The sequence below is a fragment of the Pinus tabuliformis genome, chromosome 1_1 (genome assembly GCF_031772625.1).
Source record: "Pinus tabuliformis cultivar Carrire ecotype Pingquan chromosome 1_1, CPIR1, whole genome shotgun sequence".
Lineage (NCBI taxonomy): Eukaryota > Viridiplantae > Streptophyta > Pinopsida > Pinales > Pinaceae > Pinus > Pinus tabuliformis.
In genome coordinates, this window is record NC_142297.1 from 729,916,548 (window position 1) to 730,060,726 (window position 144,179).

The 144,179-nt window shown below is 37.5% G+C and overlaps 3 protein-coding genes across 4 annotated transcripts; all 3 read left to right on the top strand.

Annotated features, from left to right (window-relative positions):
• The first annotated feature begins 21,317 nt into the window (after nt 1-21,317).
• Nucleotides 21,318-77,157, top strand: LOC149215994 (cysteine-rich receptor-like protein kinase 15). The gene is made up of 7 exons (XM_089389795.1): nt 21,318-21,400; nt 68,300-69,168; nt 69,282-69,457; nt 69,596-69,806; nt 69,935-70,169; nt 76,173-76,323; nt 76,588-77,157. Exons 1-7 carry the CDS (start codon nt 21,318-21,320, stop codon nt 76,942-76,944), a joined length of 2,082 nt encoding a protein of 693 aa, XP_089245921.1. The 3' UTR covers nt 76,945-77,157.
• Nucleotides 77,158-98,053: 20,896 nt separating this feature from the next.
• Nucleotides 98,054-110,076, top strand: LOC149215995 (LRR receptor-like serine/threonine-protein kinase EFR). 2 transcript variants are annotated; one of them, XM_089392650.1, is made up of 2 exons: nt 98,054-98,426; nt 109,919-110,076. In XM_089392650.1, exons 1-2 carry the CDS (start codon nt 98,114-98,116, stop codon nt 109,951-109,953), a joined length of 348 nt encoding a protein of 115 aa, XP_089248776.1. In that variant the 5' UTR covers nt 98,054-98,113; the 3' UTR covers nt 109,954-110,076. The 2 variants fall into 2 exon arrangements, with proteins under 2 accessions (XP_089248776.1, XP_089248777.1); XM_089392651.1 differs by lacking the exon at nt 109,919-110,076 and adding an exon at nt 104,127-104,529.
• Nucleotides 98,802-101,690, top strand: LOC149215996 (uncharacterized). The gene is made up of 2 exons (XM_089392649.1): nt 98,802-100,881; nt 100,981-101,690. Exons 1-2 carry the CDS (start codon nt 98,817-98,819, stop codon nt 101,427-101,429), a joined length of 2,514 nt encoding a protein of 837 aa, XP_089248775.1. The 5' UTR covers nt 98,802-98,816; the 3' UTR covers nt 101,430-101,690.
• Nucleotides 110,077-144,179: the final 34,103 nt, after the last annotated feature.

The following is a 144,179-nucleotide window of genomic DNA, read 5'->3' on the forward strand; positions in this document are numbered from 1 at the left end:
TGATCATGTTGCCTGATCGACATCCTATAAACGCATCAGCAGTCGCTAACCATGGTCTACCTAAGATGATAGGGTGTCCTCCTAAATTGGATTTGGGTTGAAGGACTAGGAAATCCACTGGATACTCCCAAGAGTCCAGTGAGACAATGATGTCTTCCAAAATCCCTTCAGGAATGACTTTGGACCTATCAGCTAGTTCTAGAACAATCGTGGTATGTTGCAAATTCATGAGCTGGAGTGTTCTCATGGTTTCAAGAGTCATGACATTGATTGCGGCTCCAAGATCTATCAAAGTGTTTGGAATCTGTATGTTGTTAATGATGGTGCTCACTTTGGGAATGCCAGGATCAACATACTTCTCCATGGAGATGGTATTGGTCATAAGGCCTGCTAAATTTCCTAAAACATGAATGGTTTGAGGATCAATCCTTTTCCTAGCAGGCTTTTTGAGGCACATGTCTTGGATGGATTTGGTATAGATAGGAATGTCTTTTATAGCTTGCAGCAGTGGGATTTTTATGTAGACATTTTTAAGTTCATCTAAGACATCGAATTGTGGTATAGACAGTGGTGGTTTTACTTGGACCAATCGGTCTGGAAAAGGTGGATGTAGTGCCTGCATCTGTTTATCTTTGGTATCATTGTTTGGTTTTGTTGGATTTGTCATTTCATTTTCCTTTTCGGTGTTTTCTTCTTGCTTATCTGTTATTGGAGAATCTTTGTTGAGCACCCTACCAGACCTCAAATTAATGTTTTGCAAAGGAAGTGTGGAATATGAGGTTCCTTCTTCTACATTGTAGGCTGGCCTCTCTGCTCTATTATTCGGATTTGGGACAGTTTGAGCAGGAATTTGAGTGGGTCTGGGAGGTTGTGAGTTAGCTGGAAATTGCAGCTGTGGTGCATTTATTGGTGGAGGAGCAGGCAGAGCTTGTTGAGGAGGTTGGGGTTGATAGACAACTTGCTGAGGATACTGCTGATATGGTTGAGAATGTGATGGATACGGCTGTTGGTATTGTTGATATGGTTGTGAGTATGGTGGGTATGATTGAGGATATGTATGATAAGATTGGGAGTACTGTTGAGACGGTCTCCATTGGTGTTGTGGTTGGTTTTGGTGCTGCCATGGCATGGGTACATTCCATGAGTTTTGTGCATACATTTGATCATTCATAGGAAATTGCAGATTTTGATTTGGAAACATACCTTGGGTTGCTGGCCTTGGCTGCCATGGTCGCTTTGTGCCCATGTAATACACGTTTTCCATCTTTGTATTGGCTGCCATATTACAGTTCTGCAAAACTTTAACTTTAGGATAGTTAAACATATCATGATGTTCAGTACAGAAAGCACAAACTTGGATGTTCTCTAGAGGGCAATCTTTTAATGCATGTTTCTTTCGGCATTTTGGGCAGAAGATAGCCATGATATGATCTTCATCTTCTTGTTTCTTCTTGGCTTTTAAAGTGTCAATTTGGTTCCCTAGAGTGCTTAACAAATCTGTTTTAAACTCTTCTAAAAGATTCCCTATTTCGGCCCTTGTAACACTTGCAGAGGTAGATTTTGTGACCCTTAATGACAGGCTTCTCTTTCCCATTTTAGCTTTACTCCTTGAATACTTTTCGCACAACTCAGAGATTTCTTCAAGGGGTAAGGCAGAAATGTCACCTTTGCGCATCAAGTTGAGATCATCCATGTATTCCTCTCGGATACCTTTCAAGAATATTGTGCGGACCAGATCAGGAGGCATAGTTCGGTGTTTAGATTTTTGTAAGTTATAGACAAACCGTTCTAAATATTCCTCTAAGGTTTCATCCTCTTGCTGACTCATTCTAAAGATATCATCTTTAGAGTCTTTGGATCTGCAATAAGGCTGATATTTCCTAAGAAATATTCTCCTCATACCATCCCAATCAACTATAGCATGCTCACCAAGCCCCATGAACCATTTTAAGGCTGATGCCTTTAATGTGGCTGGGAACAATCTAAGCCTATGGGCATCATCTGTATAGCCATAAGTTCGACATACAATGTCAAGCTCGAACAAGAATGAGTCCGGATCCTCCGAAGCCATACCATAGAAATTTGGTAGCACGGATGGGGGTATGTTTTTCATTTTGATCTCCTCATCCTCCTGTGGTTCATGTATAGGGAACTTAAAAGTTGAATCCTCTTCATCTCCTTTGCGTGGTACTGATCCAGATCCTTCCTCAGCCATTCTAATTGGTCTCTCTGTGTCAGTGTCACTTGGTGGAAAAAGGAGGAAGGAATATTGTTCAGTAACTGTACTACTTTCTCCTTGTGTAGAAGGTCTAGGAAAGTGCTTCTTCTGCGATTTATGTGTGAATAAAGTTTCCCTCTCAATACGAGTAAGTTCCTGTCCTGAATAAAATTTTTCTGCCAATGTTTGGATAACTTCCTCAGCTGGTGTTCTATTCCCTAGAGAGTCTACTCCTGATGATGATGGGTTAGTTTTTAGATGGTGGGGGGTTTTTACAAATCTCCCTTGACTGTCTCTAAATCTAGGCATAAATGAACATGATTTCTAACTGTTTTTTTGTTTGTTTTTTTGTGTTGAAATTTTTTTCTTTTTGTCTAAATCCTTTAAGTACGCCTCCCCAGCAACGACGCCAAAATGTAGTGTTCTAGCTAGGGTACTAGACTATACTATATTAATTATCGACCAGGATGCGTAAGCTTAGAGGCATGCGTCTAAAGTATATAGACATAAAGGATTGTTGGCTAAGTGGTTATGATGTAGGTCACAGGGCTTCTTTACGGAGGACTGGGGTATGTCACCTATCATCCAAACACTCAGGTCACTCTGCTAATATACCTGATTACAATGCTATCATTAAATGCATTTACCAAATTACACACTGAAACTAAACACTGTGTATCACTGCAACAATGATCTCAATCTCCTTACAAAGACATTACACATAAAACCCTTGTTCAGTAAACACCCAGCATTCACTAATATTTATACAATATCGAAATATACAGAGATCATAAATGGATTGTGAAATGAAAACAAAGTCTATGACAGTGCTTTTAAAAGACAACACAGGGATCGAATCCCTTACAAGACGCACTTCCAGATCTCAGTGATGACTGTTCAGCATTACCATAAATGCAAACCATATGCATTCGATGGAAATCAAGAGCTATGGAAATCGAAACCAATTAATTGTAACTGCTGTGCAAACCATATAATACCTATTGAAATCGAAATCCAATCAATCGTAACTACTGTGCAAACCATACGATAACCTAAGTGCAAATAAAATGAAAAGAACAGTATACCGGTTGAACGCAGGGCTCGTCCGCGTTCCAGAGGTACACTGGACTATATTCGACTGAATATCAAATCAATGCACTAGACACAAGTCGTAACTGCAACTAGGTTCTTAGTATTAAGTTTAAAAACTCTGTTTCAAAATGATACAACGATTAACCTTTTATCCATTACTCGGACTGTATTTACATATGTCTAGCACAACCATGTCATTTCGATAATGAATGTACATTCCGAATTTGGATGTTGCCGCTTTTATTACATCGAGCTTTTCAAAATGTTTCTATCCTAACTGATTTCAAAAAGAAAAAAAACTAAATCAAATTAGAATGAGCTGTTGTTTCTGCCTTTGTCGCCAGTGTGCCATGCTGTGACCTGGGTTGACCGCGCATGTAGGAGAGTCGATCCGGTTGTAAGATAGGTGTTTGTCCATGCTTGGACATTCTACTTTTCATCCATGCCTTTCGTTCTCGCCCAGCTGTTGTGCCACATGTCAAACAATGAGCTAATTACAGGATGTTGGAACTTCCTGTAACCATTTCACCAAAAACTTCTAATTCTTCAACATAAAATTCCTAAATCAATTTCAATGCATTTTAATAACTATAAGACTATTAATAATTAATTTTCAAGGATTCTAAGGGATATATGATGAAAAGGAATGGGTAAATGATATGTTTTTAGGAGGAAAAAGGGGTCTTGGGATGATACCAACAGTCGTATCCGCTGCAGCCAAATATAGGTTAAAATCTTTTTGATAATCAGGAGCGTACATTAATAATGCTTTCATTAGTGATTCTTTTAAAGCATCAAAGGAAGCTTGCGCAACCTGATCCCAGACAAAGGGCACTTCCTTTTTCAAAATAAGTGTATAACCTTTATCAAGTTCGGCGTAATTTGGAATGAACCTCCTCAGAAAGTTCGCTTTCCCTTGGAGTTTTTGAATCTGAAGCAAATTCGAAGGTGGAGGCAAATTTATGATTGCCTGGACCTTACACGGGTCGAGATGAATCCCGTCCTTCGAGACTACAAAGCCAAGTAAACGACCAGACTTGACGCAAAATACACATTTGTGTGGATTGAGTCGTATCTTGTAGTGTCGGCAACGTAGAAATATCGCTCTTAAATGCTGCGGGTGATCAGTCCGCTTTCGCGAGTGGGCCGGAAGGTCGTCGAGGTATGGTTGAACAATGTTTTTGATGTCATGGAAGGCATAATTCATTGCCCTCTGAAACGTCGCCCCTGCGTTCTTCAAACCAAAGGGTAATTTTCGATATGCGAACGTGCCCCACGGACAAATTAATGCAGTCTTTGACTGGTCTTGTGGGCGGATATTTATTTGATTATACCCAGAGAATCCATCCATGAATGAAAAGATTTCGCATCCGGCGCATTCATCAATTAGCTGGTCAATGAAGGGTGTAGGGTAGTTGTCTTTTGGACAAGCTTGATTTACATCCCTATAATCGACGCACACTCTAATTGTTCCTTGTTTTTTCATAACAGGGACAATATTCGATACCCAATCGGTTAGAGGAACCGGGTAGATGAAACCAGCATGGAGAAGTTTTTCAACTTCCGCCTTAATGGCAACGGCTTTCTTGGGGTGCACCTGCCTTAGCCGTTGTCGTACTGGTTTGACATCTGGATACATCTTAATTTTGTGTTCAACGATACTCGAGTCAATGCCTGGCATTTCACTGTATGACCAAGCAAAGACATCTCTGAATTCGCGAAAAAGAGCGTTATATATTTCGAGTTCTGAAGGAGAACAACATTTGCCAACATAAATATTCTCTACAACATCTGTTTTGGTCGATATATTTATGGCGATAGTCTCTTCAATGTTGGACAAGTTTCGCTCGGAATCCACCGTGTTTACAGTATTTGATAGGAAATCAAAGACTGAAGGATGATAAAGGTCATCTTGAGTATCTTCTCCACAATCCGGAAGAAGGGAACGATGGTGGGAATCATTCCATGGTGCCCCTTCAATTACCATTGATTGGACAATTCCTTCATCGGTGACATGCACTCGCGACCAAGGATCTGAATGGGTACCATATTCTTTAGACCTATCTATCCAAACGCTTGATGAGCATTGATTTGGGTTTGCCTCCCATGCTAGGAACATTGATTACTACAATATTTCGTTGGGCTCGGAGGCAAAACCATTGCATGATCCATGTCGATATCGTTTTTTGATATCTTTTTAGAAGATAGCATATTGCAGGTTCCTACTGACGCTACTTCCGCCAGGTTGATTGGAGGCGAAAGGGCGAAAGTTCCCATTAGTATAGGATCTTTTAGTAGGCCTACTCCGATATTTTGAAGCGAATGGGGGCTTCCATGGATCATGGGAATGCTTCCCGTAACTTGAGAACCATTCGGGAGGAAGTTTTGTTGATCGACGATTGTAATCCCTCCTTGAAAGGTAAATGCAATCTTCCTAAAATAGGTCGACACAACAACCGCCATAGCATATATCCATGGTCTTCCTAGTAGGATGTTGTAATCAAGATTTCCATCGATGACTTCAACATCTATTTCTACCATTTTCCCTCCTAGTTCAACTTTCAAGTTACTTAGAATACCATATGGGGTATATGTCCTTCCGTCAAATGCTTTTAACGTCGTCGAAGATCGCGACAAGGTTGGAGATCCTAAATTTTTCTAGCAACTCATCGACATAATGCATGTAGATGCTCCCTCATCAATAATTGTTCGATGAACAGTTTTGTTGAGGGCTTTCACTTGAACAAGGAAAGCTAGTTGAGCTGGTAATTGAGGATTGTATCCTTTATGGTCGAAGGATACAAGATTGGAATCCTTTGGGTCTATCCCACCAATGGCTGATAATAAAGCCTGCCTTTGGGATGGGCAATTCTGTAGTACTTCAAGAGTCGACATAGTGGATGGCGATTGGGCCAAATCTTCCACTATATTATAATGTTGTGCCACTCTAGCGGGGATTAAACGTCGACTTTTGTACTACTCCCTTTGGTGGTTTTATTGTCAATTCAGGAATGATGGGCGGCACAACTTCTGTCGAAGTTGTTGTCGAACTACTAGGTTGATCTTTATCCTTATTGTTCGACAGCTATGGATTGCCATAATCTTTGTTCCTAGTCGATATTAAAGCATCATTTTGTTGTTTTGAAACTGACAACATTAGCACTTGAGATGGGGAAGCATTTCCACTTTCAACCATATTTGTTCCTAGATTTGGAAACAGATCAGTTAACACTGCGGAGGTTTTTGAATTCTTGAAGAATTTCTTAAGCTCAGCTCTGTGTGGACAATTCGCGGTCCAATGATCCTCATCACATATAAAGCATGGATTTTTTGGTTTCCTATCTCCAGGAGGGTTTGAAGAAGATTTTTTAGGTGATGATTCTTCCTGTTTCTTCTTCTTCCCCTTGCCTTTCTTCTTGCTCCCTGGTTGTTTGGTTTCTTTGCCTTTATCTGTCGATACGACATTTACTTCCAAGGCAAGAAGTTCATCTTTTGCATTTTGACCTGAAATCTTACGGGCCTTTTTGAATGTAGCCTTTGTCGATTTCGTGTCTGTTGTGCCAATCACGCCATCGCCGGCATGAGAGTCATTATTTCATTTAGGAGGAGGAGGAATTGAGAATTCCGGTCTAGGAGCGTCAGGTATTTTATCGTAGAGCGTGCCGGACTGAGTGTAAATCAAGTCCAGATATTGCGCACGAGCGATAACTTGCTCTTCTATTACGACTCCCCCCTTTGCCACATCTTCCGTGATGGAAGGTAGTAATGACTTGATAAACCATTCAGCTAAGAGCTGATCGGGGACATACGTTTTTACCATTCTACGACGACATCGCCACTCATGTATATGATCAGATATGTGAGTGGCTGTTGTCTGTTTGAAATTGGTAAGAAGTTATGTTCCCGTCTCGTACCTTATTGGTAATTGAAAATGGGTTAAAAAGGTTGTGGCTAAGGTACTGAAGTTGTCGAACGAAGCTCTAGGCAATTCGATGTACCATTTTGCCGCCGAACCCGTTAACGTCCTCTGAAAGAGGTGAAGTCTTATCGAATCATCATTTAGGGTGTTTGATGAACACCATAGATGAAAGGTCATCACGTGATTCGATGGATCTTCACCCAGATTTCCATTAAATTTAGGAATATCTGATGGAAGTTTATGCGGAATCACTGGCCACCAAGGGGCGTAAGCGATTGGATCGTTTGTTAACCTATTTAAATCAGGTAACTCTAAAGTTGCCACAAAGGGTAACTGCTGATTCAGGTTAGGTGAAGCATACCTAGGATAAGATGGGATTGCCTGAGCAGTTGGTCTTTGCATACCGGCATAATGCATTTGATGCTGGTAACTTTGGTAAGATTGTTGGGCATGACCATTGTAAAATGGTTGATTTTGACCGTTTTGAATGTACGGATGTCCACTATTAGCAAAGAGTTTTTGCTCAGAACCTTGGTATACTTGTTGGAATTTCGGTTGTTGGTATTGCACTAGCCATGGTTGTGAAGCCATGTGTTGTTCCCCGATACTAACAGTTTGACCAAGATGAGGGGTAATTGTACCCGTCTGAACCTGTGTCATTCCACCAGTCGGCGATTGTGGTTGAGTCGCAGGGTCAAGGGGCTGTTTCATTACAACCTGAGAAACCTGAGGTTGGCATACAATAGGCAGCGCTTCAACTTGCGAAACCGTCACAATAGCTGGCGTAGTTGGGATATTTGACGTAGGTAAGCATTGTTGCATCAAGTATACAACTCTTGGTTGTTGAGGTAGTATAGGTACCCAACCGCTTGAGTTAATTCCAGTATAACCCGAATGTTGTTGTGAACTCCCGTATGGATATCCTCCCGGAGGGGATAATGAAAGGGTATACTGCCCCCCATACGGTGGTAATCTAGAACTCAAGGGAATTATTTGCCCTTGGGGGCCGGACTGCCCAAATTGACCTCCAAATGGATCAATTTGTTGAGACTCAACATAAGAGTTTTTGGATATTATTTCGGATGAACAAACAGGAACAAACCATACTGTCGAAATGGCCCCTGAGTGGGCTCCTTCTAGCGGTTGAGAGCTAGTCGGGACAGATGGTATACCGGCGAACATTGTCAGAGTGATAGCAGGGAGTTCTGTCGTCGCTGTGTCAGACGACACGGTTCTAGATGTTGACGGTTGTTCAGACATTTGTAGTCTATCCAAAAAATTACCTAGCGATTCTACAGGAGCTTCCGCTGGTGGTAGACTAACTTTTGATGAAGAAGGATATAGAGTGATCCCAACTCCAAATTGCGATGGAGTACTCGTTGGAGGATCTTCCACAATTTCTTCTATGGCAATCAGACCAGGTGGAAGGGGAAGACCGTCAAGTCCGTAGAATATTTCTGGTGCCGAAGAAGGTATGGAATCGGCAGCGACAGATGTTTGAAGAGCAAGACTCTCTGAACCGGTTGAAAATGGAACTGGTTCGATAACACAAGTGTTTACTCTCAGACTAGGATCAGTATCACTGTCCTTCTGTGTCTGCTGAACTTCTTCTGTAGAGGCAGGGATTCCAGAAATGTTTGGAGTAACTGGAGTCTCTGATGTTGTTGGAACACTTGTTCTAACTTTAACAGGAGATTTGGAACCGGTTAAACGAGTTCGCTTTGTCCGTACTGGCTTCGATTCCGGAGACAAAGACGGTTGACTCGTAAGCCTCCGCGAACGACGGGGTTTCAATTGACTTTCTTCCACGATTGCGGATTACTCGATCAACTAAAATAAAGGGGAAGTATGTTTCCGAATTAAATGAATTTTAGACGCTTTGACACAACTTGTTTTTTCAGTTTTTAAGAGTCGAGAAAAAACAAAAGATGACTCTAGTCTCCTTCGATTTTTAATGAGCCTGAAGTGACAAGTGCTCAGATGGACCTTTTCCGTTAAGGAGTCTGAAAAGGAACGAAAGGGACTGCTCTGGAAATCTAGGTAGAGGGATTACCAAACCAATCGCAAAACTGCAGAATACTTTTTACGGTACGATAGTCAATCTTCCCGAATGTTGTGTTCAGTGCATTGCAATCGATAGGGCGGCAGACACGGCTTCCTATGGATAAAGGATTAAGCCTATTGGGGTCTCCCAAAATATACTCAACGGTACGTGGGAGCACAAGTCCGTACTGGAACTTATCGTGTCAAAGTGGAGGAATCACCCAACCATCAGTGAGAACAACAGTTACCAGGCTTTACGACGCCGGAATACGTCTCTAGTCTAGACTTCTAAATGTTGTGCGTTAAGTTCCAAAGCGTTGTTAGATTCATTGAATTTATTTTAAGTTGAGCTTGATTATGAAGTTTGCCTTTCGGGTTCACCACGAGATGTAGATGAAATTCCTAAAATGCAATCTAAGATGATAAACAAACTTTTTATCTTCTTTGTGCAATGAAAATCCTAGCTACTAAGGAAAAGAAAGACATAATCTTTTCACAAAGAGCAAAGAGCACACTCTAAATGCACTTTTCCTAAATCAAGCCAATCAGACTGTCTATATGCAAATTCACATGCATGTATTTGTTTTTCGACTTTCTTAGTATATGAATGCTAAAAAGACAGTTGATGCACAAATCTGAATTTCTTTTCAAGCGACAGATATCAACAAGTTCCTTTTTCGAAATAAAAAATGGAGACGATCACAACACCTTACGATTTTGAAATGAATACTTGTTCTTGACACTAGAAAATTATAAATTCAGACCAAAAGCAATAGTAACAGGATAATCGACCATCAACAGCAATCAAACTCTTTCCTACGATTGAAATCGACACTTGCGACAGATTCAAATCAAAGGACGACAGTACGATTATGCTATTTTTGCAAAGGAGAACTGTAAATGACTCAAAAAACACACAAAAACATCTACAGTTCTTTTGTACAAAGGAGGCGGAATAACAGCAAGGAAAAGGGGTTTCAAACAGACATATACTGATCACAGGCAGCAAAATTCAAGAATAGAACTGGAAAGAATGAACCACAGAAGCCACAACTGCACAGAGCTAGTCTGATCAGCGCACCTGTAACACAGAGAATCTAAAATGCAGCGCAGGTTGTCCACTCGGGAAGTGCGCTGAAATTCAGAATCTCTGAATAGTACCTGCGTTGGGCCAGAAACGAGACTCTGTTCGGGTTCCGGGTCACAGTTTGCAGTTCAGTTCTTGGGTTTTGGCCGAGCAAAAAGCAATCAGTAATGCAATAATCAGGGGTGGATCTAAGGAGGATCTAAGAGCTATCACAAGGGCAATTAGATAGTTTGTGAATCAGTTGTTTAAATCATAAACAGATCCAGTAGATGGATTGAAGTAGCAAGTGTCTACTTTGCATTTGTTATGGCAAATGCAGTTCGAATGCTACTTGTAAGTTTATGAAACAAACAACAAAGAATGATAAACAAACAAGCTAATTAGTTCCCCAGTGGAGTCGCCATTTTGTTACAGGGAAAAGTGTCTATATAGAACTGCTCTATCCCACTAAGGTGTGACAACTGCCTTAGAAACAAACAGAGAAAAGCTACTTTTGTTTTTCCTTTATGAATTATAGATAGAGAAGAATAGAAAGACCAACCTCTGTCTTGCGCTAATCTCTTGATTCGATCCCTCTCTTCTTTGATAGTCCTCAGCTACCTACTCCCTTGCACACCCGGCTTCACAAAGTACCTGTAAGCTCACAGAAGCATAGCACTATACAAAGACATGGATCTATAACCATAAACAATCTACGATCAGATGTAAATTGACCATACAAATGTAACAAGCATCAATGATACAAAAGCATGGAGGAAAACTCAAATAGCTTTTATTGATAAACAAGAAAAGAGCCAGGAGGAGTTACAACTATTTCTTCTGACCCAGCATCAACCTCCCAGCAAAGAAGCCCCTCTTCACCTCAAACAAAGCTTAGATCACCCAACAATCTGATGTTTGTCTCAAGAAACAAACAGTAATTCCTTACAATATGCAAAATTCCAGCCTCTGGATCTCTGGGATGAGGGATCCATATATAGATATCTGTAAGGGGGATGAGTCAACTTGTGATTTGATTAGTGTCTTCTCTCTGATAGTTGTTGCTTCCACTTGGAGACTGATGGCCTCTTACTCATCCTTGGTCAGATTCAGTGAGGCAAGTGTCACAGGAGAAGATTCTGGAAGCTTCCATTGCCTCTCCACCTCGCGGAATGACACTGCCATTTGTCATTTCTCACCCATCGCACCCCACAGAAGGGAATTTTGAAATGCAACACACCCTCACAGTGTATTTGGGTGAGATGAAACGCACTTAGCCAGTGGAGCAGCTGCAATGATCATGTTTTGACCAATTCTGAGCAGTTTCTCATGGAGAACTTCTGGGAGAAGTTGTAATCTATTGACCTTGTTCCTTTAGGGGTTAGAAAAACACTTTTAGGGACTTAGGAGCCCTTGGTTTATGGACATTTCATGCTTGGGGTTGTAGGGCCCAAAAATGTCTATAACATTGAGTATTCCTGCAAAAAAAATGTGATTTTTGCATTCACTTTTGGTGATTTTAAGCAGGAAGTTTTCATTTTTAGTACTTATGTGGCACGTGGCAGTTCAACACATTATTTTTTAATTCTAGTTAAGGAATTGCAATTGTATTATAATCCAAGGATAATGGAATGGGGTTTTATGGATATTGCATTATATTCATATTGTATTGTAACATTGTAAAATAGAATATACTGAAAAATATTTCTGGTTTTCCGAGTTTGAGTTTGTAGGGTAAAATATCTATGTCTAATGTGTGTGTGTGTGTGTGTGGGTGTGCATGCACAACATTGCATCTTTTCTAATTTTATTAAGAATTTACTTGCATAAATTAATTGTACATGGGTAAAGCCAAAAATTGGTATTAGAGTAGTTTGGCTTCATGGGGACACCTTTATGGCTAAGGATTTTGGCTCGAGCTTGTGGAAAACCTTGTTAAAGTGGCATATCTACAGTATCAATTCTTGTGGTGAAAGGAAATGGTGACCAGTTCAAAGATAGAGATTGATCAATTCAATGGGAAAAGTTTCGAGTTGTGGAAGATCAAAATGGAATATCTTTTGGTGGAAAAAGATCAATGGATCATTATGGATCCATGCACCATATTGAAAAAGATGTGAACAGAAGACTGGACCAAGTTGGATCGAAAGGTAGAGAACATAATATAATTATTTCTCTCAAATTTGGTATTATGGAATGTTTTAAGATAAGTTATAGTAAAGGCATTGTGGAACAAGTTAGGGGCTTCGCAATAGTTTACGTCCCTGGTGAACAAAGTGTTCTTGTGGAAGAAGTTGTATAACTTGAGGATAAAGGATGGAGAATAAAACATATGAATGCCTTCAATACTATGGTTAGTCAACTATTATTTGTTGATATTAAGATTTCTAATGCGTATGTGTATGATTTTGTTGTGTTATTTATTAGAATCATGGGATAATCTAGTTGTTATCATAGGTAGTGTGACTACTTTAAGTTTTGATGAAATAATCGCATACTTTTTATAGAAAGAGATGAAATGAAAAATATGGAAAGTTAGAATGAAAATGCATTATATGTAAGAAGACGCTCCTAGGATAGCAATAAAAATATGTCCTTAAGAGGGAGATCTAAATCTCTAGGAAAATCCGTAAATCTATACTAGAGATATGGAAAAGAAGGGCATTACAAGAAACATTGTAGATCCAAAAGTGTTGCAAAAAGGAAGGGATCCATTGGTGCTCCTTCTACAAAATAAAAAAACTTCCCTAGATGAAAAAGGGGATGTGTTCTTGGCTTCTTTAAGAACACATACAAATCATGAGGCATGATTGGATGAATTAGTTGCGTTTATTCATATAAACCCTCATAGGCAATTGTTTTGTGAATTGTTAGCTTGATGGGACCTGACCTAGGTTCAAAGTTATTCACGACAACCAACCAAACCCTAACTACTGGCCCTTTCGGCAACAACCTGCATAGCGTAGGTTGCAGTCACACACAAAGCAGTATTGGGGGATGCTAGAACCAATTTTCTGCATCCAAAGGCTTGTGTTATGGCCTTCCTAAGGATCTTAAGGCTCAGATATACCTTCGTGCAACCCTAACTCTTCTTATTGATCAACTACTGTAAATCTATTCCAACAACTTCCAACAATTAGTGAAGGTCTTAAGTTGTTATTAATATGCATAAAAGATACAGATCCACTACTTTCACATAATAAAAAAGCATTAATTCACATAAGTAATAACAAATCGCAGAGATATACAAACTTAACTGAAACAATAAACAAGGCATAGATGCACATATTCGACTCAAAACAATCTTTATTAATATGTAAACATTCAGATACAAACTTCTTATCCCTGTGCACCCAGTTGCAGGGGCCCGCACACTCAGCTGTGAACTTGCGAAGGTCTCCTCACACTCAGCTGGAGGAGCCTTCCCCTTTCGCTTAAGTACAGGAAACATACCTTTCCTTCCTTAGCACCTTTCTCTTACAATTATTCTCTACCAAAAATTATCTCTTTAGACCTGCTATGCCTCAACTATATATAGCCTTTTCATTACAATACCATGGCCCGCGAACCATGGGCAGGTCTAAAAACCATCCTATCACCTACCCATACAAGCGACTAATTCCCCTTTGATTCTTCCTTAGTTCACACTTCGCTTCCACATTTCGCGGAGACTTTACATTATTTAACAAAAACTATTACAAAAATTGACTTAACTGACAAAAAATGACCCCAAGGATCCCATCCCAAGAGGCCCCCAAGACAAATATGGTGACTTGCCCTCGAGTCACTCAGTTGGATTCTCCACTTTATTGTGGAGGTCACTGAACTCCAGCTTCAATACTTCAAGTTCCGTTGTGCTCTGTACTACAGCATGTTGCACTTCTTCGACCAGCTTCTCTGTAGTTGGCCCCTCCATCGCGAGGCACATGGTCCTTTGTGTCTGCTGGAAAGTCTTCATCTTCTCTTGAATAGACAGAGTAATCTAGCTCGCTTCCTCTATCCATGGTTGAAGTTGATTCTTCAACACTTTTTTTTTCGTTGCAGCTCCTCAACCTGTGCCTGTAGTAGTTTCCCTTATTGTAAGCACAAGAAGCGCTTGACTGGCACCAAAGTTCACACAGTTGCCCTGATCTCATCAAATTTCTATTGTGCCTCTCAGATTTCTATACCCAGTCGCTGCAGGTTTAAGTCTTCCTGCAAAGTGATCCATAAATCCATTGTGTTTTCAAAAAGATCATTGCAGCCTGATACTGCATTATCTAAAGCAGACATGTGTTCTCTGATGGCTGCGCCACGCTGCTCCCTGACCTCTGGCAGAGTAACCGGCTTTAGTTTCAATTTTAGTTTTGATATCCTCATTTGAAATTGAAAAATAACTCAGCCTACCTCATCCTTAGATTGTCACACTGCAACAGTTAATTTATGAATCTTTTTTGAAGCTACTGCATCCTCTGGAATGTGTAGTTCTATTATTGAATTATATGCTTGTGTAATTGTTGCTTCGAGGCTCTGCCTTCACATTGCTAGCTCTTATTTTTCCTTAAGATTCTGAGCCTTTTCAGCGAAGATCTTCTGATTGTTCATTTTGACTTCGCTAATTATTGATAGTGCGATGTTCTCTGATTCGAAGCTCATGTGAGACCCCCTGATGAAGTGCATGGATAGTCTAAAGTGGTAGCGCAACTAAATTAACGCCCACGCCTTTGATATTTCCAAGTTGGACGTTATCTTCCTCTGAATCTATGCATAATGTTCCTTATGGCAAGGGAATGCCTCTGAGGTTTAGATTCTGTTCTATTTCTCGCTTAAATCCCGCTCGCTTGTCCCACGCTCTCCTGAATTTTGCCTGTTTGAATCTAAAACTCTCGCAGATCCTTTTGGACGCTCCCCATCATCTGCATGTACTATTGCTTGAACTGTGTCCACAACTCTATCATTGTGTCTCTGACCTTATCACCAATTTCATCAACGTCCCCCTTTGTGAGGACCATTTGGGTCAATGCGCGCTTGCTTGTCTAATTTGTGCCTTTTCCTTGGTCCGATAGTTGTCTTGTTTTGGCGCTTTGACAGCCTGAAGGGAGTGCTCTATGGATCACCCTTGCCTCCTTCCTGCTTGTATTGTTCCTACTCTTCAGTATGTTGGGAAGCTGAGTCCTCGACTTCTATTGTGGCATCTTTTGCAAAGTGCTCTTTTTCAGAAGTTGCCTTAGCAGAATTTTATTTCTTCTTCTAATCAGCCAATTCCCGCGCTGCTACTTATGCTGCTTCCTTCCATTTATGCACAGCTTTCATCTACACAGAGGAGTTGTTGCCACTCCCCTGGCCATGTCCCCACAGTCTCATGTACTTCAGCCTCTATAACTATGTATGGAAACTTGTGCCATATCTTCTTAGGATCTCGCCTCACACAGATGTATACATTATGAAAATTAGCCTTAAATTCCATGTAGGCCTGCAACTGCTCAAGCAAGGTTGGAGACAACCTTGGCCTCTAATTTATCACCATGTGGAGGTCCATCTCGACCAGTGTCCAGAAGAATTTTTCTTCCCTGAACCTCTCTAGGTCCTTCGTTTCCCACAACGAAGAAAACTTCGCTACCTCTAGTAAATCTTCATCCTACGAAGGGAACTGACTATCCTTCGGAATTCGCCATGCAACGAGTACAATTAATAGCACAAGCCAAGCATAGTGAAATTCCTTGCATCATCCTGCGCTTCGTGGAAATTTTCTAAGAACTCCTTGCAGAGGTATTGTGCCTAGTTGTACTACACCCACTTTGTGCACTGTGCAACCAATGAAATTACTAGTGCCGGAACCTCGTCCGCGCGACATTTTCGCGTGATTCCCAACCAAAATATGAGCGGAAAATGCACTCTTGGTCTATAATAGAGTAGATAGAGTATCCACGTGACTTCTTGACCAATCCAAACTCATTTTTAAATTTATCCGATGGCTTTCCCATCCCCTGACAAGCATCACATGCCTTACAATATACCTTAAAATCCTTATGTATTGTTGGCCACCATAACCCTATGTGCAGAACCTTTTGCATGGTCGCTTTACCTTCATAGTGTCCTCCTGCCACTCCTCCATGTGCTTCAGTTTAGATACTAGAGCGCTCAAACTCCGGAATGTATCTGCGCATTATTTCGTCAGTACCCATCTTATACAAGTGTCCTGCTATCACAGAAAAGTCAACATCGCAAACTACCAGTTCCTTCTTCTGTTGAGTATAATACCCTTCTAGAGTTGTTCCAGTAGTTAGAATATGAATTATATCAGTAAAGTGATTATCTGCGCCCCTTACAACAAAGAGCTACGCATCCGGAAATCCTTCTTCCAAATTGGTTGGTTCTTCACCTGTCTCGATTCAGCTTAGGTGATCCAGTCTTGCGTTCAACCATCCAAGCTTCATTATTACTTCAAAGTCATACTCTTGGAACAACAACAACCACCTACAAGTCTTCCCCCCCAACACAAGCTTGTTGACCAGGTACTTGAGAGCGGAGTGATCTGTGTACATTTTGAAATGTGTGCCCAACAAATAATTTCGAAACTTTTTCAGTGCGTAGACCATCACCATCCCTTCGTGCTTTGTAATGGAATAGTTCTTTTTGGCTTTTGACAGTTTCCTACTTGCAAAGGCTATTGCATGATCAATATCACCTTCACCAGGCTGGGTTAATACCACACCCAACGTAATACATGAGGCATCAACATGCACATGGAACTCTTTCTTCCAATCTGGAAATACTAAAATGGGCACAGTCACCATATTTTCCTTTAACACATCAAGACTCTGTTGACACTCTTCATCCCAACAAAATTTCACATCCTTTTTTAATAGTTTCTCCATCGTTGTGGTTATCTAGGCATAAGAATTGATAAACTTCCTATAGTACCCTATGTGGCCCAACGTTGTGCACAACTGCTTAACATTCTTGGGAGCATCTAAATTCACAATCACTGCGATCTTCATAGGGTCTACCATCAATCCATGCTTACATACTACATGGCCTAGCAAAATTCCAAAAGGCACATAGAATATACACTTCTTCAAATTCAGCGTGATCTTGTATCTGCGACATATACCAACATGAGGCACAGACTTGCCACATGGAGCTTCACCAATCCGAACACAATCCAACCATCAAAATATACCTCCAAGAATTTATGAATAAACTCCTTAAATGCCGTTATTATGACCCCGAAGAAGATAGCGGGTGCATTCTTCAGCCCAAATGGAATTACTCTATACGGAATGCAACCCCACTTTGTTGCTAATGTTGTCTTGTTGCGATCCTCCGACGAAATCTTAATGTGATGGTACCCTGAGAACCCATCAGTGAATGAATAAGCCTCCTGTCCTCCAACATTCTCTAAAAATTCATGTGTAAATGGTGTTGGAAATGGATCATGAACGCATGCATCATTAAGCTTCATGATATCTACGCATATCCTAATTTTGCCTTGTTGTTTCTTTTCCTGGACAACCATTAGGCTTGCCCAATCAGATTCTTCAACTGGTTCAATGATTTCGGCCTCCAGCATCATATCAAGCCCTTTGCACACCTTTTCCTTATACTTCAGATTGAACCGATAAGGTCTCTGCTTTATGGGCTTCGCGTCAGGTTTAAGAGTAATTCTCATAACTCTCATATCTCTTATAATACACTTCAGATTCGAGAAATTTGTTGGGAATAGATCGTGGTATTCGCGTAGCAGATCGACCACCTTATCGATTGTATCTTTGTACCAATAGTCTCCTATCTTCATGAACTTAGGCTCCACATCAGATCCAATATTTACTTGCCTAGTCTTTAAAGGTTCTGATATATCAGGGTTCTCTACTTTAGGTCCTTCAACCTTACGCTATCCCTAAGTTTATGGAATGTTTATTTTTCTTGGATCATCTTCCTCTTCTTCAGCAGTCACATTGTAGCATTCCAGCCCATGGCGCAGCTATGTACTTGAGTCTGGGTGAACCCATTCTACTGACTCTTTAGGTGGGTTCTCTACTTTAGGTCCTTCAACCTCACGCTATCCCTAAGTTTATGGAATGTTTATTTTTCTTGGATCATCTTCCTCTTCTTCAGTAGTCACATTGTAGCATTCCATCCCGTGGCGCAGCTGTGTACTCGAGTCCGGGTGAACCCATTCTACCAACTCTTCAAGTGTTCGAAAGATAGCGTCTTTAATCTCTTGGAGCGCTTCATTGATTCACTCAATCCCATCCTCAAAACTGAAAGTTAATAAGAAGCTTTCCCTCAAGATATCCCATTTAGATTTCCCATGGCATAACTCCATTTCCAAACAAAAATTCATGGGAATAGTATCTAAAGTGTGACAGAAGATGTGCACCCATTCCTACTGTGGCTCTTCTCCCCATGCTTTATTCCACCACACGAAGTGTTCGCGGGGATCACCCTTTCCACTATATTTTTCAGTCATCTAGGTATTAGCATATCCAAACCTGAGATTCATCATTCATTTGTATTCCTTCTAGTCAGCGAAGATTTCCTTATGCGTACCCCACCAATGGGGAAGCATAGCACGCAGTGCTAATTCAAGTGCCTGGAAACGATGTTCCTCGGGCACCTCCCTATCAAACTCATCTAAAAAAATATTAACATCATTTAAGCCATCATAATGCAAAATTTTTCTTACCTACATGGATATACACCGTAGGGATTTGGTCAACATATTGCAATGTAGCATAGAGACCTCATGCAACCTATTATGCCAGTGTTCGATATCTTCATTTGAGTCTGAGGTATAGGATCTGTCTCTATCCCACGTGATCCATCCATCTGCAGTGGGATTGATCCAATCTTCATTGCGCACAGTAATCTTGTAGATTTGATCCAAATAATTGTCCTCCTCATAGTCACGGACTGGTTCAGTATAGCACACTCCTTCACTAGGGTCTAGTGGCATAATAACCTTGAGCGCCTTCTTCTCAAATGTCATCATTCGCTTCTTTAAATTAATCACCATGTCCATGTCGAAGGCTAAACCAATTCGTAGTAGCGCAGGGTAAGGATTGTTGTCATCCACTATTTCAATTACTTCAAAATCATCCACGCAGTCGCTCCTTCAATGTCCATTGTTACCCCATATCGGTGCCCCATAGGAATGATCTTATGTTGATTGGACATGCGTAGCTATATAGGAGACCATTGTTACATAGGTCTCCCCATCCTCTCCCATGTTTTCTTAGGTAGTACATTTGCATCAGAACCCAAATCTAGGATGACTTGATCCATTTCATACTCTCTGATTTGTGTGGTTAACCTCATCTCATGCCTAGTCTGCTTCTTGTGTTTTCCTAGTTTCCTCACAGTGCGTTGTTCCATAGGAATCTTAATTTTTCCCGCATAATTTTCGATCAGCTCCTGGAGCCCTTCTACTGCCTTCTGAATCCCTCAACAACTTCATACAAGTTTTGAGAAAAGTGGCTAACAACGAAGGATTCACATCTTTCACTTCACTATTTCCAATTGGTTTTTCTTGACTCCTCGATGTAGAAGCCTTACAAAATTTATTCTTAGCCCCCATGAAAGTTTCTTTAGCCCGATTAAGGTCAAATGCAACTTCCTTTTCAGCAGCCTTGTGCACCCATCCCTCAGTTTCTGGCTACTTCCCCTTATCTTCACCTATGGCTATACCACTGCACGTTACAATATTAATATTGTGATCTTCTTCGTGAGGCTCCGTACTCATCATCTGGATATTCTGCGTAGGTTCCTGGGTATGTGTCTTATTTTCTTGCATATTTGATATAAGTATCGGGCAATATTATATCACATGGTTGAACTGTCTGCAATATTGATAAGATGGATGCCTTGGGTTTGGACAGTCGCGCGCAAAATTTCCAGCTTCACCACAATTATAACAAATAACTTTTCCACAACCTCTACCAACCCCTCCTCCTCTTCCTTGTCCACAGCCTTGGAATCCTATGCGCGCTGCACTCATGTCCTGATCCTGAGGCCAATTTTCTGCCTGCATTCAATAGGTCAGGGTTTTATCCATCATTAATTCATAACTTCAACAATGGCACTCATCATGAACAACAGACTTGTAGAAATTGCAAAACAACTAGTGAGGGGTCTGTACAAACTTCTGTAGTAGATGAAAATTGTCTATCGCATGTTTTCCTTTAACCTGACAGATAGCTCACCATGGCATTGCTCTTACACTCGGCCCAATGGTATGTTTTGGCTTCAGGGGGACAAGGCCTCCGCCAATAAGATAATTCTGATAAACGGACAATGGTCCTTGTCGTGGCCGTGACCCTTGCATTTCAAGCACCAAACTTCTACGTGAACTTCAAGTTGTGCTTCCTTTCCCTTCTTGAGGCTCTACAACTCCAGGTGTAGACTTGCCAGCTGTGAGTGAATCTATTGTACTCCAATGTTTGTATCTTGTATTAGTGAGGCTTCCAACCTCATTGCAATCTCCACAGCTTCTGCTTGCATTGATATCTTCTACTGGAATAATGGTAATCTGAGGTGAGGCAAAAACGAAGCAATGTACCAATCTTTGTGTTGTTCGTTTTTGATGTTCATATTATCCTGTTGGATCAGGAATTTTAGCCTCTGATTGAAATCCCACGAGGATTCATTTACCACTTGTTGTATCTCCTTAGACTTTGTAACAGACCGTGCCTGAGACTTAGGATTCTTAAACTCATTGTTAAATGCTCGTTGAGTATCTGCCAATTTCGCGACAGGGTGATCTTGACAGTGCTTGATATACCAAGTAGTCGCTCTATCTTGCAGTGTCGTGACCAACTGCACTTTCTTTAAATTATCATAAGTGATCTGTTGGGCTGTCCACACACCATTTGCAACAAACGAGAATTGCTCAGGGTCTTCGCTCCCTACCCCCTTGAAGATTGTCATCTTCACTGCGTTTTCCATGTTGAATGGTGGAGGTGGAGGTGGACATGGAGGTGATGGTGTAGGTTTATGCGATGGAGGTGGAGCTAGAGGCGGAGTGGATGGATGAAGTATCTGCGAGATACCCTGACTTACCAACTGCAGGGCACTTCATGGTGTACTCAGAATAGTTCCTTCGTCGTCGCTTGAAGAGGATCTCAATAGCGAACTACATTCAGAGCCTGATTCTCCATTCCTTCTGAAGGGTTTCCTGCTTCACGTAGTCCCAAACATCAAGGTAATGGCATAACCCATTTTTCGCACAACAACATCTTAATCCAAGTTTTCAGAGATTTTAATTACTTATCTTGCGGTCCCTTGAATAGCTTGCGCTCTGCTTCACTATAACTGATGGATATATCAATCACAAGCTCAGTGAAAAATCCTCCTATGGTACAATCAATCCAATTATCAACAGCCCGCGCGATGTTTTTTTCTGATGCTTCCAAACGCCTCACTACCTCTGGAGTCTACACAATAGGGCTGTCAAGTCTCCATGTACCCTGACTGTCCGCTAATCTAAACAACCACTCATCCAGTTCATAAGGGAAGAAACAAAGAAGTCTTCGGTTTCGTCTGAGTATAGGTATCTATTCAACCATTGTTCCTTGGATAACCGCAGATTTCTTTTCTCTTGAGATGCAAACGCGCGTTCCCTCCAATCGAGCCACTTCTCAATTTATTTCTTAGTAGGGAACCACTTATTCGACATCACACATTCCTCAGATAGATCCCGGTATCGGCAACATAACCATTTGTTGGCTTGATGGGGCCTGACCCGGGTTTAGAGTTATTCGTGCCAACCAACAAAACCCTAACTACTAGCCCTTTCGGAAATAACCTACGTAGCGTAGGCTACATTCTCCAGTATTGGGGGATGCTAGAACCAAGTTTCTGTATCCAGAGGCCTGTGTGATGGTATTCCTAAGGATCTTAAGGCTCAGATCTACCTTCATGCAACCCTAACTCTTCTAATTGATCAACTATTGTAAATCTATTCCAACAGCTTCCAATGCTTCGTGAAGGTATTAAATTGTTATTAATATGCATAAAAGATACATATCCACTACTTCCGCGTAATAAACAAGCATTAATTCACATAAGTCATAATAGATCACAGAGATATACAAACTTAACTGAAACAATAAACAAGGCACAAATGCACAGATTCAGCTCAAAACAGTCTTTATTAAGATGCAAATGTTCAGATACAGACTTCTTCTCTCTGTGCACCCAGCTAGAGGGGCTCACACACTCAGCTACAGACTTGCCAAGGTCTCCACGCACTCAGCTATAGGAGCCTTCCCCTTTTGCCTAAGTACAGGAAATATACCGTTCTTGCCTTAGCACCTTTCCCTTACAATGGTTATCTACCAAAAATTATCTCTTTAGACTCGACTCGCTATGCCTCAACTATATATAGCCTTTTCATTACAATACCATGGCTTGCAGACCATGGGTGGGTCTCAAAACCATCCTATCAGCTACCCATACAAGGGACTAATGCCCCTTTGACTCTTTCTTAGCTTCACGCTCCACTTCCACATTTTGCGGAAACTTTACATTCTTTAACAAAAACTATTACAAAAATTGACTTAACTAACAAAAATTGACCCCAGGGATCCCATCCCAACATGAATAGGAAATGTATGATGGTGGTGATGTTTTCCTAGGAGATGACTTAAAAAATATAATCATAGGACAAGCAAAAGTTAAGTTGGAACTCATGGATGAAATGATTAAAACACTCCTTAACGTTTTGCACATCCCACGATTGGCCATAGTATTTATTTTTTCTGTAAGCAAGATAACTGATGCATGTGTAAAAATAGTGTCTGAAATGGAAACTTGTAGGATGATTCGAGTAACAATGGTATTACCATTATAAGGTATCTCCAACGTACTATAGTGGATTCCATGGTTAAACCACAACATAGGGCCTACATAGGAATATGTCCTAGGGCCACACTATAAATCATTTTGAGGTCCGTGGTTGAGTTTTTTTAGCATCTGAGTGGGACTCTTGATGTTAAGGTTGACTACTAGATTCCTAGTTTAGGGAAAGGTATAACAAAAGTATTAGACCAATATCGGGTACCAAATCCCCATGAAAAAAGAACTTTTATCTCTTCCAATTGATATGATAGTTTGGGCGTGGAGGGAAAAGAAAGAAGATTGTAGGACGATCAAGAAAAAATAAATGTGGCATAGATGTTTTAATTCATCTACTTGAGGATGTCATGAGATTAGAAGGAAAAAAATCACGAATGAAAAATTGTCCTTTGGAAAATCAATTAATATATTATGAAGAAACAATTTCCATGTTTATTTTTTATAATATATTCTCTATATAAGGATAAAAAACTAATGCGAAGGGTAATATGTCGAAGAATTTCTTACACGTTGGTGCAAAATCTAGAGCAAATTGTTGAAATGCCTACCTTCAATAACTTCATGGGACATTTGGTTAGCTAGAAATGCAAGGATATTTGAGAACATGGATATCCTTCTCATCCAATGTGCTTCTCACGTTAAATCTATTTTTTCATATTTAAAATTCGGGATGCAAACCCTTGTAATGAGATACTTGTCCCATGCTAAAATTAACAAAACAGGGGCTTGGGGGTACTTTGACAATGGAAGTCAAGGTAATCTCCCCAAAAAGAGGAGTTGGCCGTGCTATTTTCCTTAATGGTACACATAAAATCCTATTTAAGGTTGGTTTAGGAGATGGTACAAACAATATTGTACAACTACTTATTTTGAAGATCCTCTTAAGATTGGTTGCTCAACTAAGAGTATAAAAAATATAAATGTTTATTAACTCAATCAAAGTAATCAATTGAATGAATGGATAGAATAGAATGACAACTCTGATTTTAAACCTTAAATTTGATCAAGTAAAAACATTATTATATATATTTTTAACTCTATCTATTTTAAACATATTTCAATGAATTTAATAAAAAAATATCATTTGTCTAAAATTTTTTTTTACATGAATATAGTATATTGGTATAACAATAGTTTCTTTTTTCAATCTCCATTTAGGAGCCTCCTAAACAACAAGACTTGTAATAAAACTATGCTTGTATCCTTTAGAAACTCAAAAAGTTTAGAGCTATACATATTTTTACATAGATCTTCTCCACAGTTTATATAAGAAATATATATATATATATATATATATATATATATATATATATATATATATATATATATATATATATTCTTTTATCTTTTCTACATGACAATAAAAATGTTTGTGTTTCTTTATAATCAATGTTTATATTTATATGAAATATTTACATATAAAATTGATAATCAATAATAAATATATTTCATTTAAATATTTTGGAATCCATATTCCTCCTAAGCTCAATTGGAATTATAGTATTGAAATAAATGGAGGGAGCTTGAAAAAAATTATAAAGTAGCAAACCTTTAGACATTTGATAGAAAAATATTCATATTTCATACTTTTATCATTCTTTTTATCTTATACCATGTGAAGCTTGGTGATGAAATGTCTCTAAATTTTTTTGGAGAAGGATAAGAAAGAGAAAAGTAATTTTATAATTTATAATATTACTACTCAAAACAATGCACCTTATTTTATCCTCCTCATAAAAGCTACAAATTCATGGTTAGGTCTTAAATCTACATGAAAAAAATAAACAACGTGAATGACAAGAGATTCCCCAAAATTGCTTCCAAGTCTAGCCTTAATCACTAACTATTCATGCTAAGATGACATAAGAGACTAGGTCTTGGCTAAAAATATCATTACATTTGAACTAAAACACCTATCCTAAACCCAAATTAGAATTCAATTTAAAAATATTTGTTATGATATAATATGGTAATCTTGAAAGACTCTTTTTTTAACCTAGAAATAAGGTTTTAAAAGAATTTATGTAATCTTTACCTCTTTTAAGTTTCTATAAACTAATTATAATCTCAAAAACTTGATGATAATTAACATCATCAATTCACTATATTACATTAATTAATTACTAAGGTAGTTATATAAATCAAATCATTGGGAAATGTCCATCTACATCAATCCGTGAAAGAAACTCTAGGCAAGGGTTTTTATGGAGGGTTGCATTTGAACAACTGTGTGATGGTCAATAAAATCAAGAAATTTACCTTTAATATTTTTGGACATTGTACTAAATTGTTAATGATGAATGATTCTTTGCATCAAACCTAAAAAAATAATGTTAAACATTAAACAAGACTATGTATTAAGGCAATTTTCTGCTTTTTCATCTATGAAAAAGTTATGAATATAAGCAATTATATCCATATAAATATTTCATATATTATGGAATATATTTAATTACATTCATATAAATATTTTTAAATTTATCAAATTTACTTAAGTAAATAAGATTTTTTATCAATATTTAACTTAAATACTTGAAATTTCAAATTTAATTGTGAAAAATTAGCAACTTTACACATTTTTTATATTCAGTGAAATAAACATATTTACTAAAAGTTACTGCTCTATGAAATTTAAATAAGTAAATTATTGAGGTAGTTAATTTTCATATAAATTTAAACTTAAACCAGATTAAAAATAAAGATAACGATCGATTAAATGAATCTCTACCATTCAATCTCCCTTGGAATTATCTAGAAATATACAAATACAACCTGTCTCACAATAAAGGAAATTACAATATTTACGGATAGATTGTGATGGGTTTTCCATCGTAAAAAATTGTGGACCAAACCGCGTATACATGTCATTCGAATGTCGAAGTCCATGGTGATAATAAGTCAGAAAACAAGACAATCGATTCTGACGGCAATGCTCATTGGCCACCGCCCCGGCATCAACACGGAGGGCCGTCAAGGACACTGGTTTGGAGAGACCACTCAACAAAACGCAGATGATGAGTGATGATAGATTAATAGTGAAAATAGATTAAATCACAGGGAGGGTAGATTAATAGTGAAAATAGATGAATGAAGTCTTCACGAGGAGTCTAAATAGTAAATGTTGAATTAATTAGAAGGGATTTGGAAAGTGCATCTTTGAACTTTCAAGGAATTAGCTCCAGAGAAGAAGTGTTGAAGTTTTGAGTCATCCCATCATTTTTTATTATATTTTATTTCATAATATAAGTATTAAGTATTTGTGTTCATATTTATGTTATGATAACACTCTTATATGATGTTTGGATAAGATGAGATTTTTATATATTTTTATTTATTCTTTTCTGAGTTATATTTTGTGACATAAGTTTGTTTTGTTATAATTTTGCATATATATTTTTAGTACAAAAATAAATTTATATGTTATTTTTTATTTTTCGGTTCAATTTATCTTCATAAATTGATGTCAAAGCTAAATATTCTAATTTTCCTACAGTGGAATGTTTTAATGTTTCCTCATTCTAATTTATCAAACTCAATTTTTTCTCTTTTCCCTTATACTTGTTGGTTTTCAAAGTAGTTTTGTATAGTTTCATATATTCTCTAATCCATTCACTTTATGTTTCACAAATTGGTATTAAAGCTAGATGTTGTAACTTTCATGGTCTACTTTTACATCCTATATATATATACACACCAAATGAAATTTGAAGTTTTGATTTCTTTTAAACAATATCAAATTTGAGTTTCACTATTTCATTCACATTTAAAAATACTTCTATGCCTAATGGTTGATACAAATATCACTTAATTTATTTGTTGGACCCAAAAGCAATGTAGAGATGTCATTTCAATGTCCAAGTCCATGGTCTTAAGTCCAAATCACGATTGCTTTTTCTTGATTGTGGTTTTCATACTTCTTCATTAACTACTTCTAATTTTTATTTAGAATTATGAGACTTCTTATTTATTCTAGAAGCGAAAGAGAAATTATTTTTAATAGATTTTTGTGACATCACCTTTCTCAACACCATAAGCTCTTGTTCATGATTTTCTAGCTGATTCATAAAAACAACTTCATCTTTTCTTTCATTTTCTAATTGAAGCCTCAAACTAGTGATTGATTTTCTTTCTAAATTTTCTTCTTCAATTTTTCTTTCATCTTCTTCCTCTAGAAGGTTATCCTCAACTAGATGAGGAACAACATCTTCATTATTTGTAACATGACATGGAAAAATAGAAGTAAAATAACCTTGATTTCCACAATTGAAACAATATGCAATACCCAATTCCTCTTTCTAACTATTTTCAACATCCATGATCATGAAGAAGATGTCTTCTTTGGGATATGATGTATTTATCAGATAATTTCAGTCCTTCCTCTTTTGAGACTTCTTCTTCTCACTCTTACCTTTATTGGCCATGATCTACCTTCCAATAGTTAAGTTCTCCTAAAGGAACCTTGCTCTTGTTGGAAAATGTAACTAGGTTCGGTCTTCATTAACATATTTGAGTCATCATAAAATGTAATTGAAAAATAATAAATAAAGTATTTTTTAATTATTATTGTATCAATGACTTATTAAAGCATGGGTTTCATGCTTGGGTCATCATTATATTAGTAAAGGTCCCCATTGTGGACTCCTAGGATTAATATTGAGTCAATAGAGTTATTGTACATTTAAAGAGACCATTCTTAGGCTTCTCAATCATCTAAAAAGGTTTATTATTGAGTCAAATGTACTTTATGTAACCCCCACACCAAGTCAGCCTAAGGACACTAATTAGACCTCACACAGAGGCTATAAATACAAGAAGATCGAATTCATTTGGAGCATCTCATCTCAGGCAAGTTCAATATCTATAAGGAAGATGGAGAAGTGTGAAGTGGGTCAAAGAAGTCTAAAGGAAGTGTGAGTTGGGTTAAGTATAAGGATAATGAAGAAATCTAAGTTTTGGAGCTACTCTCTCTCTATTTCGTGCCCTAGTTTGGGAGATCAAAGTCTTCCAAGTGTTGTTCTTCTAGTTGCTACATGATGTCGTAAGTTGTTGCATAGTGGAAGTTGATGGGTTAGAAGTGTTGTTGCAAACGGGGCGAAGATCTGGAAGGTTGACTTGGTGTGGAGGGAAGGTTTGATCTTTGTCTAGGTTGAAGAGTCTCAAAGAATACTATTGAAAGAAGAGAATTTTTTACTGGCTTTTCCCCTTGAGGGGGTTTTTCCGTTGGCATAGTGCCTACGTCTTACGCCTTGTGTTTTTTTGTGATCTTCATACACACATAATATGGTAATTTCTTGATGAAATATAAGATAATAAATTAAAAGAAGCCAACATAACTCACAAGTAATTATCAAGAAAGAGGAATCAAATCCTAATCTACTTGCATTGATTTCTCAACATGGTTTCAGAGCTAAGGTCAGGAAAGGTTGAAGATCACTTTGTTGGATCAATATGAATGAACACATATTCTCCCTCTTTGATGAACTACATAAGAATGGGTATCAATATTTCTAGAACTTGGATCAAGAAGGTCATCTACCACTTATTCAATAAGGTCAAAAGTCAAGGGTTCTTGGTTGCTCTTACAGCTTCTCTTAGTGAGGACAATCCATGGATCATTGATATTGGAGCATCAAGACATGACAGGAGAAAGAAAACAACTTCATACACTATCAAAGGAGTAATATTCTCATGCAGTGGAATTGGGTGACAACAAAAGCTATGTTTTTATAGGCCTGGGATCAACATCGTTGAAGCTAGAAAATGGATCAAAGCTACACTTCAACAACATTCTGTAATTTCTAGGCTTGAAAAAGAATTTTCTTTGTATTTATTGTTTAGAAGATAAAGGGGACAAAGTTTCTTTTGTTGATGGAAAAGTATTGGTTTGGGGAAAATACTCTAGCATTGAAAAAGCTATGATTATTGGAGTTCGTGAAGGAAGCCTTTATAGAGTTCACACCACCTCCTCAATCTTTGGTTCATATGGAGATCAATACCATTGAGCTATGGCATAGAAGGTATGGTCATCTTCATTATAAGGTCATCCCTACTCTTTGTCAATTGGTTCATGGCATCCACAATATGAAGTTAGATCATGAAGGTGTGTGCAAGGGATGCTCTTTGGGAAAGCATACTAGAAAGCCATTTTCGAATAGTGAAACTAGGTTAAATTGATATTATACCTCATTCATTTTGATGTGTGTGGGCCCATGTCTGAAAAATCTCTTGGAGGTCATATCTACTATGTAACATTCATTGATGACCATTCTAGAAAGAGATGGCTCTACCTTGTCAAAATAAAAGATGAAGTATTTTAAAAGTTGAAGGAGTTTAGATTCGAAGTAGAAAACCTAATGGAAAGAAAGATAAAAAATCTAAGGTCTCACAATGGTGGGGAATATACTTCTAAGGAATTGATTTCATATTGTAAGGAATAAGGAATTAAGAGGGAGCTCATTGTTCCCTATTATCCCAAACAAAATGGAGAGGCTGAAAGAAAGAATAGGTCAACTGAAGAAGGCATTCAAATAATGCTCCTTGATCAAGACCTACCAAAATTCTTATGGGGAGAAACAGTAATGACAGTCATGTACACTCAAAATAGAAGTCCTCATAGAAGTATTAATAATGTAACACCCGCAAAATTTTTCACATGAAAGAAACCAAGTGTGAATCACCTCCTAATCTTTGAAAGTCCAACATACATCCATGTTCCAAAGGACAAGTGAAAGAAGTTGGATTCTACAAGTATCAATGGAATATTTGTTTGATATAATCTCTCCTCAAAAGCATATAGAATCTACATTAAGGAAGGAAGACATATCGAAGTAAGAAGGGATGTCTTATTCGATGAAAATAAACCCTACAAGAAATCAAAGGATATTCCTATTGATTATAATGACGAAGAAGTTCCAATATTTGAAGAAGAAGAAGATCATCATGAAAACCTACTACAAATCAAGAAGAAGAAGAAGAACCAAGTGATCCTACTCAATATATGGTCATCCCAACCACAAGGCAAAGGCCAAATTGGTTAAAAGCTACATTAGAAGTTGTTGAAGGACATGAAGCTACGAAAGGAACCTTTAGGGAAAGTAAAAGACCAAAGATATATTCTTGTTATGCTGCATAAATGACGAATTTAATTGAAGTTGAACCATCTACATTCAAATAAGATGTTCCTCAAGAGGTTTGGAAGAAAGTGGTGCAGGAAGAATATCAATCCATTATGAAGAATCGAGCGTGGGAAATCGTTCCTAGACCTAGTGAAAAATTAGTTGTCACCTCCAAATGGATCCATAAGATCAAACATGTTGTTGATGGAAGTATAGACAAGTACAAATAAATATTCTTTGCAAGGGGTTTCTCTTAGAAAGAAGGCATTGATTATGAAGAAACCTTTGCACCCACAAAAAGGTACACTACCCTTAGCTCTTTGGTTTCATTGGTTGCTACAATGGGTTGGAATATCAATCAAATGGATGTGAAGACTACATTTCTAAATGGGACCAATGATATCAAACAACCCGAATGTTTTGAATTTAATAACAAGGACTCTCATGTTTTTTGTCTCAAGAAGGTCCTATATGGTTTGAAGCAAATACCTAGGGAATGGTATGCAAGAGTGGATGCATATCTACTTAGAAATGGGTTTGTAAATATTTTTATTGATCCAAATATCTACATCAAGGTCGTGAATAATGATCACATCATTATTCTACTAAATGTGAATGATCTATTCATTATAGGTGTGGAGTGAAAAATTCAATAATGCAAGAAGATGTTGGCAACTGAATTTGAAATGAAGGATCTAGGACTGATGCACTATTACCTGGGTCTAGAAGTACGGAAGAGACTTGGGGAGATATATTTTGGGCAAGGAAAGTACATTATAAAGTTGTTGCAAAAATTCGGAATGATGGATTCGAAGCCGATGACTACTCCTACGATCACCAATCTCAAGAAGTTGAGGGGATCTGACTCTAGTCTGGTGGATCCTACCTCCTATTGTCAATTGGTGGGTTACCTAATGTATCTAGTAAATACTAGGCTAGATATATGATTTGCAGTAAACATTCTTAGTCAGTTTTAGTTATGATCACTGGATAGTTTCCAAACACATATTGAGGTATCTTTGCGGCATTATACATCACTGCCTAAAGTATGATAGTAAGGAAGTCAAGCTAATTGGTTATACATATTCTGATTAGGGTGGTAGTGAGACCAATGGAAGGAGCACTACTAGAGGATCTTTTATTTTGGAGTTTCTATGATCTCATGAATGAGTAGGAAGCAAGATCTCGTTGCTTTAAGTAGTGCTGAAGCAGAATATGTGGTTGCATGGGAAGTCGGAAAGGAGGTTGTTTGGTTAAGGAAGCTTCTAACACATTTGTTTGAGAAGTCTCTAGGCCATACTGTGATTAATTGTGACAATCAAGGTTGTATCAAGATGTCTGAAGATCCTGTGTTTCATACTAGAACGAAGCATATTGACAATTAGTTCCATTTTATTAGGAACTTGGTGCAGGATGGAATCGTGAAGTTAGAGTATGCCTCGACAGATGAACAGGTAGCAGACATACTAATTAAGTCTCTTCCTAATAACAAGTTTGAATATCTAAGAAGCATGCTTGGTTTAGTAAATATTACTGATTGTATTGATGAAAAGAGATTGGAAGAGATTTGTTGAGGCTTTGTGAGTGAAGCATTGTCTAGGAGGACATCTAGCCAACAATTTTTGTTGAATTCTAGGTCCCAAAGTAGCGGGGGTGGGGTGGTTCGTAGAGCTCTGACAATGGATACACACCTAGGTACCTGGGTTGGTGGATAAAAAGTTAAGACTAATGGTACCTAGAGAGGCTGAAAGCTTGAGTCCACCTCATTCCCACCTGGATAGATTTCCTTGGTCAGGAATATAGTTTGTGGCATTATGGTGCCTAAACTGTTGAGAGACCGATGGATAGATTGCCCTAGTCAGGAATCTATTGCATGGAATTTTGGTGCCTAAACTCTTCATTGTTCATATATTTTGAGATCTTCCATTGTATTTGTATACTTTGAATTCCTCCCTGGCTAAGAGGTAGTGTTGGAAAATGTAACTAGGTTTGGTCTTCATTAATGTATTTTAGTCATCATAATTTTTTCTTTTTTTCTTTTTTCATGTGTGGTTCACGGATACCCATGGTCACTGGGTAGCCGCTACGTCCATGGTAAGAACTGGGTAGATTGACCCCGAAGGGGATCACACCCCTCGGCCTATATCTAGACCTGACCCCAAGAGCTTTCGGGAATTGACCCTGTGACCTCCCGATTGGCGAGGCATTGATTTGACCAGTTGAGCTAACTCTTGGGGCTATAAAATGTACTTGTTAAAATAATAAATAAAATATTTTTTTATTATTGTATCAATGACTTTTTAAAGCATGGGTTTTATGCTTGGGTTATCATTATCTTAGTCAAAGTCCCCGTTGTGGACTCCTAGGATTAATACTGAGTCAAAAAAGTCATTGTACATTTAAAGAGACCCTTCTTGGGATTTTCAATCATGTACAAAGGTTTATTATTGAGTCAAATGTAATTTCTGTAACCTTCACACCAAGTCGACCTAAAGGAAATTAAGTCAGCCTAAGGACACCAATTTGACCTCACTTGGAGCCTATAAATACAAGGAGATGGAATTCATTTGGAGCATCTCATCTCAAGCAAGTTCGATATCTCTAAGGAAGCTGAAGAAGTGCGAGTTGGGTCAAGTCTAAGGATGAGGAAGAAATCAAAGTTTTGGAGCTACTCTCTCTTTGTTTCATGCCCTATTTTGGGAGATCGAAGTCTTCCAAGTGTTGTTGTTGCCAATTGTTTCTTGATATCATAAGTTGTTGCATAATCGATGTTGCTAGGGTAGAAATGTTGCTGCAAAGGGGTCGAAGATATAGAAGGCTGACTTGGTGTGGAGGGAAGGCTTGGTGTTTGTCTAGGTTGGAGAGTCTTAAATAATACCATTGAAGGAAGAGAATTTTTGACTAGATTTTCCCCTCGAGGGGGGTTTTGCCCTGGCATAGTGCCTACATATTGTGTCTTGTGTTTTTTTGTGATCTTCATACACACATAATATGGTAATTTCTTGATGAAGGATAAGATAATAAATACGTAAAAGAATCCAACATAACTCACAAGTAATTATCAAGTAAAAGGAATCAAACCATAATCTACTTACATTGATTTCTCAAGAGTTGATACCACTTGTTAGACTAAATATTACACTAAGAGGGGGGGGGGGGGGTGTGGTGGGGGGTGAATTAGTGCAACAAGCAATTAAAAAATTCAAAACCATTTCACCAATAACCGAATATATAGTATCAACATGCATAATAATAGTAAATAAGATAGCGCATCAAGTAAAATTATCATATAAACACATGAGAAGACCAAATTTTATGTGGAAACCCTTGCGGGAGAAAACCTCAAATCATTTTATCTTCAATATTCAATTTACAATGTTTACGGAAACCAACCATAAGGAGGCATCCATCCCCTAAAAATGCAAGCATTGACTTGCTTTAGGCCACAACTTAATTAATGCACTAAACTCAAAATGATGCTAGCACCAACTTGCTGTAGGCAACAACTTGATTGAGGCACAAACCTCCAATTATGTAGGCAACAACCCAATTTAGGCACCAACCTCTAATGATGTAGGTAATAACCTGACTGAGGAACTAACTTCTTATAGAGGCACTTACTTCCTTCACAAACCGGGGGACCATGATTCAAAATTTTCAGATTAGGTCCACAAACATCAAAATCATTTTCTTTCCATAAACATACTCATTTTAGCATTGTCATGGACTACGCATCAGCTTGTAACAACTTGTTCATTAATCTGGTCACACATCATCTTTTCTAGAGCCTATTTCAGACATTTGTATAACACTTGCTCATAAAATTGCAACCTATTCATAAACCGTTCAAGGATTCCAAAGCACATAATGTGGCTTCATGACATAAAAAATTAATCTTCATAACCCTTCAATTGATCACAACAAAAATTTTCCCATCTCCCCTTTTTCAAAATTCAATTTGGCTTCAACATGACCACAAAAACCATAGAAAACCATATAAAAACTTAAATGTTCGACAAAAATGGCCCTTTTAGGTCATGCTATACAAAATAATTATTTCATGACAATCCTTCTACAAAATATACTCTTTTGATCTCTTAACTATTTGACAAAATGTAAATTTGCAAGGAAAAATAAAATAAAATTTTTGACCTCATGAGCTATCAAATTCAAACTTGCAACCTCGACTACACAATACAAATCTAAGACCAATTGAATTTCTCATCATTTCCTAAAGTATCATCCATATAAATTAATTATATTCATAAATTACTATACTCAAAATGGAGGGGTGCATAATCTAATCCCAAGACCAATCAACATATCCAACTTCCACGTCACTTTTCCCAAGTTCAACTTTGTAACTATTGACAAAATAAGGTTGTGGTTTAACATAACTTATCAAAGTTTACAACTGGTAATGAATCCTTCCAAGATCAACGTGTTTAAAGGAACTATGCCAATCATGGAGACATGTGGCATACAAACCAAACGTCATCGCTCATTGTCACATTTTAATGACAATGAAATGAACTCATGAAGAAATTAAAAACTACCACAGAAACCAGAGAACACTAAACCATCCAAGCCAACCTTAGAACTCAAACTTCATTTTTGTTTGAATTTATGTTTAATGGAATCATGATCATCTATATATATACACATCTATGTGGACCTGGACACTTACGGGCTGGAATTGGAATTGATTGGAGACTTAACCATATGACCCTCTTATCCTTTGTTCACACCTATAATCCCAGAGTTTAAAACCATATGACCATAACTATCAACCATGTGACATTGGTCATGAACCAAAGACACTAGAGCTTATCCCTTTTAAAATTTGACCATGCCATGAGACCATTTCCTTAGGGGTCCATGACCATCAATATGGTGATGTCAACATGATGTCATCATACCATGTGGTGATCCATGATTCGTGCCATGTGTCGTACATTTGTGACTATTTGAAAAATAAAAAATCATCAATTGTACTTGCCATATGGTCCCTAGTGGTGCCATGTCAACTTGTTAATGCTATCCTGATGATGTGTCAAGCCATGTCATTGCCACTTCATCTTTACTTCCAGGTCATCTCATCTCAACTTGTAGGCAGTCGCCACATGTCATGAAACTACATTGTCATCACCACATCCAACCACAAATTTTAATGTGTCATAATCTTTCCATGTCATCAGGCTTTGCGGTACTCATGTTGCCACATCATCAAAAAAATCCATGACATCACTTACTACCATGTCATTATCTTAATTCAAACATAACCCACCACGTGTCACTGTTATCATCCTTTTCATGTCTACCACATTAGAACTGAATATGCAAGGGAGACCACATGGCATCAAAATTAGCGGTCCATGTGCCACTATGAGACTAGGTCAATGTGGAGGGGCGACCCACATTAAACCTCGGGAAAGTTGATACATCATCGGTTTTTCATGAGAATTTTAATGACCATATCCAATAGAAGATGCTTGATCTTTAATGGGTTATGTGGTATGCACGTTTATGAGACATTTGTTATAAATTTCATCACATAACTATAGATCCACCCAAAATATGTTCGTTGTTTAATAAATTTGGTGTTTTTGGGTTTCATTATAACTAACAACTTCAAACAATCATAATTTCTCATTTGGGAGGTGTTTCTCCAAGAGTGATATACCGTTGCAAAGGTCTTACATAACACTATCAATAAGTCCATCCATAGTCTCATTAGGATATCATGAATTTGACAAAAACTCAATAAAATTAAAACCTCTTTTACTTCACTTGATGAGGGCATGCAATAGATTAGGGCATCATACTAGTTCCTTTGATTTATGGATGACATTGTTGCTTCCTTAGGCATCCCGTTTGACATAAATGACATTGTTTGTCATCAATGACAAAAGTGAGGGCATGCAATAGATTAGGGCATCATACCACTTCCTTTGATTTACGAATGACATTGTTGCTTCATTAGGCATCCCCTTTGACATAAATGACATTGTTTGTCATCAGTGACAAAATTATGTGTAATGCTACAATGTTATTGACTTGCAAGTTATGTAGTAACAGAAACATGATTTTGAGGTGATATATTTGAAGTGATCGGTGGTGAATATATATGGTGATCTGTAGTAAATATTTACATTTATTTTCTTTCTATGGTGGTAGTTGTATTGCTTTTAATTCTTCAACTTTGTGCAAGGTTAGGGTTATAATTTGTAGTTCATATATAGGTGCATATTCTTCTCTTATCATTTATGTTATTTTTCTTTCAACTATGAACACTTCACCACATATTCCAAAACGTCAACCTAGCAAGGGGAGGCCCAACAAAGTCACTATATATAGTCTTTATGATTATATAAAATCATGAGAAAAAAGGAGAACAAAAAATGGAGGCTAGATTACAAAAAAAGGAAAAACATAAAAAAAATCAATCCAAGAAGGAGAGGTGGAAAAGATTGAAAATTGATTGATCAGGTTAAAGAGTTTGAAGAAAAACTAAATAATAATTTGGCACTAAGTAATACAAAAAATAAATTGGATATCAAATCCATTAAAGAGGAAATGTATAAGTTTATTAAGTTGAATAAAAGCATAAAAAAGAGCTTTGAATATCATAATTGTTGGTATAAAAGAGCAGAAAGATGAGGAAACACTAGCAATATTAAACTTGATGATATTAAAAATAATTAACAAATTCAAACAACTTATCTCCTAGAAGCAAAGAGGTTGGGAAAAATAATCTAACATAAAGATAACTTGATCCATGTTAGGGTAAGTTGTAATGACCATAAATATGGAACACCTATTAATCTCCAAATATCAAAGGGTTTAAAAATATTTATAAATGAAGACCTCATTCCAACAAACAAAGTTGAGTTAAGAAAAAGAAGTTCAAAAGGTAAAGGAAGCTAGATTGAAAGGGAAATGGGAAATTATTATAAATAAAAAATCTATTATTAGAGATAGTGATCCAAAATGGATCTTGGATAAACCTTTAAGTCTAAAAAGACTTCATATAAGAGGTAAAAGGTGCTAAATGGCACAAATCCTTTGTAAATCAGAGGAAAAACGAAATTCAAAGGATGTTCTTGGGAATAGTCTCATTGCATAGATCTCTTCATTTTGAATCTAATGCAATTTGAATGGGCTAAAATGGACTTCAGATGAAGAAGTTATTGTAAAAAGAAGTTTGCCCATTATCCTTAGAAAAGGAGGCAATTTCTTATTAAATGGGACTTAAGAGAAATATGAATTCCTTAAAGAAATCGCATTGGAGAAAGCCAAGCAGAGTGTTACCGAACAACGGGCCATTTACATATGCGACATGAGATGGGGCCGATTAGCGATCTCCAATATATCACATCGGAGGAAGGCTACCTTGCGATATCGGAACCCAGCCGAGCCGATGGAGCGATTGCGATTGATGATCGACACAGTCAAAGGGAAGACCCCCGGGGCCGTTGTGATAGTGATATGTGATACGCCGATATTGGTGATCGGTGATCGGCGATCAGTGAATCACATCGCAACAATACAAAGGGTCGTTACATGCGATACGCTGATGCAATTGCGTCGATATGCAACAACGCTGACATGTGATTGCAATAGCGTGATCGATGATCGGTGAATCCCCTATACAAGGGCCAATGCACATGCAATTGTGATATGCGATCAGATCCGGACCCGATAAGGATTATAGACGCAATTGAATATAATTTGAAATCCGGAATTACGAATTTTCTATGTATTTCCTGTGTATTGATGTTTTTGGCCATTTCACCATGTGACTTGCAAATGCGATAGGATGTCGGACCCGATAGTTTTATAGGGGCGATCCTATATTATTTGAGTTCCAAAAAAACGCTCCATGATTAGTTTTCATCAGTTTTCATGTGTATTGCGTTATGTGTTCGAACGCGGGATTTCTGCAGGAGAAAGGCCGAACGGTTGGGTTGCCTGTACCTGCCAGTTCATTCCAATTGCAAACTACTTCTTTTAGGGAATGATTGGTCTTCCATGTGTTAGGCGACTATAACCAAATGGTTACAAAAACACAGAAAACATGGAGAGAAATGGGATTCCCAGAGGAAGAGGTAGAGGAACGCCCAGAGAGAGCTCAGAGAAGCTCGAGAAGCCCAGGGATGCTCAGTGAATACTCAGGAAGAGTAAGAGAACGCTGAGTGATGCGAGAAGCAGGTTGTGGAGCAAGGAAGGCTCGGTGTAGCGTAAGAGTTGATCAGAGCCAAACAGAGAGCCCAAGAGCTGCAGAGCTAGAGCGCTAAATAGAGAGGGCCACCAGAGGTTGGAGGCTTGATAGAGGTATAGCCACCAAAGGTTGGAGGCAAAGCTAAAGTGCTCAAAGTAGACTTCTAAGAGCCATGATGCTGTAGTGAAGTTGCAGAATAGTAAGGAGATCAAAATTATCAAGTTGTTTCTAGTGTTTGATGTGTGTTGAAGATAGAAGAAGGAATTCCAAAGACAGTTAAAAGAATTCTGAGGGAGTTGGTGCAAGCCAGGAGCTCAAGATAGCCTGGAGTGCTGATTGAAGGAATCTAGTCTAGAGAAGACTAGATCTGTCTGCAGAGTATGGATAACCAGCAGGGTAAGATGGCATTCTAAGCCCATTGGTTCAGTTGTAAACCAATGGAGTTGAATGTGGAACTTGTAAAATAATTTAAGCCATAATCCCAAAGAGTCTAATCGAGTTGATTAGAGCTCAAGGAGATGTAGCCAGAGATATCAGGGTGAACTCCATATTATATTGTTGTCTTATGTGTTTGTTTATTTGTTTTATTGCATTTATTGTTGTGTGTGTTTAAATATTAGCAAAGCAAATAAACTTAAGGCAACTAAGCAGTTAAAGGCAAACATAAGCATACACCTATTTCAAGTACTTAATTCCGCAATTATCAATCATAAGCATAGATCTTGGGAATATATAAGCTTTGGAGTGGGAGAGGTTCTTGTAAGCTGATAAGAAGCCTTTAGGTCCCCATTTCAGATCAGGTGGTATTAGAGCCTAAGTTTGATTAACCCCACCTTCAAAGAAGGTTATATTAGAACTGGTTATACCAAATCAGATGGTATCATGATGTAGGTGGTATCAGGGGTGGATGCTTGATTGACAGAGCAATCTATTTGCTTACTTAACTTGAAAGTTGTTCAAACAGTAGAAAGAATTTAGTTGTTTGATTGTTTGTAAATTGATTGTTGTTTGAGTTGCAAAGGTTCAAGGAAAGTTGTTGTTAGCTAAGTCCAGGAGAGGATAAGAAGGAAGAAGGGTTGAAGGCATTCTTCTTATCCCAAAGGACCTCAAAGAAATCCTTGAACCACAAGAGATTTGTTGCAAAAGGTTGTTTGAATAAGCCCTTTATTAATCTTGTTTGAAGTTCTTTTGTTCATTTTGATAATGACAACTTCTACAAGTGTGTCCTCAAATTCTTCTTTCTTCATAAGATTCTTTGATGAAGACATGAAGTAAGACTTGTTCATCTTGATGGATATGGTGAGAGAAATGTATGAGGATGGAAGGAAGAGCATCATACTTAGAGAGCAGTTGAATTCCATGAAGGAAGAGAAGCAGTTTCTTTCTGACAAATTGCAAGAAATGGAGAGGCAACTTCATATTACAAATATGAGCCTGGAAAGGATGCATGAGTTGGAGACACAACTCTTTGTTGCCAAAGAAGCCTTGGTCAAGTATCAACTTGAAGAAGAGGAAAACAATTCCTGTTTGTCTTCAAATTCTTCTAAGAATGTTTATATTGGTTCTTTTGAAAAAACATACCAAAGGCATAGGTTCCAAGTTAATGTCTAAGATGGGCTATGAAGGAAAAGGCTTGGGAAAACATGCACAAGGTATTGTTGAGCCAATAATGGTTGAGGAAAGGCCTATGTACTTGGGTCTTGGCTATGGACAGTCTTATGGAGAGAGTTCCAAAGTTGCCATGAAGGTCATTGAAACAATTCCAAGAAGGAGTTTCATTACAGGTCTTCTACCTCAAGAGTGTGAAGATTTTATTCTTGGGGAATGCAATAGTGTGAAGCATACTTTGCAAAAAGAAGGTGTATATTAGCATACACTTGAACCAGAGAGTTGTGGAAACTCTGAAAGCCTTGAAGAGATTGATGGTGTTCCAAAGGGAGCTACTTCTTCATTCAATTAAGCATGGGAAAAGAATTGCATGTTCCTTTTGTGGTTTGGTTAACCATAATGTTTCTAGATGTTGGAAGAGAATGGCCACATACAGGAAACTTTTGAAGGAAAAGAAGCAAGATGCCAAAGGTCCATTGGATAAGGAAAATCATGATGTCAAGAGGATGCACATGCGTTGCACTTACTGCCATAAGCAAGGACACATTGCTGAAAATTGTTGGACTCTGAATCCAACAATGCTTCCACAAAACTTGAAGAAGGTGGAAAGAGAGAATGGCAGGAATGGAAAGAAATATTCCATGATTGATGTGTTTAAGGATGATTCACATGTTGATGCTGATGTGTAGACAAAGGAAGGACCTTTGAAATGGATTGGTAAGAAATGGTTAGAATTCTTATCCAATTAAGGTTGCATGTCTTTTTGAAAATGCGTTATATCAAGTTGCATCTATTTGCATTTCTTTGTTAATGGAATGCAAGTTGTGTGCTTTTACCAAGAATGTGAATGGAAAAGTCAAGTAGGACACTCACTTTATTGCTGCAACATTATATTCATTTCAAATTCGAAAGTACAATGTACTTAAGCGAAAATTGAAGGATGAAATGCATGCACAAGCATGATATGCATGAACACAGGGATGTTGATGAATTCATTGTATTTGAACATGTATGTGTGACTAACTTGAAGGGTTGATTACTTTGTTGTAAGAATGCATGTAATGTAATATTGACTTGAGAAAAGTTGGTTTGGTCTCCAATATGGAGATGATGATGAAGTGTTTATCTTTGAAAAAGAACTTTAGAATTCTTTTTCTACATGCTTGACTCGAAGGATCAATTGTTTTAAAGGCATGTTTTGTTGGCTTGCTATCTAGTCAATCATTTGTGTGCAGATGTAAAGACATGGAGGTGTTCACAAGATGTGAAATCTATTTCTTTTGTTGAAGCAGGAGTTTAGGCCATCCAGTTGTTGTCTGTAATCCTGTTATTGTTAACAATTGTTGTTGACAGTATGTCAAACAGGTACAAATGAAAATTTTGTGAAGCAGATGTAACTTCACATTGGTTTGAGCCACCTTGGATCAATGATCAAGGCAGAGAAGTTCAAACTACCTTTCGTGACCTTCTTAGCAGGAGTTCTGCAGGAAGTCAAGGAGGAAGACAATTCTTCCCAGGTGAACAAACACATCCAGGAAGGGAGTGTTCAAAGGCTTTGGTTCAGAGGCACTATGCAAGGCAAGTGTATGGAGGTTGAAAGAAGAGGGTGTTGTTACTCTCAATTACTGTTCAGATCAGTATATCAGTCTTTTGGAGTCCAAAAGATTTTAGTGGGATGGCATGATCCAAAATGGATCTTGGATAAACCTTTAAGTCTAAAAAGACTTCATATAAGAGGTAAAAGGTGCTAAATGGCACAAATCCTTTGTAAATCAAAGGAAAAATGAAAGTCAAAGGATGCTCTTGATAATAGTCTCACTGCATAGATCTCTTCATTCTGAATCTAACGCAATTTGAATGGGCTAAAATGAATTTCGGATGAAGAAGTTATTGTAAAAAGAAGTTTGCCCATTATCCTTAGAAAAGGAGGAAATTTCTTATTAAATGGGACTTAAAAGAAATATGCGTTCCTTAAAGAAATCGCATCGGAGAAAGCCAAGCGGAGTGTTACCAAATAGTGGGTCGTTTACATATGTGACATGCAATGGGGCTGATTAGCGATCTCCAATATATCGCATTAGAGGAAGACTACCCTACGATATCGGAACCCGGGGGAGTCGATAGAGCAATTGTGATTTGCAGATCGGCGGATCGGCGATCGGCACAGTCAAAGGGAAGACCCCTCGGGCCATTGCAATAGCGATATGTGATACGTCGATATTGGCGATCGATGATCGGTGAATCGCATCGCAACAATACAAAGGACCGTTACATGTGATATGCCGATGTGATTGCGCCGATATGCGACAGCGCCGACATGCGATTGTGATAGCACGATCGACAATCGATGATCGACGATCGACGAATCCCCGATACAAATTCCAATGCACTTGCGATTGCAATATGCGATCAGACCCAGACCCGATAAGGATTATAGACACGATTGAATGTAATTTGAAATCCGAAATTACGGATTTTCTATGTATTTCCTGTGTATTGATGTTTTAGGCCATTTCGCAATGCGACTTGCAAATGTGATAGGATGACGGACCCGATAGGTTTATAGGGGTGATCCTATATTATTTTAGTTTCGACAAAATGCTCCATGATGAGTTTTCATCAGTTTTCCTATGTATTGTGTTACGTGTTCGAATGCGAGATTTCTACAGGAGGAAGGCTGAATGGTTGGGTTGCCCGTGCACGTCAGTTCATTCCAATTGCAAAATGATTCTTTTAGGGAACGATCGGTCTTCCATGCATTAGGTGAATGTAACCAAAATGGTTACAAAAACACAGAAAACACAAAGAGAAAGGGGATTCCCAGAGGCAGAGGCAGAGGAATGCTCAAAGAAGCTCGAGAAGCCCAGGGATGCTCAGTGAATACTCAGGAAGAGTAAGAGAATGTTAAGTGATGTGAGAGGCAGGATGCGGAGCGAGGAAGGCTCGGTGTAGCGTAAGAGTTGATTAGATCCAAACAGAGAGACCAAGAGCCGCAGATCCAAAGCGCTTGACAGAGAAAGCCACTAGAGGTTATGTCCTAAAAGAAATATCAAAGGAAAAGAAAAATTATAAAATATCAAAAAATGAAAAAACATGAACCCCAAACAAAAACCAGATCATGAAATTGTGCAAGTCCAAGTGCCACTACTCTTTACTTTACTATCTTAAATAATGGTTGTGTGCAGCTTGTCATATATGTCACAACCCATGATAGTCAAACTGTTTAATCTTGACTACTTCATGCTTTGAATTTCATGTTTATAGTTAGAGAATAAAAATCTGACCAAACAGTTTAATCTTGGCAGAGAAATAAAGGGAGCTCATCAGTTTAATCTGAGCCCTTGGAAGATATAAGGTTAGAAGTGGATAGTTTGTTACATAAAAGAAAAAGGAAAGAAATGGGTTTGCTAGCTTAAGTGCACCCACCAAAGTGAAAAAATAAAATGTTAGGGTAGGTAGAAGAAAGGTTGTAAAAATACAAGTAATTTAAAGCATAAGCTCTGCTATCATGCTTAACTATGTGTTTCAGTGTGCAGGAGCAGTTATCAAAGTGAAAGGCATGTTCATAAGCTGATTTTCCTAACTTCCTCTTCATTGCATTTCACCCCCCACTATATACTTACTAATTTCCATTTTTCCCATTCATGGCTTATCAAAACCCCTTTTCCTTTCATTTTCACTCATACCCCTTGGTTTCACACATTCTCTAGTCACTTACTCTCAAAATTCATTCCCCTAAGTGTGAAACCCTTTTCCCCCTTTGAAAAATCATTTTTGCCCTTGATAAGTTACCCAAAAAACCCACTAAACCTCTTATCCTAACTTTTATTTCCCCCCCGCATTACTTTATTAACCCCAAAAATTCATTTTCACCCGTTATATTCCATAAAACCATATTACTAAATAAACCCGCAGTTAATCGTTGGTTAATTACACTTAAGCGCAATTAACCATGGGCCCCACTAAATCACGCCCCCATCTCCTGCCGTGCATCTCTGCCACACAATGACCATTGGATCATCCACCCCCAGATCCAATGGACCTTGGCCATATCACGCTCGCTCAATGCTGGACCTTTACTGGCCTGAGAGCACGCGATATTGGCGGTTTTGCTTATGCCCATTCTGCTACGTGTCAGCCTCAGGCATAGATCACGTTCCCTTAGGGAAATACTGCCCGACTCTCATAAGTGGTGTGATATCCTCCAATACTGCCTCCCCACTGTTACATGGAAAAGTGTCTACACAAAACTGCTCTATCCCACTAAGGTGTGGCAGCTACCTTAGAAACAAACAAAGTAAAGTCTACTTTCGTTTTCTTTTATGAAAGATAGATGAGAGAAGAATAAGGGGACCAACCTCTGTCTTTCACTTGGCTCCTTGTTTGGTTCCTCTCCCTTCTGACAGTATTTTGCTACTTGCCTTCTCGTATACCCAGCTTCACAGAGTACCTGTAGGATCAAAGCAGCGGATCAAAGCAGCGCAAAACTATACAAGAACATGGATCTATAATCATAAACAATCTAGGATCAGATGTAAATTGACCATACAAATGCACAAAACATAAATTACACAAGAATATGGAAGAAAACTAGAATAGCTTTATTGATAATCAAGAAAGAGCCAAGAGAGCCAGCATCATCCTCTTGGCAAGAAAGCCCTCCTTCACCTCATACAAAGCTTAGATCACCCAACACACACTGATGTTGCCTCAAGAAACTAACAACAATTCCTTACAAGATGCAAAATTCCAGCCTCTAGATCTCTGGGATGAGGGATCCATATATAGATATCTGTAAGGGGGATGAGTCAGCTTGTGTTTTGATTAGTGTCCTCCCTCTGATAGTTCTTTCTTCCACTTGGAGATTGATGATCTCCTACTCATCCTTGGTCGAATTCAGAGAGGCAAGTGTCACAGGAGAAAGTTCTGGAAGATTCCATGCTTTTCCACCTTGCAGAATGACACTGCCATTTGTCTCTTCCCGCTCATCGCACCCCATAGAAGGGCTTTTTGAAATGCAACGCACCCACAGAGTGTACTTAGGTGAGATGCAACACACCTTGGCCATGGAGCAAGTGCAATGATCCTGTTTTGACCAATTCTGAGTGATTTTTCATGGAGAACTTCTGGGAGAAGCTGTAATCAGTTGACCTTGTTCCTTTAGGGGTTGGAACAACACTTTTAGGGACTTAGGAGCCCTTAGTTTATGGATATTTTATGCCTAGGGTTGCAGGGCCCAAAAATATCTATAACAGTTGCCCCCTAAAGCATGAGGTCATTTATTCTTTTTTAGATGTCGGGTGAAATGCTTTATAATGAGGATCCGAAGTTCTTTCAAGCTGAGAGGAGACCTGTAATAAGACACAGTACAATACATTATCTTCATAATATTTTCATGATCTAGCTGAGGGGGGCATTCCCATGCTCAGCTTTATAAATTCATTTTCATGTACATAGGACAGACAATCGTCTAAGCGTAGACTGATGATTTTGGTAGAGTCATCATCCCTTTGATTGGATGATTATCTGTGCAGCAACGATGTACATTTGATGTCTTTATTTTCCTGAATATATGTCGCAGCCCGGATGGATGAAACTAGATCCTGGGTCTTCAATCTTGTTCGATTTTTACTCAAAGTACAAGTTGATCCATGTGAGAGATGTTTTGGAGTTGAACACGGAAAGACATCACCTGATTACCAGCCAATGATGTAAGTTGTTAACAGGTGCGAGAGGAATCACCGATAATGATGATGACCCTCAAGGTACTGCAGTACAATTCACGTGGTGTGAATAAAGGACTTGGCGTCGAACACCACGCAAAATCTTTTGGTCGAAGGCCATTGATGTAAACCTTTCGTCGGAAGTGAGAAACTTGCCATTGGGGCATGCAAGCTTCAAAGTACTGAAGGGGTGTTCCTAGATCAACTTCTTGGATAATGAGCTGATGTCGACAAGAAGTGATCCATCATAGGAGGGCCTTAATGAATCCCACATCAATGACACAGAACGGAGCAAATGATTTTGATGGAGGTGAAAACGGTTTGGTGATATAAGATTCAGGGTGGCGGTCATGAAAGAATGGAGCGTAAATGTATTGCAGCGGGTGAGACACAGGTGAATTCTCTGAATGACTTCTCTTGAACATATCGGCGACACTAACATGATGGATTGGTAGCATTAACCCTAAATGTGGATGGTGTGATGTGACCATGGTGATGTGACCGGTGAATGAAACAACCCAACCCGATATGGATGCGGAGTGAAAGTGTCATGTTCAAGAGCGACTTGCTACCAACAAAGTTTCTTCAAGTTTTCTTCCTAATTTTTCCCCAGTCATTGCTGACCAGTACCTCTTTATTTTTTTCAAGCTTGAGGAGGATAACATATGCTTGTTCTATAATTTTCCCTTTGGGCAAACCCATCGCTATGTTTTACCGAGCCTAGCGATAATGAAACTCGTCCTTGTCTGCCATGGACAAGTTTGTCGCTATTATGTTTTTAACGAATTTAACGACAAAGATAACTTAGTCCTTTTCAATTTTAGAGAGTCTGAAAAAGGGCGTAAAGAAAACTCCAAAATTTATTTTTCGTCATCTAATCCCTTAAGTCTGAAAAAGTATAAAATAATACAGAAGGGATGATTTTTCGATACTTTTAACGAGCCGAACAAAAGAAGTGCTCGATTTTTTTGTGTAATAATCCCTCAGGTCCAAAAAGACTAAAATTTAAAGGAGGGATAGCACTTCCGGTCGCTTTAATGAGCTAGAGAGGCCAATAGCTCGGCAATCTTTTCATATTTTACGAGTCAATTGAAAAGAGCTTAAAGGAGACTCGTATTTTGAGGAACGAGTGATAAAAATGGGTAGCACCTGATTCCAGGTAAGGCTTGGAGTTTTCCAATCACGACAGTGTTACAAGGACGGCTAACATGGTCACTCTTCGCAGCTGTTCCTCAAAATGGGTAAACAATCAAATGGAGGTGAATGATCGGCCAATACAAAGGTGGAGGTGATGGATCAGAACACGACCAAGGCTTTAAAGGCTGAAGTATTACATTCACGATGGTTATTTACCGGAAATTGGTTCATTTTTTAATGAGCTTAAACTCTGGAGGAACATGTGCTCATTGCTTATGTTTATTTTTTAACGAGCATGAAGTCCGCGTTAAAACTGCTCGAATAATGGTCATTTTTTTATTTTACCATAAATAGCTTTGTTCCTTCAAAGATCGTACTGCATGTTCAATTGCTTCATCAAACTAGTCAGAAATGAACAATATATGTTAAGAAAATGAGTTAGGACACTAATACTTTACTCGAATTACGTAAAATCAATTTAAAAGTGTTTTTTACCTCTCATTTTACCATTTCATTTGAACTTTGGCTTTTTGGAGCTTTAGAGGTGTCTTCCCCCTTGATTTTCATCCGTTGATTCCGGGAGATCCTGTGGACGATTTTCAGCGCCGTCTGGACTAGGTAGGAGCTAAACCTTAGCTCTTTCATTTCATCCTTTCCATTTTGCATTATGTGCCTGTTTTCTGGTTTTTCTAAGCCCCTGGGGTTTGAAAAACATGCCCTGGCTCCAGCGCACCCTTCATGTATCGTAAGGTGCACTGGATATCAGTCAGTACACTAGCCAACTGACATTCAACGCACTCAGAGCATCACTGTAGGTGCGATGAGCGCAAGGAGGAAACCTTATGCACAGTTTTTTAATGGAAATTTTTGCCTATTTCTCACCAAATCAGGATCTAACTCTTCTCTTGTTTGTTTTCAGAGATTCATTGGAGCAAGATGACCATTACATGGCGAGAACGTGAGCACGAAGAAGTTGATATGCTTGCCTTACATGATCCAGTCACCGTGAACGCATTACGGAACTGTGGCCTTTTGAAAATTTTCCGCATCTCTAGCATGAGACAACAAATCAACTTGCTACAGTATTTGCTCAATGCTTGGGATCCTACCAGCTAGATGTTCCAGATTAGGGGAAAATCCATCCCCTTAACTGTAGTGGACATCTATTTTTTGACCGGCTTATCGAGGCGGGGTGCCCCCATCTCTTTATCAGGTTCGGCCCGTGGAGGTGAATCTGTGAGAGATTATGTTCGCAGGTATTGCAGAGAAGGATCTCAGCCAAGTAAAGACAGCAAGATCATCATACGAGATGTCACTGACAGGTCCTTGAGGACCATTCTGTTCACTTTTGGTAGGATGGCTGGTGGTGTGGCTCTTCATGTGGCCAACTGATCTTATATGCAGCACGCCCTGGAATGTCTCGAACCGAAGGTGTTCAACTGGTGTGATGCAGTACTCCTTGTGATGAAAGAACAGTTAACCAAGGTGAAAAACAGGAAGTTGAAGAACTTTGGATACGATTCTATTCTGATCGCCTTCGCCTTGGAAAAGATACCACTGATGTAGCCACAGTACATTGCACTCGGTTTACCTCCACCAACTGAGCCACATATGCAGAGATGGGTTGACCATATGTCTATACATGCTGGTCAGTCTCAGATTTCTTTTTCTGATACCTTCTTCAGGTGGTTTGATCGTTAGGAGATGGTTTATTCCGAGTATCCATATGCCGATATGGACTTCCGGGGTGACCCAGATTTGGTACTGCCGGCTGGCGAACAGTGGGGTGCCATTGGTAAATTCTTTGACCATATTCCTATTTATTGTTTCTCTTTTATAATGTCCCTGTGTTTAATTCTATCAAGACTAATCATAACTCATGTGCTTGTGCAGATGTTGGTCCCGTTCGGCCGGTAGCGCGCCTGAGAGCGTCGGCTGCCGCTCCAGCAGGAGAGGCTGTCGAAAGGGCCATCCTTCGTGACCTTAACATGGCCGAGACTCTTTCAGCATTACAGGATCAGATCGAGGGCCTCACCCTCGGTATTCTAGATGTGAGGACTGATGAGCTGCCTTTGATGTTGCAGCGACATACTACCGGCATGCCAAGTCGATGGACTAGGCTTTTATGCATGATTGCGCAGGCGGTGACTTGTTATCACGAGCATCATTAGACTAGGGTGCCCCCTAGAATTTTGAGTTTTGGGTTGTTTGACCGATTTTGTCTTGGTTACAAAACATTATATGTAAACCATAAACAGTTATATATATGTTTTTGATTTTCGGAGTTTTATTTTGGCTAAGTTACATGATCCAAATGAAAACATTGATGAAATGCTTCTTTTATAAATGTCGTAGATGTATATCTAACACATAATTTGCTAATGAGTCTGATAATGTGTTTAAGTTTCTGGAAATATGCTGATATTGAATAAAATCAAATTGCCTTTCCAAAATCTTGACCTTTAGGAACATGCGATAAATAGCTAGATTTCAGACAGAGTAGGTACCAGTGAGTTGTAGTATGACGAGTTGTGAGTCTAGCCTGACATTCAGTCGGCGTATGCCATGTGTGATGGCATCAGAGAGAAGTTCTATCAACGCGCTATATTCAGCGATGTTATTCGTCGATCGACCAATACATACCCCTCTGAAACTTACTAACTCGCCGCTTGGATAAAAAATGGCCCAGGCCGCAGAAGATAGGTTCTGCGAACTACGACTTGCTCCGTCGGCATATCCAACCCATGACTCCAATAGGTTTGACATCTGCAATAAGTGTAAAAGTGGATTACTTGACCAAAACAAATACTTTAGCGAAAACAAAAACGTAACAAAAGCAGACAGGTTACTATACTGAATCACGCATAGTAACGCTTAAGGTACAACCCGTTACGAGGTTGCGCCAGTGGAATCCCGTCATAATCCATTAACTCATGGGCTCCTTTTGCTAATACTCCCTTAACAATATAGGGGCCCATCCATAAAGATTTGAATTTACATGCTTCCAATTTATCGGATTCCTGGTCATAAAGTAAGACCAAGTCACCTTCTGAGAAGACACGGGGTTTGACATTCTTGTCGAACTGCGCTTTGACTCGTTTCTTATGGGCTTCATTAGCCAAAGTGGCATCACGACAGGTTTCATCCAATTGAATTAGTTCCAAGAAACGAGCCTCCTCTTCAGAAGTTCCGGGGAGAAGGTCGATCGCGAGTTTGAGGGATGAGATTTCACACTGAATTAGTAAGATTGCTTCTAGGCCATACACCAGTTGGAAAGGTGTAAACCCAGTTGCATTCCTTACCGATGTTCGGTATGCCCACAAGGCTGAGTACAGGATTAGGTTCCAACTTCTTTTGTGAACTCCGATCATCCTTTGTAGCATGCGCTTCAGGACTTTGTTGATCACTTCAACTTGTCCGTTGGCTTGCGGGTAATATGGAGTAGAGATGTCATGCGACAACCCTAGTTTGGCAGCTAATTCGATCATCATGTGATTGCGAAAATGCAATCCATGATCTGTGACTATAGCTTGTGGGACGCCGAATCTGGCGACTACATGATTGAAAAAGAAAAGGGCAGTTGTTTCACTAGTGTTATTTAATGTAGGCATCGCCTCGGCCCATTTGGTAAAATAGTCAACTGCGACTATGATATACCCATGCCCCCCGGTCGAGGTGGGGTTACATGTCATGAAATCGATGCCCCATTTAGCAAATGGCCCAACAACAACTATTGGCTGTAGAGTTGCGGGAGGTCTTCTGGTTTTGCTACTGAAAATTTGACAGGAATGGCAACTTTTGACTGCGATTATGCAATCTTTAATCATCATTGGCCAGAAGTATCCTGTTCGTAAAAAAATTTGTGTTGTAGCGTAACCTGATTGATGCCCCCCACACGCGCCTGAATGGCAATCATTCAGGACTTTTTTGGCTTCCTCATGAGTGAGCCACCTCCTTAGAACAGTATCGACACCACGACGGTAATGTGTATCACCGATGATCATGTAGTCTTTTGATTGGTATCGAATACGTTTTTGTTCACTTCGTGAGGTATTAGGCCTATATTTTTGGGTTTAGAGATAGATTATTATATCTCCATACCACGGATTGCTTGAAGATATCAGAAACAAAGATTCATCCATGATTATTTCTTCTGATGTTTCATCATTGGACGACGATGGGAGATCGCATAATAATTCTGCGAAAACAAGAGCTTTCTTTGATTTGGATTTTACAAATTCCAGATCAAACTCTTGTAGAATTGCTATCCATTTTGAATATTTTCCCCCCAGCAACTGTCGCGACAATATATAAGTCATGGGGTTGCATAATAGAGTTCAGGCTTCTGTGATCCATATCAATTTAAAGAGAAATTTTTCGGCGAAAATCACAGGGAATATCATTTGTCGACGCGTTTCGAACCAACCAGTGTGGTTCATCGTCAGGACAAGTTGAAGAACAGAACCAGCTTAGCGTGTTTAAATAGCTAGAGCAGAGACACCAACGGTAACCAGGGCGAAAGGTTGACTCAAGGAGCAAGGTCAAATTTAGTTATATTAGGTAAAACATAAATAAATAAAAATCTAAATATATAAATGATGAATTATAAAAATATATAAAAATATAAATCTAGTTATACTAGGTGTAAGAAAAATTAACAAGTATAATAGTAAATCGATTATAGTAATATTATTAAATAAATTAATTTAGTTATATTAGTTATATTAGTTGTATTAGGTAAAAATAAATAAATAATAGTAAATAAATTAACAAATATAATAGTAAATAAATTATAGTTATATTAATAAATTAATTAATTTAGTTATATTAGTTATATTAGTAATTTAGTTATATTAGGTAAAAAATAAATAAATATCTAAATATATAAATGATAAAATAAAATAAATAAATTTTTTTATATAAAAATATAAATTTAGTTATATTAGGTGCAAGAAAAATAATAATAAATTATTCATTTAATATATAAATGAAGAATATTAATAAACTTTTTATTTATTAAATAAATAAAAAAATTAATAAATATAATAGCAAAAATAAATTAATCAATTAATTTATATAAATAAAAATAAATGGTATCATTAGCAAGGTAAATACATTCATATATAAATTTAGTTATATTAGGTGTAAGATAAATAACCAATTGAAGAACTAATAGTAAATTATTTATTTATTCAATAAATAATAATAAATTACTTATTTATTTATTAAAAAGGAATAAATAAATATAAATTAACAAATATAATAGTAAATAAATTATTTATTTAATTTTCTATAAATGAAAAAATATACATGTTACCAATAGTAAAGTGAAATTAAATGGAAGTTAGAATTAAATAATCCAATAAATAGATAGGAAGAGGAAAAAAAAAATATATATATTAATTCTAGTAAGTTATAGGTATAAAAACTAAAAGGGTAATATAACTAATACTAATAATAATAATAAAAAAATATATATATTAATAATAAAGCAGTTAAAATAAATAAAAATACTAATAATAATAATAATAAATAAATAAATATAATAATAATATAATAATAAATAAATAAATAGATAATAATAATAATAAACAAATAAATAAATAAACAATAATAGTAATAATAATATAACTGATAATAATGATAATAATAATAATAATAATAATAACAATAACAATAACAATAATAAAAACAAAAATAAACCCTAAGGAGGAGGGCGGAAGCCCACTAGGAAGAGAGAGCAGGGACCCAACATCTACTAACTTTCCAGCCATCGTCTCTATTAAGATTGCTAGGCCTTTTTTCAATCTCAAGCGCTTCCCTAAATTTACGATGATGGAAATGCGAAACCCTAGCAATAACACTAGCCTCCTCAATACAAACATGATGATTGGTTTTCTCAGCATGTTCAGCTAAAGCGGAAGACTTAGCTCTCCTATGCCTAAGGTCCGCAGCGTGCTCGCTAATCCTTTGATTGATGGAGCGACCGGTCTCTCCAATATAGGGGGTCCCACAGGAACAAGGGATCAAATAAACACCTTTCATATCCTTAGGGTCGATCGGATCCTTTACAGGTCTTAGGGACCCACGAATGGGGTTGCAATCTGATAGAATGGTAGTTTTTCGAAAGAGGACATAGTGTTGAAATCTCTGTATCGCTTGAACAACTGCCAATGCTAGCCTTTCAACATAAGAATATTTACTTTCTGTATCATTTAAGTTTTTACTCAAATAATATATAGGATGTTCAATTCCATTGTCTTCTTGAACTAAGACCATTGCGATGGTCGTATCCGCTGCAGCCAGATACAGGTTAAAGTCTTTCAGATATTCTGGAGCATACATTAATGATGCTTTTATTAGGGATTCTTTCAAAGCATCAAAGGAAGCTTGTGCAACCTGATCCCAGACAAAGGGTACTTCCTTTTTCAATAGATGGGTATAACCTTTAGCAAGTTCGGCATAATTTGGAATGAACCTCCTCAGAAAGTTTTCTTTCCCTTAGAGTTTCTGAATCTGAAGCAAATTTGAAGGTGGAGGCAAATTTATGATTGCCTGAACTTTCCATGGGTCGAGACAAATCCCGTTCTTTGAGACTACAAAACCAAGTAAACGACCAGAACTGACACAGAACACACATTTGTGTGGATTGAGTCGTATTTTGTAGTGTCAGAAACGTAGAAATATCGCTCTTAAATGCTTCGGATGATCAGTTCGTTTCCGCGAATGAGTCGGAAGGTCGCCGAGATATGGTTGAACGATGTTTTTGATGTCATGGAAGGCATAATTCATTGCCCTCTGAAATGTTGCCCTGCATTCTTTAAACCAAAGGGTAATTTTCGATACGTGAATGTGCCCCACGGACAAATAAATGCAATCTTTGACTAGTCCTATGGGCGGATATTTATTTGATTATACCCAGAGAAACCATCCATAAATGAAAATATTTCACATCCGGCGCATTCATCAATTATCTGGTCGATAAAGGGTGTAGGGTAGTTGTCTTTTGGACAAGCTTGATTTACATCCCTATAATCGACACACACTCTAATCGTTCCTTGTTTTTTCATAACAAGAACAATGTTCGATACCCAATCGGTTAGAGGAACAGGGTAAATGAAACCAGCATGGAGAAGTTTTTCAACTTCTGCCTTAATGGCAGCGGCTTTCTTGTGGTGCACCTGCCTTAGCCATTGTCGTACTGGTTTGACATCTGGATACATCTTAATTTCGTGTTCAACGATACTCGAGTCAATGCCTGGCATTTCATTATATGACTAGGCAAAGACGTCTCTGAATTTGCGAAAAAGAGCATTATATATTTCCAGTTCTGAAGGAGAACAACATTTGCCAACATAAATATTCTCTACAACATCTGTTTTGGTCGAGATATTTATGGCGATAGTCTCTTCAATGTTGGACAAGTTTCGCTCAGAATCCACCATGTTTACAGTATTTGATAAGAAATCAAAAACTGAGGGATGATTAAGGTCATTAGGAGAATCTTCTTCACATTCCGGAAGAAGGGAACGATGGTGGTAATATTTCCACGGTGCCCCTTCAATTAACATTGATTGAACAATTCCTTCGTCGGTGCAATGCACTTTTGACCAAGGATCTGAAGGGGTGCCATATTCTTTAGACCTATCTATCCAAACGCTTGATGAGTGTTGCTTTGGGTTTGCCTCCCATGCTAGAAACATTGATTGCTACAATATTTCTATTGGGCTTGGAGGCAACACCAGCGTATGATCCATGTTTATATCGTTTTCTGAGATCTTTTGTGTTGAAGATATCATATTGCAGGTTCCTACCGATGCTACTTCCGCCAGATTGATTGGAGGCGGGAGGGAAAAAGTACCCATTAATACAGGGTCTTTTAGTAGGCCTACTCCGATATTTTGAAGCGAATGGGTGCTTCCATGGATCATCGGAATGCTTCCCGTAACTTGAGAACCATTGGTGAGGAATGTTTGTTGATCGACGATTGTAATCCCTCCTTGAAAGGGAAAGGCAATCTTCCTAAAATAGGTCGACACAACAGCTGCCATAGCATATATCCATGGTCTTCCCAGTAGGATGTTGTAATCGAGATTTCCATCAATTACTTCGACATCTATTTCTACCGTTTTTCCTCCTAGTTCAACTTGCAAGTTACTTAGAATACCATACGGGGTATATGTTCGTCCATTGAATGCTTTTAATGTTGTCGATGATCTTGACAAGGTTGGAGATCCCAAAGTTTTCCAGCAACTCATCGACATAATACATGTAGATGCTCCCTCATCAATAATTGTTCGGTGAACAGTTTTGTTGAGGGCTTTCACTTGAATGAGGAAAGCTAGTTGAGCTGGTAACTGTGGATCGTATCCTTTATGATCAAAGGACACAAGATTAGAATCCTTTGGGTCTATCCCACCTATCGCTGATAATAACGCTTGTTTTTGGGATGGGCAATTTTGCAGTACTTCAAGTGTCGACATAGAAGATGGCGATTGAGCCAAATCTTCCACTATATTATAATGATGTGTTGTTCTTGCACGAGGATTAAATGTCGATTTGTGTACTACTCCCTTTGGCGGTTTTATTGTTAGTTCTGGAATGATGGGTGCCACAACTTCTGTCGAAGTTGTTGTCGAACTACTAGGTTGATCTTTATCCTTGTTGTTCGACAGCAATGGATTTCCATAATCTTTGTTCCTTGTCGATATCAAAGCATCATTTTGCTGTTTCGAAATCGAAAACATTAGCACTTGGGATGGGGAAGCATTTTCACTAGCAACCAGATTTGTTCCTGGGTTCGAAAATGGATAAGTTAACACTGCTGAGGTCTTTGAATTCTTGAATAATTTTTTAAGTTCAGCTCTGTGCGGACAATCTAGTGTCCGATGATCCTCATCACAAATTATGCATGGATATTTTTTCCTATTTCCAGGCGGGTTTGCAGAAGTTTTTTCCGGTGATGATGATCCCTGTTTCTTCTTCTTCCCTTTGTTGTTCCTCTTGCCTCCTGGTTGCTTGGTTTCCTTTCCTTTATCTGTCGAGACGACATTTACTTCCGAGGCAAGAAGTTCCTCATTTGCATTTTGACCGGAATTCTTACGGGCCTTTTTAGATATAGCCCTTGTCGATTTCGTGTCTGTCGTGCCAATCACGCCATCGCCGGCATGAGAGTCATTGTTTGATTTAGGAGGAGGAAGGACCGAAAATTCCGGTCTGGGAGCGTCAGGTATTTTATTGTAGAGCATGCCAGTCTAAGTATAAATCAAGTCTAAATATTGCGCACGAGCAATAACTTGCTCTTTTGTGACGACTCCCCCTTTTGCCACATCTTCCGTGATAGAAGGTAACAAGACTTAATAAACCATTCAGCTAAAAGCTGATCAGGAACATACGTATTCGCCATTCTACGATGACGTCGCCACTCATGAATATGATCAGATATGTGAGTGGCCGTTGTCTGTTTGAAATTGGTAAGAAGTTCTATTCCTGTTTCGTACCTTATTGGTAACTGAAAATGGGTTAAAAAGGTTGTGGCTAGGGTACTGAAGTTGTCAAATGAAGCTCTGGGCAATTCGATATACCATTTTGTTGTCGGACCAATTAACGTCCTCTGAAAAAGGCGAAGCCTTATCGAATCATCGTTCAAGGTGTTTGATGAACACCACAGATGAAAAGTCATCACATGATTCGACGGATCTTCACCCGGATTTCCATTACATTTTGGAATATCTGACAGAAGTTTATGCGGAATCGCGGGCCACCAAGGGGCGTAAGCGATTGGATCGTTTGTTAACCGATTTAGGTCTGGTAACTCTAAAGTTGCCACGAAGGGTAATTGTTGATTTAGGTTAGGCGAAGCATACCCAGGATAAGATGGAATCGCCTGAGCAGTTGGTCTTTGCATACCATAATAATGCATTTGATGTTGGTAACTTTGGTAAGGTTGGTGGGCATAACCATTGTAGAATGGTTGGTTTTGACCGTTTTGAATATACGGCTGCCCACTATTTGCAAAGATCTGTTGCTCAGATCCTTGGTATACTTGTTGGAATTGCGGTTGTTGTTATTGCACCATCCATGGTTGTGACGCCATGTGTTGTTGCCCGATACTAACTGTTTGACCAAGATGAGGGGTAATTGTACCCGTTTGGGCCTGTGTCATTCCACCAGTCAGAGATTGTGGTTGAGTTGTAGGGGCAAGATGTTGTTGTATTACAACTTGAGAAACCTGAGGTTGACATACAACAGGAAGCGCTTGTACTTGCGACACTGCCACAATAGCTGGCGTAGTTGGTATATTTGACATAGGCAAACATTGTTGCATCGAATATACAACTCTTGGTTGTTGAGGTGGCGTCGATACCCAACTGCTAGATGTAATTCCAGCATAACCTAAATTTTGTTGTGAACTCCCGTATGGTTGTCCTCCTGGGGAAGATAATGAAAGGGTATACTGCCCTCCATACGGTGGTAATCCGGCACTTAAAGGAATGATTTTCCCTTGAGGAGCGGATTGCCCAAATTGACATCTTGAAAAATCAATTTGTTGAGACCCAACATAAGAGTTTCCGGATACTATTTCGGATGAACAAACAGGAATAGACCATACTGTCGAAATAGCCTTTGACTGGGCCCCTTCTAGCGACTGAGAGCTAGTTGGGACAGATGGTATACCAGCGAACATTGTTGGAGTGACAGCAGGGAGTTCTGCCATTGCTGTGTCGGATGACACAGTCCTAGATGTCGATGGTTGTTCAGACATTTCTAGTCTATCCAAAAGATTACCTAGCGATTCTACAGGAGCTTCCGATGGCGGTAGACTAATTTCTGACGAGGAAGGATACAGAGTGATCCCGACTCCAAATTGCGATGGAGTACTAGATGGAGGATCCTCTACGATCTCTTCTATAGCAATCAAACTAGGTGGAAGAGGTAGACCGTTAGCTCCGTAAAATATTTCTGGTGCCGAAGAAGGTATGGAATCTGCAGCGACAGATGTTTGGGGAACAACACTCTCTGAATCGGTCGTTGATGAAACTGGTTCAGTATCACAAGTGTTTACCCTCAGACTAGGATCAGTATTACTGTCCTTCATTGGCTACTGAACTTCTTCTATAAAGGCAGGGATACCAGAAATGTTTGGAGTAACCGGAGTCTCTGATGTTGTTGGAACACTTGTTCTAACTTTACCAGGAGATTTGGAACCGGTTAAACGAGTTCGCTTTGTCCGCAATAGTTTCGATTCCGGTGACAAAGATGGTTGACCCGTAAGCCTCCGTGAACGACGGGGTTTCAATTGACTTTCTTCCACGATTGCGGATTACTCGATCAACTAAAAATAAAAGGGGAAGTATATTTCTGAATTAAATGAATTTTAGACACTTTGACACAACTTGTTTTTTCAATTTTAAAGAGTCGAGAAAAAACAAAAGATGACTCTAGTCTCCTTCGATTTTTAATGAGCCTGAAGTGACAAGTGCTCAGATGGACCTTTTCTGTTAAAGAGTTTGAAAAGGAACGAAAGGGACTGCTTTGGAGATCTAGGTAGAGGGTTTACCAAACCAGTCGCAAAACTACAGAATACTTTTTACGGTACGGCAGTCAATCTTCCCGAATGCTGTGTTCAGTGCATTGCGATCGATAGGGCGGCAGACACGGCTTCCTATGGATAAAGGATAAAGCCTATTGTGGTCTCCCAAAATATACTCGATGGTACGTGGGAGCACAAGTCCGTATTGGCACTTGTCGTCTCAAAGTGGAGGAATCACCCAACCAACAATGAAAGCGATAGTTACCACGTTTTACGACGCCAGAACACGTCTCTATCCTAGACCTCTAGATGTTGCGTTAGGTTCCAAAGCATTGTTAGATTCATTCAATTTATTTTAAGTTGATCTTGCTTATGAAATTTGTCTTTCAGGTTCACCGCGTGATGTATATACACAATTCCTAAAATGCAATCTAAGATGATAAACAAACTTTTATCTTCTTTATGCCATGAAAATCCTAGCTACTAAGGAAAGATAGACAGTATTCTTTCTACAAAGAGCAAAGAGCATACACTATATGCACTGTCCTAAATCAAACCAATCAAACAGTCTAAATGCAAATGCACATGCATGTATTTGTTTTCGTCTTTCTTAATATGTAGATGATAAAAAGAAAGCTTATGTGCAAATTTGAATTATTTTAAAGTGACAGCACTTGACAATTTTCTTTCCAAAACGAAGTGAAGGCAAGAGAGACACTTAGCGATTTTGAAATGAAATATTGCTTTTGGACACTTCAAAACTTCACCAATTCAAATCATATGCAATAGTAAATCATATAATCGACTACCAAACAAGGGGATTGCCTTCTATGGCTGAAAACGACAGCTACGACACTTTCAGATCAAAGAACGACAGCTCGATTATGTTACTTTTTTGCAAAAGAGAACTGAAAATGACTAAAAATACAGCTAAAACATTGACAGTTCTTTGCACATTGGAGGCGGAATAACAGTAAGGAAAAGGGCTTCAAACAGAGGTGTACTGATTACAGGCAGCAAGATTCATGAATAGAACTGAAAAATATGAACACAGAAACCAAGATTTAGTGACAAAGCCTAGTTTGATCAGCGCACCTATAACACAGGGAAACTGAAATGCAGCACACCTGCTACACTCGGGAAGTGCGTTGATTTCAGTTTCACAGACCAGAGGGTGCGATGGACCAGGGACGATACTTTGAACTGGTTCCGGGTCACAGATTGCAATTCAGTTCAGGGATTTTGGCCGTGAACAAGGTAATCAGTAAGTCAACAATAGGGGTAGATCTAAATGAGGTTACTGAGGCCACCACAAAGGGCAATTAGAGAGCTTGTAGATCAAGTGTTTAATTCATAAACAAACCCGGAGATTGACTAAGCAACGTTGATCTACTTTGCATTCGTCAAACACATGCAGTTCGAAGGCTAGCTGGCTTGGCTTCAGGCTCCGTCTGTGAGTTTAGAAAGTAAACAAATGTAGATAATCAATCAATCTATTCGCTCCCCAGCGGAGTCGCCATTTTGTTACAAGGAAAAGTGTCTACACGGAACTGCTCTATCCCACTAAGGTGTGGCAGCTACCTTAGAAACAAACAAAGTAAAGTCTACTTTCGTTTTCTTTTATGAAAGATAGATGAGAGAAGAATAAGGGGACCAACCTCTGTCTTTCGCTTGGCTCCTTGTTTGGTTCCTCTCCCTTCTGACAGTCTTTTGCTACTTGCCTTCTCGTATACCCAGCTTCACAGAGTACCTGTAGGATCAAAGCAGCGCAAAACTATACAAGAACATGGATCTATAATCATAAACAATCTAGGATCAGATGTAAATTGACCATACAAATGCACAAAACATAAATTACACAAGAGTATGGAAGAAAACTAGAATAACTTTATTGATAATCAAGAAAGAGCCAAGAGAGTTACAACCAGCTGTTCTGACCTAGCATCATCCTCTTGGCAAGAAAGCCCTCCTTCACCTCATACAAAGCTTAGATCAGCCAAGACACACTGATGTTGCCTCAAGAAACTAACAACAATTCCTTACAAGATGCAAAATTCCAGCCTCTGGATCTCTGGGATGAGGGATCCATATATAGATATCTGTAAGGGGGATGAGTCAACTTGTGTTTTGATTAGTGTCCTCCCTTTGATAGCTCTTGCTTCCACTTGGAGATTGATGATCTCCTACTCATCCTTGGATGAATTCAGAGAGGCAAGTGTCACAGGAGAAAGTTCTGGAAGATTCCATGCTTTTCCACCTTGAAGAATGACACTGCCATTTGTCTCTTCCCGCTCATCGCACCCCATAGAAGGGCTTTTTGAAATGCAACGCACCCACAGAGTGTACTTAGGTGAGATGCAATGCACCTTGGCCATGGAGCAAGTGCAATGATCCTGTTTTGACCAGTTCTGAGTGATTTTTCATGGAGAACTTCTGGGAGAAGCTGTAATCAGTTGACCTTGTTCCTTTAGGGGTTGGAACAACACTTTTAGGGACTTAGGAGCCCTTAGTTTATGGATATTTTATGCCTGGGGTTGCAGGGCCCAAAAATATCTATAACACCCACCATAAAGCAAAGCCGTGACTGTTCATTTAATTTCCCTGTGAATTCTAACTGCTTCCAGTTAAAAGCCCTCACACCCCATTTTCGCCCTTTTTCGCTTATTTGCACTGCGAAGCCTCCAAAGCACGCCTGCGCCCTCAGAGCTCCTGCGATCATTTACCAACTGCTAGATACCTTCCGAAACGCCACCACAGCACACCTGAAAGCCGCAAAAGCCTCTGCAAACCTCCATTCAAAACCAGTTTGCAGCCCCGACCATAAATTCTAGGTATTTAAACAAAAAACCAGAACGACCCTCATTTAAAAACGTACACTAAATTCATGAAATAATTGAATGAATTTAATTGAATTCCCTTTAAATTGAGAACATTCCCCCTCCTAAAATACCAAAACTCCTACCTACAAATTGATGATACCCTACCCCTGTTACAGAATTGTCAAAACTTCACTTCCAATAGCTATATAAGCCTAATTTCCACAACCGATTACAGAAATGGCTGCTCAGACTTCTCTAGATGTTAGACTAGTGACAACCCCTCATTTAGACAGTGACCACTTGGCCCTGGAAGACACAGACTTCCAAATCAAAGATATAGCCACCCCACGCCACCTTCTGAGAATCCACTATTGGGCCAAGGATAGGTTCCTTAACGATGCTAATGTTATAAACCTTTGGGAATCCAATCTACCCAAATATACATTCCCAGAAGTCCATCCATTCCTAGACATAATACATTTTTGTCATGCCTGTTACATTCCAAGCCATAGGGCTATTGAGGCACCAAACCATGAGATATTATTCACCATTATGGCTGAATCCATCAACCAGGAGCTGTAAATCCAACCTTGTCCTAATCTGACTCATTTTTCCATTAGACACCTGTTGGACCTATACATCACACTCGACCTAGACAATATCAAACAAATATTTTAGAATTTCATCATTGAGGAGTGCCATACTCCTAAAGGCATTCCACCCTATGTTGCCACTATTTTTTTAGAGACTGGTAGGAGAATAATCACCATGATTTCATGCATCCTAGCATACACATCAGACGAGATTGTGGATGAGGTCATCATGACTTTATTGTTCATCTTCACTCTAGGAAAGCCTCCTACCATTTTGTATGATTATGCCCAATTCATTGCAAACAGAATGGATGAAAAACTCACTAGACTGTCCACTCAAAAAGTTTTCAAATACTCTTCAGTGTTGTTTCATATGTTCCTTTATTACTACACAAATAAATTCCCTTTGAAGATCCCGAAATTGGACACCAAGGGAAATGAAAGATCAGTTATATTTTGGACACCCTTGGTCGACAATTTTTCCACCTCATACAAAGACTTCATAGACTCTTTTGTATACCTAGTTATGAACATGCTGACTTCTAAGGTTCAACCTAGAATCAACCCAAAAATTAAAATAATACTCTAACTAGCCAAGAATAGCAAAGTGGGAGACTGGTACCTCTACCAGAATCACACTGAAATCGGGATCTATGGCTGTGAGCTAGCCCCCTAAAAATTTCCTAAATACCTCCCAATGGGAATATTTTCCCTTGAATACTTCAGGCAAATCATATGTGTAGATGAGGTCAACTTCCTAGCTGCTAGGAAGAAGATGCAGTTTAAGATGAAAAACCAAATGGGCCCATTCGTCTACAACACCAGAGAGGTTGGACCTGAGGCTGATAAGATGTTCCAGGAAATGAAATTCATGAATAGTTTCATTTTGCATTATGACCCTCATGGGGTTATAAACAAGCTCAGACAAAAGGTCAAGCTGGGACCTTACATCCACTACCCAAGACCTGACATTGAATAGTATGCTAATCAGTCAGAATGGGTAGAGAATACATTGATGGACATGGACATCACAATTGTGTATGTGGAGAACACCATGATTTATTTAGAGAAACAATTTGACCAGAGCTCTTTCCTGCAAGTTCCAGAGTTGGGAGAGCCAATGAAAATCCCACCTATCATTTAGACCCCTCTCAATGAGGAGAATAATCCTAAAAGAAATAGGGAGGAAGCATCAAGTTCTACCATGGAGACCATTGATAAACAGTTCAAGCTAAACAAAAGGTCCAAATTGAATCCTGTGTTTGAAAAGGAGGAAAACATTGCATCAGAAGAAATCATTGACACTGAGGCAATGGGGCAGAGCAGTAAATAGACAACAGAGACAATCAACAGAAACACATCAGCCATCTACTTCCAACACACATATCATACAGAGATAGAAGAGTGTGGAGGTGTCTTCCTTTGTCAGGTCAGCTGACAAGGAAACATAAATCAAAGAAATATTTAAGGAAACAAAAATGAGGAATGAAAAGCCGAAGGCAGACACATATGCCAAATACCTGAAGATGACACCACCAAACCAGAACAAATTGATGTCAACCTTGACATCAAAGAAGGAAAAATACAAGTGTCATTCCTACAACCCATTGTACAACAACCCAAAACCTTAACAGACTACAAGAAGACCAATTTTGAGGTCTTGGCCAGGGATGTTCATCCCATTGATCAGATCGAATTTCACAAGCAGGCTGGAGAAATGATCTACTCCACCCTCACAGCAAAGGCCATGGTAGCATTCAAATTGAAAGATTCATTGGACAATGTGACAACCCAGTACAAACTAGAAAAGGCCTCCTCCAGCGCCAAAGACACCAGGATAAAGTCCTTGGAGGACCTGGTTATTGAAATGGGCCATGACCCAAAGGACATCAAGGCTGCTGAACAGTTAATCAAGAAGAAGAATGAGGATATTGCAACCCTCAAGAAACAACTCAAGCTAGTTTAGTTACAACACCCACAAACAAAGGAAGTCCTGGAAAGCCAGAAAAATCATGAAGAGATGATGAACTTGGTGTTGCAACTCAATGACCAATTGGAGGAGATGGAAAAGGAACCAGATAGCTTGATTCAGCTTAAACAAGCTAGTATTGATAGTGTTCCTCCAACTGTCATTCCAACAGTGACCACAATTGTACCTACCACTCTAGAAGAAGCATTAACTCCCACTAGTCCAATGGCCACTACATTGCCAACATCAACTTCGACTACATCAGCAACAACATCAATAACAACAACCGAACAGGTTGGTCAAAACAATGGAAGAAATGTCCATTCATACCAATGAGATGAACAAATTGAAAGAGAAAGTCAACAGCCTTAAGACAGATTGCAAGCTTGCCCAGATCATGCATAAGGAAGAACAACAAAAGGCTACAAGGATGAATGAGAGGATAAAGAGCCTAGAAAAAGAATTGACCTTGATTGAACCAATAGGAAAAGCTAAAAAGAAATAATGGGTCATTATCATTGACTCTATCAATGAAATTTGGCCATATATACAGGTCATTTTTTAGCAGATTGATTTGATTAAGCAGACAACAGAAGTCATTGAAAGGGTCAAAATAGAACTTGGAGATATTCCAGAGGAAGCAACAAGAATCATCCACTTCCTCAACTCCAAGGATAAATATGAACTGCAAGAGCTTGAGATACCTGATAGGACAGGCACCATTTTAGAAGTTAGAAAAGTTTTCACCAAGAGGAATTTGATGTTAAATTTAGAAGATAAGTGTTAGAACATGTAGCTAGTTGTTGACAGGTTCATGGCTAAGTTTGAGCTGTTGAAGGAAAAGGGATTACCTAATCCCTTAGTTATAAATGACAAGTTAATGACACATGAAGATTACAACAAGAAGATCAAGGAAGTGGCCAAAGAACAGGTGATCACTTCATCTATGAAGGGCATGCCAATAGGAAAAGTCTTGTACCAAACTTTTGAAAACTTGTTTTACCTCCAGCATGAGGTAAAACACTTGTTTATTAATAAGCCCACTTTTGCCAAATATACAGAGGTAGATGAGATATACATAAAAATGATCAATATCCAATTACCAGATGAAGAAAGATGGGAAAAACTCAATGATTTACTGTAGTAAAAGGACATTAAATTATAAATCTCTGGTAAAAAGTGAAATAGCAGGGTAAAAGGATATTGATAGGTCAGCAGGATTAAAGTGTATCAGATGAAAGTGTATCAGGTGAAAGGTTAAAGTAAAATAGAGCATCCAGCATGAAAACCAAATAGCCTAGCACAATAAAGGGCTAAATATCAAAGTCTACAGCCAACAAAACCAAAATAAAAGGGGCAGCATGAAACAATTCAATAGTTGTCTCTATCTTCTTGCAAGAAGATGTTTCTTTTTTCTTAGATTAGTTCTGAATACAGTTTGAGATATTTTGTAACTCCTTTTGTATAAATACTTCAAAATTCAAAGTGTTAGGGTGGATTATTTTACATTTGTAGAGTTATTTTGATCTTGAACCTAAGGGTGATTGTACCATTTTCAAGTCAACAGACTGGAGCAAGTAATAAAATCATTTCGCTGTAGGATTCATGAGATGAGCCATTTGCAGTGAAGTACTTTCTTTGTGTGATTTTGTTACCTTTCTTATGTGTTTTCATAATCTTAAATGTGTTCTAAATTCTAAATGAATTAACTGGAAATATCACTCATAATTTGTTTAAGTACACTTTGTTTTGCACAATTATTCATTTACAAGTTTTCCTCTGATACCCGGATTTGAGAACCCTTAATTACTCTCCCATCACGGTTGAATTCTTTGATTCTTTCCAAAATCCGGCCTAGGGAACCCTTAATTTCTCCTTGGGTCTGATTTGAAGCCATTCACCATTTAGCCTTTGAGAGCTACAATAACTTATCTATCTTGCCCTGTAGACACTGGTTTTAGAGTTGAGTCCAATCTTGTTTATCAGATATAATCATCTTAACTAAAACAAAGTCAAATTATAAGGAGAGAGCCTCCTTTGAGTATCAAGAAGGCTAGGTCCTGATCTCCAAAAGTGGTTTGTGGTTACCTTTGGTTTTTCTTTCTTCATACTTCAAAAGAAATATCAGAGTAATAACAGAGATATTTAATCAAATTAATTGGTTGTAATGACAAACTCTCTACAATCTAACTGTTTCCAATTTTTTAGAGTATAAGTTAAAAAATATTCTAAATGACCAAAAAAAATTTAGTCGAACAAAGTTTGATCAATTGTTTATAAAAAAATCTAAAATACATAATAATATAATTATTAAATAATCTATTTTTTTTTTAATTTAATATTATATATTAAACTATTAATTTTTATATAAATTTAATATCTTATATTTAAAAAAAAAACACATATATATTTATATTTACCAATTACAAATATTATCATTATTCAATCTTTATTACCCATACCAAAAGAGACACATCTATCCATATAATTAAAATAGCAAGATATGCAAATATCACGTATTTAATTAAAACCACCGAAATCTTTGTCACCGTACCGGAATCCCTCACATTTTTGTCGCCGTGTGCAACTTATGGATTATGGCCAGAGGCTTCTCTGATTCCGTGCGTTGTGGGGCATAAAAACCGAAAAAAAAAAGTTAGAATCACTTGTTTGGCACGTCTTTGTATCGGAGGGTTTTACCTAAATTGCTCCATAAATCACAGTAAATTTGGCTGTGTCCCCCACAATTTTCAGTTATTTTTCGCTGATCGAGAAATTTGGGAGTATTTGATTTATATTTTAGATTGGAAATGGTTTCAGTGTGATTAAAAATATTTAGGGCATTTGAAATTTTTAATAAAAAATATTCAAAGCACTTATAATTTTGAAGCTTATAATTAGATTTTCCAAAACTTTCCTCAAATTTTATCAAAATTTCATTATTATATGCTGGCTACACAATAAAATTGGGTATACATTTAACTCAATTTATAATTTGGCATAATAAATTGATATTCACATGTTGAAAATTATGCAAGTTGTCCACGGTGTCTTGACCCCATGAAATTTGATAGATTTAAATTCATAGCTGCGTATTCAGTACGCGGTCAACTTTAGAGAAATTTATTCTCGTTCAACCACGTTGAAGCCATTGTAAAGTTAAAAAATATTTTAAATAATAAAATTAATATTTAATCAAAAATTATTTTACCAAATTTATATTAAATTTTTTAAATATGTAATAATATAATTGCTAAATAATTTAAGTTTCATATAAATTTAATATTTTATATTAAAAATTATATATATAATTAAAAATATTTTTATTATTTATTTTAAAAAATATACATTTATCCGTATAATTAAAATCATAAGATATAGAAATATCACAATTTTGAGTTATTTTAAGATACACATCTATCAATATAATTAAAATTGTAAAATATATAAATATCATAATTTTGAGTTATTTTTAAGTTATTGTAAGAGTTTTCGAATTTTTTTAATTAAAATTGTAAAATATATAAATATCATAATTTTGAGTTATTTTTAACTTATTGTAAGAGTGTTTGAATTTTTTTTAGGGTGGCAATAGATTCTGCACAGTAAAAAAATATTTAAAGTACTAAAGAAAATATCTAGAATACCCAAAATTTTAAAAACTTTAAAGTTAGACATTTGTAATTGCTTTCTAAAAAATTCCTAAAATTTGATTAAAATCTTGTTAGAATTTCTATTATTTTCCACACAAAAATGTGATTAGATACACTATAAAATTTGGTATAAATATAACTTAATTTATAATTTGATATATTAAATTGATAATCACAGGTTCAAAATTCTGCAAGCTGTCCTCCGTATCCTGGCCCGCATGAAATTTGATAGATTTAAACTCATAGCTACAAATTCAGGATGCGGTCAATTTAAAAGAAATGCAATCTCGTTCAACCACGTTGCAGGCATTGTGAAGTTTTGTAGAATAGAATGCATAGAGCAATACGAGTGCTAATATGGAAGTTAAGTAGTTGCTTAATTACCGTAATTTTTTCACGAAATTTCATAACCACTAAATGTCTTTTAAACTTAAGTCGTGCTGAATAATTCAAAGTGTCCAGTCAAGCCCCCTGTAGAACGTCGAGGAATAGAATTTTCTAAACTTAAGTCGCGCTGAATACTTCAAAGTCTCCGGTCTTGTGATTTACTAATGGAAGCCGCCCTGTAGATTCATTCTAGATGGAGGAATATAGATTTAGGTGCCCTCAAGCCCACTATACATAAGCCTCTCCAAGTATCATGACAAGTCCCCTCCTCCGCTCACCCAACAACAAGATGATCAACTTCAATGGAAAGCATTCCTGGTCTTTCATGGTTATATGTCTTGTTATCTTTTCCGTTAATACACGCAGATGCAGCAGCTTACAAGATGAGTGGTGGCCTACTCCTTACTGCAACTTGACCACCAAATATACAAACGACAGCACGTTTGTGAGCAACGTCAATACAACCTTGAACTATCTGCATGTCGACGTTAACAAGACATCCCAAGGCAGGTTTAACACCTGTGTTTATGGCCAAACTCCTAACAAAATATATGCCCTCCTCCAATGCAGGGGAGACGCAACAGTGGATGAATGCTACAATTGTTCGCGTCAAGCAAAGATCGATGTTCTGCATTATTGTGGGAATTACGTTGGTTGTAATGTTTGGTCCAAGTTCTGTTTCTTACGTTATAATGGAAACTATAACTTCACTGGACATATGGATACTTTTGGAGATAATTATTTCAATGACTATAACGCCTCCGCCGACCCTGCTGCCTATGCCGAGGCTGCTCGGCAGCTTTTGTCTGATTTGTCGTCCGAGATTACATCTGGATCTGCAACGAATCGGTATGCCTCAGGTTCAATTGTAGACTCCGGGCAGTTTCACACGATCTACGGTCTGGCCCAGTGCTGGGGAGATATATCCCTTGCCGACTGCAAGACATGTCTCTCAACAAAGATTGATCAATTGTTCAAACATAATCCTGGAAGACTTGGAGCTAGGGGTTTGGCTAGAAGCTGCATTATTCAATATGATGCGAATATTTTCTTTAATCCTTCGCCTTCACCAGCACCACAAATCAATGCTCCACCTGCATCACCACCAGAAAAGTCTTCAAGCAAAATACCCATAATTTTTGGAGTTATTGGCGGCTTACTTCTCCTGTTAATCATGTTCCTGTTTGGAATTCGAAAAAAAATGAAATCTGCCTTATTTGGAAGGCGGAGTGGAGGTATTGCAGAAGCTTTCGTTTTGCGCAGCTTTCCTACTAATAGGGTTCATTGAATTAAATCATTACGTTTTTTTTCATTTTTTGGATATAGCAGTAAAGTTTCATTTTTGTAGGATACTCAGGAATGAGAGAAAATCAGCAACAGGCCAGCGAGGGGCTTGTCCTAGCAAGGATTCCCAGCCTATCCGTAGGTTTCACAGTGTTTGAAATGGAAACATTGATAGCTGCAACAGAAAATTTTCATGATAATAACAAGCTTGGGGAGGGAGGATTTGGTGCTGTATACAAGGTAACATACTTTACGTAAACGTCGTCCATTCTGTTTTGGAGGGTTTTGAAATGTCTTACAATATGGTCGCCGGCATCTGTGTAAGTGTAGATGGATAATTCACAAAATCTTCTTAACCGTTTTCTTTCAATTTCTCAGGGAACTACTCCAGAGGGTAAAGAGATAGCGGTGAAGAAGCTTTCCTTAGAGTCTAGGCAAGGCAAGAAGGAATTTTTGAATGAAGTTAAGCTGGTGGCAAAAGTTCAACATCGAAATCTGGTGAAATTACTTGGCTGTTGCGAAGCGGGATCAGAAAGGTTGTTGGTTTATGAGTACTTGCCCAATAACAGCCTTGATAAAATTCTGTTCAGTAAGTATGGTTTATTTTATTGAAGACAAAATGGAACATTTGTGTAGGTAATGGAAATCATTCCCTGAAATGTTTATACATACTTTAAGTCGGTTATGATAATTTATTTTCCTGCATGGTCGATACAGTTCCAGATAGACGCAGGCAACTGGATTGGCAGAAGCGTTGCAGCATCATACTTGGTATAACTCGAGGGCTTCTCTACTTGCACGAGGATTCTCATCTCCGGATTATCCATCGGGATATTAAAGCCAGCAACATTTTGTTGGACAAAAACTTGAATCCCAAGATAGCAGATTTCGGATTGGCAAGACTCTTTGAGGAAGATGAAACTTCTGTGGCCACAGGAATTGCTGGAACTCGGTGAAACTTCTAACCATGCATCACTCGGTTACATTAACTACATTTTAGTATTATACTGTTTTGTTTCAGAAACGCTGTCTAGCCATAGCCATTTTATGTTTTAGTATTTTAGGATTATAATTTTGGTTTCAAAAGGGCTGTTTAACTATTTTAAGTTGTAGTTGGAGTTTGGTGATCTTCCTGATATTTTATTTATTAATCACTTTTTTTGGTTGTTTTTTTTTTTCCTTTTCTTTGAATAGAGACTCGTAAATGTCATAAATTGTTTCATTTAAGCAAAATTTGTCAAAAATATACCTGAAAAAGTTTGTAAATAATACTAAAACAACACCTTAAATAACTTTTAAAACACTCAAATTACACAGATTACATAACTCAAAACTCAAAATTGCAATTGCCACAAATTCACGTTAAATTTTGAACAAAACTACCTAAAACAAGGATGGCTGCGAAGCAGCTAGTCCCTGCACATAGTTAAGAGTTGATGTTTGAAAGCCTAACATTTTTTTAGGCTTCTTTAAGAAGTGCTAGCAAGAGCTAAGAGCAAAATGCAGCTTCTGTAACTGCATGTGCAAAAACAATGTAAAGCTGGAAAAGACACAATGCTTGTGCAACAGCTTTCAACATGTAAACGAAGGCAAAGTACATCAGCTGAACTTAGGGATACAAACTGTCAGAAACCTAGTCTTTATCATACCTGTATAGCTCTGTTAAGTATGCGTATGCTGAATAGGCAACCCCTGTTGACATCAAGGGATAATAAAAGTAACAAAAATCAATTTAACTGCATGTGCAAAAACAATGTAAAGCTGGAAAAGACACAATGCTTGTGCAACAGCTTTCAACATGTAACTTCACTTCTTACCAAACAAATTTCCAGCTGGACTCCACACAACACGGTTGTCATACCTGTAGAGATTGGTGTATTCAATGGGTTTAGTTCAATATGGTCTCGCAGAAATTTTCTGTTTGCCTTGCCTAAATCTGAATACAACAGAAACGAAAACAAAAATCCATCTGGCTGTCCACTGATAGCCACAAAGAACGAAAATCTCTTCTGTTTTCAACATTGCAAACGAAAGATTCTGCCGAAGACTCTATACCCTGATGTCTGTTGATTCTCTTTACATAGTTTACTCCAGCACTTCTTAGATAGATGATCTGCCTGGGACAAAGTGGAGGATTTAAGGATGGGCTCTAAACAAGGAACCATGACCTTAGCTAAGATCTTATATATAGTATTGCAACAAGATATATGTTTGAAATCCTCAAGAGGGCAACCAACCTGTTTCTTTAAAATGAGAGCGATGGAGAGGAAGTTATAATGGACAAGGTCTCACTTAGAATAATTCGAGAGAAAAAGAAAACATTAGCCATAACTGCAATGTAATTTTTTCCTAAGTAGCTCAGTTCATTTTTCCTAAGTAGCTCAGTTCATTCTAGCTTCAATACAATGTAAGCTAATTTACTAAATTGTTTTTCCCACATGATCTTCAGCAGCCGCTTTTAGATAAAACCCCACAACCAAAGTGGCTTTCTAATAATGGCCATATCAGCATGGAACAAAATCCTCAACATGAGATATGCCATATTAATCAGTTGACTCCATATTCCAGAGCCAATGTTTGGAGCCTGATGAAATTCCATTGGCTCAACCCCTTGTTTGCCATGGGATACGAGAAGACTTTAGAGGTTGATGACGTACCAAATGTTGCAGGCAAGGATACTGCTGAAGAGTCATATCGAGGACTTGAAACCAACTGGTGCTGCCAAAAGGTCGAGACAAATATACAGAACCCATCAATGCTAAAGGACATTCTGTCATCTGTTTGGAAGGGAATGATAATCAATGCTTTGTTTGCAGCCATATTTAGCTGTGGAACATATATAGGTCCATATCTGATAAACTTGTTCGTAGAGTACTTGGGAGGAACAGAGCATTTTTCCTATGAAGGCTATGTGCTGGCCTTTGTTTTCTTTGGTGCAAAGATGATTGAGTCATTGGCCCAGAGACAATGGTATTTTGGAGCCCAGCAGCTTGGGAAACCATATATCTACGTAGGCTCCAAGAGCTGAGAAGGGTTGAACAGGGCAGGCACTGTGAAGGTCAGCGGTACCATAGCTTATGTTCCACAGTCTCCATGGATTCAAAGTGGGAAAATTGAAGATAACATCTTATTCAGGAACAAGATGAATAAAACCAGGTATGAAGGTGTACTTGAAGCATGTGTTCTGAAGAAAGACCTAGAATTGTTTTCTCATGGGGATCAAACAGAGATTGGTGAAAGAGGCATCAATTTGAGTGGTGGACAAAAGCAAAGGCTGCAGCTTGCTCGAGCAATCTACCAGGATGATGTTCAGCAAAAGCAAATTGGTTTGCATCTGCCATGCCAGTGGTTACTGTAGATCCATAATCTGTAGCTAGAGAGAAAAAAATTGAGCTCTACAAGGACAGTTGAAGACAGGCCTTGGAGCAAACCGATCAATTAAAAAGACAGAACTTAGTTGTCCTCAAGATTGGATTGAACACAGACACTATAACTCAAAAACCTGATTGACATTATGGACAGATAGTGTACATTTTGTGATCACATTGTCCGTTGGTTCTTGTATACGGTCTAAGGGAAGAAGAGAGAATTACAGAGTATTTTGTTATTGACTGGATTGCCATTGTGTTTCTAGCTAGTTGTGTGCAGGTTCGAACTAAGAGAAGGCTCACTACTAGGAGAAGACAGAAATCCTTATATGGCAGTGGACAGAGAGCTAGTTTCCTTTCTAAACACATCAAATAAGAAGCTTGAGAACAGAGCCCAAAGAAGACTTCCACAAGGACTTAGCTAAACAGTGTCATAAAATCCGACTACATATAATTAGCTAAACAATTGCAATGATAGCAATTTCAAGACTTGTTTAGTCATACACAGGACTGACTATCCCCCTAGTAACCCAGGATACAAACTATTCTAAACTATTCTACAATCGTTAGGTCATCACCTTACAATGGTATCAAAAAAAGCAAAATGCAAAAGATAATGAAGAACAGATGAACTCCAAAGAGACCTTCCATCTCATACGTAAAAGGTTGTGTCTGAATGTTGTCAACTGTGATGAAGTAAAGAGGGCAGTCTGATATAGTTTCATTTCTTAATAAGTGTGAATGAGATGAACTCCAAAGTGACCTTCCATCTCATACGTAAAAGGTTGTGTCTGAATGTTGTCAACTGTGATGAAGTAAAGAGGGCACGTAAAGGTATAAAATGTGGTACCCATCGAGGTGACAACCTAGGGCGTTACAATGCGTTGAATGGTTTACATTGCAATAAATACAAAGGATCATGCATTCTCAAATCAGATCAATGAATACATTGGGAAGGTTTTGAAACAGTAGACATACCATGACAGAGACAACGCGATCAAAAGGAAAACTTAGAGGAAAAGCAAATAGAGAATAAACAAGAGTAATACAAATAAAAGGAATGACATGGTTCACATTTGGTGCAAATTTAACACACCAAAAGCATCTGGAAAGTTTTGATATTAACGCCATAATAACTGCATCTAGCTCATGGTAAAACCAACAACACTTGGGCATTAAGACGACGGAGGCTATATAAAATGTCTCTGTAATGACTAATACGGAAATCCATCCAAATAATGCGTTCCAAGCACATATAGGTGGAAAGGGAGCCTTGATATTAACGCCATATAAGTCTAGTTTGGACTACATAGTCACTTCCTCGAAAAATATAGTATCAGGAAAATTCGCTAGGGGGCAGACATGATTTCAAAGCAATCTCATCGTTGGCAGGAAAAGAGCAACATAGGTCACAGCCTGGTGGCAGACCGTTGTCACGATATCATCTTATACAGATAAGGAAATTTCCAGATTAACTAGTATAGTGATCTACCAAAAAATGGAAAGCATAGAATCTGTTAGCCAGTAGGTTCTTCTCCCTTGGTTATTAGTAAATGTTCTTAGACTAGTTTACTTATAAGGTTATGATATTCATAAGAGTAAACAGTAGACAGTAAAGTGAATGTACAAGTAAATTTACAACCAACAAAAATTATATTAATAAAAGTCTACCAGAAATTATAAAGCGAGAATGTCTACGAAACCTAGAGATGGTTCCAGAAAGGTAGCATGTCAGGTAGCATTCTAGACCTAACGCTAGGGGGCAGACATGATTTCAAAGCAATCTCATCGTTGGCAGGAAAAGAGCAACATAGGTCACAGCCTGGTGGCAGACCCTTGTCACGATATCATCTCATACAGATAAGGAAATTTCCAGATTAACTAGTATAGTGATCTACCAAAAAATGGAAAGCATAGAATCTGTTAGCCAGTAGGTTCTTCTCCCTTGGTTATTAGTAAAAGTTATAACTAGTTTACTTATAAGGTTATGATATTCATAAGAGTAAACAGTAGACAGTAAAGTGAATGTACAGGTAAATTTACAACCAACAAAAATTATATTAATAAAAGTCTACCAGAAATTATAAAGCGAGAATGTCTACGAAACCTAGGATTTTAGGATCACCTTTAATATCATCAATAGCCAAAATCAAGAAATGCTACTCATATAATTGAAAATCGTAGAATATGACAGCATGAGAAATAGAGAAATAATATCATAACAAAGTAAAAAAGCCACCGAAACCAGAAGGTTCAAGGTGCGGTGAAAACTTCCCAGGTGGAATTTTTGGCCTTTACAGGACTAGTTAGAGTCTATAGATTCACCAAATAACTTATCTATCAGAAACCACAGAAGGAAACAATAAGTCGAAAAGGCGAATGATATTTCTCGTGATTTAGGGATACAACCCTTTTCACATAATAAACAATGTAAATGTACTGAGATTAACACCATGGCTGTAAAACGAGACAAAAAGAAGAGGGCTAAAAGTCCACAACTGGAAAAAGCAATGGGGGATAATGACACCGCAGAGCATATGCTAGACGTAGGCAAAGCCTTAATGACAAAACTATTTCACATAGCCGTTAACCCTCGTAAAGATAGGAGAGTTGCTGCTGCTCATGGAGAGCCACAGGCATTCAAGGAGGATGAGTACAGATACATGCTGAATCTACACTGTAGGCCGAGAGATACATGCTGTCTAATCAGCAAAGAAATCCAACAATCAAAATCTACAAGCAGGCTAGACGGATGCAGAGATTAAGGACCAGAATCTACATTAAAAAAGAAACGCATGCAGTTACATAACCAGGAAGCTCACCGCATGTTCTTTCGGTTCGCTGTGCGCTGTAGGTGGCCCTATCTGAAGCCATACCCCTGAGCAAACAAGCTCAAGAAGCCCGTCCGCACTGTATTCAGGGCAGCTTTCGTCAAAGGGTAAAGCCGAGGTAAATGGTCCTGTTTATCCAGCACCAAAAGCGGACACCTGCACACCTGCAGCACCAAAAGCGGACACTTGCACACCTGCAGCACCAACACCCGTTAACACCTGCATACCCTGCAAACAAAACAAAACACCCGTTAGCATACCCTGCAAACAAAACAAAACACCCGTTAGCATACCCTGCAAACAAATTTAACATTAATACGAAACCGTGATGGTTAACAATAATAAACAGGTCGCAAAACGCAAATTAGACTATGCTCCAGCCTCTTCCGCCTCGGGAAGAGGCCAAATAACATGGCAAAGCCTCAACCCGCAATAAACTTTGGTTATTTCTGCACATCCCTGCACAGCACCTTCCGGAACTTTAGTATAAACGCCGAATAACACGGCAGGAAAACTGCAAACTAATGCTATCTCAGATCTGACCGATTACTATAGTCCCTGCCCGATGCCAGATGGCAGGGACTAATAATAAGATATGTTCAACCAAGAGAAAAAAACGTAGTGGAATTAAAATACAGGCATACTTACTAAACGATTGGTATTAATGGCATTGCACTACTCATCTTTCCTATGATTAAGTACACTTTTTTTTAACGATGGGCAGAGGTATTTATAAAGTGAAATTGTTATTTGCAGAGGGTATATGGCACCAGAGTATGCCATTCATGGGCAACTGTCTGCTAAAGCTGATGTATATAGTTTTGGGATTCTTCTTCTGGAACTTATCAGTGGAAAAAGGAACATGGATTTTAATTTACCACCTGAAATGCAGATCCTTTTACAGTGGGTAAGCTAACGTTTCCATTAAATTTCCAATTGGCAGCATCCACGTTATCCGGACCATGTTATTTAGGTGTTCCATAGATCATTTGGCCGTGTCATATGAGATTGAAGATTATTGATCCGATTCTGATCTCTTTTGACATGACTATAGTCATGGCATATGGATAATCCGCAGCTATTACTTAGTGCAATTCATCATAAACTAGTGATCGATCTTAGTGACCATCCATATATTTTCTGAATTGCACGATATATTTTGATTATGCAGACATGGGGATTATATACACGAGGAAATATTGAGGCCATTGTTGATCCAGTAATAAATGAAACCTGTGGCGATAAGACAGAAGTCTTGAGATGCGTCCATGTTGCACTGCTGTGTACACAAGGCAGCCCATTACTCCGTCCATCAATGTCTACAGTGAACTTGATGCTTTCAACGGGGGCAATGCTATTACCAGATCCCACGAAACCTGCTTTTGTCAGTTCTGTGGCTGCCTCCAACAATCCCGGCTCTTCACAGCATGGATCGTCACATACATCTGCAGCTACTGCATCATCTTCATCGCACACTCCTCTAGCATCCAACGCCAACGTTTCAATTTCTGAGTTGGAACCCAGATAAAGATTGATTTGTGAACCGGATTTATTCATGGTTCTCTTGGATACAAGTTTAATGGGTGATTATAAGGAACTAGTTTCCACCTGAAACAAGTTTAGTAACCTGATATTGAAACAAGTGTAGTAAGCTGATATTGATATTGATATTTTGTCAGTGTAAAAATAATTTATTCATAATACTTAATAATATGATTTTATATGAGATATGTTTAGACAATTTTGTTATAGAATTTCAAAATATTAATTTGTATTTATCTTTAAATTCATATTTACCATTTCACTATTAAAAAATAACATTAACATCATTTTTTATATTAATCATTTCACTATTGTATAATATAATTATAAAATTACCATTTAAATAAAAAATAACAAATAACATTAATATCATATATATGTATATCTTATATTATTTTTATAAATCTTATATCTTATTACTAAATAATGATGATTTTCTTTGATCGGTACATGTTTATATATCTCACATGAGAAATATATATATATATATAGATATATCATCTATTGTAATAAAGTTTATCATTCTATTTGCAAGAGTTGAATGTAGGTAGGAGAATCTTTCAACCACCCAAAATAATCCTACTTGAGAATGTTTCATTACATTGCTATCTTATTTTTTATGGGGCATCTTGATAACATTGGCATAACTTCATGGAGTGGAAACACTTCTAATTTTTTTATAACTTTCACCATGATTTAGCTTTTGAAGAATGGAAACTTTGTCTTTGAATTTTCCAAATTTAACCTTTGGAGACTTGGAGCTTTAGTCATCTTTGTATGGAGACTTACCTATATAACCTACCTGTTTTTTGCATGGCAATCTTTTATAGCTAAGAATTTCATCCAATACTTTCGAGCTCTTCAATTTCTTGTTGAGCTTGTAAACTTCAACCCTCAACTAAAAAAAATCTTCAAGCTCCTCACATTCTTTTTCTTTCTTAGCCATCCAGATATTTATTACTTATTCCATTCCTTTTCCTTATTCAAGCTATATTTCATGGAGATGATTTATTCTTCAAATTTTCTTTCTTGTTGACTGAATTTTTTTTTCAAATTTGTTCAAGTCCTCACACCTTTCCTTAAGATAACTTGTCAAAATCCCTTCTCTCTTTCCTACTTCTTTCACCTCAAGCTTTAAGTGTCCAACTTCTTCTTCTTCTTCTTTGATAATTTTTTTATTCTTCTTTTTAGAGTCTTGCATCTTTTCTTTTAACTAATTCACCAAAGTGTCCTCATTTCCTTTAGAGTCTTCCAATTGTGCATGTAGAGAAGCAACATCATAGTCCCTAATTTCCAAGAATTCTCATTCATCATTTGATTGTTTCTCAAGAAGATATTCTCAACTTATATAGTTTAACATTGTTCTTATTTTTCTTTTAGCTTGCTTCTTCTATCCTTGTTGCTTCTTCTAGAAGGCCCTCCGCAATTGCATTTTCTTAATTGTGGTTTTCATACTTCATCATTAACTACTTCTGATTTTTATTTTGAATTATGAGACTTCTTATTTATTCTAGAGCGAAAGATAAATTATTTTGAATAGATTTTTATAACATTACCTTTATCAACACCATAAGCTCTTGTTCATGATTTTCTAACTGATTCATAAAAGCAACTTCATCTTTTCTTTCATTTTCTAATTGAAGCTTCAAACTAGTGATTGATTTTCTTTCTAACTTTTCTTCTTCAATTTTTCTTTCATCTTCTTCCTCTGGAAGGTTATCCTCAACTAGATGAGGAACAACATCTTAATTATTTGTAACATGACATGGAAAAATAGAAGTATAATAACCTTGATTTCAACAATTGAAACAATATGCAATACCTGATTCATCTTTCTAACTATTTTCAACATCCATGATCATGAAGAATATGTCTTCTTTGGGATATGATGTATTTATCACATAATTTCAGTCCTTCCTCTTTTGAGACTTCTTCTTCTCACTCTTACCTTTATTGGCCATGATCTACCTTCCAATAGTTAAGTTCTCCTAAAGGGACCTTGCTCTTGTTGGAAAATGTAACTAGGTTCGGTCTTCATTAACATATTTGAGTCATCATAAAATGTACTTGCAAAAGAATAAATAGAATATTTTTTTTATTATTGTATCAATGACTTATTAAAGCATGTGTTTCATGCTTGGGTCATCATTATATTAGTCAAGCTCCCCATTGTGGACTCCTAGGATTAATATTGAGTCAATAGAGTCATTGTACATTTAAAGAGACCATTCTTGGGCTTTTCAATCATGTAAAAAGGTTTATTATTGAGTCAAATGTAATTTATGTAACCCCCACACCAAGTCAGCCTAAGGACACTAATTAGACCTCACATAGAGGCTATAAATACAAGGAGATCGAATTCATTTGGAGCATCTCATCTCAAGCAAGTTCAATATCTCTAAGGAAGATGGAGAAGTGTGATGTGGATCAAAGAAGTCTAAAGGAAGTGTGAGTTGGGTCAAGTCTAAGGATAATGAAGAAATCTAAGTTTTGGAGCTACTCTCTCTCTATTTCGTGCCCTAGTTTGGGAGATCAAAGTCTTCCAAGTGTTGTTGCTGCCAGTTGCTGCCTGATGTCGTAAGTTGTTGCATAGTCAAAGTTGATGGGTTAGAAGTGTTGTTGCAAAGGGGTCGAAGATCTAGAAGGCTGACTTGGTGTGGAGGGAAGTTTTGGTCTTTGTCTAGGTTGAAGAGTCTCAAAGAATACTATTGAAAGAAAAGAATTTTTGACTGGCTTTTCCCCTTAAGGGGGGTTTTTCGCCGGCATAGTGCCTACGTCTTGTGCCTTGTTTTTTTTTTTGTGATCTTCATACACACATAATATGGTAATTGATTGATGAAATATAAGATAATAAAGTAAAAGAAGCCAACATAACTCACAAGTAATTATCAAGAAAGAGGAATCAAATCCTAATCTACTTGTATTGATTTCTCAACATGGTTTTAGAGCTAGGGTCAGGAAAGGTTGAAGATCACTTTGTTGGATCAATAAGAATGAACATGGATTCTCCCTCTTTGATGAACTACATAAGAATGGGTATCAATAATTCTAGAAGTTGGATCAAGAAGGTCATCTACCACTTATTCAACAAGGTCAAAAGTCAAGGGTTCTTGGTTGCTCTTACAGGTTCTCTTAGTGAGGAAAATGCATGGATCATTGATATTGGAGCATCAGGACATGACAGGAGAAAGAAAACAACTTCATACACTATCAAAGGAGTAATATTCTCATGCAGTGGAATTGGGTGACAACAAAAGCTATGTTGTTAGAGGCTTGGGATCAACATCGTTGAAGCTAGAAAATGGATCGAAGCTACACCTCAACAACATTCTATATGTTCTAGGTTTAAAAAAGCATTTTCTTTGTATTTATTGTTTAGAAGATAAAGGGGACAAAGTTTCTTTTGTTGATGGAAAAGTATTGGTTTGGGGAAAATACTCTAGCATTGAAAAAGCTATGATTATTAGAGTTTGTGAAGGAAGCCTTATAGAGTTATCACACCACCTCCTCAATCTTTGGTTCATGTGGAGATCAATACCATTGAGCTATGGAATAGAAGGTATGGTCATCTTCATTATAAGGTCATCCCTACTCTTAGTCAATTGGTTCATGGCATCCCCAATATGAAGTTAGATCATGAAGATGTGTGCAAGGGATGCTCTTTGGGAAAGCATACTAGAAAGCCATTTCCGAATAGTGAAACTAGGTCTAAAGAGATATTATACCTCATTCATTCTGATGTGTGTGGGCCCATGTCTGAAAAATCACTTGGAGGTCATCTCTACTATGTAACATTCATTGGTGACCATTCTAGAAAGAGATAGCTCTACCTTGTCAAAATAAAAGATGAAGTATTTGAAAAGTTGAAGGAGTTTAGATTTGAAGTGGAAACCCTAACGGAAAGAAAGATAAGAAATCTAAGGTCTGACAATGGTGGGGAATATACTTCTAAGGAATTGATTTCATATTGTAAGGAATTAAGAGGGAGTTCATTGTTCCCTATTATCTCAAACAAAATGGAGAGGCTAAAAGAAAGAATATGTCAACTGAAGAAGGCATTCAAATAATGCTCCTTGATCAAGACCTACCAAAATTCTTATGGAGAGAAGCAGTAATGATAGTCGTGTACACTCAAAATAGTAGTCCTCATAGAAGTATTAATGTAACAACCATAGAAGTTTTCACAAGAAAGAAACCAAGTGTGAATCACCTCCTAATCTTTGGAAGTCCAACATACATCCATGTTCCAAAGGACAAGTGAAGGAAGTTGGATTCTACAACCATCAAGGGAATAGTTATTGGATATAATCTCTCCTCAAAAGCATATAGAATCTACATTAAGGAAGGAAGACATATCGAAGTAAGAAGGGATGTCTTATTTGATGAAAATAAATCCTACAAGAAATCAAAGGATATTCCTATTGATTCTGATGATGAAGAAGTTCCAATATTTGAAGAAGAAGAAGATCATAATGAAAACCCTACTACAAATCAAGAAGAAGAAGAAAGACCAAGTGATCCTATTCAATCTATGGTCATCCTGACCACAAGGAAAATTCAAAATTGGTTAAAAGCTACATTAGAAGTTGTTTACGGACATGAAGCTACAAAAGGAACCTTTAGGGAAAGTAAAAGACCGAAGATATATTCTTGTTATGCTGCATAAATGATGAATTTAATTGAAGTTGAACCATCTACATTCAAAGAAGATGTTCATCAAGAGGTTTGGAAGAAAGCAGTGCAGGAAGAATATCAATCCATTATGAAGAATCGGGCGTGGGAAATCGTTCCTAGACCTAGTGAAAAATCAGTTGTCACCTCCAAATGGATCCATACGATCAAATATGTTGTTGATGGAAGTATAAACAAGAACAAAGAAAAATTTGTTGCAAGGGGCTTCTCTAAAAAAGAAGGCATTGATTATGTAGAAACCTTTGCACCCACAAGGTACACTACCATTAGCTCTTCGGTTTCATTGGTTGCTACAATGGGTTGGAATATCCATCAAATGGATGTGAAGACTACATTTCTAAATGGGACCACTGATATCAAACAACCCGAATGCTTTGAATTTAATAACAAGGAATCTCATGTTTGTAGTCTCAAGAAGGTCCTATATAGTTTGAAGCAAATACCTAGGGAATGGTATGCAAGAATGGATGCATATCTACTTAGAAATGGGTTCATAAATATTTTTATTGATCCAAATATCTACATCAAGGTTGTGAATCATGATCACATCATTATTCTACTAAATGTGAATGATCTATTCATTACAGGTGTGGAGTGAAGAATTCAATAATGCAAGAAGATGTTGGCAATTGAATTTGAAATAAAGGATCTAGGACTGCTGCACTATTACCTGGGTCTAGAAGTATGGAAGAGACCTGGGGAGATATATTTTGGGCAAGGAAAGTACATTATAAATTTGTTGCAGAAATTTGGGATGATGGATTCCAAGCCGATGACTACTCCTATGATCACCAATCTCAAGAAGTTGAGGGGATCTGACTCTAGTCTGGTGGATCCTACCTCCTATCATCAATTGGTGGGTTACCCAATGTATCTAGTAAATACTAGGCTAGATATATGATTTGCAGTAAACATTCTTAGTCAATTTTAGTTATGATCACTAGATAGTTGCCAAACACATATTGAGGTATCTTCGTGGCACTATACATCACTGCCTAAAGTATGATAGTAAGGAAGTCAAGCTAATTGGTTATAAATATTCCAATTAGGGTGGTAGTGAGACCAATGGAAGGAGCACTACCAGAGGATGTTTTAGTTTGGAGCTTCTATGATCTCATGGATGAGTAGGAAGTAAGATCTTGTTTCTTTAAGTAGGGCTGAAGCAGAATATGTGGTTGCATGGGAAGTCGGAAAGAAGGTTTTTTGGTTAAGGAAGCTTCTAACATATTTGTTCGAGAAGTCTCTAGGCCCTATTGTGATTAATTGTGACAATCAAAGTTGTATCAAGATGTTTGAACATCCTGTGTTTCATGCTAGAATGAAGCAAATTGATAATTAGTTCCATTTTATTAGGAACTTGGTGTAGGATGGAATCATGAAGTTAGAGTATGTCTCGACAGATGAACATGTAGTAGACATACTAATTAAGTCTCTTCCTAATAAGAAGTTTGAATATCTAAGAAGCATGCTTGGTTTAGTAAATATTGCTGATTGTATTGATGATAAGAGATTGGAAGAGATTTTTTGAGGCTTTGTGAGTGAAGCATTGTCTAGGAGGACATCTCGCCAATAATTTGTGTTGAATTCTAGGTCCCAAAGTAGGGGAGCTGACGTGGTTCGTAGAGCTCTGACCATGGATATGCACCTAGGTCCTTGGGTTGGTGGATAGAAAGTAAGACTAACGGTACCTAGAGAGGCTGAAAGCTTGAGTCCACCTTATTCCCACTTGGATAGATTTCCTTGGTCAGTAATATAGTTTGTGGCATTGTGGTGCCTAAACTGTTGAGAGACCGATGGATAGATTGCCCTAGTCAGGAATCTAGTCCATGACATTATGGTGCCTAAACTCTTCATTGTTCATATAGTTTGAGATCTTCCATTGTATTTGTATACTTTTAATACCTCCCTAGCTAAGAGGGAGTGTTGGGAAATGTAACTAGGTTTGGTCTTCATTAACATATTTGAGTCATTATAAAATGTACTTGTCAAAAGAATAAATAAAATATTTTTTTATTATTGTATCAATGACTTTTTAAAGCATGGGTTCCATGCTTGGGTCATCAGTATATTAGTCAAAGTCCCCATTGTGGACTCCTAGGATTGATATTGAGTCAATAGAGTCGTTGTACATTTAAAGAGACCCTTCTTTGGATTTTCAATCATGTAAAAAGGTTTATTATTGAGTCAAATGTAATTTATGTAACCTCCACACCAAGTCGACCTAAAGGAAATTAAGTCAGCCTAAGGACACCAATTCAACCTCACTTGGAGCCTATAAATACAAGGAGATCGAATTCATTTGGAGCATCTCATCTCAAGCAAGTTCGATATCTCTAAGGAAGCTTAAGAAGTGCGAAGTGGGTCAAAAGAGTCTAAAGGAAGTGAGAGCTGGGTCAAGTCTAAGGATGAGGAAGAAGTCAAAGTTTTGGAGCTACTCTCTCCTTGTTTCGTGCCCTATTTTGGGAGATCGAAGTCTTCCAAGTGTTGTTGCTGCCAGATGTTTCCTAATGTCATAAGTTGCTGCATAATCGATGTTGCTAGGGTAGAAATGTTGTTGCAAAGGGGTCGAAGATATGGAAGGCTAACTTGGTGTGGAGGGAAGATTTGGTATTTGTCTAGGTTGAAGAGTCTCAAATAATACTATTGAAGGAAGAGAATTTTTGACTGGATTTTCCCCTCGAGGGGGGCTTTGCCCTAGCATAGTGCCTACATCTTGTGTCTTGTGTTTTTTTGTGATCTTCATACACACCTAATATGGTAATTTCTTGGTGAAAGATAAGAGAATAAAGAAGTAAAAGAAGCCAAAATAACTCACTAGTAATTGTCAACAAAGAGAAATCAAACCATAATCTACTTGCATTGATTTCTCAATAGCTCTGATACGAATTGTTAGACTAAATATTACACTAAGAAGGGGGGGGGTGGGGTGTGAATTAGTGCAACAACCAATTCAAAAATTCAAAACCATTTCACCAATAACCGAATATATAGTAGCAACATGCATCATAATAGTAAATAAATAGCGCATCAAGTAAAAATTATCATATAAACACATGGGAAGACCAAATTTTACGTGGAAACCCTTACGGGAGAAAACCTCAAATCATTTTATCTTCAATCTTCAATTTACAATGTTTACTGGAACCAACCATAAGGAGGCATCCATCCCCTAAAAATGCAAGCATTGACTTGCTTTAGGCCACAACTTGATTAATGCATTAAACTCAAAATGATGCAAGCACCAACTTGTTGTAGGCAACAACTTGATTTAGGCACAAACCTCCAATTATGTAGGCAACAACCCAATTTAGGCACCAACCTCTGATGATGTAGGTAATAACCTGACTAAGGAACTAACCTCTGATAGAGGCACTTACTTCCTTCACAAACCAGTGGACCATGTTTCAAAATTTTCAGATTAGGTCCACAAACATTAAAATCATTTTCTTGCCATAAACATACTCATTTCAACATTGTCATGGACTACACATGAGCTTGTAACAACTTGTAAATTAATCTGGTCACACATCATCTTTCCTAGAGCCTGTTTCGGCCATGTGTATAACACTTGCTCATAAACTTGCAACCTATTCATAAACCCTTGAAGAATTCCAAAGCACATAATGTGGCTTCATGACATCAAAAATTAATCTTCATAACCCTTGAATTGATCACAACAAAAATTTTCCCATCTTCCCTTTTTCAAAATTCAATTTGGCTTCAACATGACCACAAAAACCATAGAAAACCATATAACAACTTAAATGTTTGACAAAAATGGCCCTTTCAGGTCATGCTATACAAAATAATTTTTTGATGACAATCTTTCTACAAAATGTACTCTTTTGACCTCTTAACTATTTGATAGAATGTAAATTTGCAGAGAAAAATAAAAATAAAATTTTTGACCTCATGAACTATCAAATTCAAACTTGCAACCTCGACTACACAATACAAGTCTAAGACCAATTGAATTTCTCATCATTTCCTAAAGTATCATCCATACAAATTTATTATATTCATAAATGACCATACTCAGAATGGAGGGGTGCATAATCTAATCCCAAGACCAATCAACATATCCAACTTCCACGTCACTTTTCCCAAGTTCAACTTTGTAACTATTGACAAAATAAGGTTGTGGTTTAACATAACTTATCAAAGTTTACAACTGATAATGAATCCTTCCAAGATCAACGTGTTTAAAGGAACTATGCCAATCATGGAGACATGTGGCATACAAACCAAACGTCATTTCTCGTCATCACATTTTAATGACAACGAAATGAACTCATGAAGAAATTAAAAACTACCGCAGAAACCATAGAACACTAAACCATCCAAGTCAACATTAGAACTCAAACTTCATTTTTTGTTTGAATTTATGTTTAATGGAATCGTGATCATCTGTATATATACACAACTATGTGGACCTGGACACATAGGGGCTGGCATTGGAGTTGATTGGAGACTTAACCATATGACCCTCTTAACCTTTGTTCACACCTATAATCCTACAGTTTAAAACCATATGACCATAACTATCAACCATGTGACATTGGTCATGAACCAAAGACACTAGAGCTTATCCCTTTTAAAATTTGACCATGCCATGAGACCATGTCCTTAGGGGTCCATGACCATCAATATGGTGATGTCAACATGATGTCATCATACCATGTGGTGATCCATGACTGGTGCCATGTGTCATGCATTTGTGACTATTTGAAAAATAAAAAATCATCAATTGTACTTGCCATATGGTCCCTAGTGGTGCCATGTCAACTTGTTAATGTTATCATGATGATGTGTCAAGCCATGTAATTGCCACTTCATCTTTTCTTCGAGGTCATCTCCTCTCAACTTGTAGGCAGTCGCTACATGTCATGATACCGCGTTGTCATCACTGCATCCAACCACAAATTTTCATGTGTCATAATATTTCCATGTCATTAGGCTTTGCGGTACTCATGCTGCCACATCATCAGAAAAATCCATGTCATCACTTACTACTATGTCATTATCTTAATTCAAGCATAACCCACCACGTGTCACTGTCATAATCCTTTTCATGTCTACCACATTAGAATTGAATGTGCAAGGGAGACCACATGGCATCAAAATTAACGGTCCATGTGTCACTATGAGACTAGGTCAATGTGGAGGGGCGACCCACATTAAACCTCAGGAAAGTTGATACATCATCGGTTTTTCATGAGAATTTTAATGACCATATCCAATAGAAGATGCTTGATCTTTAATGGGTTATGTGGTATGCATGTTTATGAGACATTTGCCATAAATTTCATCACATAACCATAGATCCACCCAAAAGATGTTCATTGTTTAATAAATTTGGTGGTGTTCAATAAATTTTGTGTTTTTGGTCCTCATTATAACTACCAACTTCAAACAATCATAACTTCTCATTCAAGAGGTGTTTCTGCAAGAGTGATATACTGTTGCAAAGGTCTTACATAACACTATCAATAAGTCCATCCATAGTCTCATTAGGACATCATGAATTTGACAAAAACTCAATAAAATTAAAACCTCTTTTACTTCACTTGATGAGGGCATGCAATAGATTAGGGCATCACACCACTTCCTTTTATTTATGAATGACATTGTTGCTTCCTTAGGCATCCCGTTTGACATAAATGACATTGTTTGTCATCAATGACAAAATTGAGGGCATGCAATAGATTAGGGCATCCTACCACTTCCTTTGATTTATGAATGACATTGTTGCTTCATTAGGCATCCCCTTTGACATAAATGACATTGTTTGTCATCAGTGACAAAATTATGTGTAACGCTACAATGTTATTGACTTGCAAGTTATGTAGTAACAGAAACATGATTTTGAGGTGATATATTTGAAGTGATTAGTGGTGAATATCTATAGTCATCTGTAGTAAATATTTACATTTATTTTCTTTCTATGGTGGTAGTTGTATTGCTTTTAATTCTTCAACTTTGTAGTTCATATATAGGTGCATATTCTTCTCTTCTCATTTATGTTATTTTTATTTCAACTATGAGCACTTCACCACATATGCCAAAACCTCAACCTAGCAAGGGTAGGCCCAACAAAGTCACTATATATAGTCTTTATTATTATATAAAATCATGAGAAAAAAGAGAACAAAAAATGGAGGCTAGATTACAAAAAAAAAGGAAAAACATAAAAAAATCAATCCAAGAAGGAGAGGTGGAAAAAATTGAAAATTGATTGATTAGATTAAAGAGTTTGAAGAAAAAATAAATAATAATTTGGCACTAAGTAATACGAAAAATAAATTGGATATCAAATCCATTAAAGAGGAAAAGTATAAGTTTATTAAGTTGAATCATAAGCATAAAAAAGAGTTTTGAATATCATAATTGTTGGTGTAAAAGAGCGGAAAGATGAGGAAACACTAGAAATATTAAAGATGAAATTAAAAATAATTAACAGATTCAAACAACTTATCTCCTAGAAGCAAAGAGGTTGGGAAAAATAATCTAACATAAAGATAACTTGATCCATGTTAAGGTAAGTTGTAATGACCATAAATATGGAAGACCTATTAATCTCCAAATATAAAAGGGTTTAAAAATATTTATAAATGAAGACCTCATTCCAACAAACAAATTTGAGTTAAGAAAAGAAGTTCAAAAGGTAAAGGAATCTAGATTGAAAGGGAAGTGGGAAATTATTATAAATAAAAAATCTATTATTCGAGACAGAGACCATATTGATAATAACAAATAGGAATTTGGGATTCTACAAATCCTTTTTTGGAATTCTCGTGGATTTCCATGGTGTAAAGGTCCTATGGTGTGTTGGATCCAAAGTGAAATTGTTATTTTTTCTAGTGGAAACCTGAGAGTGTGATGAGTCTAAGGTCCCTCACATATAATGATTTATTTTTTGTCGTTAGCAGGGAACAAGAAATCCTATCATAGAGAGATTGGAGAAATAACATGTTATATAAAAAGAATGTTTCTCCTCACATTCAACCTCATAAGATATAACTTTTCAATGAATACATTTCGATAGATATCTAAAACATCAATGCTAAGATGATTTATATAGTAATTTATTTTTTCGAACCTATTAGTTATACCCTTTAACAATATATTCATGTCTAAGGAATGAAGGTAATATCTTCTTAATGGGAGACATTAATGTTATAACTACAACTAACCATGTTTTCTTCTAAGCAATAATTACAACCCTAATCATTTATGGCTAGATGATGACCTTTTTTAGCTAATAGATACAAAATAAAATATGAATACCTTACAAAAAAATGTGCTTGGTATTGAGCTAGTCAAGCTTTGTAGTTCTCTAGACCTTATAATTTTCAATGGTGTAATGAAGTAACCAGACTCCAGCCAGATGACTTGTATTCATGGTCTTGATGGTAATGTCTTGGAATATGTGATATTAAATACCCTTATGTCCAACCAAATAGTTAATTTTGACGTCTTAAATGACCATGAGCCTGAATCCTATCATAGACCTTTAACCCTAACTCTTAACTTTGTCATGTATTAAATTCTTTATTATAAAATTTTTAACAATCAAATGAACATCACTTTTAATAAAAGTAAATTTGATCTCTTCTTAAAGGGTTTAAATAGGAATTTAACCCCCCTACTTATAAGGAAAACATCAAATACCTCTATTATAATTTTTCTACAACCCTTTCTACTTCCATAACAAGTTATCTATCAAAATGTCATATAAAACAAAAAATAGAACTACCAACCCTTGGTATGTTAATGAATGTAAAACTGCTTGAAAAAAACATTAGATATGCTTTTAATGAAGCTTTAAAATGGACATTTTGCATACGTGTTATATTCTTTGCACAACTATCCATACACTTTATACAATGTGTGATGTGCAATGGGGGGGTCATGGGAGTGGAGAAGGGGAGGGGCAATAGTGCCCCAAATTTTATTTTTTGGGTAGTTTTTCATTTCATGTTTCCAGCACATGAGTTTGGCTAAAAGTGATTTTTCCCATGGGTTTGTAGTTTTGGTTAAGAAACTATGGTTGTATTCAAATCTAGCGTAAATGGATTAATGGTATATGGATGTCAAAGCATATATATTGTATTGTAATATTTTAACATATATCAAATATCTTGTTGGTTTTCCTGGTTTGAGTTTCGAGGATAAAATTGTTGCGTTAATGCGCGTATTTTTCATGGCATCTTTTTTGTTTTTAAGAACATGTTTGCAGTGATTAATTATACAGGGTTAAAACCTAAATTTGGTATTAGAGAAATTTTAGCTTCAATGGGACACTTTTTTTTGTTGAGGGGTTTGGATCATATCTATGGTAGACCTTGTTACAGTAGTGGATCCATGGAAGTGATTCTTGAGGTAAAATTAAATGGCTAGTAGCTTAAAGCTATAGATCGAGAAATTCAATGGGTAGATTTTTAATTTGTGGAGGCTCAAAATGGAAGACTTGTTGGTGGACAAAGATTAATAGATCTTTGTGGATTTAGGTTTTGAGTCGATGGAGATATAAACACGAGAATGGACCAAGTTGGATCAAAAGGAAAACAACACAATATGATTGTGTCTCTTAGATTCAATATTATTGAATGTTTCAAGGGAAGCTACAATAAAGGAATTGTGGGACAAGTTAGGGGCTTTGTACCAATCTATGTCCCTAGTGAACAAATTGTTTCTGCAAGAAAAACTATATAGCTTGAGGATTAAGGATGGAGACTTGATCATAGAGAATATGAATGCCTTCAATACATTATATGTTGATGTAACAACCTTGGGTTGATTTTCCATGTAAATAAAATAAAACCAAGGTCATGGGACATGTATTCCAAGCTAAATTGTAGGAAAACATTATAGTGGGCATCACTTGTGGTTTATTAATGACTATGGAAATTGGTAAAGGCAAAGAGGCAATAAATGACAATTTAATATAAGAAATAAAGGAAAATAGGAGAAAAGAAAGGTGAAGAGACACAAATATGGATGCCAGGGAAAATGAAGGAAAATGAAGGAAATTGAAAGAAAAAGGAAATGAAAACAAATAAAAGAGGAGAGAAATAATTGTAGCTCTCTTTTTATACTCTTCTTCCACATTCTTCCATACTCTCACACACTCACACATTTAGAGCATTCTAGCATTCACTTGGACTTGGAGAGAAGCAAGCAAGCAAATTCGTGGGCAACGAAGAAGAAGGTTGGAAGAGCAAATACAACAGGTGGAAATTGCAGGTAATATGTTACATGTGTGATTTCATCGTTGAGATTTGAATGCATGGTACATGAATTTGGTTATTTGGTTGTTTTACTATCATTGGCATGGGATTTTCCTGGATTGACACTGGTTTCAACCTTGCTTTTCCATTTCCTAGATAGGCATGGTGCAGTGGGTTCCTTGTTTTGGTTTAAGCTTTGGATGACTTTTAGACTTTGGACTTCGATTGTGGTGATCTCAGGAAAATTCCCAAGGGTCTAGGGTAAAGATGGGCTTTCTCTTGGAACTCTTGACGGAAGGGTCGAGACAGGAAAAATCCTCTAGGTATGGTGAAGAAAGTTAGAGGCATTGGATCTTGTTTTGGTATTAGTGATTTCTAGATTCGTTTAGGTGAAATCAATTTGGTTGGGGGTTGAGGTGGTTTGGCCTTTGGAAGCCCTGGTTGGTTCTATTTTGGTTTAACCCATATGATCTCACATTCATGGTTGGAATATGGCATGAGGATGATTGGCTAAAAGAGAGATTTGGTTTAGCCTAATTTATGGTTGGGTAAGTCCCTGACTTGGTTGGAATTTTCATATGTTAAGATGAGCTACTTTCTTATTGTGATCAATGATCACATGTATTGATTATTGTGTTTATTTTATGACTGGTTTGTGATGGATTTATTTTGGTTAAATGTTGGTTATAAGCATGGCAAATTCTTGTAGTATAATGTGCTCCTATTATGGATCTTACTTATGGATTCATAAGTTAATGAATGATTATGTGAATGCATGGGCTAACTAGTGTTTGATGCAACTAGATTGAGAGGGAATTGAGCCTTCTTGATGAACATCTGATGAAACTAATGAAAATAGGTGTTTGTATAAATGAATAATTTGGACCTCCAACTTCTCAGGGTTGTAACTTTGGCATAAAAACTTCGTTTGGCTATCTTGATACTTTGTTTCAAAGATCTCCTCGACAAGGAAAAAAATAGAGTTAGTGAAAAAGATTTTGACACTTTTCAAGTCTCTCCGTTTTCCTTGAAAATGTCGTTTAGTACCTCAAAACGGACTGAGAAGTTTAGAACCTTAAAAACTACCAAAAATAGAAAGTTGTGTTAAATCTAAGGAAACAAAATTGAAAATAAATAGCGTTGGGTCAATTTAAGCTAATAACAATGTGATCATGTGGCACTAGGTGTTTGTAGTTGGTCATAAACATGTGGACGCCATTTTCCATAAGTGCATCTTGGAAATTAGGTCACACATAGTAACTCTCATCTCATGTTTACCCTGGTGAGCAGTTTAAAGTGTGTAAATGTGGGGTGGGTGTTACTGTTGATAATAAGATTTTGGGTGAGGGTAAGTGCATTACTTTGTTATGTTCTCTACCAAACCTGCGTGATAGTCTAGTTGTTTCCATAGGTGGTAAAGAAATTACTTTAAGATTTAATGAAATAGTATTATATTTATTATCAAAGGAGATGAGACAAAAAAACATGGAAAACTAGAACAAATATGCCTTGTTTATAAGAGGACACTCCTAGAATAGAAATAAAAATAAGTCCTCAAGTACGAATCTCTAAATCCCCAAGAAAGTTTGTATAGTTATGATGGAGATGTTGAAATAAAGGGCATTATAAGAAAGATTGTAGCTGCAAAATTTCTAAGAAAGGGAAAAGACCTGAAGATGCTCATTTTGTAGAAGAAAAAACATCCTTAGATAAAGGAGAGAAAACGTATTTGGTTTTTCAAATTGAACATGTAGATCATGAGGCATGGTTAGTCAACTTGGGCCCTTTCATATGACTCCTCACAAGAAGTGGTTTTGTGAATAAGAAAATATGATGACGATGATGTTTTCACTGGAGATGAGTCATCATCCTGAATCATAGGACAAGGAAAAGTCTAGTTGAAGCTCATGGGTGGAAGGATTAAAACACACCATGGTGCACTACATATCCTAGGATTGCTAATAGATTTTATTTTTGTAAGCAAGATTAGTGATGTAAGTGTAAAAACAATGTTTGAAAATGATACCTACAAGATGGTTTGAGGAGCAATGGTATTGCTAAGGAGAGTTTAGAATGGAACTCTATATAAGTTGTTGGGAAGAATTCTTAATGATGGGTGCAACAATTCCATCGTTCCTAAAAGTGGAACTAAAGAGGGAAAAACTCCTTTGGCCTTTGGAGAAAAGACAATGTTGTGGCATTAAATATAACAACATATTGGAGAAAAAGGTCTTTAGGTACCACATGGTAATGGTATGGTAGAAGGTATGTCTAATTTCTCTTTGGATTTTGATTTCTTGTGAACATTGTTTATATGGAAAGAAGAATTAGGTAAGATTGTTCTTTGGTTCTACGAGGTTAGAGGGAATATTACAATTGATGCACAATGATGTGTTTAGACTTGTGTTGGTTTTGTCACTGCGTACATGTGTATTATGTCTCATTTATAGATGAATTCTTGAAGAATATATGGATTTATTTCCTTAGGAAGAAATATAAAGTCTTTGAGAAATTCAAAAAATTTAAGTCTCTTGTGGAAAATTAAATAGAGAAGAAAATTAAGGTGTTGAGGATAGATAATAGTGGAGAATTCTACAAAAATAAATTCAAAGAATTTTGTAATAAATGTGGTGTAAGAAAGCAGAGGGCTACTTCATACACACCTCATCAAAATGGAGTTGTAGAAAGGACAAACATGGCATTGATGGAGAAAGCATGGAGCATGCTGAATGGTGTTGAGTTAGGACAAGAATTCTAAATAAAGGCAATAGATATTTCATGTTACCTAGTAAATAGATTACTCTCATTAGCAAAAGATGATAAGACTCTACATGAGGTATGGACTAATAATACACCTTCTCTTAAACATCTTAGGTTATATGGCTCTAATGCTTATGTACATGTTTCAAAGGAGTATAGGAATAGGCTAGATAAGAAAGTTGAGAAATGTATCTTCATTGTATATAAAGATGGTCTTTAAGGTCATAAGCTTTAGAACCCAAAAACTAAGAAGGTGGTGTATAGTCGAGATGTGGTATTTAGAGAAGTCAAAGATGTTGTTCAATAAGAAGTCCTACCAAGGGAGAGAGAACCAAAAAAGTGCTCGTTTGAATTGAAGGATGATGAATCAAACTCTATAGAAGAAAAAGAATTAGAAGAAGAAGAACCACAAACTTTGGTACTGAGGAGATCAGTTTAGGAAAAAAGGCAGCCAGAAAGGTATACTCCACCTAATTTTCATTCAAGTTTTGCTTTGTTTATTATTGATGATGATCCTAAAACTATTAGGGAGACAATGGATTTAGAGGATGAAAAACTTTGGAAAAAAGGCCATGGTTAAAGAAATCAAAGCCTTCGAGAAGAATGTGACTTGGTATTTAGTGGAGTTACTAGTTGGAAGAAACCCTTCAATAGAAAATGGGTGTTTAATAAGAGGTAGAATGCAGAGGGCAAAGTGGAGAAATACAAAACTCAAGTAGTAGTAAAGGGTTATTCCAAGTAAAAGGAATTGAATTTGGTGATATTTTATCTCCTATTGCCAATTTAACTTCTATTAGATTTCTTTTATTTGTTGTTTTTGTTTTTGATCTTAAAGTAGAATAGTTAATGTGAAGACTTCACTCCTACATAGGGATCTGGAGTATTGAAGCTTCCACTCCACAATTTGAATGAATTTTATGAAGCCGGAAGCCTCCCTCTCTATGATTTGGGCCTCCTTGTTCATGATGTCACTTTATTAGTCTTCCCCAGTAAGAGATATTATTGGATGCCTATTTGCATTAAAAGAACTTAAAAACCTCCTAAGTGCAATTTAACTTTATTAACGAGATAGACTAATAATCGAACCTCTATAACTTTAAACCAACTATTATGAACATTTTCTACTTCATTACATTCACATAAACTCATAGCATACATACACCCATACATACATCTTAACACAATACTTAATGAACCAACAAGTCACTTTTAAAATGTTTGTGGCCATTATATAAACGGCCTATAAGGAACCTCACATTGCAAATACATAGGGCAAACTAGCTCTCAAGCATGAACACTCTCCCTTTTAAGCATTCTCCCAATACTTGTCCCGACTCCCGATTACATAAATGGTCTATAAAGAATCTCACATTAAAAATGCTCGGGTCGACTACCTATCAAGCATGAACTTTCACCTTTACACATTCTTTTGAAGTTTACAAAGATTGCTCGTAGTCCCAACCCAATGACTTCAAGACGGTTCGGGTATGCGATACGTTTGTCTTCTACTGTTTTTCAATTGTTTAATTGAATGACAAAATGTTTTGCGGAGTTGGCATGCATAACGGCCCTGGCCCTACTCCAAAGAATCATTACAGGGGACATCCCAAAACCACTGGTGCCGTTAGTTCCATAAAACCTAGCATTAGGGCGCTATATAATGCCTGCTATTTCATATCACAATTCTACAAACACGAGAACGTGAATTCATAAACACGTAGTTATATGTCAATATGTGTTTGAAAGGTAACAATTGAGGAGCAACTGAGCAGGGCCCACTGCAAGTGAAATTCTGAGACAACATGGGACCGTTTTGAAAAACAGATACATTGCAACCATCTCAAGTCAAGTTGCTTCCCAGCGGTTGAGTATGAATGATTCTAGAGTCACGTCAAGTTGCTTCCCAGCGGAGAAGTGCAAAAGACTAAACATCGGCTCAAATTGCTTCCAGCTGTTGAGCATAAATGACTCTCGATGTACTGACCATACCGTCAACCCTTCATCATCGGTTCACGATCATAAGTTCACGAAATTGACAACCGACTTTGATGGCAATTGTCATTGGCCGGCATCGATACGGAGGGCCGTCAAGGCCACGGCACTGCATTCAAGAAACCACTACATAAGAGTCAAGATGACCCATTGACCCATTTTGCAGTGATGATGGGTTAAGAGTCAAGACGATGGAGAAGGAAATAGAGCTGAATTGACACTGAACTGATCTGAATGATGTGTTGTCGCCGAAAGCGAAAGTATAGAACAGGAAAGCGTTCACTACTTGTACATATCTACCGACACCACAAATTAGTCTGGGTGGTAAATTTTTTTGTTAGAACTTAATAAAAAAAAAAATTCAGATTGCTAAAGTGCTTAAAATGAATTATAAGTTTTTTAGACTGGGATTGAGAGTTATTTCCTCAGCGTGCATTCACATTATCATTTTTCTGGTCACATGACTTAGTGACAACTTTAAATAAGGAACAAAGTCCAAGTCGAAGTCGTCGAAGTTGTTGGTTTTTCCTGTCACATGACTTAGTGGACAACTTTAAATGGAGCAAAGTCCAAGTCAAAGTCTCGGCTAAATTAAATATTAAAAGAATACGCTGTTGCGTGCCTTGTTTTGAAAGACTTTGGGACTGGACTTGTATTCAGGGTCGTCCAGTGTGTGGAGCCACATTGATAAAGATAAAACGAATACAACGTCCACCTAACACATAAATGAAATCAAAATTTTACTGTATTATAAATTGTCGTTATTTATGTATAAAGGTGTATAAAATTTGTAATTCTTTTTCGTAAGTCTTTTTTTCTTAAAATAAAAAGTAATATGAATTATAATTAAAAAGAAATTTTTTAATTAAAAATATTGTAAAATATCAATAGCATTAATTATATTATAATTGAATATAAGGGAGATGCAAAAATAATATTTATATTTATATTAATTTTAGAAATGATGTCTTCTCTCTATATTCACTTTTGAATGTAAACAAGATTCATAATATTTATAAACTATTTAAATACTTATGTTAATTAATTTAGTTCAATATCAATTTCACATATATAGAGAATGTGTGTTTTCGCCTTAACCATGATTAAATATTTCAATATCCAAAAAGAGGGATTTGTAATTCAAGATCATTTGTAATTCAAGATCCCTAGCTTATGGACATTACCATATGTGAAAGGGGCCAACAACTATTGTTTGAAGTGCACCATGCATGTAAAAAGAAACATAAACTCTACGCAATGAGCAAAGAAAGAAACAAAGCAATTTGGAGTGTAATAGGAGTAGCCCAATCCAGTGAACCCATGATACCATGGGTCAATATCAATGATATGGAAGCAATAATCTATAAATCTAGTGTTAATATTTAGGGAGAATAGAAAAAACCTATGAGATTAAGAGAACTACAATGGACCAGGTGAAGAAGGGTAAGTCACTGAACCCATGATACCATGAGTCAATACCATAGATCAATATCAATGGCAAGGAAGGAATAATATATAAATATAGTGTTAATATTTAGGGAGAATTGCAAAAACCTATGAGATTAAGAGAGCTAGAATGGACCAAGTGAATAAGGGTAAGCCAACTGAAGCACAAGAAGTCTTAGTAGATTGGAATTGCGAAGTGATGTAGTGACAATGCTAAGTGTGTTACCCAGAATAGAACAAAACAAAATGCAAATCTGAGTTGTAATTTGAATATCAAGTTGAAAAGAGCGTGAGCAAGCAATAAGTAATGTGAGATATGGGCCAATAAAGAAAAGAACATACCATTGAAGTGCATAGTTGTGTAGAGATATGCAAGTTAATCAAGAAAGAGAAAATTGTTGCTCTAAGTAAAGAGCTAAAAGAAGGTCAAGTTTTGCACATCTTGAAGTGTCAATTTTTTTCTCAATTTTAACACATTAAAAAAAATTGATTTTTCTCAACACTTATAAAATAATTATTTTAAGTAAAAAACTAAAAAAAATCGAATTTTGTACATCTTGAAATGTAAATTTTTAAACAAAATTTACGCATCTTTAAAAATGGATTCCTTTCAACATTTGTAAATTCAAATTCAAAATCTTAATCATAAAATATAAAATACTCAAATATATTTGCATAATAAGAAAACATGGTTCACTAAACAGAGATGTCAAATTCACTTTTGCTTTTATCTTATAAATTATGCCATTATACTTACAGATTTGTCAGATTCACTTTTGTTTCTATCATATAAATTATGCAATTATACCAACAGATTGGTCAGATTCACTTTTGTTTTTATCATATCAATTATGCAATTATACTAACAATTTATCTTTAATTTTACGCGTCAATAATTTTTTCCTAATATGAAATTAATACAAGACTCTGTGCCATATAAATAAATGAGAGAACTCCAATCAAAATGGTTTTCTCTTCCATCGTTTCTGTCTGACTGTTAGTTACACTTCAGAAACCATCTTCTTGGAGGAGGAGATGGAGATCCATCACGTCCCTTCATTTCTCTGGTTTATTACGAGAATGATTTTGTTCTTTTATTTCATTCTTTGTGTCAGTCCTGTATTTTCCACCGGCAAATTATCTAGTCGTGGGCATCCTCGTCTCAGCAATGCTTCAGACCAAGAGGCTTTGCTTGGATTCATGTCTGCAATCACCGATTACGATGGATCCCTATCATTACCCACTGTCTGGAAACCAAATGTCTCGTTCTGCGAATGGGCAGGTATCGTATGCAGTCGGCGAAGACAGAGAGTAGTTTCCCTCAATGTTTCAAGCACTGGATTACAAGGTACAGTCTCTCCTCGTCTCGGCAATCTCTCCTTTCTTAAAGTACTCGACCTTAGTAATAACGGTTTTCATGGTCATATTCCCTATCAATTGGGAAATTTGTTTCGCTTAGAGATACTTTACTTGGATTTCAATAAACTCCAAGGTTCTATTCCGCCCACTCTCGGTGGGTGCCGTAGATTAGAGTTTTTCTCTTCGTCCGAAAACAATCTCACAGAAAATATTCCGTCAGAACTTTGCATCCTTCCCAAGTTACAATTCTTTAACTTAAATAGAAACAATTTGACGGGTACAATACCGCACTGCTTGGGAAACATATCCTCTTTGGATGTCTTAGCTTTGTACTTTGTACGAGAACAACTTTCATGGCAGTCTTCCCTCCGAATTGGGTATGCTAAGCAAGCTGACCATTATAGCTTTGTCTGATAACCATTTCAGTGGACAACTTCCATCTAGTTTCTTGTCCAACTGCACCAATCTTCAAAAATTGGATATATCTGGAAACCAGTTGTCTGGTCATATTCCAGCGGAGTTGTGTCGCAAGAATACCCAGCTGACCATATTCTATCTGAGTAGGAATCTGTTGAATGGCACGATTCCTGATTCCTTATTCAACTGTACAAATCTTCGAGAGATTGACTTAGGGGATAACCAGCTCAGCGGAGTAATGTCCACTAAGTTTGGTAAGCTGACTCATCTCCAGTGGCTTTCCTTAGGTGATAATAAACTGGTTAGTGGTAGCACCACAAGCTTTCCCATTCTTTCTGCTCTTACTAATTGTTCCAGCCTACGGCAAATACTTTTATACTCGAATCATCTCACAGGACGTTTGCCTCCTTGTATAGGCCAACTCTCCACTAGCATGCATGCCCTAATCTTGGAGTTCAATGAATTGACAGGAGAAATACCTCCAGAGATTGGAAACCTGACTAGTTTAACATTGCTTGCTCTAGACAACAATAAATTTACAGGGGTAATCCCTTCTTCACTTACTATGCTTCAAAGGTTGGAGAAATTATATCTGGATTCCAACTTTTTAGAAGGAAATATTCCTATAAAAATAGGGCAACTCAAAAGCTTAGGGTACATAAATCTCTTTGGAAATAATCTGTGGGGAAGAATCCCTGATTTTATTGCAGGCAACCAACAGCTAAGATATCTAAATCTGGCCCACAATATGTTATCAGGCAAAATCCCTGCAAGTATAGGGAATTGTGTGAACTTACTAATGTTAGACCTGTCATACAACAAACTCAGCGGGCATATACCTCAAGAAGTTGCACGTCTTGCAAATTTAGCTTTCTATTTCAACATTTCAAACAATTTATTGGATGGTCTAGTGCCTATGGAACTAAGCAAGATGACTATGCTTCAAGCCATTGATATTTCTGCTAATCAGTTCACTGGTAACATTTCAAGTGCACTCGGAAATTGCAAAGAACTAGAATACCTGAATCTTTCCTACAATGCACTTCAAGGTCTGATTCCAGTTTCACTTGGTGAACTTCAAAATCTTCAGGTCATGGATTTCTCCTTCAACAATTTGTCCGGTGGAATACCCATGTCATTGGCAAATCTCAAAATGCTCAACCACTTGAATTTTTCTTTCAACAAGTTGTCAGGAGAAGTCCCTAAGGGAGGAGTTTTCAAAAAGATTGGTGCCACGGCATTTAAGGGAAATCCTCGCCTCTGTGGACCTTGGGCTGGTCTGTCACCATGCTCTAGTCACAGACATAAAAGTGTTTGGCATATGAAAAGAGTTATCTTACCTGTTGTTGCTGTTGTAATCATTGTTGTATTATGTTTGTTTTTCGGAATCTTTTGGATTCTAAATTGCAAAAGACATTATTATAGAGAGGTTGGGACATCCTTAAATGTGGAGCATCCGCGAATTTCCTATGGAGAGATTATCACTGCAACAAATGAATTTGATGATGCCAACTTGCTAGGTGTTGGTAATTTTGGGAAAGTTTATAAAGGGGTTTTGAACAATGGCACAAGTGTTGCTATCAAGCTTCTCAATTTGGAAAATGAAGGGGCTTACAAGAGTTTTGACAGAGAGTGCAAAGTTTTGGGTAAAGTTAGGCACCGAAACCTGATTAGAATCATAACCACTTATTCAGATCTCCAAACCAAAGCTTTAATATTTCCATTAATGCCAAATGGAAGCCTAGAAAAGTGGTTATATCCCAATGGTGAAGAAGAAAGTTGTTTGAGTTTGATTCAAAGGTTGAATATAGCAATAGACATTGCACAGGCAATGGCATATCTCCATCACCATTGTTTCATGCAGGTGCTCCATTGTGATTTGAAACCTAGCAATGTGCTTCTAGGTGAAGATATGACAGCCTATTTAATAGACTTTGGTATTGCTACCATATGTTTTGAAAATCTCGAAGATTCAGCACTCATTTCGACACATGCACTCAAAGGATCCATAGGCTACATTCCTCCAGGTATTATTTGAACTAATAGCATGTTATATAATGTCATGAATTTCATATTAATAATAAACATTGTGAACAAAACTTTAAGATGAGAATTTTTGAATGCAGAATATGGATTGGGTGGGCGTGTCACAACAAAAGGTGATGTCTATAGCTATGGAATACTGCTATTAGAGATGTTAACTAGAAAGAAGCCCACCAACAACATGTTTGTGGAAGGAATGCACTTCCAGAAATGGGTGGCCAGTGGTTTCTCAAACCAAATAGGTGAAGTGGTGGACAAGAATCTATTGAGAACTTGTATGAACACTGGAGAAGATAAGGATCTCAATTGCCTCAAGCAATGCATAAGTGTGGGTTTGCTATGCACAAAAGAATCACCTGAAGGACGACCTACTATGATGAACATTGTGGGTACACTGCAAAGCATCAGAGAGACATTTTTGGGAGTTGCTAGAATTCCAAATTTTCAATCAGATATAACACATCTACTGGGAAGTACAAGTTATATCACTCAGAACAATACTAGGGACAACCAAAGTTCTTCTACATTCTAGTCTATTGCAAGGAACTAGTGGTTGCATAACTAGACCATGAGGAAATTTAAGTATATTGTCATTAGGTCCATCCAGTTTATGCAACGCATTTTTCTGCATCTTATTTTGCTTTCCTGCTCTATATAGTTTCTGTTATCGGATGCATGTGATTGTGAAATACAAGGACATGCCATAAAAAGTGCATTTGAATGTTTTTGCAGTCACAGAAGACGCTATCCCTATCTTAAGAATACCCTATCTTTATCTTAGTAAAACTTCATGCAGATCAATGTTATTGTTCAATATTCATCTATATCTACAATAAAATGCACTGGAATTTCGTTTTATTTGTGTAGTTTGGGCCATATATATACCAAGAGCTTTGCAATTGTTTTGAAGAATAAAAGGAAAGTCAGTTGTTTTATTTCCACACACATTCATGATTTTACTAGTTCAAATAAAGAGCAAAAGCATGTTAACAAAGATGATGCTTTCTATACTTCTAGAGATATTCAAAACCTTCATCCTTTGCACCAAGATTTTGAAGCTATAGCTGTGGTACAAGATTAATCAATACAAGACACAACGACCTTCTCAGAACTGTTACGAATTAGGCCGGACGCCTAAATTTCATAGTAGGTAGCTGTATGGGGAAATTGGGTAGCTCAATTATCATTATGATTTGAAGATTTGGATTTAGATTATATTTGAAATTTTATTACAACATTGATTTAAAGAGGCCTAAATAAGGGGATTCAACGACACAATTATGAGGCATCTATATATAGGCATACTTTTATGTTGGATAATGCCATGATTGCCATCATAGTGTGAATAGTTATAAATGCTGAGCATTTTTAATAAATGTATGGCGGTTTGGTTTAGTTGGCCGCTAACTCTAGTAAAGTAACAGGATCTAAATAGGTTTTTGCATATCCAATCTTTTGAATGGAAGATATCCCATAATTTATTAACTTTTCTCATATGGGGAAATAGCATCGATTCCCTGACACGTATTCTACTATATGTTTTGGATGGCAGTTGTATTTTGTAAGCGGTAATCTAAAAACACTGACAATATGTCCTGCTACAAGAACTTACATTCAAATATGTGACAAGTTGTAATTAATATATTTTAACAAGACAAGCTGCAAAGCAGCAAGTCCCTGCCATACTTGAAGGGTGTTGGGCGATTGCAATGCAAGCCTAAAAGCACGGACTGTGGTGAAAACCAATTTGAGATCGAGAGCTAGTACTGACAGATTCAGTTTAATCAAGAGAGATCTACGAGAACGATTTGCACAGTCAAAGGCTTGTCAAAAGTTCGAACAAATTCGAAAACTAAAACTACTGAGTCGTCGGTTTTTGGACAAAACTGATCCAAGTAGTATGTTGAGTTGAGCAGAGGAGTTCTCAAGTGATACTATGAAGAACAAAGAAGGCAGGGCGTGAGTTCTGTAAATGTTGAGTTGAGCAGAGGAGTTTTTCACTCTATAAACTCAAGTGATCCTATGATGAACAGAGAAGGCAGGGCGTGAGTTCTGTGAATGGATTCTTGTCGAAAAGTCAAAGGTGTTTATAATGCTGCAAACAATCTTTTGAACTCAGATTTGCACTGCCCTAAGAACTATGCATAGATGATCTATATGCAAATACCAAGTATCAACTTCAGTGGGCAATCTCAGGGATTCTACGAAGGCATGTTCACTATTCTATTAGCAAAATTTGTTGAGCACAGAGCTAAATCTTTGGTTGACAATTCCACCATCAATCTTAATGGCTCCAGGAAGCATCATTTTTAGCTGTGCTTCAAGGATGGAATAGTCCACAAGTACAACAATCACAGCGACTATTGTTCTCTTGGATAATCCTGTAGATTATTGCTCTCTGCAACTTAAAAAACTTTCCCAAAGGCTGAGAAGTGCGAAAAAGCAAACCAGAAACTAGTGTTCTCCAGCTTAAGAAACTAGTGTTCTAAGTTACCTAGAGTGAGGTTATTTCAAAAGCACCAGAGGATTGACGGTCAATCTCTGATATGAGGTGCTGGAAGAAAAGTGAATTGTTTAGTTTAGGATCTGGTATGCATTAGCTAAGAATCTGGACATTAGCTAAGACTATAGGTAAGGTTTGTTTGACTGTAATTCTGGAAATGAAAAACCCTTTTCTCCTGTTAAAGAGTAATCAAAAGTTATATTCTTCATTCAGGTCACTTCGAGCACCGGTAGCATCTTCCAGGTCTGGATTCCAAGCTATATAAACCACCACCAGTAAATTCTGGAGCCATAACTATGCGTTATACTATCCCTGTAGACTGTAACCAAGAAGATTTAATGTGAAACCCTTGAAGTTCATTTCAACTGTAGAGTGGAGCATTCGAATCCGCTTGTTGTTCCAAACTCTGTAAATGGATTCCAAGCTCTGTTGTAGGGTTCTATCAAGATCTTAGTTGTAAAGTTGTTGAGTTCTACGATGGAATTTGTTTGTTACCAAAAAAGATAAGCTGTCAGTCAATTATGATGGATGCAGAGTGGTTTTGTGAGATGGACAGGTAAAACTTCGGTGCTTATATACGTTGCACCCAGTATATTGATGTTTTTATTGATATGTAGGGTGCTCTCTTTCATGCTTTTAAGCTAGTGTCAGTCAGTCAATAGTCGTTGACAGAGTAGGGGCATTGACAGAGGGCTAATAGCCAATTCTCCTAATTTTCGCTGTCAGGTTGATTGACATTAATGGGAGGTTAGGGTACCATGATTGGAGGAATTGAAGCTACTGGCAGATGGCCAAGAAAGGGATAGTATGGATTCATGGCTGCACCACCAATTGAAAAAGCATCCTAACCAGTTTGAGTTGCACTTGCATCTTTTACAGTTCGATAGCCAGAGTAAGCCCTTTCATGAATGGTGTCCTGGAAATAAGTCGGGACTGGATCCCCTGCTACAGGCAACGTGGAAACCACTGGCCTTTTGTCGAGATCAATTGTAATAACTGTGCAAGGGACTTCTAAAAAAAGAAAACTTTCATCTTAGAGAAACCTACCTCACTAGAAGTGAAGTGAGCTCAAAGAAGCCTGCGTACTCAAAGGAGCCTGTAATGGAATTTAAAATGTTTAGATAATTTCAGTAAAGATCTTAAACATTAAGAGGTGAAATCTTACAAGTTAATATCGTTCAAGCAGAAATATTTTAGAGACAATTTCTGTATCAAAATTTCTGTTTATATTAACATCTATCTTTTGATTCTAAGAGAAGACGTCCCATAGACCGGGTAGGTCTCAAGAATATTAATAGAAAACATGAACAAAAGGAACCTTGGAGTCCAAGGAAATATTCTTCGTGATAAAGAAAATCAATCTAATCTAATCTAATCAAGATTGTTTAAAACAGATTAGTCAAAAGCATTGGGTTTTATGAGTACTTCCAGCGTCTCCAAATGAACCAAATTGATATCATCAAAAGAGCCAACTTGATACTCTCGTCATTGAAATGACTTCATAATATCAAAACGACCAATTTGATATCTTCAAATGGTATGACTTGATACACTAGAAGAGTTGATTTAAACAATCCTGCTTGATACACCAAGTGAACTTATTTACTTGTTATGTAACACCAAATGAACTGATTCTGAAAGATTTTAACTTGTTAATCTGGTGTGCACTTTATACCTGAAACAAATCAATTTAATATCAGTGATGTGGTGTGAACTTGAACCTTGATAGCAGATATGAACGAATTTACTGCCAACTAGCTTATTCCATGATTCTAGAGAATGTTGTAGAGAATGTTGTTGCAGATAATATATAGGACGGAAATGATTCCAAAATATCTGTTGTAACAATTTGATATCTGCAAATGGTATGACTTGATACACTAAATGAGCTGATTTAAACAATCCAGCTTGATACACCAAGTGAACTTATTTACTTGTTATGCAACACAAGTGGGAAGGAGACTTGAATATTAAACAAGTAAACAATTGCATGGTAAAAAGATATCATGGAAACTTCAATGTAAATTAGAACCGCAGTAAGCCATAATTATTTTTTTATGGGCTCATATTGTATTTGTAATTTATTTTTTATAAAACAAAATTTATTATTTTCTTTTTCCTCTCAAATTTTACACGTTTGCGAGTGTAAACCTGAACGTAACGAAGTAATTGAAGTGAAACTGCATGGTAAACAAGTAATAAAAGTGGAACTAAAACTGAAGGTAAACAAGTAATTAATGTCTGTAAAACAAAATTGCTTTGAAATAATTGAAGTGAAACTGAAGCTAGACAAATATATTTTGTCATCAGGGCAGCAATCCATTATTCAAGCATTTTTTCTCATTGTGAAAGTAATGGGTAGATCGCTGGAGTTGGAGGTGAAGAAGCCTTCAAAGGTGAGTGAGTGAGAAAGATAAAATCACTCACGCAAATAAAATAATTTAGCAAGGAGGTGAAAATAAAATTGTTGACTTGGGAAGGCCCCTCGTTGCCTTCGTAATTGATTTGTCGAACAATGAAGACTCCCAATCAGAAAGGATCCAATATTCAAGATAACATTTTTAAAAACCAGACGGTATACAGAAGATTGAAAATTAAATAAAAAATTTTGTTAGTGTCAACAAAATTTGAGGGCTCGAACCTGAGGCAAGCCCAGGATATCTATAACTAGCAATTACACCGAGATGTACAAAGTAACGCCTAAAGCTTAGACTGGATTCCTCGAGGTTGTTTGAGTAGTTGGTTGTTCGAGTAGTTCAGAAGGGCCTCCCTGATTGTGTGGTTCCGGTTTCTTGTCAGCAACATATGGAGGGGGCAACCTGCTTCGGGTTTCTTGTCAGCAACATATAGAGGGGGCAACCTAGGTGGGTTCGAGGAATTGTCAGGATTGTTTCCTTTCCAGTTTTTGCCTATCTATTGCAATTTTCTACCAAAGCCTATTTATTGCAATTTTCTACCAAAGCTATGTTTAGACTTTTAATCATGTACATTATTGATTGAAAAATATGCTAAAATCTTAAAAAATTACATGAAAAATATGCTTAGAAAATCTTCAAAAATTACATTAATAGATAAATCAATTTCTTTAAAAAATTAGCAATATATAATTTAAGTCTTGGTTTTTTTATATAAATTATTATACAATGATATAAAATATACATAATATATCTTTTATAAAATACATAGTATATAAAGAAATGCTCTACAAATTACATGAAAAATATGCTCAGAAAATCTTCAAAAATTATATTAATGGATAAATCATTTTTTTTAAATTATCAATATATAATTCTTTTTTGGTTTATTTAAATTGTTATACAATAATATAAAATATACATAATATATCTTTTATAAAATACATAATATAAAAAGAAATGGTCGAGTAACTAAAAAACGTGGTACTTATTTTATACAAATTATTTTGAGAAGTGTAGTGTTGTATGGTTTAATTACAAATATCAAATTCCAAAAACAAATATGGAACAACAATTTATGAAGAAGAAGAAATGATTGTATACTTGGCTATAATAAAATTATAGCCACAATTTTCTCATGGAATGAAATCAATTAAAATAAATAATTCACCGCAATGGGTGAGTGCATTTGCCTAAATCAGACAACAAATCTTCAGATTGACTTCTAATGTACATACAAACATCATTTATGCTGGGCAATTAAAAAGAGAAATCTAGTTGTAGCGAAACTAGGGGCAAACAACAATCACTCTTGCTCTAGCTTCACTAAATTTGTACTTGCACAATGAAATGGATATGCTAAGCCAACTATCAACATTCCTATCCACCCAAAACTTTCAAAGTGATAGCTAACTGAGAAGATATGATAACTGGCTAGACTCGATGTAAGGAAATGTGCACGGTGGATATCTAATTTTCCCTATTCATTCTAGAAGTTTAATCAAAATGAAATCACGCATAGTTCAATAAGAGTCTAAGATAATATGATCAATGAAACACAACTGAACCACATGCAATTACTTTCACTAAAAGCACTAATACAAGATAATTCATGCTAAAAGTTTGAGATGAATATATACCCCCTATCGATAAAAAAGTTTTTAATTGCAATAGGAAGCGCAGCACTGCCACGACTATGGACTCCAACACCTGCAACAACCAAATATACAAAGAGATGAATTTACGTATAAGTATCATAACCATTTAACAATTAGAGCACAAAACATCAAACATATACTATTTGAAACTGTATTTTGCTGTGAGAGGAATATGCTATCCATAATGAGATGATGCCCATCACTAGATTAAATGAAGTCACATCATACTGAACATGTTTAAGCTTTAATATGGCTGACAGAGTTAACCGCTGCATTTGAGGCCAAGTGGAAGTACTAGCGATCTTGACAGCCCATGGATGTGGCGCATTTCAATGGATTGGACCTTAGTGTTCCACATATGTAGCCTATATCAACTAACATATACCCCTTCATTGTGGCATCTATAAACAAAGGACCATCTATCAAGACAACCAAAAGCATAGGATCATTAGCTTGTACTATTGTATATTTAAAAACAATAATCTCATCGGATATTCATCAAGTTGTGCTATGGTATCTTCTTGACTTGAATCCCATATCCACCAATGACATGGGTACTTTGCTGAATAACCTGGTCTGGAATTTTGATTAAGGATCCATATTAGCATGAAGTTTGTCTTGAGTTCAACTCCCTGTGATGATTGTGCTTTGCTACAACTCCACAGGTAGTTCATCGTTGGTTGACCCTCTTGCAGTGCCCAATGTGTTGCTACAAATCTGCATGTATTAAATTTATATCAGTGACGTGGGTGGCACCTTGTCAAATGCCTTGGTTTGGCATTTTAATTAGGGATCCACATCCTTAGTTAGAACAAAATCGTGGTTTCTTAGTCTGTCTGGGGAGTTGGTATGGCTTTGCTGGCATAATGCTCCCTCCATTTCCCTTCCTCGTACCATTTCACTGAGAAATTTGAGAGTTTGGGAATTTCAAGGTTGTAAAGCCGACCTCACTGAAAAGTTCTTCAATTTTATTGATGAGGTAAGTAACCCGAAAATCTTATAGAAGTATTTGTCCCACGCTCGCGTTAGATCATTTAATCAGTTCATCATGCTTCACTAATGATGTGCATCCGTGATAGTTAGACTGAAACACTCATTTCCTGGAAATTAATTAACTAATTATGCTCATTGTAGATACCTTTGTAGTTATGTGAGGTCAACATTGATGTGAGGGGGCAGGGAGCATCTTCAAGTACTTCGAGTAGCGCTCAATCAGTTGAGGAAAAAAGCGTCATGCCATATTTTTCCCGTTTTCTTCAATCGATTGGAAGTTTGATGAAAAAATTGAATAAGATTGTATTGAAAGGTGCCATAGATGCACAATCACTCCCATTTGACTTTTGGGGACTTAAAAACTTAAGAAATTTAGATTTATCTAGCTCTACTAAACTAACAACGTTGCCCAATTCCTTTTCTTAGTTATTGCAACTTCAACATTTGGAATTGCAAGGCTGCATTAATCTATACATCCCAATGGATATTTTGGGAGAAATTTCCACACTGGAGCATATCGATTTCAATGGCTGTGCTCAATTGGAACACTTGCCAAGGGGAATCACCTGTCAGAGGCGTTTAATATACTTGAATATACTAAATACTAATTTAGGAAAATTTCCCTTGAACTAAGAACCACTATGCCAATTAGAACAACTAAGAATAGGGAGCGCAAGCTTGAAAGAGTTACCATGTTCAGTGGCCTATTTAGTGCACTTAAAAGAGTTGATTCTAGTCGAATGCTTCAAATTAAAGTATATCAACGCATGTATTGAACATCTCAAATTTTTGGAAAGGTTAGAAACATGTGGCTCTAAACTGCCCATTTTACCAAAGAGGAGTTGCACTGCTGAAACATCTGAAAGTTTTGACAACAGACCAAACAAGAAATCAAATTTTCATGGATATAATTATTTTTCCCTTGCATATTTCCAATATAAGAACTGATCCAATTGCTCTATATTTTCCCTTGTGGCAATATCTAGCGAATAGAGCAGAAAACAACAAAACATATATTGTTTGAAACTGTATTTTTGCAGAGATAGGAATTTGCTATCCATAATCAGATGATAGCCATCACTAGATTGGACTAATTCACATCATATTGGACAACAGACAGAACAAGAAATCACATTTTCATTGATCCAATTGTTCTTCCACTTATCCAATTGCTCTATATTTCCTTTGTGACAAAATCTTGCAAATAGAGCAGAAAACAACAAAACATAGTGTTTGAAACTGTATATTTGCTGAAATAGGAATATGATGTCCATAATCAGATGATTCCCACCACTAGATTAGAGTCAGTCACGTCAAATTTGACAACAGACAAAACAAGAAATCACATTTTCATTGATATAATTGTTTTTTCTGGGTTTGGAAAATTTTCAGCTTGAAGGCTTATATACCTTATTTGTATTGGAAATGCAATGTGTTTGTGATTTGGTTACAGGAAAGGATGGCTACAATGTATTGCAAAGGGGATGAATGGCTACCTTTCTCGAAAGACAATGCAGTGGAGGGTAAAATGGACATAAGTGTGATATTGGGGATGTAGTAATTGAGACTGAGGAGAATATCAACACTAGTGCACCATCATCTTCTCAGGCCAACAGTTTCAAAGAAGCATCCCAATGGATGATTATAATAACATTTGTGAAATATGAAAATTTGGGGTGCATTGCTATGTTACAATGGACAAGGTTGCTTGCTTACTTATCATCTGTTTTGCATTGATCCTCTCTGGTTCAGGTTCCTTCTGGGGATTGACTCTGCCCAACTTGTTGTACAAAAAAACTTCATCTCATTTATTCGGTTCGACTTACTCTTATTGTTACATCATCTACAACAATATCGAGCTAGACATATGAACAATAACAATGCGACCAACTGGTCAACTGTGTTGTTAGGGAGGAAATCAAAATTCAAAAGAAGTTATTGGAAAATAGATTCCAATAAGGAAAGTGGGTGTGTGATGGAAGAAATAGTTTTCTCGACCTGTGAGGTTGTTCATATTGATATTCAAAACTCTTAGACTAGGAAGCATTGGTAGTAGATGGGTGCCAATGCCTTAAGTTACCAAAATGATTGCATGATTTGCATAATTTTTTTGTTCAAACCTCAAACCAAACCTCAATTTTTTTCTGATTAAATTCATAGTCAAGTTCAAAATTATCTTTAGATTCAGATTCAATATTAGATTTATCTGTGAGGTTCAAAAAACCTGAACCGAATTTCCAACCTGAAGATTCAAGTTAAACAAAACCAAATTTCATTCTTGAAGATTCAAGTTCAACAAAACCTGTGAATGAGATTCTGATATAATATGACTAGACAAATTCTTCAAACTGCATCAGTCATACATCTGAGTCTTATGTCGCAAGTTCTATGTATGGTGGAGTGATGTCCACAAGGTTTTTTTCCAAGTCTGAACCATCCTAAATCATTGAACATTTGATCAAAGCTCCAAATCGATGGTAATTATGATTCATTTATCACTAAATTCTAGCAATCGGAACTGCGATTTTCCATATCACCCGATTCCAACAACCAGAGGACGTTTTTTCCATGAGATGAGATACGGCTCTAGAGACATGTTTATATTGGCACCTAGTGGACCAACTCACCTAAGTGTCTGGTACGTTTCATACATTTAGGGCCAAGGACAAGTCCTAAGCAAATATGGAAAAACCCTAGTCTTGATGTCTTAGTTGAAAGATTGTGTCCATGTGGTCTACCCCATTTGACGTCTTCATTGAAGGATTGATTCCATGTGGTCCTTCCCATTTAAGGATGATGAGGCTGGATGCAAGTTTAGCATATCACTCCTCAGACCTAGTAAATCAATCCACTCTGTAGTGCAGCCCATGGCACCATTTTCTCCAACCATTTCTAACCAAAATTACTAATAATTAAAATACTAGGGTGTGACTTCCTATAGCTAATAGTCGCTTTAGACTATTTTAAGATTCAACTATTTCCATAAAATAAATTAGCTTCTTTGAAATTGACAAGATTTAATTTGACTTAGTTTCCGGAGAATCCACAGTAAGAACCATTTTCTGCCAACATTTCAAATCCCAACCAGGATTCATCATCGCATATTGCAAACCCCAATATTCAGTGGGAAGAACACAGGTGTGAAATAAACGTGATGCATCTACTCACATTTATTCATTCCTGGCACAATTTATCCATTGCTTTCTCTCCCCTCCAAAATAATTAAGTAGAATTGGCTGTCAAAACAGAAATGAAATGGAATGAATACACAAAGTGTTTAGTGAACATGGCAATTGCATAACAGATGAATCAATTATTCGAACCCCTTTGGATTCAATTTTTCATATTACAACATATTACATAGTATAGATATAAGAAGGGGCTTGGAGATGATATCGAACCATAGCAGCCAACCTGATTAAGATCAGGCTTGTTCGCAATAAATAACGATGTCCAGAGAGTCCCCAGATAAATAAAATAGTGATGCTGTTAAAATTTATTGCGGGCATTGGTGATCCGTAGCTTGACCGGAATTGGTCGGCCCTTTCCAGAGCCACCACAGGAGGAGAAAGGTTTCATACCGGTATGGCCACATGTAGTGCATCCCTCTTCGCCATCAAACCAACGCTTGCAGATACATGGAACCCTCCTGGAGCCATTGCAGGTGGGGCATTGGGGCATGGGCATGGCCCCTCCTCCCATCGTACTCTTCTTGTGATCTGCTTCCTCCATGAGGGATTTGAACATCCATGTTCCAACTATCATTTGTATTCCTGATGCCACTTGCAACACCATTACAGCTGGAGACATGGTGCTTCTTCCGCAGTTCTCTATCTCTCCATTAACTCGAAACGTAAATGCTTCCCGTTCCTCGTCTTTTCATATCTGCAAATGACCTTTCACCCGCAATCTAATAAATTCTTGGTAGGTCTGCGTAGGTTTTCATTGAGTCTTATGATGGATTCATAAATCTCCGCCAGGATGATGGATTCCCACAATTATGGACCAAAACTCGCCCAAATTTCTGCCAAACGTGTCAAAATATAATTTGGTTGAAGGGCGAAAATAAAGCACTCTAATTGGGTGGGGAAAATAGTGTTTACCCACCCAATCTCACAAAGAGAACACCTTTTGACGTAATTAGGGTTCAACCCCTTTTTTTCTCTACAAACAAAATTATTTATTAAACAAAGGTAGTCCTTTTGTGTTATGTGGTCGAGAATGGAAGTTAGCATTCAGACAAAATAGTTAGGGGCAAGAATGGAACTTTTTGAAGTAAGAAATAGTTATAAAAAAAAGAGAATAGTTAACCATATTGTGAGAACAACTAACCCTATCAAGAAGTTAACGATGTGCAAAGAACATTTGATCGTATCCAATAGAAAAATTGTGAAGCAATAAATACTGAATCTAAAACCTTTAATAGAGGCAATGATTTTGAGTGAAAACTGAAGACACCTTCCAATGCGCAGAGCTCTAATCAACAGGAAAGAGAGGATCCTATGTGTTTGGAGGCAGAAAATTTTCAGGGTGTCTAAATTGTGGGGATCCTTCCCATACATTTTACCAATGCCCCCAACTCAAACGCCTAAAAAATATATTTTGAAACTAAATTTTAATGGTGGAAACTCTCAGTTCACTTGGAAACCTAAATCCAAATTCAAAATCCAATGGAAAACTATCATTTATGAACCTAACCCTACCTTACAGTTTGGGAAACCTCCAGACTACTGTGAAGCAAAACAGGAATCTACGTTCTTCACTTTGGCACTTTCATACGGGGCTCTACCTTCACCTTCATTGATACTTAGGGGCATTGATTTGTTAGCTTGCCGCGAACCCTTTCCTATCTGTGCCAGGATGACCGTTCACAAATTCTCTCTCTCACTTGAATCCTGGTAAAAACCATTAATCTGATATATGTCAGTGCTTCCATGCTCATTGCTCATTAGTAGAGGAGAAGTAGATATTAAAATTAACCTTACATTTACACCAACTCCGAGTTCTTAAGATAGACACTTGGCCAAAAATAAAAATTATAATCCTTTGTGAAATGAAACGATGTTCAAAATTGTAGACTTAAGTTTTAATTATCGTCAATATTGCAACATGCCAACACACTTGCATGGATTGCAAGTGTCACTTACAAATGTCGTTCGCCTTATTTTTACTCCTGACAGAGTCAAGCATTTGTTCTTTGTTTTGCTCAGTCGTAATAGAGTCCATTTCACCGATCCGACTTCTTTACAGTGTTCCACAACCTCGTGTCTACCTCACTGTCATGTCAAACGATTCGTCTCCTGGCTCATCGAGCCAGGGTTTTGAAGAACAGGGCGAGCTCCAGGCTTCCTCTGTATAAGTTAGGTATTGTAAAAGTGGATAAATAAACTTTTTTACTATTTAAAGTTTTTTTTTTTTCTCTTTTGATAGGTTATAATATATAAAGTTAGGAGTTTATCACAGGGAGGGTGGATTAATAGTGAAAATAGATGAATGAAGTCTTCACGAGGAGTCTAAAAAGTAAATGTTGAATTAATTAGAAGGGATTTGGAAAGTGCATCCTTGAATTTTCAAAGAATTAGCTCCAGAGAAGAAGTGTTGAAGTTTTGAGTCATCCCATCATTTTGATTATATTCTATTTCATAATATAAGTATTAAGTATTTGTGTTCATATTTATGTTATGATAACACTCTTATATGATGTTTGGATAAGATAAGATTTTTATATATTTTTATTTATTATTTTCCGAGTTATATTTTGTGACATAAGTTTGTTTTGTTATAATTTTGCATATATATTTTTAGTATAAAAATAAATTTATATGTTAATTTTTATTTTTGGGTTCAATTTATCTTCATAAATTGATGTCAAAGCTAAATATTCTAATTTTCCTACAGTGGAATGTTTTAATGCTTCTTCATTCTAATTTATCAAACTCAATTTTTTCTCTTTTCCCTTATACTTGTTGGTTTTCAAAGTAGTTTTGTATAGTTTCATATATTCTCTAATCCATTCACTTTATGTTTCACAAATTGGTATTAAAGCTAGATGTTGTAACTTTCATGGTCTACTTTTACATCCTATATATATATATATATATATATCTATATATATATATATATATATATATATATATATAGATATATATATATATATATATATATATATATATATATATATATATATATATATATATATATATATATATATATATATATATACACACCAAATGAAATTTGAAGTTTTGATTTCTTTTAAACAATATCAAATTTGAGTTTCACTATTTCATTCACATTTAAAAATACTTCTATGCCTAATGGTTGATACAAATATCACTTAATTTATTTGTTGGACCCAAAAGCAATGTAGACATGTCATTTCAATGTCCAAGTCCATGGTCTTAAGTCCAAATCACGATTGCTTTTTCTTGATTGTGGTTTTCATACTTCTTCATTAACTACTTCTAATTTTTATTTAGAATTATGAGACTTCTTATTTATTCTAGAAGCGAAAGAGAAATTATTCTTAATAGATTATTGTGACATCACCTTTCTCAACACCATAAGCTCTTGTTCATGATTTTCTAGCTGATTCATAAAAACAACTTCATCTTTTCTTTCATTTTCTAATTGAAGCCTCAAACTAGTGATTGATTTTCTTTCTAAATTTTCTTCTTCAATTTTTCTTTCATCTTCTTCCTCTAGAAGGTTATCCTCAACTAGATGAGGAACAACATCTTCATTATTTGTAACATGACATGGAAAAATAGAAGTAAAATAACCTTGATTTCCGCAATTGAAACAATATGCAATACCCAATTCCTCTTTCTAACTATTTTCAACATCCATGATCATGAAGAAGATGTCTTCTTTGGGATATGATGTATTTATCAGATAATTTCAGTCCTTCCTCTTTTGAGACTTCTTCTTCTCACTCTTACCTTTATTGGCCATGATCTACCTTCCAATAGTTAAGTTCTCCTAAAGGAACCTTGCTCTTGTTGGAAAATGTAACTAGGTTCGGTCTTCATTAACATATTTGAGTCATCATAAAATGTACTTGAAAAATAATAAATAAAGTATTTTATTATTATTATTGTATCAATGACTTATTAAAGCAGGGGTTTCATGCTTGGGTCATCATTATATTAGTCAAGGTCCCCATTGTGGACTCCTAGGATTAATATTGAGTCAATAGAGTTATTGTACATTTAAAGAGACCATTCTTGGGCTTCTCAATCATGTAAAAAGGTTTATTATTAAGTCAAATGTACTTTATGTAACCCCCACACCAAGTCAGCCTAAGGACACCAATTAGACCTCACACAGAGGCTATAAATACAAGGAGATCGAATTCATTTGGAGCATCTCATCTCAGGCAAGTTCAATATCTATAAGGAAGATGGAGAAGTGTGAAATGGGTCAAAGAAGTCTAAAGGAAGTGTGAGTTGGGTTAAGTATAAGGATAATGAAGAAATCTAAGTTTTGGAGCTACTCTCTCTCTATTTCGTGCCCTAGTTTGGGAGATCAAAGTCTTCCAAGTGTTGTTCTTCTAGTTTCTACATGATGTCGTAAGTTGTTGCATAGTGGAAGTTGATGAGTTAGAAGTGTTGTTGCAAACGGGTCGAAGATCTGGAAGGCTGACTTGGTGTGGAGTGAAGGTTTTATCTTTGTCTAGGTTGAAGAGTCTCAAAGAATACTATTGAAAGAAGAGAATTTTTACTGGCTTTTCCCCTTGAGGGGGGTTTTTCGTTGGCATAGTGCCTACGTCTTATGCCTTTTGTTTTTTTGTGATCTTCATACACATAATATGGTAATTTCTTGATGAAATATAAGATAATAAATTAAAAGAAGCCAATATAACTCACAAGTAATTATCAAGAAAGAGGAATCAAATCCTAATCTACTTGCATTGATTTCTCAACATGGTTTCAGAGCTAAGGTCAGGAAAGGTTGAAGATCACTTTGTTGGATCAATATGAATGAACACATATTCTCCCTCTTTGATGAACTACATAAGAATGGGTATCAATATTTCTAGAAGTTGGATCAAGAAGGTCATCTACCACTTATTCAATAAGGTCAAAAGTCAAGGGTTCTTGGTTGCTCTTACAGGTTCTCTTAGTGAGGACAATCCATGGATCATAGATATTGGAGCATCAAGACATGACAGGAGAAAGAAAACAACTTCATACACTATCAAAGGAGTAATATTCTCATGCAGTGGAATTGGGTGACAACAAAAGCTATGTTTTTAGAGGCCTGGGATCAACATCGTTGAAGCTAGAAAATGGATCAAAGCTACACTTCAACAACATTCTATAAGTTCTAGGTTTGAAAAAGAATTTTCTTTGTATTTATTGTTTAGAAGATAAAGGGGACAAAGTTTCTTTTGTTGATGGAAAAGTATTGGTTTGGGGAAAATACTCTAGCATTGAAAAAGCTATGATTATTGGAGTTCGTGAAGGAAGCCTTTATAGAGTTCACACCACCTCCTCAATCTTTGGTTCATATGGAGATCAATACCATTGAGCTATGGCATAGAAGGTATGGTCATCTTCATTATAAGGTCATCCCTACTCTTAGTCAATTGGTTCATGGCATCCACAATATGAAGTTAGATCATGAAGGTGTGTGCAAGGGATGTTCTTTGGGAAAGCATACTAGAAAGCCATTTTCGAATAGTGAAACTAGGTTAAATTGATATTATACCTCATTCATTTTGATGTGTGTGGGCCCATGTCTGAAAAATCTCTTGGAGGTCATATCTACTATGTAACATTCAATGATGACCATTCTAGAAAGAGATGGCTCTACCTTGTCAAAATAAAAGATGAAGTATTTTAAAAGTTGAAGGAGTTTAGATTCGAAGTAGAAAACCTAATGGAAAGAAAGATAAAAAATCTAAGGTCTCACAATGGTGGGGAATATACTTCTAAGGAATTGATTTCATATTGTAAGGAATAAGGAATTAAGAGGGAGCTCATTGTTCCCTATTATCCCAAACAAAATGGAGAGGCTGAAAGAAAGAATAGGTCAACTGAAGAAGGCATTCAAATAATGCTCCTTGATCAAGACCTACCAAAATTCTTATGGGGAGAAACAGTAATGACAGTCATGTACACTCAAAATAGAAGTCCTCATAGAAGTATTAATAATGTAACACCCGCAAAATTTTTCACATGAAAGAAACCAAGTGTGAATCACCTCCTAATCTTTGAAAGTCCAACATACATCCATGTTCCAAAGGACAAGTGAAAGAAGTTGGATTCTACAAGTATCAATGGAATAGTTGTTTGATATAATCTCTCCTCAAAAGCATACAGAATCTACATTAAGGAAGGAAGACATATCGAAGTAAGAAGGGATGTCTTATTTGATGAAAATAAACCCTACAAGAAATCAAAGGATATTCCTATTGATTCTAATGACGAAGAAGTTCCAATATTTGAAGAAGAAGAAGATCATCATGAAAACCTACTACAAATCAAGAAGAAGAAGAAGGACCAAGTGATCCTACTCAATATATGGTCATCCCAACCACAAGGCAAACGCCAAATTGGTTAAAAGCTACATTAGAAGTTGTTGAAGGACATGAAGCTACGAAAGGAACCTTTAGGGAAAGTAAAAGACCAAAGATATATTCTTGTTATGCTGCATCAATGACGAATTTAATTGAATTTGAACCATCTACATTCAAATAAGATGTTCCTCAAGAGGTTTGGAAGAAAGTGGTGCAGGAAGAATATCAATCCATTATGAAGAATCGGGCGTGGGAAATCGTTCCTAGACCTAGTGAAAAATTAGTTGTCACCTCCAAATGGATCCATAAGATCAAACATGTTGTTGATGGAAGTATAGACAAGTACAAAGAAATATTCTTTGCAAGGGGTTTCTCTTAGAAAGAAGGCATTGATTATGAAGAAACCTTTGCACCCAAAAAAAGGTACACTACCATTAGCTCTTTGGTTTCATTGGTTGCTACAATGGGTTGGAATATCAATCAAATGGATGTGAAGACTACATTTCTAAATGGGACCAATGATATCAAACAACCCGAATGTTTTGAATTTAATAACAAGGACTCTCATGTTTTTAGTCTCAAGAAGGTCCTATATGGTTTGAAGCAAATACCTAGGGAATGGTATGCAAGAGTGGATGCATATCTACTTAGAAATGGGTTTGTAAATATTTTTATTGATCCAAATATCTACATCAAGGTCGTGAATAATGATCACATCATTATTCTACTAAATGTGAATGATCTATTCATTATAGGTGTGGAGTGAAAAATTCAATAATGCAAGAAGATGTTGGCAACTAAATTTGAAATGAAGGATCTAGGACTGATGCACTATTACCTGGGTCTAGAAGTATGGAAGAGACTTGGGGAGATATATTTTGGGCAAGGAAAGTACATTATAAAGTTGTTGCAAAAATTCGGAATGATGGATTCCAAGCCGATGACTACTCCTATGATCACCAATCTCAAGAAGTTGAGGGGATCTGACTCTAGTCTGGTGGATCCTACCTCCTATCGTCAATTGGTGGGTTACCTAATTTATCTAGTAAATACTAGGCTAGATATATGATTTGCAGTAAACATTCTTAGTCAGTTTTAGTTATGATCACTGGATAGTTTCCAAACACATATTGAGGTATCTTTGCGGCATTATACGTCACTGCCTAAAGTATGATAGTAAGGAAGTCAAGCTAATTGGTTATACATATTCTGATTACGGTGGTAGTGAGACCAATGGAAGGAGCACTACTAGAGGATATTTTATTTTGAAGTTTCTATGATCTCATGAATGAGTAGGAAGCAAGATCTCGTTGCTTTAAGTAGTGCTGAAGCAGAATATGTGGTTGCATGGGAAGTCGGAAAGGAGGTTGTTTGGTTAAGGAAGCTTCTAACACATTTGTTTGAGAAGTCTCTAGGCCCTACTGTGATTAATTGTGACAATCAAGGTTGTATCAAGATGTCTGAAGATCCTGTGTTTCATGCTAGAACGAAGCATATTGACAATTAGTTCCATTTTATTAGGAACTTGGTGCAAGATGGAATCGTGAAGTTAGAGTATGCCTCGACAGATGAACAGGTAGCAGACATACTAATTAAGTCTCTTCCTAATAACAAGTTTGAATATCTAAGAAGCATGCTTGGTTTAGTAAATATTACTGATTGTATTGATGAAAAGAGATTGGAAGAGATTTGTTGAGGCTTTGTGAGTGAAGCATTGTCTAGGAGGACATCTAGCCAACAATTTTTGTTGAATTCTAGGTCCCAAAGTAGCGGGGGTGGGGTGGTTCGTAGAGCTATGACAATGGATACACACCTAGGTACCTGGGTTGGTGGATAAAAAGTTAAGACTAATGGTACCTAGAGAGGCTTAAAGCTTGAGTCCACCTTATTCCCACCTGGATAGATTTCCCTGGTCAGGAATATAGTTTGTGGCATTATGGTGCCTAAACTGTTGAGAGACCGATGGATAGATTTCCCTAGTCAGGAATCTATTGCATGGAATTTTGGTGCCTAAACTCTTCATTGTTCATATATTTTGAGATCTTCCATTGTATTTGTATACTTTGAATTCCTCCCTGGCTAAGAGGTAGTGTTGGAAAATGTAACTAGGTTTGGTCTTCATTAATGTATTTGAGTCATCATAATTTTTTCCTTTTTTCTTTTTTTCTTTTTTCATGTGTGGTTCACGGATACCCATGGTCACTGGGTAGCCGCTACGTCTATGGTAAGAACTGGGTAGATTGACCTCGAAGGGGATCACACCCCTCGCCTATATCTAGACCTGACCCCAAGAGCTTTCGGGAATTGACCCTGTGACCTCCCGATTGGCGAGGGATTGATTTGACCAGTTGAGCTAACTCTTGGGGCTATAAAATGTACTTGTTAAAATAATAAATAAAATATTTTTTTATTATTGTATCAATGACTTTTTAAAGCATGGGTTTTATGCTTGGGTTATCATTATCTTAGTCAAAGTCCCCATTGTGGACTCCTAGGATTAATACTGAGTCAAAAAAGCCATTGTACATTTAAAGAGACCCTTCTTGGGATTTTCAATCATGTACAAAGGTTTATTATTGAGTCAAATGTACTTTATGTAACCTTCACACCAAGTCGACCTAAAGGAAATTAAGTCAGCCAAAGGACACCAATTTGACCTCACTTGGAGCCTATAAATACAAGGAGATGGAATTCATTTGGAGCATCTCATCTCAAGCAAGTTCGATATCTCTAAGGAAGCTGAAGAAGTGCGAGTTGGGTCAAGTCTAAGGATGAGGAAGAAATCAAAGTTTTGGAGCTACTCTCTCTTTGTTTCATGCCCTATTTTGGGAGATCGAAGTCTTCCAAGTGTTGTTGTTGCCAATTGTTTCTTGATATCATAAGCTGTTGCATAATCGATGTTGCTAGGGTAGAAATGTTGCTGCAAAGGGGTCGAAGATATGGAAGGCTGACTTGGTGTGGAGGGAAGGCTTGGTGTTTGTCTAGGTTGGAGAGTCTTAAATAATACCATTGAAGGAAGAGAATTTTTTACTAGATTTTCCCCTCGAGGGGGGTTTTGCCCTGGCATAGTGCCTACATATTGTGTCTTGTGTTTTTTTGTGATCTTCATACACACATAATATGGTAATTTCTTGATGAAGGATAAGATAATAAATACGTAAAAGAATCCAACATAACTCACAAGTAATTATCAAGTAAAAGGAATCAAACCATAATCTACTTACATTGATTTCTCAAGAGCTGATACCCCACTTGTTAGACTAAATATTACACTAAGAGGGGGGGGGGTGTGGTGGGGGGTGAATTAGTGCAACAAGCAATTAAAAAATTCAAAACCATTTCACCAATAACCGAATATATAGTAGCAACATGCATAATAATAGTAAATAAGATAGCGCATCAAGTAAAAATTATCATATAAACACATGAGAAGACCAAATTTTATGTGGAAACCCTTGCGGGAGAAAACCTCAAATCATTTTATCTTCAATATTCAATTTACAATGTTTACGGAAACCAACCATAAGGAGGCATCCATCCCCTAAAAATGCAAGCATTGACTTGCTTTAGGCCACAACTTAATTAATGCACTAAACTCAAAATGATGCTAGCACCAACTTGTTGTAGGAAACAACTTGATTGAGGCACAAACCTCCAATTATGTAGGCAACAACCCAATTTAGGCACCAACCTCTAATGATGTAGGTAATAACCTGACTGAGGAACTAACTTCTTATAGAGGCACTTACTTCCTTCACAAACCGGGGGACCATGATTCAAAATTTTCAGATTAGGTCCACAAACATCAAAATCATTTTCTTTCCATAAACATACTTATTTTAGCATTGTCATGGACTACGCATCAGCTTGTAACAACTTGTTCATTAATCTGGTCACACATCATCTTTTCTAGAGCCTATTTCGGACATTTGTATAACACTTGCTCATAAAATTGCAACCTATTCATAAACCGTTGAAGGATTCCAAAGCACATAATGTGGCTTCATGACATAAAAAATTAATCTTCATAACCCTTCAATTGATCACAACAAAAATTTTCCCATCTCCCCTTTTTCAAAATTCAATTTGGCTTCAACATGACCACAAAAACCATAGAAAACCATATAAAAACTTAAATGTTCGACAAAAATGGCCCTTTTAGGTCATGCTATACAAAATAATTATTTCATGACAATCCTTCTACAAAATATACTCTTTTGACCTCTTAACTATTTGACAAAATGTAAATTTGCAAGGAAAAATAAAATAAAATTTTTGACCTCATGAGCTATCAAATTCAAACTTGCAACCTCAACTACACAATACAAGTCTAAGACCAATTGAATTTCTCATCATTTCCTAAAGTATCATCCATATAAATTAATTATATTCATAAATTACTATACTCAAAATGGAGGGGTGCATAATCTAATCCCAAGACCAATCAACATATCCAACTTCCACGTCACTTTTCCCAAGTTCAACTTTGTAACTATTGACAAAATAAGGTTGTGGTTTAACATAACTTATCAAAGTTTACAACTGGTAATGAATCCTTCCAAGATCAACGTGTTTAAAGGAACTATGCCAATCATGGAGACATGTGGCATACAAACCAAACGTCATCGCTCATTGTCACATTTTAATGACAATGAAATGAACTCATGAAGAAATTAAAAACTACCACAGAAACCATAGAAAACTAAACCATCCAAGCCAACCTTAGAACTCAAACTTCATTTTTGTTTGAATTTATGTTTAATGGAATCATGATCATCTATATATATACACATCTATGTGGACCTGGACACTTAGGGGCTGGAATTGGAATTGATTGGAGACTTAACCATATGACCCTCTTATCCTTTGTTCACACCTATAATCCCAGAGTTTAAAACCATATGACCATAACTATCAACCATGTGAAATTGGTCATGAACCAAAGACACTAGAGCTTATCCCTTTTAAAATTTGACCATGCCATGAGACCATTTCCTTAGGGATCCATGACCATCAATATGGTGATGTCAACATGATGTCATCATACCATGTGGTGATCCATGATTCGTGCCATGTGTCATGCATTTGTGACTATTTGAAAAATAAAAAATCATCAATTTTACTTGCCATATGGTCCCTAGTGGTGCCATGTCAACTTGTTAATGTTATCCTGATGATGTGTCAAGCCATGTCATTGCCACTTCATCTTTACTTCCAGGTCATCTCCTCTCAACTTGTAGGCATTCGCCACATGTCATGAAACTACATTGTCATCACCACATCCAACCACAAAGTTTAATGTGTCATAATCTTTCCATGTCATCAGGCTTTGCGGTACTCATGTTGCCACATCATCAAAAAAATCCATGACATCACTTACTACCATGTCATTATCTTAATTCAAACATAACCCACCACGTGTCACTGTTATCATCCTTTTCATGTCTACCACATTAGAACTGAATATGCAAGGGAGACCACATGGCATCAAAATTAGCGGTCCATGTGTCGCTATGAGACTAGGTCAATGTGGAGGGGCGACCCACATTAAACCTCGGGAAAGTTGATACATCATCGGTTTTTCATGAGAATTTTAATGACCATATCCAATAGAAGATGCTTGATCTTTAATGGGTTATGTGGTATGCACGTTTATGAGACATTTGTTATAAATTTCATCACATAACTATAGATCCACCCAAAAGATGTTCGTTGTTTAATAAATTTGGTGTTTTTGGGTTTCATTATAACTAACAACTTCAAACAATCATAATTTCTCATTTGGGAGGTGTTTCTCCAAGAGTGATATACCGTTGCAAAGGTCTTACATAACACTATCAATAAGTCCATCCATAGTCTCATTAGGATATCATGAATTTGACAAAAACTCAATAAAATTAAAACCTCTTTTACTTCACTTGATGAGGGCATGCAATAGATTAGGGCATCATACCAGTTCCTTTGATTTATGGATGACATTGTTGCTTCCTTAGGCATCCCGTTTGACATAAATGACATTGTTTGTCATCAATGACAAAAGTAAGGGCATGCAATAGATTAGGGCATCATACCACTTCCTTTGATTTACGAATGACATTGTTGCTTCATTAGGCATCCCCTTTGACATAAATGACATTGTTTGTCATCAGTGACAAAATTATGTGTAATGCTACAATGTTATTGACTTGCAAGTTATGTAGTAACAGAAACATGATTTTGAGGTGATATATTTGAAGTGATCGGTGGTGAATATATATGGTGATCTGTAGTAAATATTTACATTTATTTTCTTTCTATGGTGGTAGTTGTATTGCTTTTAATTCTTCAACTTTGTGCAAGGTTAGGGTTATACTTTGTAGTTCATATTTAGGTGCATATTCTTCTCTTATCATTTATGTTCTTTTTCTTTCAACTATGAACACTTCACCACATATTCCAAAACGTCAACCTAGCAAGGGGAGGCCCAACAAAGTCACTATATATAGTCTTTATGATTATATAAAATCATGAGAAAAAAGGAGAACAAAAAATGGAGGCTAGATTACAAAAAAAGGAAAAACATAAAAAAATCAATCCAAGAAGGAGAGGTGGAAAAAATTGAAAATTGATTGATCAGGTTAAAGAGTTTGAAGAAAACTAAATAATAATTTGGCACTAAGTAATACAAAAAATAAATTGGATATCAAATCCATTAAAGAGGAAATGTATAAGTTTATTAAGTTGAATCATGAGCATAAAAAAGAGCTTTGAATATCATAATTGTTGGTATAAAAGAGCAGAAAGATGAGGAAACACTAGCAATATTAAACTTGATGATATTAAAAATAATTAACAAATTCAAACAACTTATCTCCTAGAAGCAAAGAGGTTGGGAAAAATAATCTAACATAAAGATAACTTGATCCATGTTAGGGTAGGTTGTAATGACCATAAATATGGAACACCTATTAATCTCCAAATATAAAAGGGTTTAAAAATATTTATAAATGAAGACCTCATTCCAACAAACAAAGTTGAGTTAAGAAAAAGAAGTTCAAAAGGTAAAGGAAGCTAGATTGAAAGGGAAATGGGAAATTATTATAAATAAAAGATCTATTATTAGAGATAGTGAACCAAAATGGATCTTGGATAAACCTTTAAGTCTAAAAAGACTTCATATAAGAGGTAAAAGGTGCTAAATGGCACAAATCCTTTGTAAATCAGAGGAAAAACGAAATTCAAAGGATGTTCTTGGGAATAGTCTCATTGCATAGATCTCTTCATTTTGAATCTAACGCAATTTGAATAGGCTAAAATGGACTTCAGATGAAGAAGTTATTTTAAAAAGAAGTTTGCCCACTATCCTTAGAAAAGGAGGCAATTTCTTATTAAATGGGACTTAAGAGAAATATGAATTCCTTAAAGAAATCGCATTGGAGAAAGCCAAGTAGAGTGTTACCGAACAACGGGCCATTTACATATGCGACATGAGATGGGGCCGATTAGCGATCTCCAATATATCACATCGGAGGAAGGCTACCTTGCGATATCGGAACCCGGCCGAGCCGATAGAGCGATTGCGATTGATGATCGACACAGTCAAAGGGAAGACCCCCGGGGCCGTTGTGATAGTGATATGCGATACGCCGATATTGGTGATCGGTGATCGGCGATCAGTGAATCACATCGCAACAATACAAAGGGTCGTTACATGCGATACGCCGATGCGATTGCGTCGATATGCAACAACGCTGACATGTGATTGCAATAGCGTGATCGATGATCGGTGAATCCCCTATACAAGGGCCAATGCACATGCGATTGTGATATGCGATCAGACCCGGACCCGATAAGGATTATAGACGCAATTGAATATAATTTGAAATCCGGAATTACGAATTTTCAATGTATTTCCTGTGTATTGATGTTTTTGGCCATTTCACCATGTGACTTGCAAATGCGATAGGCTGACGGACCCGATAGTTTTATAGGGGCGATCCTATATTATTTGAGTTCCAAAAAAACGCTCCATGATTAGTTTTCATCAGTTTTCATGTGTATTGCGTTATGTGTTCGAACCCGGGATTTCTGTAGGAGAAAGGCCGAACGGTTGGGTTGCCTGTACCTGCCAGTTCATTCCAATTGCAAACTGCTTCTCTTAGGGAATGATTGGTCTTCCATGTGTTAGGCGACTATAACCAAATGGTTACAAAAACACAGAAAACATAGAGAGAAATGGGATTCCCAGAGGAAGAGGTAGAGGAACGCCCAGAGAGAGCTCAGAGAAGCTCGAGAAGCCCAGGGATGCTCAGTGAATACTCAGGAAGAGTAAGAGAATGCTGAGTGATGCGAGAAGCAGGTTATGGAGCAAGGAAGGCTCGGTGTAGCGTAAGAGTTGATCAGAGCCAAACAGAGAGCCCAAGATCTGCAGAGCTAGAGCGCTAAATAGAGAGGGCCACCAGAGGTTGGAGGCTTGATAGAGGCATAGCCACCAAAGGTTGGAGGCAAAGCTAAAGTGCTCAAATTAGACTTCTAAGAGCCATGATGTTGTAGTGAAGTTGCAGAATAGTAAGGAGATCAAAATTATCAAGTTGTTTCTAGTGTTTGATGTGTGTTGAAGATAGAAGAAGGAATTCCAAAGACAGTTAAAAGAATTCTGAGGGAGTTGGTGCAAGCCAAGAGCTCAAGATAGCCCGGAGTGCTGATTGAAGGAATCTAGTCTAGAGAAGCCTAGATCTGTCTGCATAGTATGGATAACCAGCAGGGTAAGATGGCATTCTAAGCCCATTGGTTCAGTTGTAAACCAATGGAGTTGAATGTGGAACTTGTAAAATAATTTAAGCCATAATCCCAAAGAGTCTAATCGAGTTGATTAGAGCTCAAGGAGATGTAGCCAGAGATATCAGGGTGAACTCCATATTATATTGTTGTCTTATGTGTTTGTTTATTTGCTGTATTGCATTTATTGTTGTGTGTGTTTAAATATTAGCAAAGCAAATAAACTTAAGGCAACTAAGCAGTTAAAGGCAAACATAAGCATACACCTATTTCAAGTACTTAATTCCGCAATTATCAATCATAAGCATAGATCTTGGGAATATATAAGCTTTGGAGTGTGAGAGGTTCTTGTAAGCTGATAAGAAGCCTTTAGGTCCCCATTTCAGATCAGGTGGTATCAGAGCCTAAGTTTGATTAACCCCACCTTCAAAGAAGGTTATATTAGAACTGGTTATACCAAAGTAGATGGTATCATGATGCAGGTGGTATTAGGGGTGGATGCTTGATTGACAGAGCAATCTATTTGCTTACTTAACTTGAAAGTTGTTCAAACAGTAGAAAGAATTTAGTTGTTTGATTGTTTGTAAATTGATTGTTGTTTGAGTTGCAAAGGTTCAAGGAAAGTTGTTGTTAGCTAAGTCCAGGAGAGGACAAGAAGGAAGAAGGGTTGAAGGCATTCTTCTTATCCCAAAGGACCTTAAAGAAATCCTTGAACCACAAGAGATTTGTTGCAAAAGGTTGTTTGAATAAGCCCTTTATTAATCTTGTTTGAAGTTCTTTTGATCATTTTGATAATGACAACTTCTACAAGTGTGTCCTCAAATTCTTCTTTCTTCATAAGATTATTTGATGAAGACATGAAGTAAGACTTGTTCATCTTGATGGATATGGTGAGAGAAATGTATGAGGATGGAAGGAAGAGCATCATACTTAGAGAGCAGTTGAATTCCATGAAGGAAGAGAAGCAGTTTCTTTATGACAAATTGCAAGAAATGGAGAGGCAACTTCATTTTACAAATATGAGCCTGGAAAGGATGCATGAGTTGGAGACACAACTCTTTGTTGCCAAAGAAGCCTTGGTCAAGTATCAACTTGAAGAAGAGGAAAACAATTCCTGTTTGTCTTCAAATTCTTCTAAGAATGTTTATATTGGTTCTTTTGAAAAAACATACCAGAGGCATAGGTTCCAAGTTAATGTCTAAGATGGGCTATGAAGGAAAAGGCTTGGGAAAAAATGCACAAGGTATTGTTGAGCCAATAATGGTTGAGGAAAGGCCTATGTATTTGGGTCTTGGCTATGGACAGTCTTATGGAGAGAGTTCCAAAGTTGCCATGAAGGTCATTGAAACAATTCCAAGAAGGAGTTTCATTACAGGTCTTCTACCTCAAGAGTGTGAAGATTGTATTCTTGGGGAATGCAATAGTGTGAAGCATACTTTGCAAAAAGAAGGTGTATAGTAGCATACACTTGAACCAGAGAGTTGTGGAAACTTTGAAAGCCTTGAAGAGATTGGTGGTGTTCCAAAGGGAGCTAATTCTTCATTCAATTAAGCATGGGAAAAGAATTGCATGTTCCTTTTGTGGTTTGGTTAACCATAATGTTTCTAGATGTTGGAAGAGAATGGCCACATACAGGAAACTTTTGAAGGAAAAGAAGCAAGATGCCAAAGGTCCATTGGATAAGGAAAATCATGCTGTCAAGAGGATGCACATGCGTTGCACTTACTGCCATAAGCAAGGACACATTGCTGAAAAGTGTTGGACTCTGAATCCAATAATGCTTCCACAAAACTTGAAGAAGGTGGAAAGAGAGAATGGCAGGAATGGAAAGAAATATTCCATGATTGATGTGTTTAAGGATGATTCACATGTTGATGCTGATGTGTAGACAAAGGAAGGACCTTTGAAATGAATTGGTAAGAAATGGTTAGAATTCTTATCCAATTAAGGTTGCATGTCTTTTTGAAAATGCGTTATATCAAGTTGCATCTATTTGCATTTCTTTGTTAATGGAATGCAAGTTGCGTGCTTTTACCAAGAATGTGAATGGAAAAGTCAAGTAGGACACTCACTTTATTGCTGCAACATTATATTCATTTCAAATTCGAAAGTACAATGTACTTAAGCGAAAGCTGAAGGATGAAATGCATGCACAAGCATGATATGCATGAACACAAGGATGTTGATGATTTCATTGTATTTGAACATGTATGTGTGACTAACTTGAAGGGTTGATTACTTTGTTGTAAGAATGCATGTAATGAAATATTGACTTGAGAAAAGTTGATTTGGTCTCCAATATGGAGATGATGATGAAGTGTTTATCTTTGAAAAAGAACTTTAGAATTCTTTTTCTACATGCTTGACTCGAAGGATCAATTGTTTTAAAGGCATGTTTTGTTGGCTTGCTATCTAGTCAATCATTTGTATGCAGATGTAAAGACATGGAGGTGTTCACAAGATGTGAAATCTATTTCTTTTGTTGAAGTAGGAGTTTAGGCCATCCAGTTGTTGTCTGTAATCCTGTTGTTGTTAACAATTGTTGTTGACAGTATGTCAAACAGGTACAAATGAAAATTTTGTGAAGCAGATGTAACTTCACATTGGTTTGAGCCACCTTGGATCAATGATCAAGGCAGAGAAGTTCAAACTACCTTCTGTGACCTTCTTAGCAGGAGTTCTGCAGGAAGTCAAGGAGGAAGACAATTCTTCCCAGGAGGACAAACACATCCAGGAAGGGAGTGTTCAAAGGCTTTGGTTCAGAGGCACTATGCAAGGCAAGTGTATGGAGGTTGAAAGAAGAGGGTGTTGTTACTCTCAATTACTGTTCAGATCAGTATATCAGTCTTTTGGAGTCCAAAAGCTTTTTAGTGGGATGGCATGATCCAAAATGGATCTTGGATAAACCTTTAAGTCTAAAAAGACTTCATATAAGAGGTAAAAGTTACTAAATGGCACAAATCCTTTGTAAATCAAAGGAAAAATTAAAGTCAAAGGATGCTCTTGATAATAGTCTCACTACATAGATCTCTTCATTCTGAATCTAACGCAATTTGAATGGGCTAAAATGGACTTCGGATGAAGAAGTTATTGTAAAAAGAAGTTTGCCCATTATCCTTAGAAAAGGAGGCAATTTCTTATTAAATGGGACTTAAAAGAAATATGTGTTCCTTAAAGAAATCGCATCGGAGAAAGCCAAGCGAAGTGTTACCAAATAGTGGGTCGTTTACATATGTGACATGCAATGGGGCTGATTAGCGATCTCCAATATATCGCATTAGAGGAAGACTACCCTACGATATCGGAACCCGGGGGAGTCGATAGAGCAATTGTGATTTGCAGATCGGCGGATCGGCGATCGGCACAGTCAAAGGGAAGACCCCTGGGGCCATTGCAATAGCGATATGTGATACGTCGATATTGGCGATCGATGATCGGTGAATCGCATCGCAACAATGCAAAGGACCGTTACATGTGATATGCCGATGTGATTGCGTCGATATGCGACAGCGCCGACATGTGATTGTGATAGCGCGATCGAAAATTGATGATCGACGATCGACGAATCCCCGATACAAATTCCAATGCACTTGCGATTGCAATATGCGATCAGACCCAGACCCGATAAGGATTATAGACACGACTGAATGTAATTTGAAATCCGAAATTATGGATTTTCTATGTATTTCCTGTGTATTGATTTTTTAGGCCATTTCGCAATGCGACTTGCAAATGTGATAGGATGACAGACCCGATAGGTTTATAGGGGTGATCCTATATTATTTTAGTTTCGACAAAATGCTCCATGATGAGTTTTCATCAGTTTTCCTATGTATTGCGTTACATGTTCGAATGCGAGATTTCTATAGGAGGAAGGCTGAATGGTTGGGTTGCCCGTGCACGTCAGTTCATTCCAATTGCAAACTGCTTCTTTTAGGGAACGATCGGTCTTCCATGCATTAGGCGAATGTAACCAAAATGGTTACAAAAACACAGAAAACACAAAGAGAAAGGGGATTCCCAGAGGCAGAGGCAGAGGAATGCTCAAAGAAGCTCGAGAAGCCCAGGGATGCTCAGTGAATACTCAGGAAGAGTAAGAGAATGTTAAGTGATGCGAGAGGCAGGATGCGGAGCGAGGAAGGCTCGGTGTAGCGTAAGAGTTGATTAGATCCAAACAGAGAGCCCAAGAGCTGCAGATCCAAAGTGCTTGACAGAGAAAGCCACTAGAGGTTATGTCCTAAAAGAAATATCAAAGGAAAAGAAAAATTAGAAAATATCAAAAAATGAAAAAACATGAACCCCAAACAAAAACCAGATCATGAAAGTGTGCAAGTCCAAGTGCCACTACTCTTTACTTTACTATATTAAATAATGGCTGTGTGCAGCTTGTCATATATGTCACAACCCATGATAGTCAAATTGTTTAATCTTGACTACTTCATGCTTTGAATTTCATGTTTATAGTTAGAGAATAAAAATCTGACCAAACAGTTTAATCTTGGCAGAGAAATAAAGGGGCTCATCAGTTTAATCTGAGCCCTTGGAAGATATAAGGTTAGAAGTGGATAGTTCGTTACATAAAAGAAAAAGGAAAGAAATGGGTTTGCTAGCTTAAGTGCACCCACCAAAGTGAAAAAAAAAATGTTAGGGTAGGTAGAAGAAAGGTTGTAAAAATACAAGTCATTTAAAGCATAAGCTCTGCCATCATGCTTAACTATGTGTTTCAGTGTGCAGGAGCAGTTATCAAAGTGAAAAGCATGTTCATAAGCTGATTTTCCTAACTTCCCCTTCATTGCATTTCACCCCCCACTATATACTTACTAATTTCCCTTTTTCCCATTCATGGCTTATCAAAACCCCTTTTCCCTTCATTTTCACTCCTACCCCTTGGTTTCACACATTCTCTAGTCACTTACTTTCAAAATTCATTCCCCTAAGTGTGAAACCCTTTTCCCCCCTTTGAAAAATCATTTTTCCCCTTGATAAGTTACCCAAAAAACCCACTAAACCTCTTATCCTAACTTTTATTTCCCCCCCGCATTACTTTATTAACCCCAAAAATTCATTTTCACCCGTTATATTCCATAAAACCATATTACTTCATAAACCCGCAGTTAATCGTTGGTTAATTACACTTAAGCGCAATTAACCATGGGCCCCGCTAAATCACGCCCCCATCTCCTGCCGTGCATCTCTGCCACACAATGAACATTGGATCATCCACCCCCAAATCCAATGGACCTTGGCCATATCATGCTCGCTCAATGCTGGACCTTTACTGGCCTAAGAGCACGCGATATTGGCGGTTTTGCTTAGGCCCATTCTGCTACGTGTCAGCCTCAGGCATAGATCACGTTCCCTTAGGGAAATACTGCCCGACTCTCATAAGTGGTGTGATATCCTCCAATACTGCCTCCCCACTGTTACAGGGAAAAGTGTCTACACAGAACTGCTCTATACCACTAAGGTGTGGCAGCTACCTTAGAAACAAACAAAGTAAAGTCTACTTTCGTTTTCTTTTATGAAAGATAGTTGAGAGAAGAATAAGGGGACCAACCTCTGTCTTTCGCTTGGCTCCTTGTTCGGTTCCTCTCCCTTCTGACAGTATTTTTCTACTTGCCTTCTCGTATACCCAGCTTCACAGAGTACCTGTAGGATCAAAGCAGCGCAAAACTATACAAGAACATGGATCTATAATCATAAACAATCTAGGATCAGATGTAAATTGACCATACAAATGCACAAAACATAAATTACACAAGAGTATGGAAGAAAACTAGAATAGCTTTATTGATAATCAAGAAAGAGCCAAGAGAGTTACAACCAGCTGTTCTGACCCAGCATCATCCTCTTGGAAAGAAAGCCCTCCTTCACCTCATACAAAGCTTAGATCAGCCAACACGCACTGATGTTGCCTCAAGAAACTAACAGCAATTCCTTACAAGATGAAAAATTCCAGCCTCTAGATCTCTGGGATGAGGGATCCATATATAGATATCTGTAAGGGGGATGAGTCAGCTTGTGTTTTGATTAGTGTCCTCCCTCTGATAGTTCTTGCTTCCACTTGGAGATTGATGATCTCCTACTCATCCTTGGTCGAATTCAGAGAGGCAAGTGTCACAGGAGAAAGTTCTGGAAGATTCCATGCTTTTCCACCTTGCAGAATGACACTGCCATTTGTCTCTTCCCGCTCATCGCACCCCATAGAAGGGCTTTTTGAAATGCAACGCACCCACAGAGTGTACTTAGGTGAGATGCAACGCACCTTGGCCATGGAGCAAGTGCAATGATCCTGTTTTGACCAGTTCTGAGTGATTTTTCATGGAGAACTTCTGGGAGAAGCTGTAATCAGTTGACCTTGTTCCTTTAGGGGTTGGAACAACACTTTTAGGGACTTAGGAGCCCTTAGTTTATGGATATTTTATGCCTAGGGTTGCAGGGCCCAAAAATATCTATAACAGTTGCCCCCTAAAGCATGAGGTCATTTATTCTTTTTTAAATGTCGGGTGAAATGCTTTATAATGAGGATCCGAAGTTCTTTCAAGCCGAGAGGAGACCTGTAATAAGACACAGTACAATACATTATCTTCATAATATTTTCATGATCTGGTTGAGGCGGGCATTCCCATGCTCAGCTTTATAAATTCATTTTCATGTACATAGGACAGACAATCGTCTGAGTGTAGACTGATGATTTTGGGAGAGTCATCATCCCTTTGATTGGATGATTATCTGTGCAGCAACGATGTACATTTGATGTCTTTATTTTCCTGAATATATGTCGCAGCCCGGATGGATGAAACTAGATCCGGGGTCTTCAATCTTGTTCGATCTTTACTCAAAGTACAAGTCGATCCATGTGAGAGATGTTTTGGAGTTGAACACGGAAAGACATCACCTGATTACCAGCCAATGATGTAAGTTGTTAACAGGTGCGAGAGGAATCACCGATAATGATGATGACCCTCAAGGTACTGCAGTACAATTCACGTGGTGTGAATAAAGGACTTGGCGTCGAACACCACGCAAAATCTTTTGGTCGAAGGCCATTGATGTAAACCTTTCGCCGGAAGTGAGAAACTTGCCATTGGGGCATGCAAGCTTCAAAGTACTGAAGGGGTGTTCCTAGATCAACTTCTTGGATAATGAGCTGATGTCGACAAGAAGTGATCCATCATAGGAGGACCTTAATGAATCCCACATCAATGACACAGAATGGAGCAAATGATTTTGATGGAGGTGAAAACAGTTTGGTGATATAAGATTCAGGGTGGCGGTCATGAAAGAATGGAGCGTAAATGTATTGCAGCGGGTGAGACACAGGTGAATTCTCTGAATGACTTCTTTTGAACATATCGGCAACACTAACATGATGGATTGGTAGCATTAACCCCAAATGTGGATGGTGTGATGTGACCATGGTGATGTGACCGGTGAATGAAACAACCCAACCCGATATGGATGCGGAGTGAAAGTGTCATGTTCAAGAGCGACTTGCTACCAACAAAGTTTCTTCAAGTTTTCTTCCCAATTTTTCCCCAGTCATTGCTGACCAGTACCTCTTTATTTTTTTCAAGCTTGAGGAGGATAACATATGCTTGTTCTATAATTTTCCCTTCGGGCAAACCCATCGCTATGTTTTAACGAGCCTAGCAATAGTGAAACTTGTCCTTGTCTGCCATGGACAAGTTTGTCGCTATTATGTTTTTAACGAGCTTAACGACAAAGATAACTTAGTCCTTTTCAATTTTAGAGAGTCTGAAAAAGGGCGTAAAGAAAACTCCAAAATTTATTTTTCGTCATCTAATCCCTTAAGTCCGAAAAAGTATAAAATAATACAGAAGGGATGATTTTTCGATACTTTTAACGAGCCGAACAAAACAAGCGCTCGATCTTTTTGTGTAATAATCCCTCAGGTCCAAAAAGACTAAAATTTAAAGGAGGGATAGCACTTCCGGTCGCTTTAACGAGCTAGAGAGGCCAATAGCTCGGCAATCTTTTCATATTTTACGAGTCAATTGAAAAGAGCTTAAAGGAGACTCGTCTTTTGAGGAACGAGTGATAAAAATGGGTAGCACCTGATTCCAGGTAAGGCTTGGAGTTTTCCAATCACGACAGTGTTACAAGGACGGCTAACATGGTCACTCTTCGCAGCTGTTCCTCAAAATGGGTAAACAATCAAATGGAGGTGAATGATCGGCCAATACAAAGGTGGAGGTGATGGATCAGAACACGACCAAGGCTTTAAAGGCTGAAGTATTACATTCACGATGGTTATTTACCGGAAATTGGTTCATTTTTTAATGAGCTTAAACTCTGGAGGAACATGTGCTCATTGCTTATGTTTATTTTTTAACGAGCATGAAGTCCGCATTAAAACTGCTCGAATAATGGTCGTTTTTTTATTTTACCATAAATAGTTTTGTTCCTTCAAAGATCGTACTGCATGTTCAATTGCTTCATCAAACTAGTCAGAAATGAACAATATATGTTAAGAAAATGAGTTAGGACACTAATACTTTACTCGAATTACGTAAAAGCAATTTAAAAGTGTTTTTTACCTCTCATTTTACCATTTCATTTGAACTTTGGCTTTTTGGAGCTTTGGAGGTGTCTTCCCCCTTGATTTTCATCCGCTGATTCCGGGAGATCCTGTGGACGATTTTCAGCGCCGTCTGGACCAGGTAGGAGCTAAACCTTAGCTCTTTAATTTCATCCTTTCCATTTTGCATTCTGTGCCTGTTTTCTGGTTTTTCTAAGCCCCTGGGGTTTGAAAAACATGCCCTGGCTCCAGCGCACCCTTCATGTATCGAAAGGTGCGCTGGATATCAGTCAGTATACTAGCTAACTGACATTCAACGCACTCAGAGCATCACTGTAGGTGCGATGAGCGCAAGGAGGAAACCTTATGCACAGTTTTTTAATGGAAATTTTTGCCTATTTCTCACCAAATCAGGATCTAACTCTTCTCTTTTTTGTTTTCAGAGATTCATTGGAGCAAGATGACCATTACATGGCGAGAACGTGAGCACGAAGAAGTTGATATGCTTGCCTTACATGATCCAGTCACCGTGAACGCATTACGGAACTGTGGCCTTTTGAAATTTTTCCGCATCTCTAGCATGAGACAACAAATCAACTTGCTGCAGTATTTGCTCGATGCTTGGGATCCTACCAGCTAGATGTTCCAGATTAGGGGCAAATCCATCCCCTTAACTGTAGTGGACATCTATTTTTTGACCGGATTATCGAGGCGGGGTGCCCCCATCTCTTTATCAGGTTCGGCCCGTGGAGGTGAATCTGTGAGAGATTATGTTCGCAGGTATTGCAGAGAGGGATCTCAGCCAAGTAAAGACGGCAAGATCATCATACGAGATGTCACTGACAGGTCCTTGAGGACCATTCTGTTCACTTTTGGTAGGATGGCTGGTGGTGCGGCTCTTCATGTGGCCAACTGATCTTATATGCAGCACGCCCTGGAATGTCTCGAACCGAAGGTGTTCAACTGGTGTGATGCAGTACTCCTTGTGATGAAAGAACAGTTAACCAAGGTGAAAAACGGGAAGTTGAAGAACTTTGGATACGGTTCTATTCTGACTGCCTTCGCCTTGGAAAAGATACCACTGATGCAGCCACAGTACATTGCACTCGGTTTACCTCCACCGACTGAGCCACATATGCAGAGATGGGTTGACCATATGTCTATACATGCTGGTCAGTCTCAGATTTCTTTTTTTGATACCTTCTTCAGGTGGTTTGATCGTTAGGAGATGGTTTATTCCGAGTATCCATATGCCGGTATGGACTTCCGGGGTGACCCAGATTTGGTACTGCCGGCTGGCGAACAGTGGGGTGCCATTGGTAAATTCTTTGACCATATTCCTATTTATTGTTTCTCTTTTATAATGTCCTTGTGCTTAATTCTATCAAGACTAATCATAACTCATGTGCTTGTGCAGATGTTGGTCCCGTTCGGCCGGTAGCGCGCCTGAGAGCGTCGGCTGCCGCTCCAGCAGGAGAGGCTGTCGGAAGGGCCATCCTTCGTGACCTTAACATGGCCGAGACTCTTTCAGCATTACAGGATCAGATCGAGGGCCTCACCCTCGGTATTCCAGATGTGAGGACTGATGAGCTGCCTTTGATGTTGCAGCGACATACTACCGGCGTGCCAAGTCGATGGACTAGGCTTTTATGCATGATTGCGCAGGCGGTGACTTGTTATCACGAGCATCATTAGACTAGGGTGCCCCCTAGCGTTTTGAGTTTTGGGTTGTTTGACCGATTTTGTCTTGGTCACAAAACATTATATGTAAACCATAAACAGTTATATATATGTTTTTGATTTTCGGAGTTTTATTTTGGCTAAGTTACATGATCCAAATGAAAACATTGATGAAATGCTTCTTTTATAAATGTCGTAGATGTATATCTAACACATAATTTGCTAATGAGTCTGATAATGTGTTTAAGTTTCTGGAAATATGCTGATATTGAATAAAATCAAATTGCCTTTCCAAAATCTTGACCTTTAGGAACATGCGATAAATAGCTAGATTTCGGACAGAGTAGGTACCAGTGAGTTGTAGTATGACGAGTTGTGAGTCTAGCCTGACATTCAGTCGGCGTATGCCATGTGTGATGGCATCAGAGAGAAGTTCTATCAACGCGCTATATTCAGCGATGTTATTCGTCGATCGAGCAATACATACCCCTCTGAAACTTACTAACTCGCCGCTTGGATAAAAAATGGCCCGGGCCGCAGAAGATAGGTTCTGCGAACTACGACTTGCTCCGTCGGCATATCCAACCCATGACTCCAATAGGTTTGACATCTGAAATAAGTGTAAAAGTGGATTACTTGACCAAAACAAATACTTTAGCGAAAACAAAAACGTAACAAAAGCAGACAGGTTACTATACTGAATCACGCATAGTAACGCTTAAGGTACAACCCGTTACGAGGTTGCGCCAGTGGAATCCCGTCATAATCCATTAACTCATGGGCTCCTTTTGCTAATACTCCCTTAACAATATAGGGGCCCATCCATAAAGATTCGAATTTACATGCTTCCAATTTATCGGATCCCTGGTCATAAAGTAAGACCAAGTCATCTTCTGAGAAGACACGGGGTTTGACATTCTTGTCGAACTGCGCTTTGACTTGTTTCTTATGGGCTTCGTTAGCCAAAGTGGCATCACGACAGGTTTCATCCAATTGGATTAGTTCCAAGAAACGAGCCTCCTCTTCAGAAGTTCCAGGGAGAAGGTCGATCGCGAGTTTGAGGGACGAGATTTCACACTGAATTGGTAAGATTGCTTCTAGGCCATACACCAGTTGGAAAGGTGTAAACCCGGTTGCATTCCTTACCGATGTTCGGTATGCCAACAAGGTTGAGTACAGGATTAGGTTCCAACTTCTTTTGTGAACTCCGATCATCCTTTGCAGCATGCGCTTCAGGACTTTGTTGATCACTTCAACTTGTCCGTTGGCTTGCGGGTAATATGGAGTAGAGCTGACATGCGACAACCCTAGTTTGGCAGCTAATTTGATCATCATGTGATTGCGAAAATGCAATCCATGATCTGTGACTATAGCTTGTGGGACGCCGAATCTGGCGACTACATGATTGAAAAAGAAAAGGGCAGTTGTTTCACCAGTGTTATTTAATGTAGGCATCGTCTCGGCCCATTTGGTAAAATAGTCAACTGCGACTATGATATACCCATGCCCCCCGGTCGAGGTGGGGTTACATGTCATGAAATCGATGCCCCATTTAGCAAATGGCCCAACAACAACTATTGGCTGTAGAGTTGCGGGAGGTCATCTGGTTTTGCTACTGAAAATTTGACAGGAATGGCAACTTTTGACTGCGATTATGCAATCTTTAATCATCGTTGGCCAGAAGTATCCTGTTCGTAAATTTTTTTGTGTTGTAGCGTAACCTGATTGATGCCCCCCACACGCGCCTGAATGGCAGTCATTCAGGACTTTTTCGGCCTCCTCATGAGTGAGGCACTTCCTTAGAACAGTATCGACACCACGACGGTAAAGCGTATCACCGACGATCATGTAGTCTTTTGATTGGTATCGAATACGTTTTTGTTCACTTCGTGAGGTATTAGGCCTATATTTTTGGTTTTGGAGATAGATTATTATATCTCCATACCACGGATTGCTTGAAGATATCAGAAACAAAGATTCATCCACGATTATTTCTTCTGATGTTTCATCGTTGGACGACGATGGGAGATCGCATAATAATTCTGCGAAAACAAGAGCTTTCTTTGATTTGGATTTTACAAATTCCAGATCAAACTCTTGTAGAATTGCTATCCATTTTGAATATTTTCCCCCTAGCAACTGTCGCGACAATATATAAGTCATGGGGTTGCAATCTGATAGAATGGTAGTTTTTCGAAAGAGGACATAGTGTTGAAATCTCTGTATCGGTTGAACAACTGCCAATGCTAGCCTTTCAACATAAGAATATTTACTTTCTGTATCATTTAAGTTTTTACTCAAATAATATATAGGATGTTCAATTCCATTGTCTTCTTGAACTAAGACCATTGCGATGGTCGTATCCGCTGCAGCCAGATACAGGTTAAAGTCTTTCAGATAATCTGGAGCATACATTAATGATGCTTTTATTAGGGATTCTTTCAAAGCATCAAAGGAAGCTTGTGCAACCTGATCCCAGACAAAGGGTACTTCCTTTTTCAATAGATGGGTATAACCTTTAGCAAGTTCGGCATAATTTGGAATGAACCTCCTCAGAAAGTTTTCTTTCCCTTAGAGTTTCTGAATCTGAAGCAAATTTGAAGGTGGAGGCAAATTTATGATTGCCTGAACTTTCCATGGGTCGAGACGAATCCCGTCCTTTGAGACTACAAAGCCAAGTAAACGACCAGAATTGACACAGAACACACATTTGTGTGGATTGAGTCGTATTTTGTAGTGTCGGAAACGTAGAAATATCACTCTTAAATGCTTCAGATGATCAGTCCGTTTCCGCGAATGAGTCAGAAGGTCGTCGAGATATGGTTGAATGATGTTTTTGATGTCATGGAAGGCATAATTCATTGCCCTCTGAAATGTTGCCCTGCGTTCTTTAAACCAAAGGGTAATTTTCGATACGCGAATGTGCCCCACGGACAAATAAATGAAATCTTTGACTAGTCTTATGGGCGGATATTTATTTGATTATACCCAGAGAAACCATCCATAAATGAAAATATTTCACATCAGGTGCATTCATCAATTATCTGGTCGATAAAGGGTGTAGGGTAGTTGTCTTTTGGACAAGCTTGATTTACATCCCTATAATCGACACACACTCTAATCGTTCCTTGTTTTTTCATAGCAAGAACAATGTTCGATACCCAATCGGTTAGAGGAACCGGGTAAATGAAACCAGCATGGAGAAGTTTTTCAACTTCTTGCTTAATGGCAGCGGCTTTCTTGTGGTGCACCTACCTTAGCCATTGTCGTACTGGTTTGACATCTGGATACATCTTAATTTCGTGTTCAACGATACTCGAGTCAATGCCTGGCATTTCATTATATGACCAGGCAAAGACGTCTCTGAATTTGCGAAAAAGAGCATTATATATTTCCAATTCTGAAGGAGAACAACATTTGCCAACATAAATATTCTCTACAACATCTGTTTTGGTCGAGATATTTATGGCGATAGCCTCTTCAATGTTGGACAAGTTTTGCTCAGAATCCACCATGTTTACAGTATTTGATAAGAAATCAAAAACTGAGGGATGATTAAGGTCATTAGGAGAAACTTCTTCACATTCCGGAAGAAGGGAACGATGGTGGTAATATTTCCACGGTGCCCCCTCAATTAACATTGATTGAACAATTCCTTCGTCGGTGCAATGCACTTTTGACCAAGGATCTGAAGGGGTGCCATATTCTTTAGACCTATCTATCCAAACACTTGATGAGTGTTGCTTTGGGTTTGCCTCCCATGCTAGAAACATTGATTGCTACAATATTTCTATTGGGCTTGGAGGCAACACCAGCGTATGATCCATGTTTATATCGTTTTCTGAGATCTTTTGTGTTGAAGATATCATATTGCAGGTTCCTACCGATGCTACTTCCGCCAAATTGATTAGAGGCGGGAGGGCAAAATTACCCATTAATACAGGGTCTTTTAATAGGCCTACTCCGATATTTTGAAGCGAATGGGTGCTTCCATGGATCATCGGAATGTTTCCTGTAACTTGAGAACCATTGGCGAGGAATGTTTGTTGATCGACGATTGTAATCCCTCCTTGAAAGGGACAGGCAATCTTCCTAAAATAGGTCGACACAACAGCTGCCATAGCATATATCCATGGTCTTCCCAGTAGGATGTTGTAATCGAGATTTCCATCAATTACTTCGACATCTATTTCTACTGTTTTTCCTCCTAGTTCAACTTGCAAGTTACTTAGAATACCATACAGGGTATATGTTCGTCCATTGAATGCTTTTAATGTTGTCGATGATCTCGACAAGGTTGGAGATCCTAAAGTTTTCCAGCAACTCATCGACATAATACATGTAGATGCTCCCTCAACAATAATTGTTCGGTGAACGGTTTTGTTGAGGGATTTCACTTGAATGAGGAAAGCTAGTTGAGCTGGTAACTGTGGATCGTATCCTTTATGATCAAAGGACACAAGATTAGAATCCTTTGGGTCTATCCCACCTATCGCTGATAATAATGCTTGTTTTTGGGATGGGCAATTTTGTAGTACTTCAAGTGTTGACATAGAAGATGTCGATTGGGCCAAATCTTCCACTATATTATAATGTTGTGCTGCTCTTGCACGAGGATTAAATGTCGATTTGTGTACTACTCCCTTTGGCGGTTTTATTGTCAGTTCTGGAATGATGGGTGCCACAACTTTTGTCGAAGTTGTTGTCGAACTACTAGGTTGATCTTTATCCTTGTTGTTCGACAGCTATGGATTTCCATAATCTTTGTTCCTTGTCGATATCAAAGCATCATTTTGTTGTTTCGAAATCGACAACATTAGCACTTGGGATGGGGAAGCATTTTCACTAGCAACCAGATTTGTTCCTGGGTTCGAAAACGGATAAGTTAACACTGCTGGTCTTTGAATTCTTGAATAATTTTTTAAGTTCAGCTCTGTGCGGACAATCTAGTGTCCGATGATCCTCATCACAAATTATGCATGGATATTTTTTCCTATTTCCAGGCGGGTTTGCAGAAGTTTTTTCAGGTGATGATGATCCCTGTTTCTTCTTCTTCCCTTTGTTGTTCCTCTTGCCTCTTGGTTGCTTGGTTTCTTTGCCTTTATCTGTCGAGACGACATTTACTTTCGAGGCAAGAAGTTCCTCATTTGCATTTTGACCGGAATTCTTACGGGCCTTTTTAGATATAGCCCTTTTCGATTTCGTGTCTGTCGTGCCAATCACGCCATCGCTGGCATGAGAGTCATTGTTTGATTTAGGAGGAGGAAGGACCGAAAATTCCGGTCTGGGAGCGTCAGGTATTTTATTGTAGAGCGTGCCAGACTAAGTATAAATCAAGTCTAAATATTGCGCACGAGCAATAACTTGCTCTTCTGTGACGACTCCCCCTTTTGCCACATCTTCCGTGATAGAAGGTAACAAAGACTTAATAAACCATTCAGCTAAAAGCTGATCAGGAACATACGTATTCACCATTCTACGATGACGTCGCCACTCATGAATATGATCAGATATGTGAGTGGCCGTTGTCTGTTTGAAATTGGTAAGAAGTTCTATTCCTGTTTCGTACCTTATTGGTAACTGAAAATGGGTTAAAAAGGTTGTGGCTAGGGTACTGAAGTTGTCAAATGAAGCTCTGGGCAATTCGATATACCATTTTGCTGCCGGACCAGTTAACGTCCTCTGAAAAAGGCGAAGCCTTATCGAATCATCGTTCAGGGTGTTTGATGAACACCACAGATGAAAAGTCATCACATGATTCGACGGATCTTCACCCGGATTTCCATTAAATTTAGGAATATCTGACAGAAGTTTATGCGGAATCGCGGGCCACCAAGGGGCGTAAGCGATTGGATCGTTTGTTAACCGATTTAGGTCCGGTAACTCTAAAGTTGCCACGAAGGGTAATTGTTGATTTAGGTTAGGCGAAGCATACCCATGATAAGATGGAATCGCCTGAGCAGTTGGTCTTTGCATACCAGAATAATGCATTTGATGCTGGTAACTTTGGTAAGGTTGGTGGGCATAACCATTGTAGAATGGTTGGTTTTGACCGTTTTGAATATACGGCTGCCCACTATTTGAAAAAATCTGTTGCTCAGATCCTTGGTATACTTGTTGGAATTGTGGTTGTTGGTATTGCACCATCCATGGTTGTGACGCCATGTGTTGTTGCCCGATACTAACTGTTTGACCAAGATGAGGGGTAATTGTACCCGTTTGGGCCTGTGTCATTCCACCAGTCAGAGATTGTGGTTGAGTCGTAGGGGCAAGAGGTTGTTGTATTACAACTTGAGAAACCTGAGGTTGACATACAACAGGCAGCGCTTGTACTTGCGACACTGCCACAATAGCTGGCGTAGTTGGTATATTTGACATAGGCAAACATTGTTGCATCGAATATACAACTCTTGGTTGTTGAGGTAGCATCGGTACCCAACTGCTAGATGTAATTCCAGCATAACCTAAATTTTGTTGTGAACTCCCGTATGGTTGTCCTCCTGGGGAAGATAATGAAAGGGTATACTACCCTCCATACGGTGGTAATCCGGCACTTAAAGGAATGATTTTCCCTTGAGGAGCGGATTGCCCAAATTGACATCTTGAAAAATCAATTTGTTGAGACCCAACATAAGAATTTCCGGATACTATTTCGGATGAACAAACAGGAACAGACCATACTGTCGAAATAGCCTTTGACTGGGCCCCTTCTAGCGACTGAGAGCTAGTTGGGACAGATGGTATACCGACGAACATTGTTGGAGTGACAGCAGGGAGTTCTGCCGTTGCTGTGTCGGATGACACAGTCCTAGATGTCGATGGTTGTTCAGACATTTCTAGTCTATCCAAAAGATTACCTAGCGATTCTACAGGAGCTTCCGATGGTGGTAGACTAATTTCTGATGAAGAAGGATACAGAGTGATCCCGACTCCAAATTGCGATGGAGTACTAGATGGAGGATCCTCTACGATCTCTTCTATAGCAATCAAACTAGGTGGAAGAGGTAGACCGTCAGGTCCGTAAAATATTTCTGGTGCCGAAGAAGGTATGGAATCTGCAGCGACAGATGTTTGGGAACAACACTCTCTGAATCGGTCGTTGATGAAACTGGTTCAGTATCACAAGTGTTTACCCTCAGACTAGGATCAATATTACTGTCCTTCGGTGGCTGCTGAACTTCTTCTATAAAGGCAGGGATACCAGAAATGTTC

What these genes read in the sequence shown, in the direction of transcription:
- LOC149215994 (XM_089389795.1), top strand. Translation starts at nt 21,318, where the DNA reads ATGGAGGTGGAGCTAGAGGCGGAGTGGATGGATGAAGTATCTGCGAGA. An exon ending in CCTTGATAAAATTCTGTTCA is followed by an intron (nt 69,807 to 69,934) that starts GTAAGTATGGTT and finishes TGGTCGATACAG; the next exon opens with TTCCAGATAGACGCAGGCAA. An exon ending in TGCAGATCCTTTTACAGTGG is followed by an intron (nt 76,324 to 76,587) that starts GTAAGCTAACGT and finishes TTGATTATGCAG; the next exon opens with ACATGGGGATTATATACACG.
- LOC149215995 (XM_089392650.1), top strand. Translation starts at nt 98,114, where the DNA reads ATGGAGATCCATCACGTCCCTTCATTTCTCTGGTTTATTACGAGAATG. An exon ending in TTCAAGCACTGGATTACAAG is followed by an intron (nt 98,427 to 109,918) that starts GTACAGTCTCTC and finishes ATTTGGTTACAG; the next exon opens with GAAAGGATGGCTACAATGTA.
- LOC149215996 (XM_089392649.1), top strand. Translation starts at nt 98,817, where the DNA reads ATGCTAAGCAAGCTGACCATTATAGCTTTGTCTGATAACCATTTCAGT. An exon ending in CATAGGCTACATTCCTCCAG is followed by an intron (nt 100,882 to 100,980) that starts GTATTATTTGAA and finishes TTTTGAATGCAG; the next exon opens with AATATGGATTGGGTGGGCGT.